The sequence below is a fragment of the Telmatherina bonti genome, assembly GCF_933228915.1.
Source record: "Telmatherina bonti genome assembly, chromosome: 10".
In the NCBI taxonomy this organism is placed as follows: domain Eukaryota; kingdom Metazoa; phylum Chordata; class Actinopteri; order Atheriniformes; family Telmatherinidae; genus Telmatherina; species Telmatherina bonti.
In genome coordinates, this window is record NC_136628.1 from 25,251,664 (window position 1) to 25,370,691 (window position 119,028).

The 119,028-nt window shown below is 37.4% G+C and overlaps 12 protein-coding genes across 16 annotated transcripts; 3 read left to right on the plus strand and 9 right to left on the minus strand.

Annotated features, from left to right (window-relative positions):
* Nucleotides 1-15,314: 15,314 nt before the first annotated feature.
* LOC306761193 (uncharacterized protein) lies at nt 15,315-16,639 on the minus strand. Its single transcript, XM_079247294.1, has 5 exons — nt 16,465-16,639; nt 16,341-16,382; nt 16,204-16,266; nt 15,960-16,089; nt 15,315-15,871 (listed from the first exon to the last, which is right to left on the minus strand). Exons 1-5 carry the CDS (start codon nt 16,487-16,489, stop codon nt 15,718-15,720), a joined length of 414 nt encoding a protein of 137 aa, XP_079103420.1. The 5' UTR covers nt 16,490-16,639; the 3' UTR covers nt 15,315-15,717.
* On the minus strand, nt 16,632-23,836 carry rnf121 (ring finger protein 121). The gene is made up of 9 exons (XM_079247293.1): nt 23,730-23,836; nt 22,583-22,620; nt 22,043-22,184; nt 21,540-21,694; nt 21,140-21,247; nt 19,860-19,980; nt 19,636-19,769; nt 18,327-18,428; nt 16,632-17,677 (listed from the first exon to the last, which is right to left on the minus strand). Exons 1-9 carry the CDS (start codon nt 23,805-23,807, stop codon nt 17,557-17,559), a joined length of 999 nt encoding a protein of 332 aa, XP_079103419.1. The 5' UTR covers nt 23,808-23,836; the 3' UTR covers nt 16,632-17,556.
* Nucleotides 23,837-24,876: 1,040 nt separating this feature from the next.
* On the plus strand, nt 24,877-29,719 carry LOC306761190 (ribonucleoside-diphosphate reductase large subunit-like; the record flags this gene model as incomplete). Its single annotated transcript, XM_079247291.1, has 19 exons — nt 24,877-24,895; nt 25,581-25,669; nt 25,769-25,946; nt 26,160-26,260; nt 26,357-26,416; nt 26,493-26,532; nt 26,618-26,780; nt 26,891-27,032; nt 27,159-27,242; nt 27,356-27,517; nt 27,615-27,694; nt 27,778-27,979; nt 28,093-28,242; nt 28,322-28,543; nt 28,638-28,714; nt 28,811-28,946; nt 29,040-29,135; nt 29,219-29,407; nt 29,528-29,719. The coding sequence occupies 19 exons, from the start codon at nt 24,877-24,879 to the stop codon at nt 29,717-29,719; spliced, it is 2,382 nt and encodes a 793-aa protein (XP_079103417.1).
* A 1,401-nt stretch (nt 29,720-31,120) lies between these two features.
* Nucleotides 31,121-36,676, minus strand: LOC306761302 (short transient receptor potential channel 2-like; the record flags this gene model as incomplete). Its single annotated transcript, XM_079247427.1, has 13 exons — nt 31,121-32,022; nt 33,197-33,314; nt 33,446-33,518; nt 33,616-33,743; nt 33,830-34,022; nt 34,121-34,213; nt 34,296-34,458; nt 34,555-34,755; nt 34,855-35,029; nt 35,141-35,305; nt 35,394-35,594; nt 35,667-36,359; nt 36,662-36,676. 13 exons carry the CDS (start codon nt 36,674-36,676, stop codon nt 31,121-31,123), a joined length of 3,120 nt encoding a protein of 1,039 aa, XP_079103553.1.
* Nucleotides 36,677-39,543: 2,867 nt separating this feature from the next.
* On the minus strand, nt 39,544-56,133 carry rb1 (retinoblastoma 1; the record flags this gene model as incomplete). Its single annotated transcript, XM_079247166.1, has 27 exons — nt 39,544-39,664; nt 39,827-39,873; nt 40,097-40,239; nt 40,352-40,382; nt 40,495-40,640; nt 40,745-40,858; nt 40,948-41,052; nt 41,875-42,020; nt 42,259-42,413; nt 42,683-42,798; nt 50,454-50,674; nt 50,812-50,888; nt 51,054-51,085; nt 51,218-51,274; nt 51,371-51,487; nt 51,589-51,676; nt 51,775-51,852; nt 51,948-52,057; nt 53,172-53,249; nt 53,363-53,508; nt 53,731-53,841; nt 54,080-54,129; nt 54,279-54,317; nt 54,406-54,540; nt 54,835-54,938; nt 55,486-55,606; nt 56,030-56,133. The coding sequence occupies 27 exons, from the start codon at nt 56,131-56,133 to the stop codon at nt 39,594-39,596; spliced, it is 2,742 nt and encodes a 913-aa protein (XP_079103292.1). The 3' UTR covers nt 39,544-39,593.
* Nucleotides 43,749-44,795, plus strand: LOC306761688 (lysophosphatidic acid receptor 6-like; the record flags this gene model as incomplete). The annotated part of the gene is made up of 1 exon (XM_079247957.1): nt 43,749-44,795. One exon carries the CDS (start codon nt 43,749-43,751, stop codon nt 44,793-44,795), a length of 1,047 nt encoding a protein of 348 aa, XP_079104083.1.
* On the plus strand, nt 48,262-49,248 carry LOC306761078 (lysophosphatidic acid receptor 6; the record flags this gene model as incomplete). The annotated part of the gene is made up of 1 exon (XM_079247167.1): nt 48,262-49,248. The coding sequence occupies one exon, from the start codon at nt 48,262-48,264 to the stop codon at nt 49,246-49,248; it is 987 nt and encodes a 328-aa protein (XP_079103293.1).
* Nucleotides 56,134-58,620: 2,487 nt separating the features above from the next.
* On the minus strand, nt 58,621-64,602 carry slc6a7 (solute carrier family 6 member 7; the record flags this gene model as incomplete). The annotated part of the gene is made up of 12 exons (XM_079247187.1): nt 64,482-64,602; nt 62,740-62,950; nt 62,124-62,262; nt 61,871-62,005; nt 61,448-61,551; nt 61,223-61,347; nt 61,027-61,139; nt 60,795-60,932; nt 60,591-60,690; nt 60,094-60,212; nt 58,899-59,072; nt 58,621-58,791 (listed from the first exon to the last, which is right to left on the minus strand). Exons 1-12 carry the CDS (start codon nt 64,585-64,587, stop codon nt 58,621-58,623), a joined length of 1,635 nt encoding a protein of 544 aa, XP_079103313.1. The 5' UTR covers nt 64,588-64,602.
* Nucleotides 64,603-75,822: 11,220 nt separating this feature from the next.
* On the minus strand, nt 75,823-93,988 carry taf1 (TAF1 RNA polymerase II, TATA box binding protein (TBP)-associated factor). 4 transcript variants are annotated; one of them, XM_079248103.1, is made up of 41 exons: nt 93,708-93,988; nt 92,517-92,631; nt 92,257-92,377; nt 92,056-92,172; nt 91,604-91,726; nt 89,660-89,901; nt 89,337-89,552; nt 88,977-89,219; nt 88,657-88,894; nt 88,396-88,503; nt 88,095-88,262; nt 87,821-87,948; nt 87,441-87,548; nt 87,106-87,279; nt 86,821-86,994; nt 86,567-86,671; nt 85,565-85,765; nt 85,341-85,482; nt 84,600-84,730; nt 84,434-84,514; nt 84,179-84,328; nt 83,973-84,092; nt 83,593-83,768; nt 83,268-83,500; nt 82,955-83,159; nt 81,294-81,459; nt 80,908-81,119; nt 80,683-80,791; nt 80,486-80,584; nt 80,224-80,401; nt 80,025-80,092; nt 79,806-79,928; nt 79,634-79,726; nt 79,430-79,514; nt 78,888-78,955; nt 78,201-78,317; nt 77,760-77,867; nt 77,443-77,538; nt 76,966-77,197; nt 76,606-76,777; nt 75,823-76,347 (listed from the first exon to the last, which is right to left on the minus strand). In XM_079248103.1, exons 2-41 carry the CDS (start codon nt 92,628-92,630, stop codon nt 76,125-76,127), a joined length of 5,967 nt encoding a protein of 1,988 aa, XP_079104229.1. In that variant the 5' UTR covers nt 92,631; nt 93,708-93,988; the 3' UTR covers nt 75,823-76,124. The 4 variants fall into 4 exon arrangements, with proteins under 4 accessions (XP_079104229.1, XP_079104228.1, XP_079104231.1 ...); XM_079248102.1 differs by having other exon boundaries at nt 81,288-81,459; XM_079248105.1 differs by lacking the exon at nt 77,760-77,867.
* Nucleotides 93,989-96,301: 2,313 nt separating this feature from the next.
* fam76b (family with sequence similarity 76 member B) lies at nt 96,302-101,446 on the minus strand. The gene is made up of 10 exons (XM_079247766.1): nt 100,971-101,446; nt 99,742-99,806; nt 99,576-99,630; nt 99,233-99,388; nt 98,954-99,144; nt 98,759-98,809; nt 98,589-98,666; nt 98,292-98,427; nt 98,089-98,190; nt 96,302-97,319 (listed from the first exon to the last, which is right to left on the minus strand). The coding sequence occupies exons 1-10, from the start codon at nt 101,055-101,057 to the stop codon at nt 97,230-97,232; spliced, it is 1,011 nt and encodes a 336-aa protein (XP_079103892.1). The 5' UTR covers nt 101,058-101,446; the 3' UTR covers nt 96,302-97,229.
* A 2,699-nt stretch (nt 101,447-104,145) lies between these two features.
* On the minus strand, nt 104,146-110,359 carry mtmr2 (myotubularin related protein 2; the record flags this gene model as incomplete). Of its 2 annotated transcripts, none has more annotated exons than XM_079247897.1 (16): nt 110,151-110,359; nt 108,957-109,059; nt 108,795-108,818; nt 108,256-108,319; nt 108,020-108,114; nt 107,843-107,947; nt 107,484-107,588; nt 107,316-107,399; nt 107,077-107,226; nt 106,810-106,998; nt 105,455-105,640; nt 105,157-105,363; nt 104,970-105,062; nt 104,763-104,876; nt 104,394-104,570; nt 104,146-104,307 (listed from the first exon to the last, which is right to left on the minus strand). In XM_079247897.1, the coding sequence occupies exons 1-16, from the start codon at nt 110,228-110,230 to the stop codon at nt 104,146-104,148; spliced, it is 1,938 nt and encodes a 645-aa protein (XP_079104023.1). In that variant the 5' UTR covers nt 110,231-110,359. The 2 variants fall into 2 exon arrangements, with proteins under 2 accessions (XP_079104023.1, XP_079104022.1); XM_079247896.1 differs by having other exon boundaries at nt 108,256-108,322.
* Nucleotides 110,360-110,906: 547 nt separating this feature from the next.
* On the minus strand, nt 110,907-113,859 carry cwc15 (CWC15 spliceosome associated protein homolog). Its single transcript, XM_079247796.1, has 7 exons — nt 113,812-113,859; nt 113,287-113,428; nt 112,102-112,214; nt 111,864-111,967; nt 111,680-111,790; nt 111,389-111,516; nt 110,907-111,236 (listed from the first exon to the last, which is right to left on the minus strand). Exons 2-7 carry the CDS (start codon nt 113,415-113,417, stop codon nt 111,107-111,109), a joined length of 717 nt encoding a protein of 238 aa, XP_079103922.1. The 5' UTR covers nt 113,418-113,428; nt 113,812-113,859; the 3' UTR covers nt 110,907-111,106.
* Nucleotides 113,860-119,028: the final 5,169 nt, after the last annotated feature.

The window sequence follows — 119,028 nt, forward strand, 5'->3', positions numbered from 1 at the left end:
GTTGGGGAGCTAGCAGTTTGAAAGTAGCACCCTACATTGGCCCCTCCGCCTCTTGTTTTGCTCCTTGCTGATCCAAGGCTTTTTTTTTTTTTTTTTTCAATAATAAATGAACAATAAATGAACAACTTTATTTCTGTCAAAATGTTTGGATTAATCAGTTTTCACAGTTTTACAGTAAACTGGGGGAGTCTAAATATATTCTTATTATTCATGATTACAAAATGTATAGTCTACTACCAGGATGAGGAACCACTTCACTTAGAGTAAAAAATAAAAGTCTGAGCAAGATTACCGACCCCAGCTTTAAGACCATAAACGGTATATGAAAAATGGACGGAGCCTTCGGCAGTCAAAAGTGAAGCCTATACAGAAGTGCATAAAACTGCAGTTCCCCCGTCATCCGCTAGGGGATCAAGATGACGATGGTAGGAACCGCCCATCAAGCTTCAATTCAACTCTTCAGAAACCTATGGGTGACGTCACAGAGGCTATGTCCATCTCTATATACGGTCTGTGTTTAAGACACACAAGGACAATACTTCTGAGTTTATTGTTATAATGCCAAAATTTTTGTCCTCATTAAGAAACTGATTTGCAACAACAAAAAACCTGTCTAATTCTTTTAACATGTAGCCTATAATTGGTTTATCCAATCTTTTAACACAGAGAGGAAATGTTTCATCCATACAGGTACAGCTTTCCTTAATGTAGCACATAGAGAAGCACCACATTTCAAAACCTTGAACAAGTGAATATTTAGCTTTTTTTCGATGAGACAAAAACCAGTTAGAGGAGGATCTAATTAGCTACACACAAACTGGTTTTTCTATTTCAGTTTTCAAACATTTAATATTTTAGAACAGAATAATTTTAACTGCTTTTCTGGTGACTTTACTCGCCTACTTATTTTGCGCTCCACTTTTTGGATCAGATGGGTTTCTCTCACAAACTAAACCTGAACAGTTTGTCTTTCTCTGTTACCACACTAATGTTGCCTTCAAGCAACATGACTCATGCTGACCAATTGGTTTGCTACTCATGTACTGCCATTGTGCACAAACTATCTGCATACAACCACATGGTATGAACTATATTCCACAGACAGTTTTGCACTCATTTCAACATTCACTTTGACTTCATCTGCATTAATTGATCATTTTGATTGAAAAATATAGGTAAAATAACGTTTTTTGTCCCTGTACTTAAAATTCAAGTCAGCTTTTCATTGACCCTAGTTTTGATTTTATTGGGACATATTTGATCAATACTAGCCTTAGTAATGACTACAATAAACACAGTTTGTAAACACTAATGAATGACCATGAAAACTCTTACACAATGACACTGCAATGTAAAGTGAATAACAAAGCACATAATTTCATTTCAGTGAAGATGTTGCAAAGAGATATTCTCCTGAGCATTAAGGAACTAGCATAATAAAAACGAATCAAATGAAAACTACTGAACATTCAACAGATATTAGGATAATTAGCAAGGTAAGCAAAGCCCATCATTTATCATTGATATTGTATCAATTTTTGAAAGAGTTAAGTAATGAGGGTGTGACAAAACAGTGAGACACAAAATGATGAACAAATTTAACTTGGTGGTCTGCATTAATGCTTCCAAAACTCTCATCTTTCCTTGATTCTACTGAAAATACCATGTGTGTGTGTTTTCCAACAATGCTGCTAGGATCTACACTGCGGTTGTTGGTGACTTCTTTAAATCTCCTTTTATTTCCACTGGGTAGGCTACTTTGAATCAAGGTCAACTTTGTTTGCACATGCACAAAAGGCTACTAATGGTAGTCATGCCGCTTGAAAAGAGGACATCCCATTCAACCTTCTGGATACTGCAGTAATGTGACTAAGACAAAAGTCACCAATAAATCCATTCAGCACATGTGTAATTTAAAATGATTCTTACATATATTCCCCCCAGCCTGTGGCACAAATCACCCTTCATACAAGCCACTGTTTTCCCCTGCTGTCTTTGTCGTTGCTCACACCTCCGTCACACAAAGCGCACTGTAGTGGAACGATGGTCACCAACGAAAGGAGGATGCTGACATGCGCCTGGCTTCTTTTTTTTTTTTTTTTTTTTTTTTTTAATGTAGTCTATCTACGAGTAAATAGCTTCTGGGTGTAAGCCTACATTCACTGCCTGGACGCTCAATATGCTGTCATCCAGATAAAAGGCCGAAATTCTCATAGCTGAATTAGCTTTTTCCTCCTATGTTTGGTATCAAAAATCATTTATTATATATTTATTTGATCTTTTGTTAATAAAGACTTTATTATTAATAATAATAATAATAATAAGAAGAAGAAGAAGAAGAAGAATGATCCATCACAATAAATAATGGTTATTTTACATTTAGAATCTTTGAATATAGTTGTTGTAATTTTTACAATACTTTTTTTTAAAGGGTTCAAACATAATTGGAAAAAGGACTCTAAAGCTGTTTTAAGAGCATCTGTTGCATATTTCTTTAGTATACTGCCCATCAATAAAGCAGGGGAAAATGTTTTATTTTAAGTTTGACTATTTTAATTGGGATCTGATGATGTGAAACCGCAAGCGATACATGAAGTCATGTGGCTACAAAGAAAATTCATAAAAAGTGTGTAAAAACATAAGTTGTGGACATATGAATAATGAAAAATTGTGAGAGAAAAACAGTGTAACAGTTATCTCAGCAACAACAGAAGGTTGCAGAGAAGGATAACTGCACAATATTTTTTTTATCCACAATAAGAAAAACCCTGAATAATGTCATGCCAAGAAAGGAATATTCTCGAGGAGTGAATATGATCCAAACTAAAAATAGAAAATTTGGTGATCGTGGATAATATGTCTCACTCAGAGAGACAAATTATCCAAGACTACCAAAAATAGAAAACTTATAAAGGCAAATTTAGAAGGTTTGCTACAAGGACAAGTCATTCATAATTCTAAGAATAGTAATGACAGAAAAGACTTAACTAAAAACCGTTTTTGAAAACCAGTCGTGGAACTAGATTCTTTACACAGATAAAGCCTTGATCAACCTCAATCACAATGACTGGAAGGTCTGAAATTCATCTGGATCAGATTATATCATCTGTAAAATGCATGGAGGCAGAATGATGGCATGGATGCATGGCCTCTGGTGGTACAGCTATGAGTGTTCACTGATGTGAAAAAAGACAGAAGCTACTCCATGAAAGTGCGGGTAAATGGACTATTTTGGCAGCATTAAGATATAATGGTGAGATTCTAGTCATTATTTGCAAAGTATACACTGTTTCATGAGAAAGTCAACAGTCCCACTTTTGATATGTATGTTCATATTGATATTAGCACTGTCATATTTTATTGATTTTCTATGTAAAAAAAAAAAACCTCCTCTCTCACCCACCCCTCCCATCTCCCCAGGGTGGGGCGGTTGATGTATGTGTATTGCTGAGTGTATTTTGTTGCATATATATTTAAGTACTGAAGTAAGAAAAAACTTGAATATGTTGACTCTATGAAAATACTCAAATATTTTATGGTCTGCGGATTCATTAATCAAAACTGAATAATGAAAAGTTAAGTTGAATAAATAAAGTAAGGTTTCTTGATCATGTGACTGGATATGTATTCTATATATTGTGGGGCCTTTTTTAACTTTATGAATCATGTTTTGCAGCCAGAGGGAAATTTTAGCATTACTACACATTCACACTAGTAAACAGAGGTTTGAAATTCAGTTTCAGTGTCATTAAAAAAAACAGTTATAATGATATAGAAAGAAAATAATCATTTTAATTAAATTCTCTTAAATGAAGCTATATAGCCTAATCTGAAAAGACATTTTGAATTTACATCAGATTTTTTATGTTTAGTGATATGTTAAAAAGAAAATTGTATGCCTTGGAGAAATAATTTTTTAAAAAGGTCATACTTTATTGCTTTTGACTTTTAGGCTGGGTTTTACATTTTGTAGAAACACTACCCCAAATTCTATCTTCATAGTACTCCTAATGCATAAAATGCAGAATCAAACTCTAAAATGACATAAATGATGGAAGCCACATTAGCCACGATGTTATGTCAGTGCTTTTAAACAAAGCAGAAATTAAATTCACATTGCTGCATAAAATCCAATTAAGTTTGCAAAAGTGGAAAGAACTTTTTTTTTGTTTTGTTTTGTTTTGTTTTGTTTTGTTTTGTTTTTCAGTTGTTCTGTGCAGCATCATAGCAAGCAGACTGATGGTCTGGTTGTTGTGTTGTGCACAATAATTTTGTTCTGGTAAGAGGAGCCTTATGAATTTATATTTATTCTTAAATGAGTCATTTGCTGGATTTACACATTAGGGTTGGATCTAAAAAGGGAGTGGGATGAGAGAGGAAAGAATTAATAGAAGAATAAAGAAAAGAGAAAGAAAAAAGACAAACAAGAACCAGATAGAAAGCAACGGCCTTGGCTGTTCAATCAAAACAGAAAAAAAACTAGACAAGCTGCTACATCTGTAAGGAAAACACAGAGCCACCTGTACCATTTTAAAGAAAAACACAACTAACTCCTATAAAGTGACAAATAAGATAAAGAAATAAAATAGGAAAAATAGAAAAAGGAAAAAGCATGAATCAACTTAATGTCTTTTTACAAGGCATCTGCAAAGCTGGACGACATGCCATAGAGGGAATTCAATTATTTGAATGAGGTGTGTTGGAGAAGGGATATACCGAAATGTTGCTGGATGGTAGATCTCAAGGCCTGGACTTGGGGACCGCTGTCATAAGACAAAGTACATATTTCAAGAAATGCAGAAAAACGGGGGGTTGAATTTCCAAATCAAATTGCATTCCAGTTCAGCTCCATACCAGTAGGTGGCGTTAAATACACCAAGACGTTGCAGACAACACCCGAGGAAGACGAAAAAACACGGCACAAGCAAGTATTTCCTGATTTAAGGAGGATTTTCCAGAGGTTTCGGTAAGAGAGTTTTCCTTAAAGGGAATAATCATGTACATTAGATTTAAAGCTACATTAACTTAATAACATGGGTATTTAACGCATATGTTGTACATAAAAGTCGTCTGGTTAAATATTTTAGCACACGTCTGACATGCTGTGAGTTTCCTTTTCTGTCTGCACAGCACTAAACTGGTGAGCTGGGCCAAGTGATGGTTTGTAATTTGATAAAACCTCCCTTAGCCTTATTCACTAATGTAAGCTTTGAATAGACCTGATACGAGGAGACAACTTGCTACAAATTCTGTAATGCCAGAATGTAATGCAATGTTCATTTCGGAAGTTGAAAATGCGGTCCTTCAGTTGCATGATTCGAGTCGTACATTGCGCATAATATATATATATATATATATATATATATATATATATATATATATATATATATATATATATATATATATATACATACATACATACACAGACACACACACACACACACACACACACACAAACCAAAGCAATTTCATAATATTTGAGTAGTAAAGTTAAGTCTTTTATAGTCTTTCATCATCACTCTTCCTATAAGACATCTCAAGGTTTTGTTTGATAAAATGATGATATAATCCAGAGCAGACTAGCCTGAATCAGCTTCCATTAGAAGAAACCAGAATATTTGGTTGTTATGCTCCCCCCCTCTTGTTTTATTATGAAGTTTCAGACATTTTTTTCTATTGCAATACAAGAACAACAAGAACTCTTCACTGTTGGTCAGTGTCATCTTAATTAAGATAATACTTTATTGTTAACTTGCACAGAAAGTGATGCTGCAGTACCAAATCAACGATCATTACAAGACAAGTCATGCTAAACATAAACAAAATAGTTTATCAGTATCTATTAAAATGTCAACAATAACGTGAAATCCATTAAACACATTATAACAAATGCATACCCATCAAAATCCATTGTAACTTCTAGAGGACAAGAAAAGACAACACAATGCTACTAAGTGACCAGTGTGTCGGAGTGTGGAATAAAGGAACTTTTATGTTTTTTCGTCCTGCAGAAAGGTGACTGAAATACCTACTGTGAAATAATGGATGACACCATGAACACAGCATCAGAGGACTCTTTCATTGGGGAGGCTGTATCGGGTAGAGGAGGAGGTCAAAGCGAAGAGAATGTTTCTGATGAAGATGATATTTACTACATTCCTCCGAGAAGACCATCTCTAGAGCTGGAATCAACTCCAATGGACACTGGAGACTGGTAAAATGAGATGTTAACATTTCCAACACAAGTTGTCTTTTCTCTTTTCAGATTCAAACTTTGGGCATGTAGTTAAAACGCTTCTTAAGTATAAAAAGAACAACCAGGGGATGTCCAAGTTTGGTCCTTGAGTCTTGCAGGTTTTGTATATATCCCTGCTCTAACACACTTGATTACATTTAAATGGATGAAGCAGCTTATGAAGTTCTGTACAATGATGCGTCAGGTGTGTTGGAGCAGGAATATATTGGGAAAATGCAGGATTGTGGGGCTTCAAGGACTGGACTATAACTATTTTAAGAAAAAAACCTTTGTCTCCCTCTAGTGGATGGATTGGAGAACATGACTTCTGAAGATTAATCGAGTCTGTCTTCAACATGAATTATTTACAAAACATAAGTATGTCAGTGGATTGCTTTACGCTCAGGCTGAATACACCCCTTTTAATGAAAAAATAAACACAAGAGAAACATAAATTGCACAAATCTTTCATCACACAAATTGCTGACTGTGCTCCAAAATATTTTAGAAGTTCCCCTAAACTTAACATCAAAATGCAATATGTAAGGCTAATACACAGAACATGGATTAGTTATCCAATTAAAATAAACACGTATAAAACAATGGTTAACACCCAATTGTCTTGGCATAATATACTCCAAATTATTCTCATTAAAAGGTTTTCATAAACCTTTCATTAAACGGATGTCTTTCGGCCACTCACTGCCTTCATTAGGGCTTAGCAATGAAAACAATGTGGAAGTAGTGACAACGTAGCTAATGTTGCTACTTTTAGCTACTATTAACAAGAGACTAATAAACACACTAGTTAACATTAGGCTGTGGGTATGTGTTTTATTGCCTGCATCATACCCTGCGTGATGGCATGGTGCACAGCTTCATCTTTTGTCCTTTTTTCCTCTTCTTCTTTCTTTTTGTGAAATAGGCACCTGATGGTTTTCTTTTTTTTTTTTTAACTTTTTATTTTTCATCCTTCAGCACTTGTCTTAACGATTAAAAACCCAGTAGCTCTGACACAAACCACCCATCTTTTGCTTCTGCATAAATGTGCCGCATGTTTTACATATTGTTTGAACAAGAAACCCCTAACAGTTAAATTTGTATGTTTATCCCTGCCAGCAAAGTAAGAGCAGTCTAAATATAGGTATATAAAACCAAAACTTTATTTAAATACTATTTATTTGTAAGCAGATTGTGGCATGATATTAATTGCATTGTTGCCTGCTCCCTGAGCTCCCCCACCCCGTACTCCTTGCCTTTCTGCTAATCTAAACACACACTGCTGCTGACTTCTACAGCAGCCTTCTCAGCAGCAGCAAGGTGATAGTCATGCCTGGTGCTTCCACAGTAAATGGAGAGCCCAATCTTCATACCTTGATATGGAAAAGAAGCATTTTCTTTTGCTTTCATACACTGGTATTATATTAGGGTTGGGGAAAAACAAATAGAAATATCGAAAATCAGGATTTTTTTACTTCACAATTTTAAAATCGATTTTTTTTTTTTTTGTTAAAATAATCTATTTTTGTCTCAAATAAACAAAAACAATCCATAATAAATTTTTGTCAATTTTAATTGTTTTTATTGATCTTTTTACTTGTCTTCTTGGGCATTACACCAGCAGAATGATGCTCTGGTTTATTGTGTTGTTTTTTCCTCATTGAAATCAAGAAAAATGACGAGCAAAAAATAGTTTTATACATTTTTTTGGGTTATATACTAATATAGTGTATATATATATATATATATATATATATATATATATATATATATATATACTATATATACTAAATGCTGGTCCTCAAGGGCCGGTTTCTTGCAGGTTTTCTAAGTGGCTTTGCTGGAACACACCTGATTTAGACTCAAACTCTGCACATGTCTGCTAAATACACATTGTCTTGAATCAGGTGTGTTGCAGTGGACGCACTTGGAAAACCTGCGGGATGCCGGCCCTCGGGAACCATGATTGAGTATCCCTGCTTTATTCTCTCATGTGCATGCTTCACAGATGGCTCCTTGGGCACTTACCCACATTGCCTATAGCAAAAATCGGTCCTGAGGCCTGTGCTATTAAAAATATGAATGTGATGTATACACCCCACTTTGAAATAGTTTAATATTTTATTGTACAATTCTACCAAGAAACGTGTAATGTGCAATGAGAAAAAACAAAATAAAAAAGACCAAAAAAAAAACAAGGTTTAATGAGTGATGAGGACATCTTTGAGTTGAAATTCATTTAATTAATACACAAGTATCATTGGACAAGGAAACACATACACATCTAATTCTATGTTGTGAATGTCTGTAGAACTGCTCCAAATTCACAAAAAAAGAAAACAAGGGGGGAAAATAATTAATTAAATGAATGTAAACCCAAAATGGAGCCTTTCTTTTTGTGTTTGTCCATCAAGTGTCATCAGTGCTGTAGCTTCCACAAATCCTCAGCTTGTTGCCACTCAAAGAGAGAAAGTAGTGAACTTGGAACGGGTGGTTTGTCTTTTATGTGCTTTGGAAAACTGACGGCTTATTGTGTAAGTGATTAACTGTCTTTCTTCCGTCATTCTTCTGTGCAGGTATTTTGTGGAGCATGCTGTGTCTCCAGTTGAGAGCTACGGTACAATGACTAGTGAGGATGAATCGGCTGAAGGGGAAAAGGAGGATGGCTCTCACACAGGGTACAAACAAGAGAAAATCCAAGAATTATGCTATATTTTTACACCATTGAAAGGGAAATGGGATGCTTCTTTTTGAAGTCGGTTGCACTGAGTGTCATTTAAGACTCCTTGTTTTCCTGGTTTTAGGATCCACCTGGAAAGAAGAGATTCATTCTCCAGCTGCTATTCTATTGACAGCAATGACTGCGAAAAGAAAACTCTAAAGTAAGAGCTGTGCCAATTGCATTGCGACTTCTGCCTGCTAGTGTGTAAGACTGTATTATAAATAGAACTAGAATGTAGTGATATCTGTGCACTGTGGTTTCTTCAGGGTTAGAAGCAAAGATGATGCCTCAGAGCCTTCTGACAAGGCTGAGATGGAGCAAGAGCCAGAGGAACCTCTGCATCCATCTTATACAGTGGGATTTGTTTTCAAGGTCGGCTCATTTTGCACTTTTTTTTTTAAAATCTGTAAAGCCTCTAATAAATGACACACATCACACGCACATCTAAGTTAATATGTCAGTAATCATTGTAATTGTCTTTTTGGAATTAGACCATTTGTAATGCTCTGAAGAAGCTGCCGGCTGATGACCTAGAGAATTTCAAGTACATGCTGTGGAAATATCACCTTGAAACATTCAAGACTTCCCCCAAAAGCATGGATATTGTGGACGTTGTGGACCGGTTGCTCGAATGTTATAGCCTTGAAAAATCTTTGAAGATGACCAAAAACCTTCTCACTCAGATGGCAAATAAACGTGTGTGTGACTATCTTCAAACTGCATGTATTACAAGTAAGTACATCTGTCTTTTACCTGCAAATGTAACCTCAGTCGAAAAAAAATGGATAATGTACTTTAATAGGGGAACAAACATAAGAACATCTTTTTTTGTTTGTTTTTTTCCCAGATGAAGTATGTCATGATTTACGTGAGCATCTGAAGAAGAAATATGGTGAAGTAGATCAGGATTTGACCACAGATGAAAAGAAGAGGCCCTTTAATGATCTCTACACTGATGTCTACATATCCTCAATTTCAAATAATGGCCCAAATATTGAACATGAGGTCATGACCATAAAAAAGCTAAACAGCAACTCAAAAAAGGCCAAACAGGTGTCTACTGAAAATATTTTGGACCCCCAGAAAGAGGAGGGTGAGACACACTCGAGTGTGGTATTTCTCACTGGAATGGCAGGATCAGGAAAGTCCATGGTATTCAGAAGGTTGATCTTTGATTGGATTGAGGATCAGTCATCGATGTCTATCTTGCTTCCTCTGACCATCGGAGAGCTCAAACAGTTTGAGGATTCAAAAATCTCCTTTGTGGAAATTCTTTCCACGCTCTACCCAGAAACCTCTAAAATAAGACTGAGCCATATCGGCTGGGAAAATGACTATAGACTAGTTTTCCTTGTTGATGGTCTAGACGAATTCAGTGAAAAAATAGAGTTTGGAAAGCTGGAGATTCATTCTGATTCAACAAAACCCACCAGCATGAAAATCAACTTGAACGGCCTCATCGGAGGAAGGATGTTCTTTCATGGCTACTACGTGATCCTTTGTAGGCCACATGTAAAGTCCTGGCTGGCTTGGGATATGATGTATGATGAGAAAGAACTGCGTGGTTTCTGTGACCCTGAAAAGGACGAGTACTTTAAGAAAAGGTTTGAAGACCCAGATCAAGCAAATAGAGTTATCGAGTATGTCAAGTCTTGCAAAACCCTTCACATCTTGTGCCACCTGCCGTTGTTCAGCTCATTGGTGGCTGATGAGTGCCAGCTGATTTTTAGAGAAAAGGGAACACAAGGAGAGCTGCCTAGAAGTATCACCTACATGTTCACAAAGCTGATGCTGGCACTCCTTAATCATGGTCAGTTTAGAAGGCCATTTTGTGAGTCAGGCAAAGAAAGCGAGTTTCTCATGAAACTGGGACAGTTAGCACTGAGCATGCTGGAGAAAGGCGAGTTCATGATGACCAGGAGCGACTGGATTGACAGCGGAATGGGCACTGCAGATACACACCACAACAGCGGCCTGCTGACACACTTCACCGTAACAGTTCGCGTCTTGTATTGTGAGAGAATGGTAAGCTTTATCCACCCCACCATGCAGGAGTACATGGCTGCTCTTTATGCATATCTCTCCTTTAGAAACCTGGGGAAGAACATTTTCGATCAACCGTTCAAACATAAGTTCAAGGGGATCTTCAAAGGACATCAAATCACAGAGCTGTATAAGGCTGCTGTTGAAAGAAGCCTGCAGTGTGAGGATGGCAAACTGGACATGTTCCTGTGTTTTCTGTGTGGAATGGCAAACAAATCCAACCAAGAACTTCTCTCTCGCTTCTGCAACTCTTCTTCAAAGATCGCAGACTTCACTGAAAGTGTCGCTGGTGTCATTAGAAAGAAGATCAGCGACAAGCACGACAGGAATAGCAGCCTGCAGCGGTGCCTGAAGGAGTTGGGCGTGTGAGCTACAGACTTAGGAACTCTCTGTAACTCTGACCATGGTACAAATTTGTATTGATACAAAATAAAAACCAAAGCTCTCACTGATATAAAATTATCATTCACTTTATGGATTGTCTCTACACTAACATACACTCTCTATTTTTCCATTGTGAAAACGATTGGGCTTTCATGCACTTGAGAAGTAACCATAATGAATTTGTATGTTTATATGTCAGGTTGAGTTTAGCAACATTTAGTTAGACTGAGCTACTCTCTGTTATCTTTGTGTATATGCACATAAAGAGAATTAGCTTTTTGATAAAATATGTTAGATGTTGGGGGGGGTTGGTGGTGGCTCTGAAGAAAACTTTGTGGCATATTGTCATTTTTAACTTAAGTTACTTGATTGTTGTTATTTCAGATGATGAAGTAGTAGCAAACCTACAACCTGGACATGCTGTGACTGAATAGACATGGATTGACACTGGGTTACATAAGTAACCATTTTTGAGGCATTCATGCATTGTCTGGCAAAAGAACAAAACAATATATTTTTAATTCCCATCTTTATGATCTGGGCTTGGGTTTCATATTGTTTGGAAATACATACAGATATGCTGTATCACTGTTAAATTTTGTCATGACAATATAAAAAATTGGATTGCAACCCTTGTAAATGCCTGCGCTTAAGTTAAAATGTGCAGTTTTCACAACTAATATATAGTGTTTTATTGCCAAAGGGATATATTTTTTGATTGTTCATTCCAAATCTTGTTTTGAGAGCTTCAGTTTTGTATAAATTTTTACAGAATAGCTCAATTTTACAGATTTACTGTGGTATAACAGGGACAGTAATTTGTTTTGGTTCTAATGTCACATTACCATCATGACACCTGGCATTAACAGTCATTCTTCTGCTTAATGTGCAAATAAACATGCACTTCTATGTATTACCAACAAATGTGATGCAGCAAAACGCATTCCATGCCTCATCTGTTAGAAATTAACACAAGTAATCAAGAAAGGACAGACTGGGGAACTTTGTTGCAGCAGATAGCGATACCAGTTAGAGGCAAACTCTCCATGCAGGCAAAGCACATTAGAGTAGACGCGTATGGTCATGTACAGGCCAGACAATCTCATAATTCCTTCCGAGTCATCAGATTTATATGATGTAATTTTATATTGGGTGCTTTAACATCTGTTTATTCCATGTATTCATTCAACACTTCTGATAATAAAGGTGTTAATGGGGTCTGAGCTCAGTTACTCTGACTACCAAAGATGTGGAAGCAGCATCGTTTTAGGATGTGAGGATGGTGGGATGTTCAATATTGATATGTAAAGGCTACTGGATAAAAAAATGTGTCTTAGATGTGGTGTTTTTTGTTTTGTTTTTTATTTATTGTGCAGTTTTGTTGGGGGGGTCTTTTTTTTGGGACAGATACTGCTTTCTGTCAGCAAGTGTTAGCTTGAAAAACAACTGCCTTAAAGTTAATAGATACCCTATTAACGGCTCTCTGAGTTGTGATGAGCTTGTAGTGAAAATGAAAAGGGAGCAAGAAGATTTTTTTTATTCCAGTTTTAATCTTTGTATTCTAGTGGCTCAAGCATGGTTTTTGCATTTTTATGTGTCACACATACAGACTTGTATCTACCTGCTGTAGCTTTCCCAGGCTATAAAGGAGCATTGTCAAAAATACACGTCCTTGCCTGAAAACCAATATTGTCATCACTGAAGATTTTTTTATGATTTTTTTTTTTTTTTTTTTTTTTTAAAAGAAAAGAAAAAATAAAATTCAGAATAAGTTGTGGATATTTGTCTTTTTCAGTCTAACCCTGCACTTAGCTAAGGTTTTTTGGTATATTTGGCTTGGTTCTCAAATGTACAAGTTATAATGTGCTAATACCACTAGGGGGCAGTCTCAAAAGTACTGAGTACTGGGCCACTCAATGAGTGCTGGTTTTGGTCCTTAACCTGTTGGAATTCTGCAGTGGAAACGAGACTAGTTCAAATAAGCTGAGATCTACTTTCAAGTGTTGATAGATTTTAAGGTTAGTGCTGACCAATTTTTATGGTAGTTAAAGGGGAATGATTGCAACAGATATTGTTAAAAAACGAAAATTGGGTGAAATGAACAAACAGGTGTACAGATAATCTTAGTTACTTTCACTCTTAGATCACATCCACTACTTTGACATTTTTGCCACAAGACAAAGTTTAAGGATTAGCAACACTACCAACACAATCAACGGTACTTGGACCTAGTATAAAAATATTTTTAAGATTGCCCCAAAAGGTAGCAGTACATTACAACATGTGGAAGTGTTGGCATGAAGCCTCATGTAACACCAGTGCAGAGTACTGTAGATGTAGAACTGAGGTGTTTATAGTGTAGGATGTATATGATGTATTGTCTATCAACCTATAATCTTTTACTTTGTAGGATAATGGTCATAACATAGGGTGGCATTGAGCATAGTTGAGACCCTTTGACGGTTGGTTAAAGAAAGCTTGTTATTAGCAACATCTCACATTCACTGCACACTGGCAAGGTATTTGTAATACCTGTACAACCTTACCAGTCACTAAAGACTGTATTTATTTATGAGATATTATGTTAGCTACTTAAATGTACTGAGAATACCAGCTAGCTCTGAATATAGCATTTGCTAGTCATAACCCTTAACTGGGTTGCTCTGGAAACTTTAGGAAATTAAAGCCCCTGCTGAAAAATCAGTATTCTTTGCATTTTTCTCCAAGCATTACAGCGGCAATGCTTGCAAAACTCCATCTTTTAAAAAGCCACAATCAATTTCACCTGCTAGACTGTTTTTGTGTTTATTTGTTTGTTTGTTTTAGCCAAAGAAGAAAACCAAGAAGAGGTGGTTTTAATGGGAATTATGGTCACTGAAGCAAGATGACTGCTTCTTTCTCAAGATTTTAATCCTTTACGAGTATATATGTATATATAAAATCATTAATCCACATTTTTGTGGGTAAATTTTGGGCCTTCAAACATCAAACTTATAAATGAATGAAGGTAGAATGTCATGAAAGTATAAAGTATATCTATTTACGCAGCTAGGATGATTTTACCCCATCATTATATGCTACCTTATATATTGTATTTATGTATTCATATCAATATTGAAAATTATCCTGTCAAATCTTATAATTCATGACCCCAACAAAATATACATTATAATGTTTGTGCGGTTAGGATGATTCAACAGTATAAATGGCCCCATTAAAAAATGTAAGCAGTTCAGCTGACAAAAGTATCACAACCATAGTTAGTATGAAAGATAATAATAATCCAACCGTTCAACCAGTTTAAAGCAGTTTCAACCAGAGAGCTCTAGTTGAAGGTTTCACGGAATTATGAACTTTGTCACGTTATGACCTTTTTCATGTTGTGCGCATGTGCAGAGCGTATATTGTAAACGTGCCACCATGCGACCGCATGCGACACATCCAGGGTTTTTTTTCCCAGGAAGGCCAAAGGTATCAGCTTCTTATGAAAACATAACGTATTCATTTCAAATCAGAAGTTGACAACGAAACTAAAATAAAGTACTAAGAAATGGATCCACACGTGAAAAAAGCTTACAGGCATTTTCAAGACGTTTATACTTGTTTATCTGTCTTACCTGCAGCCCTGTTATGTAGGCTGTCTGTACTGCTCAAGGTACAATGTTCAGATTGTGTGTTTCTACAGCTAAACAGAACATTATTAAATCAGATAGCAGTTTATTTTAAAACCAAGAGTTTTACTATCCAAATTTTAAAGCTTTAAAACTACTTCAAATTGTAAGCTTGTTTAGTGATTTCCAGTTCTCATAATAATACTGTTTTAGTTTTATTTGATTCAAACTTAGACGATTTTATGTTGATTTACTGTTGGTAAACAGGGGCCAATGGCATTTTATTGGTAAAATATTCTTTATTTTTTCAACAGGCATCAGAAAGGCCATTCAGTTTCACATGAAGTGGTTATTTTGGATGTTCCCACAGGTTCCCTACAGGTCAAAGTCCTCAAAATGATGCATTAAAACACATATTTTATCCTCCAGTTTCTGTTTAGTTTAATCAAAAGGTTTTTCTTTTTACCTATTCTCAAAATATGAATGGGTGTAGTGTTTTAAAAAAACAGGACTCTATTACTTGATGAGTTACTGAACGAGTAATTAGTCTTTGTACATATCCTTCTCTTTTCAGGTTATTTGACAAAGCTCCCAAAAGATTCCCAAACCATTATTAACATACAATAGCAACATCACATCACACACTATGCCAATGTTCATTTGCTAAATTAAATAGATACCCATTTTTTCTTTGAGTAACATTCGGTTTTTTCCCCCCACCATCATTCACCAGTTCTTTTAGCTAATGTAGTATACTTTTGATCCATTCCCACTGCATTTGTTACCACACAGCTGAAAATGGATTTGAAATCCTCTGTTATGACATTCTTCAACAGCAAATCCCGCTGCAGTATTGAACCCTCCTCTGAAGATGACCTAAAACAGAAATGCATCATTTACTGTCCTGAAGAAAAGAGCTTGAATGATACGGATGTTTTAATTTCAGTTTTAAAATAAAACTCACTCGTTTAATTCAACTATTCTGCCATGATGGTGTGTCTCTTCAGGGAAAGAGCCGTTGATGAGCCAGTAAATGAGGGTCTCATCATCTTCACAATTTGTTAATGCATCACAGTGAAGAACCAGCTGTTTACCTGTAAAACATAAACATATCAGATAAAATTATAAATGGCTTCACCATATGTGCAGGATATCTTTAGTTGGCTTTGTGCTGCAAAAAAGGTGCTGATATGTGTGAGGAATGTTACCTGTATGTGCTACTATTTGGACACGGTCTGGTCCAATAATCTCTGGAGATTCTTTCTCCGAAACTGAAGAACAAATTTGGGTAAACAAATTATTAGCACAAAAGTAAACTTTTACTGAAGATAAAATTAATACTTACCTGGAAATCCATCTGCAAGCAGCAGACAGAGTGATCCCAAAGCTGTTGCAGACAAACAACACTGTAAGACCAAGTACCACAACACAGATAAGGTGACTGGGTTGGCATCTTAATAAGAAATTACCTTTGACAATAGATGACAGCTTCATTTGGAATCCTCAAGTGAGTGGCGTTTGCTGCAGACCGCTGTTTGGAATTATATATACACAGACATGCAACTTCCTCTTTGCCTGCTCACTAGTGTATGGGGATTTCCTTACAGGTTTCCTCATGCATGTTCCTTGTGGGTCATCCTCGCACAACTCTGCTGGCTGGTCAGTATAGATCTAATGCATTTTACCTTAAATGTTAGAAACACACATCTTCTAAATTTAGTGATATTAACTTATTTTGAACTGAGAAAAAAATTCAAACATGAACATAGCCTCATTATTTGTATCAATACAAAAAAAGCATCAGGAAGTGACAAAAGACTAAGTACCAATGACCAGTATTAGTTGGTCTTTGTCAACATCAGCACTTTTGTGGAGTTAAAGGAATGTTCTAGATTCTCAAAAAATCTAAATGGAATTAAGGGTAAAGGGGTCTGTGTTGCCAGTTGGTAAGGATAAGTTTCCATGACTACAATCGTAAATCCAGTGACACTCAAACATACTTCTTAACAAATACTGTGATGTATAATGCAAGTATGACAAGTGGTTTTCCCCAGAGATGCCTACAAGTGTAAGGTGTGACTGTCAGCCGCTACAAAACGTCAATCTTGTTCAAAATACCGTAAGTAACCATCATTAATGAGTAATATTTAGGAGGAAGCAATGACTCAGCTGGTTTCAATTCAATATTTATTACTCATGAGAAATAACCTTCAGCTATGAGGATGACAAACTCCAGCATGATCCTTTAAGTTTTGACATTTAAGACATAAATTAGTAAAACGCTCCTCTCTAATGATGTGGAGAACTGCTTTACTAGTCCACATAATGAACGGACCAATGAGTGGAGTGAGAAGCTGTGTAAAGAAAACCCTGAAAAATTGACAAACATCCTGATTACTAATAAAACCCAAATAACCGTAAATACAGATATGTGCCTATAAATATTTACAAAAAGCATAGACACTTTTACTGGTATTTTAGTTCGGTGTTAGGCCCACAGTCTTTTGAGCCAGTGCATATCTTCTCCATGTGTATCGTTGTCCATTGCAGCAAGTCGCAGGTCATTCCAGACCTAGGATATAGTTGATACCTTGTACAAACCCAATAATAACAGGCTGCCAGGCCACCAAGTATCGAAGCCAATCTAAAAGTTGTCCATACATGACATGTGGCCTTTCCCAGCTAAAGAAGTTTGTTAAAGAAAACATTTAGCTCAATCAGGGTAAACGGTTAACAGATAAATAACTAGTGTTAACATACAACATCAAGTAGGAAGAATTGGGAGAGGGAAACTTTGGAGTGTTTTCTATGGAAATGCCACACCTCTCCGTAATGTCCTGATCCAGAAGAAGGAACAGGAAATCATAACACAATCTACAAATGTCTAAACAGTCTTCTTTTAACAACCTGAAATGAGCCATCTGAAAATTTAAGCTTACATTTATAGTTAAAACGTCCATTATAACAGATTATGCAAATAATTTAAATAATTTTTTTAAAAAAAGAAGAAAAAAAAAAAGGAAACCTTATGTCATGTAATTCAGCATAATTGGGTTTCCTGACTACTGGTAAAGTAATCTGAACAGGCCCAGTTACATTTGGTCTCATCAGTACTTTCAGACCGTGTCCTCTAGAAAATGTGAAATGTTCTACACCTTATGTAATACACACAAAATCTAATTCATAGTGTGTCAAATATAACACTTAGTGATGAAAAGTTCAGCAAGTATTTAGATGTGCCAAAGGGAAAAAAGCAAATGGAAATGTAGCCAAACAAAAAAAAATTAAGACAAAAAACCCCAAAAACTTGTGGCATAAAAAAAAAGGATACGGGTTACTGAACATTCTCTTCAGATCCACCTTCTCCTTGCAGTACGGGCACATTTGCTTCTTTCCGACGATACACCATCCTCTTATGCAGAACTCGTGAAACCTGGATGCTGAGTTAAGGCTTGAACTAAAGAAGCTTAAGCTCTAAATAATGTGGAAACGACAGCTTGTATATGTGAACAATAAAAGTCTCATTTAAAGAAAGATGAAAATGCAGAAATATTAATCAGACCTGAACTTTCTAAATTTCAAATACGGTAAAGGTGGGATGATGCAAAGATTTACAAGTTAAAAGTGAAACCTGCATGTTTTTACTTTTATCTTTTACAGATATTTGTTAACTTTATCCCATTAGCCCAAAATGTTATCCAATTCACAGCAGCTAGAATAAAGTGTCAAGTGCTGTCCTGCAGGTTTTGGATGTGTTCTGCAGCTGCATGTCTGAATTAGATTAATGGGTCAACATGGTTTGGCAGAACTTAAGCTATCAAGAACTATTTCATTTTAATATAGTGTTTTGGAGCAGGGAAACATCTACAACTTGGAGGACTGCAGCCCTTAAGTTCCAAACCTGGACATCCCCGCTAAAAGGTCATCATAAAATTAACCAAAAAAAAAACATGCAAAACAGTTTCATCCTAAATTTTCAGTATTTAGTATTAGATTATTAAAACTCATAAGAATAACATTTACAACCCATTAAAAGTGTATAATAACATGTTTCCAGATGATACAACATTAATACCAGACAAAAACAGTCTGGTATTAATGTATATTAAGGCTCCTGTCATATACACACTCACTCAGCAGGAAGTAATCTCAGCTGCACCTTTTTCTTCAGCCTGGAAATCACCAATGAACTTAATCCCTCATGTATGAACATACTAAAGTATTTATATACATTTTTTTTTTTTTTTTTTTAAGCTTTGGTTAACATGTAAGGTGATACACATTGCCTTCACTGTCACTGCAGATAAGCCATAAAATGTGGAAAATCATGTCATAGGCTTTTTAAGTTCTGGATGCTGTTGGTTGAAAAGTACCTTAATACAACAATGTGATGCCAGATAATGCTTTGTGATGGTTACAGTAAACACAAAGCAAATAAGAGTCACCATGGGGAAATAACATGATCTGACAACAGTCTGGTGTAAAGGTCAGGTTAAAAGGTCAGGCTAACTTTACTAATTCCTCTTTAGGATATATGAGGATATGCTGTAGTTCCTTATCCAAACACAAACTCACTATACCCTTTATAGAAATACAAGCCTTCAAATGCAGCTTAACTTCTCCATCACTGATAAGGATACACATGGTTGCAGGACAGTCTGTAAGTGTTCTCAATAATTCCTTCCTCACTGACATCAACAAGAATAGGCTGACCACACACAGCACAGATGTTGTCAGAGAGGTGCTTGGTTGGCATACCTGTAGCACTGTAAAACTGGGGAGAGAGAAAAACATACCAGCATGACATTTCAGTTTACAATTAATGGAGGTGGGCAGATTTACAGTGTGTAATTTGCTCCTTTACCCCAACAGTTGAAGCCATGAAGTCTGCACACAACTCTGCAAAGTCTCTTCCAAGAACTCCATAGTACAGCCCATAGAACAGTAATGAAACACCAAAGTCCATTGCATCCTCTGGCTTTATCCTGGACAGAGAATAAAAAGGTACTGCATCTAGTTCACAGCTCTCTCTAATGCTGCACCAACTCTTTAAAACTTTGTTTAGAGACATGAAGAGGTAGAACACGTAAGAGAAATTGGGGATCGGTGGGTTATTTTGTTGTTATAACAATGCTTCTTGACAACACATTTTATATAGTTAGACAGCTTATCTACTTCTCTTTCTAACAGTGTTATATTTGAAAGGAAATGTATCTGTGGAATGGGCAGCAAAGATGACTATGTGGATTGCACCAGTGAAAAACTTGCCAAATGTTTTCTATGAAAGCCAAACTGCTTTTTTTGCTATATATAATTCTTATTACAATTTCCTTCTGGGATAAATTTTTTTTTTTCCATTTAATTTCATTTTTTAATTTTTTTTATTTGTTTATTTCATTTCATTTTTGAGGTCTTTGTGCCTAATGTACTGACACTCGGATGTCTGCGCTAGTAAGCATGGGCCCTGCTACAGCAATTGGTTGGATGATGGGATCATTAACACTAACATGATCCGGAGGCCACTATGATGATTACTGCACTGACATGGAAACCACTTTTGGTGGAGGCAGTGTGAAAGTGCAGGGGAGCATGTCCCTCACAGTGAAAATGTAACTGGAGACATTCTCAATGTAGAGTGATATGATGATATTCTGCAACTAAGGACTTCTTGATTAAACTAATTTACAGTTTACCATACAAGAACAGCTGAAGAGTCCACATTAATAGTTTAAACTGCTTAGTATCTGCATGCTTTGTAGCAACAACTCTTTCAGAAAGGAGAAACGGAAACTATGTATTAGACATTGTCCACAAAGGGATGCAAAAAAAAGGGACACTAAGGGTTAGTTGAACAAAAACCTCTCAAGTTTCCAAAAATTTACATGTGCAGTTGTAGTAAATAAACTAACAGAAGAGCTTTGTGACAGTTGCTGTTGGGGAAGTAAACACTAAGGATGTAAACACAGCACCATCTGGTGGCAGCCAGTGCACAGACACGAGACAAAAACAAAGAAGCTGGAAATATGGTTATTCATAATATATTGTCAAAAATCTACAGTTTTGGGGGGCTTATTACCAGTAGCTTTAAATCCACTGGCATTCAGTGTTTGAAAATGTGGCTAATTTATCAATAACAATACGTACCTGAATATTACATGAATACCAAAAAGTGTAAACATGACAACGCTGTAACCAACTATTCCTGTGGCATAGCTGATCTTGTACAGAAGAAGAAACCACTTGTACACCAACCTACAGAAACAAAGAGAAGGGTAATTTCCTTGACTAAATCATTATGACTTTAAGACAGAGGTTTGCTCTGTACTAATAAAAGAAAACATATCATGCTGTACAAAAAGATTGATCAACAGAATCAAACCCTCTGACAGGGTTATTCTAAAAAGAATAACATTGAACATATTGTTAAAATAGAATATTGTTCTTGGAAAGCGACTTTTACCATTAATGTATCCATTACTATACCACATACCACTTGTATATTATAGTTAACCACAACCCATTGAGCAGGTGAATCACCATTTACCTTGGTGTGGTGCAGGCCAGTGGCTTGCGGGTGGCACGGTAGGAAATGTATGCTGTGATGACAGTGAAAATAAACCATGTCGATAGAAATCTCCACCAATGGAGTTTGGTAGTAAAGTAAAGAGGAACTACCCACATCTGGAACAGAGTTACCAGCTAAAAGACATCAGAGAGTGCATGTTAAAACATGCATATACACATGGAATACAAAATTTATTACAATCAGACAAATGCAAATATGTTCCCATCTTTAATTTAAGTCAATATTTACATAATTTAGGATAAGTAGGCAAATCCATTTTTTCTTTATTCAACAAAGCAAAAGTGGCTACAGTCATATGCTGTCATGTAGATAGAATAAATAAATTTGAATAAAGTAGTATTTTCTCCATTTACTTTGCCATAAATTAATACATGCCCATTGTTACTAGTTGTATTGGTTCTGTGCAAAAATACTACTGTAGTTCCAAAGTTGTACACAGAATTTTGTCATTGGTACCTTACATTGTAAGACTTTGGATGTCTTTGCTTCCACTGCACAAGAACTAGCTGGGTAACGACCAGGGTGACAATAAGGATAAGCACCATCTCTGCATGCATGGCCTCATGGCCTTTGTGCTTAGCATGCATTTTTGCATGTTCCACCCTGTGAAAAAGATATGCACACCCAGTTAATCATACACAGCAAGGAGCCACATTATCAACTTATTTATACCTAAATAAAATAGGTGTGTAGTTCAAGTGCACACTAATGTCCTATTTCGATAAATGTTTGCATTATGTGACCTTTAAATCCCAGGAGAGTGAATGTTATGGCACCCTGACAATGTCAAAATTAGATTGTTGCACCTTGGACTAAATATGTAAGAGCTATGGGAACATACTTTGATCCATCATAAGTGGGTAGTTGCCAAAGCAGTTAAAAAAAAAAGTATGTATATATATATATATATATATATATATATATATATATATATATATAAATTCATTTTTTAGGTATCACTGGACTGCTTATATAAACTCAAGTATGGTATAGATACTAACCTCCATTTCTCTTCTGGAGAAAGCTTGGCTGGATCAAACTAAATAAGTAACAGGAAAGACAAAAAGAACAAAAAAATCTGCATAACCATGAACAACCCATGAACAAAACAATGATAGTTTCAAAAGATAATACTTCAGTTTTCATTGTATAGTCAAAAACAAAGTTTCATTTGTACATAAGATACATAAAGTTCCAGAAGAAAAAGAGCTTGATTTTTTTTTTTTTATTACAGTTGTACAAACAAGTTACCTATAGCTAAACCAAATCATCAATGCTGGAAAAAAATCTCCCTCTGATTAAGTATAATTTTATATTATCTCCTTGATCTTAGATTACATGCTAAAATCTACTCATCTGCTCAAAATAAAACAGCTAATTTATTTTTTAGAAAAACGAAGAGCATGTGCTTTAAGTTGGATTTTTAAAAAAAACTGTTTACAAACGTCATAAGTTGTTTGACAACGCATAACATATTTGTCTAATCAGCGTCCTTCAAATACAATATGCACATGTTTACATATACAAAGGTTTCCATGCAATTATATGTGTTTGTGTGTTCTTTACTAAATCTTTTTATTTTTATAACTTTTTTATAACTAACTACAATAAATAATAAATTATTTACAAGTTTGTCTACATAGTTATAATCACTTAGGAAATGTTGTGATTACTTCCTCTGACACGACACTCCTCACCCTTTGACCCCAACAGCCACATCAGCTTGACTGACAATGTATTAAATCAAATAGCTATTTGTAAATAAGAATTAAACATACTAAAGTAGTAGCATTGTTTGTTTTTTGCTAAATGGCTAATCAATTATTTTAAAAAATTTAAAAAAAATAAAATAAAATACTTAGCCACTGTCAGCCACTTTGACGACTTACCATTTTAACACTGATTTTAGTAGTATTTGCCTGTACTGTTTCTTTGACAAACGTGACATAAAATTTAATGCTCTCATGCTGGCCACCTACGCTTGGTAATGGATGCTAGGATAACTGGTAGCTAGCTGCTTACGGTGGGCTTAACCCATGAGTACACGCTTAGCTGGAAGCTAGTTCCGTAGAAGGATTTTCTCTTATCAGTTTTATCCCTCATGGTAAGTTATGGCAATGGACGATAGTTATAGTCCATTACTCTCACCTGACTATGTTCATCGCGATGCTCCAGTCCATGGTCGTGCTCTACACCGTCAACCTCCACCTCAAACACCCCGGCCATCTTCGGAGTGCTGCTTTACCGTTCCGGGCCATTAGCATTAGCAAACTAGCTAAAAAGGGTCACTTCCGGTGTCATGCCGAGGATCGCGAGCCCAAAGCGTGAACGCGCAAGGCGGACGGAGTCGTCACGTTTCTTTGGGCATAAAGTTCTCGGCATTACACCCGTCTCGGATAGCTTGAGAGCTTCAAAATATTCAAGTACAAAATTATTGTAGGTCAAATTGTAAACCTACCTTTTGTGCTCGTTGACCATGGTTTTCGGTGTAGTTTTCAAGTTGTAACAGAGTCAAACAGTGTCTCTTCCCCTTCACTTTTAAAACAAAACTATCCAAAAAAAAAGATTAATAAAAAAATTTTTTTAAAAACAAATACTTGAACTCTGCATGTCACCACAACCTTTTGGACATTGGACATTTGTTGGCTCTTCGTTATGTTATTCTCACATACTTGAAATACAGCATTCATTCATGACATTATCCTGGTTTTGATTAGGAACTAACTATATAAATATATATATATATATATATATATATATATATATATATATATATATATATATATATATATATATATATATATATATATATATATATAACGTATAATGTTCTTGATCATAGATAGATAGATAGATAGATAGATATAAATAGGCAGTGTACATATAAAATTGTATTTGTTTGCTTGAGCGTTGCATCGTTTGTAATAAAACAGCACATTGCTGTGACAATTGCTTTCTGTTTCTTAAAGGCACTACTTTTGTTTTGAAACATCCCGCCAGATTTAAACCGGAAATGGTCTTCGTAAAACCGTATTAAAACAGAATGAGCTGATTCTGATTGGTTTTTAAGACTGCTGAACTGTTCTCTGATAGGCTGGAGAGCCGACAGCCGGCTTGTGGTTTGTTGGCGCTCTTTGTTTGAGATTCAATATTGCAGTTGATTGTTTCAGCTGTGCAACCATTAACCTGCGATAACTGATTTATACCACAGTAGTTATATTTCTTTCCAGTTTCCAGTTCAGAGGATTCCTCCAAAGCGTGCTGTCCGAGGCAAACCACTGGCTCCATTGTCAACATGCATGTGATTAAACGAGGTATAGTAGCTAAATTGGACTTTTTGGTTGTCACTTAAATAACAGTTGGACTAAGTTACTGTTTGTGATATATTCATCCCTGTAAACATATAAAAATGTGCTTTAAGTTGTTTTAACTTTATTTGCTATTAAGACACATTAAAAGTTTAATTTTAGTGAAACTGAAATCCACGTTAAAGTGTATTTTTGTTTCTTTGTTATGTATTGCCGCCGAGGCATCGAACAAAGACATTGAGAAAGTCATTTGTCTCTCAATTTGCTAGATTTGTTATCTGGTTTAACTATATTTGAGCTTAAATTACTCTGACAGTCTCACGATTAGTATTAAAGAGAAGCGACTCGATCGAAACTTGAATAAATAAATACGTTTTTGTTCCTTCGTGTTACGTGGTTGTTTTTCATTGTTATTTGGTATTCTGCTAAGAAAATATATTGAATGATTAATTTATTTATTTCTGAAATAACAAAACTTAGAGATCAAGTATTTATATCTATTATGTTGGCGCGTAGCAGCATCCATCTGTTGGCACAACTCAGACAGGTATTGAACTGAACAAATCGACTGAGTCCAGTTAACAATATCAAGTATTAAGATTGCTGGAAAACCAAACAGCTGCCCAGAGAGAATTTAAATTAAATGTAATCCAAATAAGTTTGAAATCAACTCTTTGCTTTTGTTTTTCAGATGGGCGCCATGAGGCAGTTAGTTTTGATAAAATCACCTTTCGCATCCAGAAGCTGTGTTATGGGCTCAATGGCGACTTTGTGGACCCTGTAAGTTCAAACCAGCATAAAAATAAAGAGAAATACAAGTGGTTGTGAGACAGTGTTTGCAGATGACAGTTCAATGTAGTCTAATGTTTTGTTCTGCAGGCCCAGATTACAAAGAAGGTGATCGAGGGTCTTTACAATGGAGTGACGACTGTGGAGCTGGGCACTCTGGCAGCAGAGACTGCTGCAACTCTCACCACTAAATATCCTGACTATGCAGTCCTGGCTGCAAGGATTGCTGTCTCAAACCTTCATAAAGAAACCAAGAAAGTATTCAGTGGTAAGAACTGTAATCATGGACATGCTGCTGAATTTTAAAGATCTGTAATAAATTAATCTATACAAAAAATATATATATTTTAAACATGGATAGCACCAGAACCCTTATGATGTCCTCCCGTTATTCCATTAGGATTTTGCTTATCCCCAAACAAGACTGTAAAGTTGTTACATAGTCTGTACTAATGACAATATTTCCTTTGCCCTCACATAGATGTGATGGAAGACTTGTACAACTATGTGAACCCTTTAAACAAGCGTCACTCGCCTATGATCTCCAAGGAGACATTTGACATTGTTCTCGAAAACAAGGCTGTAAGTCATATGTGATGACCTTTGTTCATTACTGAATTTTAGGGGGCTGTAATTATGTTCAACATGTTTTAAGATTACAATCTCTATATCTTGCAGCGTCTCAATTCAGCCATCATTTACGACAGAGACTACTCTTACAACTTCTTTGGCTTCAAGGTAACTTTTCATTAAAGTGCATTGTTTTATACTGATAGGAGGAATATAAACCAAATTTGTCTTTTTGCTCTTACAGACTTTAGAGCGGTCATATTTGCTGAAGATCAATGGAAAAAGTGAGTTTCCTTATGTCCTGGGTGGGTGCAGGTGGTCAATTTAATTTTTATTTCTCTCACTCTTATTTTTATCTAATTTTTGTAGTTGCTGAGAGACCCCAGCACATGCTAATGAGAGTGGCTGTTGGGATTCATAAAAGAGACATTGAAGCAGCTGTTGAGACCTACAACCTGCTGTCAGAGAAGTGGTTCACCCATGCCTCCCCTACCCTATTCAACGCAGGCACTTATAGGCCACAGCTGTCCAGGTAATGACTGTCTCCAAGTATGATCAAGTTTTAAAAAACTTAACAAGGCTTTAATGCAACTTTTAATTTTGAGTCATGTTTCACAATTTGATTTTATTTGGATTTTGCAGTTGTTTCTTGCTTGCCATGAGGGATGACAGCATTGATGGTATTTATGACACACTGAAGCAATGCGCTCTAATCTCCAAATCAGCTGGAGGCATCGGCATTGCAGTGAGCTGCATCAGAGCAACAGGCAGCTATATTGCAGGGGTGAGTAAAACCTAAAATACAAATATTAAAACTTGTCTACAGGACATCATTATTGACACTTTGTGTGTGTTTTATTCATATTTTTTATTTAAATACATATTCCTAAAAGTTATAAATGCTTTTCAGACGAATGGCACTTCTAATGGGCTGGTTCCCATGCTGCGAGTTTACAACAACACAGCACGTTATGTGGACCAGGGTGGCAACAAGGTTAGGATGAGACTCACCCCACAAAAAGAAATGTATATTGATGTTCCATAAAATGTTGTTTTACATTTTTGTTGCTAGTTTAATCTAAATTGTTTTCGCATTTGCTTGTTCAGAGACCTGGGGCCTTTGCCGTCTACCTGGAGCCATGGCACTCTGATGTGTTTGAGTTTTTGGAGTTGAAGAAGAACACAGGTAAAGAGGAACAGAGGGCCAGAGACCTATTCTTTGCCTTGTGGATCCCAGACCTTTTTATGAAACGAGTGGAAAGCAATCAGGTGAATACTGCAAGAAATCAAATGCTCAGTTTCACTCTTTGGTATCACAATTGCTTGATTAGGGACAAGCTTTCTTATTCTTGTGCTGTTCATGTAGGACTGGTCTCTGATGTGTCCCAGTGAATGCCCAGGGCTAGAGGACTGCTGGGGAGAGGAGTTTGAGAATCTATACACTCAGTAAATTCAGTACACCAATCTGTTTTCAGTAAGCTTCTCAGTCTCCACCACTAACCTATCCCACTGGTCCCATTTGCCTTTAGATATGAGAAGGAGGGCAGGGCTAAGCGTGTGGTGAAGGCTCAGCAGCTGTGGTACGCCATCATCGAGTCACAGACAGAAACTGGAACACCATACATGCTTTACAAGGACGCCTGCAACGGGAAGAGTAACCAGCAAAATCTTGGCACCATTAAGTCCAGCAATCTGTGCACGGAGATTGTGGAGTATACAAGCAAAGATGAGGTAAGAGGCAGAGATGATATTGGTATTTACATATTTAACATTTTACTTCTATATTAAAATTGCCACGTGTTCTGTTTTTCACTGTTTTCAGTCATCTCTGTTCTTTAACTCAGGTTGCAGTGTGTAACCTGGCGTCCATTGCTCTCAACATGTATGTCACCCCAGAGAAGACCTTTGACTTCAAAAAGCTAGCATCTGTTTCCAAAGTGATTGTCAAGAACCTGAACAAGATCATTGACATCAACTACTACCCAATACCTGAGGTGTGGCTTCTTGTGCAGTTGCTGTTGCAACAATCGCTGAGTCTTTTTAAACAAATTGTTCCTCCATCCCATCTTACAGGCTGAAAGGTCCAACATGCGGCACAGGCCAATAGGGATTGGTGTGCAAGGCCTGGCTGATGCCTTTATCCTCATGCGCTATCCATTTGAAAGCCCAGAGGCTCAGCTACTCAACATTCAGATCTTTGAGACAATCTACTACGCTGCACTAGAGGCCAGTTGTGAGCTGGCAGCAGAATTTGGCACTTATGAAACCTACGCTGGCTCTCCTGTCAGCAAGGGGGTGAGTAGTTTTCCTAGACCTCCTTAAATTCATCCTGATATACAGTTTACCATTTTGGGATTAATGTACCGACCATGGTCATTTGTTTTCCCAGATCCTCCAGTATGACATGTGGGGTAAAACTCCAACTGATTTGTGGGACTGGAAAGCACTAAAGGAGAAAATTGCCAAGTAAGTCATATATGTTCTTGTCTTTATGTGTCTAACCTTTACTGTATGTGGAGACTAGTATTTTATCTTACATAACGCTGTTCTGTTTGTCTTCAGGCATGGTGTGAGGAACAGCCTTCTTTTGGCTCCAATGCCCACAGCTTCCACTGCCCAGATCCTGGGAAATAATGAATCCATTGAGCCATACACCAGCAACATCTACACTCGCAGGGTGCTCTCAGGAGAGTTTCAGGTTGGGATTGTTTGCATTTTTGTGGTTTTTATGTTTCTGAACTCAGATGAGCATAAAAGGAAAGATTGTAATGTGTTCTTTCTGCCTTTATAGATTGTGAATCCTCACCTGCTGAAGGATCTCACAGAAAGAGGATTGTGGAACGATGACATGAAGAACCAGCTGATTGCTCAGAATGGCTCAATACAGGTAGTCACGCTTAAAATGCTTTGATGATATAAACTGGCTTCTTATTGGTGAACAAATTATTTATAACCTGACTGACTTCTCAGGATATCAGCGAGATCCCTGATGACCTGAATCATCTGTATAAAACTGTCTGGGAAATCTCCCAGAAGACTCTGCTCAAAATGGCGGCGGATCGTGGCGCCTACATTGACCAAAGCCAATCTCTTAACATTCACATTGCTGAGCCAAACTATGGAAAACTCACCAGCATGCACTTCTATGGTTGGAAGCTGGTAAGTCAGGACTGGGGGGGGCGGCATGCTGGAGGTACCAAGGGCCAAATGTGCTGTATTGTATGCTGTATTGTATTAAAGCAAACAATTCTTTGAAGCCTGTTTATGTTTTCTCTGCAGGGTCTGAAAACTGGCATGTACTACCTACGAACGAAGCCAGCTGCCAACCCTATTCAGTTCACCCTCAACAAGGAGAAATTAAAGGAGACTCAGTCAGCCAAGGGTGCAGAGGAGGCGACTAAAGAGCGAAACACTGCAGCCATGGTCGGCTCTTTAGCAAATAAAGACGATTGCCTCATGTGTGGTTCTTAAGTACAGTATCTAACTCCCAAACAAGCTCACTCCTTGACCATCGTACTCCCAAATGAACAGAAATTTTAATGCTTATTTTGTACATGATTTTGTAATTTAGTATTTTAAATATCTATAAATCACAAATTTTGCAGTTTATATTGAACATTTACTGAGCTTTCACCCTGAAATTTTTTATATTGCTGTTTTTACGGGTAAATGAAGTCATTTGCAGTTTTGTAAGATGCTTGTTAAATTCATGAATTTCATACAGACTTGTGTTTTAAGAATAATTAAATCAGTCAATGATCGCACATTGTCATGTAGACTTGAATTTATTATGGCAAGAACTTAGTTATTTCATCACAAAAGGTAAATATTTTCCTAATAGTTGTCTATAAAAAAATGATGCACAGAATAAGTCAACAGCTTGCTTATATGAATATGTCCTGTCCATTTGGGAATTGGCAGAAGAAAAGATCCAATTCCTCACATAGCTGTAATAAGAGTAACTGACTTTTATTAGCTGGTAGAATGTGCCAAAAAGGATGTTGGCACGTCTTAATTCATTTTGTTGAAGTTGCCAAACTTGAAGCAGAAAACGGTCACTTGTGTAATACTGCAGTAAAAGGCAGCATAGTGTTTTTCCAGTGGAAGAGCATGCTCTGCACTACCCTGGGGCGGCTGATGCAGCAGGTGGTGAGCTAATGACTTGGTGTGTTTATGAATGAGACCTAATGGGAAAAGAATGTGTTCAACAAGCTGAGACCTGCACTCATCGCATCACTGGAGCAACAGTTGGAGCACAACATGGAAGAAACAATCATTTGTAACTCCTTTACGTTGTCATTCAGGCACCTGGAGACAAACATTTGATTTTTAACTTTTTATTTGATGTACAAGGTTCACAATGTACAAAACATTTTTTCTGCCTGTGATATTTAAACGTGATATCGGATCCAGAGAAACCAACATAGAGAAGTGAAGATCCCTATTTCACATTGATCTGAGCTGACGTTTCCCAGAGGAAAACTAGGTCATCTATTGTCTAGTTACGCCATATTTGTTACACTTTTTTTTTTTTTTTTTTAATTAGTCTAAGAAAGGTCTACCATATTCAAGCAATACTTTGTGTGTGAGGACAAACTGCTGCAAATTTCATTTTCACCAAGTAAACAAATCATACATCTAATAACACTCTATAGTTTGCACAAATATGTGGCTACAGCACAGCAGTTAGTAGTTTAAAACTGGATTATGAAATGTATTGATTATAGGAACTCTTGTGTGGCAAAAGACATTTATTTGGTGGTCTTTAGTTTTGTAAAGAACATAAGCAATGTAGCGACATAAATCCGACGTGTGAAAAGTGTAATAACACAAGTTTAACCAACAAGCTCAGCTTTACAAATGCCACTATGGCTAAGCTTTCACTGTTGAGCCATCAATAGATCCATCCCCCTCTTGTGAACCAAAGCCTGTGTCTTGTGAGCTGCTGCTTCCTGTTGGAGAGGGAACCACTTTCTTGTTCACAAGTTTTTCATCTCTTTCCTTAACATGACCTTTTTCTGATACATTTTTCTCTAACTTTCTATCCTTCATCCATCCTGCTTCTATTTTAGTCTCTTTCAGTTCTATGTCATTGTACCTGTTCATTATTTTCTTTGTTTCTGTCATTTTGTAGCAGACTTTGGTACTCTCAGAACACTCGGGTATTGTCTCTGTGTGTTTTTCTGTCACCTTTGTCCCTGTGTTAATCTCTCCTTCCTGGTTCTTATCTACTTCTTGCTGTAGGATCTCAGCCTTTGCCTTTTCTTCTACATGAATAGAACAAATTCCCTCTGTGGCCTCCTCTTTTTCATTACTTTTACAATTTTGACTTTTGTCTGGCTCTGTCTGCTCTTTTTTCTCACTTTCCCTCTTCTCCCCATGCTCAGCTTTAGCTCGCCCTTCCTCCATTTTCACTACCTCACACTCTGTTGCCTGCTTTGATCTTTCTGCTCCACATTCATCCACCTGATTCGATTGCGTGTCTGACACTTGGTCTACTTCTGAATCAGCTTTGTCTTTGTCCATGCCTTCCTCTTCCTCTTCATGATGTACCGTCACTTTAAGAGATGCGTTTTTATCATCGTGCTTGCTATTAAAACCTCTGAAATTATTCTTTGCACCAATGATGTATTTTCCCAGAACAGATGAGCCATCCTTCGTCAGTGCATCATTTGCAGCATGCCCATCAGCCGTTGCGAGCTGCTGGCTCATTTTCATATCACTGTGCATCCTGGAGACTGTTTTGTTCAGTTCAGTGATCCGATTGCCAATGTCTGGGAGAGGAAAAAATTTATCACTCTACTGCCAGCAGACACTCTATTAATATTGAATTATATTTAGTTAGCCAGACCTCTTGCTGTCGAAAGTTAATATTTTGGCCCACAAGCCACATTTAGAAACAGTGCATCTAGTAACTTAATATTTTCTAAGTTCAAAATTGTTCTGTGTTCACTATTTGTAATATAGTCTTTGAATATGTGAAAATCAAAGTTGGCCTTTTTATTTTTCGAGCTGTGAATTCCAGGCATGTGGGTTTACTGTGGAGTCCTGTAAAGTGATCACTGTCGAACCCAACTGTCTAAATCAGACAGTTTAAAAATGAAATGACATGACATGAATTCAATGATCTTAACATAGTGTAATCTAAAAAAAAAGAGCAAAACAAATGTCAAATTTTGATTTGAAATCAGAAATACTTGCAGAAAAATGGTCACGGCTAAGCGACATGGTCAAACTTAAAGCATTTTTTTTTAATCTAATTGCACATAATTGGCAAATTTCATAATGCATCATGATGTCAAAAGAATCCAGCAAGGATTTTTTAAAAAAGTGCTATTAAAATAAGTTTACAGTAAGAGTCATATGCTTAATTAAACCATGGCGACATGTTCCCTGTCTGATCCTTCAGGCCTTTAAACAGTGTTCACATTTTTAAGATGTTTGTCTGAACACATCTCAGAAGCAACCAAAGCAAATTCTGCCTTTTTTTTTTTTTTTTTTTTTTTTTTACTGCAACAAGCTCAAACAGCAACTAGGTGGATAAATCAATGTCAATGTTAGATGATGAATAACACTACTTTGACAGCTGAAGATTCATTGGCTAACTTTGGTAGTAGATGAAAACTAAAAGGTAGATATAAACGTAATGTAGAAAATATAATAAGTGGGAGTTGCTCTTCAAATTAAATCTAAGTCATGAATAAAACGACCCATTTGATTGTCACTGGATAAATTATAATGTTATGTGCAAATTCCAAACATTTCTTTGTAAATTTCTTTTCATTCTGTTTATATAGCTACACAATTTTGAGGTTGTCACTGTTTGTTATTAAGCATAGCATTTATGGGAAAATGCATTAGACAAGACTAAATAAATTAATAACTTAAAAAAAGAAGAAAAATATACATTATATATAGTATTTATGATAGTGCCAGAGTGATCGTTACCTTTTCTCTTAGTCTCCTCAAATTCTCTGCGAGCTGACTCAATGTAGCGCTGCACCAGAGCCCCAATCACCTGCTGCCGGTAAGGTATCTGACCGTCCTCAAGTCCCTTATCGCTGGACTTTTTACATAATACATGATTAATTATTCATTTTGTATGATGCCCACAGAAAGTAATAATCAAAGAATTTACAGGGAAAAAATATTCTATCAATAAGCTCACATGAGTTTATGTATCAAACACATTCTTACCAAAGAGGCTAGAGGTGGATATTTTTCCTCAGAAGAACAAGTGCAGCAGCAACACAGTCGTCTAAAGATGCCTCTTGAATAGAATTTGATCATAATTTTAAAAAAAACAAAACAAAAAACAAGGATGGGTTATTACAGTTCGGAGTGTTATTTTTAGTTTCAGAACTTACCTTATTATGTAAAAGACAGCTTTAGGTGAAGGAATGATGTTGAAAGGCACCGGCATTGTGAGGCCTTCTCTGAAGTAACTGAGGTAAAGCTTTGACCGAGCAAATTTCCACTCAACATCTGCATCATCCTTAAATAAGACGAGAGCTTCAGCAAATATTCTATCAATTTATTTCTTTTAAACAGTTGCGACACAGAAGTGCTAAAGCACTTTACCTCAATTTTCTGAAAGGAGTTGGTAATCATAGCTATGAGCATGTTGAGAAGGACAATGACGATGACGAGAGTGAAGATCCCGTACAGAATTCGTCCTACAAACTCAGCCAAGACAAACTGCGGCATGTCCACGTACTCTTGGTTGGCCATACCAAACATGGTCCAGAATAAGAAGTGGAAGGTCTCATTTAACCTGCAGCAGAGTGGTGGAGATGGTTACCACACAGCATTTTAAGCATGAAAAAACAAACTTGAAAAGTCTGACCAACTTGAGCGTCTATTTATTTTTACCTGCCAAGATGTGGAGAGCTGACATAAGGAACATACACATTGTTGATACCACTGAGGAAAGCTGTCCCAATGATCATCAATATGAACATGAATCTACAAAAGAAAACCAAAACATTCTCATCCTGCTTGTTCTGTCATGTGCCCAGGCAAAGTTAATATGCTGATGTGATGTTACCTCATCATGTCATCAATCATCTTCCCAATGGAGATCTGCAGTGTTCCCAGAGACTCGTGGGCTGGCAGAATGTACGCAAGCCGAGTGAAGCTCAGCATGCTGGTCACGGCAAACAGCACCTCTGCAACCAGCTGAGGGTCCTCCTGATGCCAGTCGTCACGCACTTTCACATACCAACAGACCAGTTAAACACTCACAACCTTAAATATTGTACATTCAGCAATCGTTTTTGATAAATGCCCTGAAATGATTTTCTAACCCGTCTGAGTGAAGTAGATACACTCCTCACTGCTGCTCTGATCAGGGCAGAGGATATGACCTTTGAGCATTATAAGCACACGGAGCGCGAAGGATGCCAGATACATGCTGAGCACCATCACGTCCAAGCAGTTCCACCAGTCTAGAAAGTAACTATGCAGACCCTCGATCCACACTTCTTTACACTCGTACCAGAAGAATCCTACATGAGAGGCAGAGTTTGAACCAACCTCGTGATCTTTTTAGTCCAGAGTTGTGAACGTACACCACCATAGAAAGTTGAATGAAATAGTGAACGTACCAACCACCCACACCATATGGAAGGAGCTGTGGAGAATGTTTTGTTGCCGGGATGCAAATTTGTCTCGATACATCTCCATGGTAATGGATTCTCCGAGTAAGGTGATGAGGAACCACAGATAGGATGCTGAGTGAAGGAGAAATTTGATCACAGGAGTCTTTATGATTTTTCCTGCCTGGAGAAAAGAAGGAAACTTGTCAAGGCCAAATCACATGTCACTTTTGTCAAATCTGAATGTTCAACACATTGAAGTGTTGCTCAGTTATCACAATTATTTTTATGGGACCTTTGACTTTGGTGCTATCCAGTAAACGAGGCAGAGAAGGGGCATGGTGAGAAAGATCCCAATAGAGACTAACAACTTCCAGGCTGTCCTGCTGCCTCTCCAGCCTGCCAGATTTCCACACCAGATAGACGACAGAACCTGTTGACAGATTGGATGCGCCACAAACTACCCAAAAAAGAGACACAATGAAAGAGAAATGATTGATGTAGTGTATGTCTTGTTTTGCATGACAGCATAGTCTGAATATAACTACCTGCTTCTGGTCATAGTTGACAGCAAGCCGCAGTCGTGAAAGGTTGGGTATTCCCTCCTCAAAAGCCTGATCATTCAAAGTATCCTGGCTCTCGCCTCCATAGCTGTTCAAGATGGTGGTGACTTCGCTCTGGTTGCGACACATCCCTAGTAACTCAACTGCAAATTCCTGACAGAGCTGCTCCAGGCTCAGGTACTGAGGCTGCAGGGGAAAGGAAAAACACCTGAGTCATAATACTCGACATGTACAGCAAGTACACGAACATCTTCATACCTTAAACTCTGGTTCTTTTCGGGACAGCTTGCGGAGCTCTCTGCTGAGACTGAAAGCACTGAGCATGGCATCCTCAGAGGTGACAGAGAGGTAGGCACGGCTGGCTATGCCACGGTAGGTATTGATGCGTGACAAGGAGAACTTCAGCAGGTCATACTGCCGGCCGTTGCGACACTCTAGACAGGCGCAGGATATTTTATGTGGCCATGGGATGATGTGGCCTTTTTGGGTGAGCATGGTGACAATGTCATACAGGTCTTTCTGGCAGGCCAAGGTCAAAGGGGTCACCCCTGGGGCAAATTGCGAGTTGTCAATAGAGCGGTCAAAGATGGCCTGAGAGAAAGATCGTACGTCCATCTTGTTGCCTTTCTCCTGGTCCAGGCGGTCCAGGAGACGCTTCACCACTATTGGCTGGTTGGTGTCCACGGCAACAAGCAGGGCCTCGTGAATCTGCCGAAAGTCAAACTTGACCCCCTGCAACAGGGCATCCATGGCATCCTCATTGCCTAGTCGGATGGAGAGGTTGAGAGCCTCCCTCCATTGGCGATCCTCTGATTCATCCAGCTGGCGGATGATGCCATCCCCCGTCTTCAGCAGTCCAGACAGAAGCTCTATTTTCCCCTCCTGAATGGCACTGATGAGCTCCGGGGGGAAGCGCATCTTTTTGTTCATAATCTCGCGCCATTGTTCTGGCTAAGGAACAAGACAGAAATGTTATCAACACCATTAAATGGCCATGCCTGATTCAATTTCTGAAATGTCAAATGATAAGAATGGTAAATTACTGTTAGATTTCATTTTAAGATGAATAAAACCTTGAAAAAAATTGGAAGGGTTTGTTCCAAACGAATGCCCAAAAATATCTCTTACAGATAAAATAATGGTTGGAGAAGGCTATCAGGCCTTCAACCACAGTCGTTTAGAACACGATTTTGATCTAACCTAATATCTTAATTCCCGCACATTCTATAAAATGTGGACAAAGCTTGGCTTACCGTGAGGTTTTCCATTCCCGATGACAAGATAACACACTTAGGAGAGGCGATCCTAGAGTGACAGCACAATCACAGTCTCTGGAGATACTCAGTAAATTTTTGTCAGCAAGTTTGAGCTTTTGAGATGAGGGTAAAAGATATCAACAGATCATACATTCAGTTTCAAATGAGAACTGAGCTCTTTGAAGATCATGTGCTACCGCCTGACTAGATGGATTCAGCATCCACAAGCTCAATAACACACTTCAAAACCCCAAGGGGCAAAGCCAATTAAAATGTAACCTGTTCAAAGTGTTTCATGCTTGGCTGGCCTGAAAGCAGATTGTTTCTTCATTCAAACAGGAATTATCTCTGGTCTCCCCATTGGTAACAGTGCCAAAGCACAATTAAAGTAGCTGTTAGCGGCATGCAGCAGCTGTCACCATTCCTCCCAGAGGGAACTAGTGGGATTTCACAATTGTTGGGGAAACAACAAGCAAGTAACATACTCACTAATTTATTATTGTTGCTTTTCACACATGGAGTTCTCTTTACAGAAGTCTATTTTTGTCCAGTCTGAAACACGTGTGTGATTTTATTCAATCCTGCTAAAAGTATTTTACGGGTTTTAATAATTCTTTAAAAAATAATCTATTCATGGGTTTTTTGATAACATTCCTGTTCAGAACATAAAATCTTTGTCAATCCCCAAGTGGGAGAGAAAAACATTTATTCTGGTGCTAAATGGTTCAGACAAATGATCAACAAAATTAAAGAGTAACCATAAGGGTTGAACAAATGTAACTGCTCTTTTTCTTGGTTATTGGAGAAATTACTTATCTTGTTCAACGGGCATGTTCTGACCAGCTGGTGGGGAGTTTGGGGTTATTTCCACCATTAAAATCTTCTCTTACAGCTGATTTTCTTCAGGTTCTTCAGACTGCCATGATGTGGATGACTGGGAATCAATACCAACAACAAATACACAGGGGCAAACAAAATGACCCCGTCTGACCTTTGGCTGGCAGATGCATGAATTTCTTACATTTTTACTCGTTCAATTATAGAGCTGAATGAATATCAGGAGAGTGATTTGTATATGTGAAATAATTTCTAGTTGAACATCTTTATGGGCAGAAGATATACCACCAGTGATTTTCAGTGCATCAGCTTTGCAGCATCTGCTGGGGTAGTAGCATCAGAACCAGAGACTTGAAGAGAATCAACAAACTGATCTAGAAAGCTGCTTCTGTGCTTGGAGTAACTCTGGAACTGCTGGAGCTGATTGTCCAGAGAAGAATGCTGCACAAGCTGATGAAGATGGAGGATTCTTCACACCCTCTCCACAACACAGTGATGAAACAACAAAGTGTGTTCAGTGAGAGGCTTCTTCAGGTCCGATGTAAGACTGAAAGCTACAGAAGATTATTCCTGCCAGCAGCCTCCGGAACAAGACCTCCTCAAATTAATTATTAATTACTACAATATTGAATTTCCCTTTGGGATTAATAAAGTATTTTTAATTTCATTCATTTAATTAAATTTATTGGTTCATAATTCAAACTGGAATTTAAAAAAAAAACTTAAGAAATTCACTGAAATAAGGGTTCAATTGTGTAAATGATTTCACATGTGCATTCTGTATTTAAATTTGTATTAAGAGATTTAATCTGATATGGTGAAAACAATGTTGTGAGAATAAGTAGTGAGAAATTATGAATATTTGATCCTTCAAGTCATCAATTTTTAACTTCTCTGCTTTGAAACTACAGCTGCAAATTTCTTAATAAAACACCTTAAAAATAAAAAAAAAAGTGGCATTTCTGAGCAGTCAGAAAAGAAGTAGTGAAACTTCAAAAGTATTTAACAATAGTGTATTTAAGAAAACAAAACAAAATTATGCTCATCAGATAATTAGGTGATTTATTACCTTGTAACACAATAGAAAACAACACTGGAGTCATTGGACACAAGCACAAAATTGCCATAGACCAGTGTACAAAACAACTCAGATTTTCAAAGTAGTATCTCCATTTTTCCCGGAAGCTGTTTGAATAGATTACATTAGAAACATTTCTCATAAAAACTTCAGTAACTGGATTTACTAACAAGATTCTATACAAAAGGAACGCCACCTATGAATTTCCTGCAAGTGGTGTATAACAATTTAAATCTCCCTTTCTTATAATCCTCTGCTCTCTTCTATTCCTCTATTGACAAACATTACAAAAATAAAGAAAAGAAAAAATCAAATTAATGTGTAAAAATTTTTGTTCGTGAATATTAGTTTTTTTTAATGTACAATGCTTCTCAAACACCCAAAGTAAAAAGAAAAGCCACTATAAATCTATTAACAAAGAGAAACTTTACTTGTATCAACTTTTTTTGTCGGTGTGCATTTTGGGCCAAGTGCAAGTTCTTCATGTTTATTCATTGTTGGACAAGAACTAAATGTCCAGAGTAAATGTGTTGCTGGGAAAAATATCAATTTAAAGGAACTTGAAAATACACACTGCTGTGTCTCTGAGGTAGAGACGTGTTCCTTTTCGAAGACAGTAATCATGATTTAACACTTCAAGTGCTACATCATGATCCAGATGTTAGAAATGTCAGAAATAAAACTGCCATGCTGCATCAGTGACACTTTAGATAATTGAGACTATGTATCAAAGTGAAAACAATGATTTCTTCTAAGACCCAAAGCTGATAACACTCTTAAAACCACTTCATTTTGAACTTATCAAATTCAAAGGAAATCCAGTAAAAATCATTATTTAGTAAAAACAAACAGCATGAACACAAAAATACAGAGAAAGTTCTCTATATTCTCACAATACTCCTTAAAGTTAAATAACAACTATTTATCACTAAATGTACAAAAAGACCTTGTGTTGCACTTTGTGTGTAAACGTGAGTGTTCAGGTTGTGAAAATGTAGATCAGTCCAAGAGGCTTTAGTGTGTCTCCTTCTTCAGTTCAGCATCCTCCTTCATCTTCTGTTCCTGCATGCGAGTCCGAGTAGAGCCTGCACAAAATGAGAATAAATAATAAACCGAACAACATAATAAAAAGCAGATATGAAGAGAAAAACGTGGGAATATGCAAATATATATATATATATATATATATATATATATATATATATATATATATATATATATATATATATGAAGCAATCATGACTTACTCATCTCTGCAAGCTTCTGTATCAGCGTAGAATCTCCTCCAGATTTGCTGTAAATCAAAGCAAATTAATTAAGCATTAAAATAACTGAAAATACTGTATAATAACCTTGACCATGGAGATGTTAAAAAGATGTGTCATTAAGCTGCAAACCAGATTAAAATACTTCTGCCACCAAAAATTTTATTTTCTTCTACATCGATTTCTTTTATTTCAGTAACTCTGCAAACATATTAGAAAGATAGAACAGATTTGACACAATGTGTGACGAACCTGCCATCAGCTTCATCCTGACCATCCACATCGAAACGTAACTTCTTTAGAGGTTTTGGAGCAGAGCTGAAATCCAGAGTCCTCTTGTGGGATCGATCACTGCTGCTGACCATCTGGTTGATCCTCTGGAAGCGATTGGCGAGCTGTAGATGAAGACCAAACAGAGAAAGAGAGAGTAAGGAAAATGTATCTGCAAAACTGAGATGTTGAGGTGGCAGCTGGTGACACATTATGGCAAACTAAAGAGACGCATACCCCAAATGATTCTCCGATAGATACCAGCATCCTGCAAAGTAAAAAAAACAAAAAAAAACAAAACAACAATAACATGAAAAATCACACAGAATTTAAATTTATTCAAGCTCACTACAAATTTAGCACAAACAGGCTGGCCTGACCTGGAGCGAGGGGTCATGCCTGGGGACATGCGTGAGTTTTTCAGAGGAGAGATGTACACATTGTTGCTGCCAGGCACACGCAGAGGTGAATTTTGGAACTTGTAGGGGCTGCGTTGAATTTGGGGGATTGGAGAGAGGGTGGGTGGCTAGGAGGAAAAAAACAAAAACAAATCAAAATTAAGAAGGAGCATAAGAAGTGCAGACTTTTCTGATTATGCGTGTATTAAAAGTGCACTGCTGCTTGACTCACCCTGGTGGATGCATACTGCAGAATGTTGGTTTTCAGCTTCTGCATGAACACTTGATTATAGAAGACAATGATGGAGTCATACTGGCCCTCTGTGATCAACACATGCTTGAAAGTCTGCAACATACAGAGTGATTAATTCTTAGAATAGCAAAGGTTCAGCTGACAGGATTAATTTTTATGCAGTTTTTAAAACACTGCACTACCTCTTGGTTGGTATTGGGCATGTTCTTGTATGCTGAGACAATGGACTTGAAGCGCAGATCGACACTCTTCACTTTGCATATGGCATACATGGCTGACATCATTAACTGCAAGAACAGATGAAGGTATTTTGAAGATGACAGAAGAAAACATGAGAAAAGGACTCAAGAGAATAAGGGAGGCACAAGAAAAAGAAAACACCACTACCAAGAACAATAATTTTAAGAATAAAGATGTGTAACTTTAATGATGATCAAATAAGGATTGCTGAGAGGTGAAGTTCTGCCAACATGCCATCAGCTATGCCTGGGCAAAATGAGGGGTTTCATAAGAGCTGTCTTCAGGACAGATTTTATTCAGTTAGCATTATATGAGTTACCGTAACATAACGTCTGTAGTTTATCGTAATTTTCCAAAAAAAAAAAAAAAAAAAAAAAAAAAAAAGAAAAGAAAAGAAAAAAAACAATTTCACATATTCAACCAGCACCATGGCTTAAACGTGTAGCCTAATAAAAACTGGATTTTAAGTTTGTTTTTTAAAGATGTCTTAATTTCCGATAAAAAATTACAGAACTGTCCTGAACGTTTAACAAGAGTTATAGCAGATATATAAGAGGAAATGTGTTCCCTACATCGTCAACTGGCTTGTAAAAGAGACACTTAAAAAGGCAAAAGCAGCAATAATAAAGTTTATGATAATTCTTTATTTATTTTACTGTAAAAAAAAAAAAAAGCTAAAAGAAAATGTGAAACATCCTTGAAATGTCTGCATTTCAAGTTCACAAAAGAGGACTAAAAAAATGTAGGTTCACCCAATCACTTTATAATCAATTGAAGTTATAAAATTGTTCAGTGTTATTGTTTTAGTTGTGGTATGGAAAATAGTTACAAGTAAGGAACAGAAGAATAAATAACAATAGCTCGGGTACCTGGTCGAGGTGGCGGTCTCTCATTAGCTCGTACTCATGCTGCAGAGTGTGCTGGAAAAGAGTCCATATTATTGGCTCCAACTCAGGGTGGGAGGACAACAGGTAGGAACATAGAGTCTTCAGCCTTGTATATGCCAATCGGTATACTAACAGACAAGAATAAAGAGAGAAAATAAACTATCACGGCAGCAAATTTGATGAGCAATTTGATGAAAAGTAAAAACAACATGTAACAGAAACATTACTTTTTTCATTTTGATCAGTATACATGCTCATCTGCTACCAACATCAGCTGCATTATCAAGCTCTTTTTTCTGTACATAGTGATAATGCTGCTGGCATGTACAGACCACACTGATAAACACTAATTCATCAGCAGCTTACATTTTTTATAGAAAAGGCTGAGAGAGTTGGACTTTGGGTGTCTTTGAGCTTGGCTGGGTATCTGGGATGAAGGCTGAGAAGAAGCTTGAGAAGTGGGAGCTGCTGGGGACTCAGGAGGCAAGACACGCGTGCCTGGGCGCATTGGGGACAGATATCTGTAAACACAACAGAGGAAACAGTGGTATGCGTTAACTAAGCTAGTTAACCGGTAAAATTGACACTTTCAGCGAAACAAAAAAAAAAACAAAACACGTTTTAATATTTCATAATGCAAAGCTGCCTAGAAAGTGTCTCGCAGTGAGTCCTGGAATTTCACTCTGACTTTAATGAATCACGGTGATTTCACAACTCTTCAAAATATGTCTCCTTGTCTTAGACAGGTTACAGTTGCTGCACACCAGCAACTAGCAGTTTGATGACTTACAGGTCGGCAGCGGTGTGGTTGTGCTGCAGCGGCTGGTTAAAACTAGCTGGAGTCTCCAGCTGCTCCGCTGCTCCACCCTCGAGTTCATGTCTCAGGAGTTCAAACAGGGGGGAACCCTGCAAAGAAAACAATTATCCTTTTTTCCACCACACATGTGCATCTGAAGAATGATTGCAAAACCAAATTAGTACATTCTTCACGTCATGCTTGCCACACCCTGCTGACGCCACCAACATCTGGAAAGAACACTTGGTGCTTAATTGCTCAAAATGCTTTCAGTGACGTATCATTATATTAGCACAGAATCATTTTGTTAGGTTTTGTCTCTGTCAATGTTTTAACGGTTCTATTTACTTGAAAACAAACATTCCTTATAATATGAAGAGTATGAAGCTGGATGTCCAGAATTTTCAGCTATTAAGCTAAAAATCTGAATCTAAAAAAATTATCTAAAAAGTGCTTTGATGTTTTGTATGTCAATCTAAAGAGACAACACACAGATACTCTTAACTCTACCTAATTCAAATTTAGGGTAAATGCCAAACAAAGCAGCAGTGGGAGGACTCTGCTTGCTGTGTTTCAGGCTCCTCCCTTTGTTTAAACAGACAACTGAGTTCTTTGCGTCTGTGATTTTTACTTTCAGGCAGCTGCGAGGTGTCTGATTTACAGTTCAACAGAAGCAAAGCAATAACCACCATGCGCACACAGGACAGCTGTAGGAACATGCAGAAGAACAAGAGAGGGGAAGAACCACTCATCTGCACACAGATTTGAGGAGAAACACATGACTGCTCTGAGGAGATAAACATTTCTACTGTGGAAGAGACCTGAAAATACTGAAAACATCACGTAAAAGAATAACAGGACGGCTGAACGACTTTTGAGGAAGGACACTGCATGTGAAGGACTTTGGAAGCCAATAAAAAAAAGGTATTTTGTGACAATCCTGCAAACTCGAACATTCTTTAAGATTTCCTCGTCTGCTGGACAACACAGAAGTAACAAGTTCAGAGAGGATTTACCTGATTTGCTGCAAATGCTCCAAAACTACCAGCCTGGTTTAAAGATGAATAACAGCACGTGTGACAAAAGTGATGACTTCAAGTACCCTCTGTACAGTTGGATTTTTAGCCTTGTGTTTGTGGTGGGACTTTTCTTCAACATGACGGCTGCATATATTTTTGGCTGTACACTGAAGCTGCGGAACGAGACCACGACGTACATGATCAACCTTATTGTCTCTGACTCGCTCTTTGTCTTGAGTCTGCCTTTTCGGATAGTGTACTTTGTTAAGCGTGACTGGATATTTGAAAGCGTGCTCTGCAAGATTTCTGTGTCACTATTCTACACCAACATGTACGGCAGCATCCTCTTCCTCACTTGCATCAGTGTTGACCGTTTTCTGGCCATTGTGCACCCTTTCCGGTCCCAGACAATTCGTACTAAGAGGAATGCCAAACTGGCCTGTCTTGCAGTGTGGGCGATTATTCTTGCTGGAAGTATACCAACAGGATTCCTTCTGGACACCACTTCACCAAACAATACTAACTCCTCCCAAAGGTTTTGCTTTGAGAACTACTCAAAAAAGCAGTGGAAGTCTGAGCTGTTCAAGGTGGTGGTGTTTATCGAGACCGCGGGCTTCTTCCTCCCGTTGATGATCAATGTTTTCTGCTCATTCATGGTGTTACGGACCCTCAGGAGACCCGAAACCCTCAACCGTGGAGGGAACCACAACAAGACAAAGGTCTTGAGGATGATTATAGTGCATCTGTTCATCTTCTGCTTTTGTTTCATTCCCTACAATCTCAATCTCATATTCTACGCCCTAGTCCGCTCCAACATCCTAAAGGGATGCTATGCAGAACTTGTGGTCAGAACAATTTACCCCATTGCTCTTTGTATAGCAGTGACCAATTGCTGTTTTGATCCAGTCATTTACTACTTTACTTCAGAGACTATTCAAAGCTCCATCAAAAGAAAAACAATAGCATGGCAGAATGGAACCAAACTTTTTGACAGATTACAAACAGACAGCATACAAAGCAGCGCAAACGCAACTCACAAGACCCTTACACTGAGATCTAAAGTATTTGACAATGAATCCACAGCCTGATGACCGCTTTGATGTGTGGCGTTGACTGATAATTCAGTGTGTATGGCTGGGAATGAGAGGACAACCTGGAACCAGAATGACTTTGAAACAAACAAAATGGTTACTAAGGAGTCACGCCCTTCTCCTGGAGACCTCAGAGACCTTTGACCAGGACTTAAGACACTGATACCAATTCAGACACTAAAAGAGTTGGAAAATGACTATGTTGCAACATAAAAAACCTTTATCATTTAAAACTCAAGTTATAAAATTGTTGATTTAATAGAAATATGTTTCTGTAATGTGCATTAGCAGAAATGACAAGTGGGTCCATAAAAAAGCAAGTGTTTTAGCATAAACACAGTATTTGTCATCTTAATCCTCAAAGCTGCCACTCCTTTAGCAACTGTTAACCAGTATTATAGCCCTATTAAAGTGCAGTTTGTCAATATTTTTGTAATATGTTGACCCTTCAAGAATTTAATACACTTTGTAGAGCAGTTTGTTCGGCTTTTTTTTTTTAATACTCACAGTGAATAAAAAGTTGCAAGTTTCTCCTATTTTTTTTCTTTAAAATGTTTTTGTATTGAATTCAGCACTTTTATTGCTTGGAATGTTGTTATAAAATGCTTTACAGAAAAACTGTATCAGTAGTTCCTCTTTCATAGGGTGCAACCAAGTCATCTACCTGGACTAATCTGTGATACGTGTATTAATGTAGATAGTAGCACTGTGGCTGGGCTGTAAAACTACAATGAGAAAGTTTTGAAGTGTATATTTGGGTGTGGTCAATACCACAACAACACACTAACCAGCCCTATGCTGCTTATCTCTGTAGAGAACATATCTAATGCATTTCAACATGTGCAAACACAACTGACAGTACTAGTGAAATACAGTGGAAAAGTGCAAACTATTCGCTCCTCCTCATAAAAGCTGTGTGCTGCAAGACAGAACATTACAGCATTCTTTTTGAGAAGCCATGCCTGGAGGTATGTGCTAATAAGTGTAGATCCATCACAATCCAGGGCTGAGAGCCTAAAACATTCAAGTAACAGCATGCCTCTTGAGTGAGAAAAACTTTCACAGTAATGGGGGAAAAAAGTGTTTGCTGCAGTTGTGACACTGGGAAGGCTTGAAAACATAGTTTACTTGACTTAAAAGTGAAAGCACTGATAATAATTTGAACCAGACAGCATATTTTCTAATAATATTTTTTCTTAAAAGAGGAGAATTCTGTATCCATATGAGAGGTTATGAAATTAGATACTAATAAGACACTGCATTTAGTCTGCATAGAAGAACCTTATTAAAAGTTTTACTAACTGGTATGTTGTTGAAAAAGTAACTTTGCCTTTATATTCGACTGATCAAGACAAGTATAGATTTTTTTTTCTGGAGTTCACTTGGGCTGAATTTTCCACACAATGCTGATTAAAACAAATACACTGCTGAACAATTACAGCACCTTCTGTCACTGAATTGCTGCAATTCCTGTATGAGCTGGATGGAAATATGGTTAATGATCAACCCCAAACCATCTTGTTTTAAAAAGTAGCATGTGTGTGTGTTTGGTGTATGGGGGCAGGGGGTGGAGGGTCCTTATCAGTGGAGCTTCTGCTCCAATCAGTAGAATGTGCAATGCTATCGCAGGATGCTGAACAGCAACTGACTAGAAAAATGATGCATTGTTACTGGTCACTGCCTTGTTCCTGTAACTGGTGAGTGATGACATGTTACCTTTTTCAATGTAAATTTTAGTTCTGCAAATTGTGCTCAGAAGAATTGTATAGAAACAATGCTATGGATTAAAAAAAAGTCCTTTTTTTACTGAAAGCACAAGTTGATGAGGCTTAGAAGTCTTACAGCTAAAGAGTGATCTGAATTTATTATTAAAATTAATTGTTGATCAACACTCTATATTGATTTTAATTTTCTGAAATTATGGAGTAACTGGATCCAGTTTGTCAAACTGTACAACTGATGGAATTTAATACAATATGTCAAGAAAAAAATAATGACTAATATGTTTATTTAGAAGAATCAGGACCTAACACAAGTCAGTCAGCTTCAACATGAAGTAGAACTTAAGTCTATATTCTTTTCTGCTGGTAATATGGGAAGAAATGTCTTTAAAACTAGATTAATGACAACAGGAATAGCTGCTAACTGAGCTGCACTTGACAAATTGACAGGTGTAGTATATAGTACTCGACTATTTAAAAAAAACAAAAAAAACAACAAAAAAAAACAATAAATGTAGAAACAGGTCACCACCTCGTTTCAATTATGCAAATGATCTATTGATCTGGAACTCCTCCAGTTTAATAATGTGCCCATGTATTCAGGTAGCCAGGTTAGCTGTCTACCTCAATGTAAGCAATGACCAGGTCATTTTGTAGCTAGATTTTTACACGATGACAATGCTATGAATTCTTGAGCTAAAATGTTAAATGATCACAGAGTATAGGATAATTTTCATGCATGGATTGGCCCTCATCACAGAATCCAAATCTGAGTCTCACTGAGAATGTTAAGGATGTACAGAAAGAAACTTGGTCTTTCACATCAGCCATACAACATATTATAATATTTCTCATCCTTAGTGAAAAATTAGCACAATTTTGAACAGATTTGTGACACAGCTTCAGTTTTTCTAATGCATAGAGTTGCCACCCTAGGAAAAAAGGACAATATAAATTCATAACATATTTCACATTTTTACAATAAATTATCAAGTTATAACATAATGAGGTTTTTTTTTTCCTTTAGTAGAATTTCTATGCTCCAATACAAAACAATACCTAGGCAAAAAAACAATCCTTAATTTAATCTAAAAGTGGTCTATTAAAAAGATTTGTATTACGTTTCCTGGCCATGTAGTGTACAGTAGAAGCTCATTGTGGGTTTAAACTAAAAAATCATTTCAAAATGACATATACAGTATAATTACTCTTACGTTGTGTAAAGTCTTCTCAGTCTGTAGTACTGATTCAATGCATCTGTCATTTTCTGACTGCAGTGTTGTTAATCAAAGGTCTAAACTGCTGGTGTTGGATATTTGATAAGACTGAACAAACTTCAATTACTGCTTCTGTAAATCTCTGCCAGAAGTTAACTTTATGAGCTTTACTAAATGTGTGCTTAAATAGTATGACAGTGATATGTTGCTTTTGTTTACATTCTGAATATAATGAAGCCAAATGTTTGCTTGTTTTATGAGCAGAAAGCTGCATTTAAAACTTTATTGGCAAGATTCATAGGACCATGTTAGTTAACGTAGTGTATTCTAGTCCCCTTGGCAAATTTACATTTCATAAAGCAAGACACATTTTGAGTTGATTAAGTTTTAGCTTTCTACAGGTTTAATTGCTTTAGAAGGGGTTACAATCTTACGTCATGTACTCACACCAATCGACCTAATCTCTTCCAGACATGAGAGCAACGCAGAGATTTCAGACACTGAAGTTACAAATCCTTTTGAGATATGGAGATGTGGAATATGACAGAACTGACAGCAAACCCGGCCTCATTTTCATATAACTGTACAGTGGATACAAGCTACCGCTTCACTTTCTACCAAGTGTGCTACAGTATCATTTTCCTGCTGGGGCTGGTCACAAACAGTCTGGCTCTGCGGAGACTGTGTATGTCGCCATATGCCAAGAACTCCACAGCTATTTACATGGTCAGTCTGACAACAGCTGACTTCTTTTTTGTGATTTCTCTACCTATGAGAATCTATTTCTACCACCAAAAGGCTCGAGCTCTATCCTCCAAGACCGTATCCAGTTGGACTCCTGGAGCAGCTTACTGCCAGATTACTTTTATCCTTAAATACATCAGTTTGTATGGGGGTATCTTCTTCCTGGTGTGCATTGCTGTGGACCGATACCTGGCTGTGGTGCACCCTTTGGCATCTACAATCCGCAGGCTCCGCATGGCAAAGGTGGTTAGTGGGGGGATCTGGTGTCTGGTACTGGGACTCAGTGTGGGTTTACCTTTGCTGCGCTCAGCTGCATCTCATCAAAACAAGCCATGTCTGCTGGATCCATCTTCACAGCACCACAAAACCATCATCCTGGTAGCCCTGGGCCTAGTGCTGGGGTCATTTTTGCTACCCACTCTAATACTGCTCTACAGCTATTGCAGAGTGCTGAGTGTGCTTCGCCACTCGTGGCACCGCTACCGCAACCACCGTCGTACCCGTCAGCACACCCTCAGAGTTATTTACTGGGTGCTGGGTGTCTACTTGCTGTGCTTCCTCCCCTATCACATCAACCTGCTGGGATATACCCTCACACACATGAAGCTGCTGCCCCACTGTGGTCTGACAATAGTGACCAAGGCAGTGCATCCGGTAGTCCTTTGCCTTGCCAGTTTCAACTGCTGCCTCAATCCACTCATCTATTATTTCTCCAGCAGCCTGGTGCACAGGGAGGTACAAGGCGTTAGAGGCAATGGCAGCCAATGACATAAATAATTTCATACTAGTACTTACAAAATTGTCTTTTGATTTATAAAACATTCCCTTAATGCTAAGATACCAGACAGCTTCAACAGTCAATAAAACTAGTCTTCAAGATAATACAAAGCACTCTTGTTCCCAGTGCTGTGTGACTCATGATGGAGAAGACGGAAAACTGTGTGTTAACTATGATCCGCAGGGGATGCATGTATGCATGTGCTGACAATATGGTCCATATTTTTTTCTGGGGTTCCTGTTCATACAAGTATTTCCGAGCAAAAGATTTTTCTTATGTGCTTAAAAAAGAATGGGTGCAAGTCCACAGCTCAGCTTGCAAAATGCTTAACAACTGTCATTTTTATGTGACATAATTGTCATTTTTATATAAAACCTACAAAAGAAAAGGTGATAGGTATATGAAAAAATAAAAAAACACTAGAAAAAAAAAATATAGCTATTCAGGCAGAAATAAAGATAGAATAGAATAGAATAGAATAGAATAGAATAGAATAGAATAGAATATAATAGAATGTCATTGTACAAATTAATATGAAATTGCAGTGGTCTACAACAGTGCACCGTTGCACAAAAAGATGCACAGTAAAGAGCATGAAGCTGCAGCGATCATGTACCGCCATCCTGAAAATTTGATTACAACAAATTTAATTTAGCATCTCATTGATTCACTGGCTTCAGCAATTTAAATAAACATAGCTTAACAATACCAGTCACAGTTATTGCTGTCTGCCTCACTGCAACATGTGGTTACATTTCTGGACAAGTGTTTGCCATGCTGTGGCATATTACCGCAGGCTCTGTCTGTTTAATGTTAATGCAAAACTCAAGTTTAAGTCAACTGTGAAGTCCAGGACATCTGCAGCAATCTGGACTTTTGTCATTTTCTGAGGATCACTGCCTGTTTTCTATTCACTGTATATTGTCAATATAAACTCATTATGTTGATTAAATACTAACCTAAAATCAGGACTTTTATGTTGCAAATTTCTGAAGACGCTATACTGTTTTCACAAAATACTGACCAGATATTATAGTTTATTTAATAGCTTTATAAAATGTGTGAGCTTCTGTTTTACTTCCTATGCACTAATAAATATTAAGCCTATTTACAGGGTTTGTGTCTGTTATGATGCATTTTAACAACATAGTGTGATGTATCACAAGCACACTCTACAATGTAACATAATACTGACCGTTTTCCACGCAATCCTCTCCATGATGAGGTTCTCACAGGACTCCAGATGTTTGATGATATCCTTGCTCAGAATAGGCTCAGCTTTGATAAAGCTCTCAATTACTTTGTAGAAGTCAAAGGCAGCGAGGCCGAACACATTCAGTATCCAGGGGAAACATACATCTGTTTCAGCTTGGTCCCCACTTCCATGGTTGTACCCTCCATTTTTAAAGCTGCTTTCTGGTTACACAGCACACACACCATTATTACAATTTGTCACACACTAAACATATACATTTAATTGTCTAAAAAACATTTTAACTAAAGAACAGCTTTTTATGAAATGAGAATGTTTACTAAGAATGACAGGATGGTACCTTCATATGTTGCCATGACCACTTCCAGAGCGCAGGCCAAAAGTGATGTGTGGAATGTGGAGTCATTGAGCAATTTACTGCAAAGTAGAAAACATGAATTGACTCATTGAAAGAACAGTTTGTGTGTTTCAAGCAAGTATGCAAATGACATGCTTATGACATTCAGCAGAAGTTTAAGTGAATACACAGCTAAAGTATCTGGATTTACAATCTGCTTTATTGGGGAAAAAAAACCCACACACCTGAAATTCTGCACAGACAGTCGCTTTTCTTCCTATGAAATAAAAAACAGAAAGCAAACACACAAATAAAAAAAACAATCATGTGTCTGATATTTTATTGCAACACTTTCTTCTTGGCACAACTGAACACTTCAAAATGAATAGGCTCAAACAGGATTCTGTACCGATTTCAGCATTGCTTCCATTACTTTGTAATACAGTCTGACACCAAGAGTAAATCTCTGGAAAACAGAAAGAAATTCACACAAATATAAAAACATATGAGAACAGGAAGGTTGTCAGTGTTCACGTTTGACTTCCTGATGGGTAGTTCATACCTGTCTGCCATATGCAACACAGTGTGGCCCAACAGCCTCACCAAATTTCTGGCTGAACACCTGTCCAAGTGTCTCCAAACGCTTTTGAACATCCTGAGTGGGGTCCACAGTGCAATTCTGTTCACAGTAAACCAAGAACAAGAAACCAAAATGGTCAATTAAGAGAGATGTGTGCTCACTTAACACTATATTAAAAGGAGATGCTTAAAGAGACGCACTTTGAAATATGTGGCCAGGTTAGTGGATGGTTGATCTCCACTGGATGGGAGGTCCCCTCTCAGCAGCCGAATGGATGTCATGGCAGCCCTGAGAAGTAAATAAAAATAATCATACAGTCGTGATGGTTAAATGATTAAAGTTCTCTGTCCCAATGCAAAACAAGTGAATGTCAGCAAACTGCTCACCTGATTGGTGTCTGTGGAGGAATAGTTACCCCATCTTCATCCTGTTGATTCTTCTTTGGTGTCCTCTCTGCCTGTGATCTGAATGTAGAATTAGATTCATCAACATTTTTTTCTTCATTTTTTTTTCTCAAATCTAATGTCAAACAATGAGCAGTGAAAAAAAAAGAAATTACATCTCAACTTTAGGTGCAACAACAGTCTCATCTCCATCAAAAAACAGCCGTCCATCAATGTCCCTGCTCTTAAGGTGGTGCTCTTCATACTGCTGGTTGACATCAGTGACCTGGGTTGAAAATTTAAATGCAAAGAATTAGTACTAAGAATCCTTCCAGCACAAGAAATTTAACATATTATGTAATTTTATCATTACAAAGTGAGCTGTAACTCAAACCCTAAAATCCACAAAAATAAGTCTTTTCTTGTTCTGTTCACATTGAAGATGAGCTGTGAAGCATCAACTCTGTGTTTGAGGTACAAAAAATTATAGAAGATCATGACCTCATCAATCTCAGCAACTTCAGGCTTATAATAATTAAAAAAAAATAAAATAAAATGCAGAGATACATTCGACTACAGTTGTCCATGCAGCCAACTCGACATATCATGGACATGACGCTTTTACAGCATCAGTTAGTAGCCTTATGAAAAGATCAAACTAAACATAAGCAGAAGACTGACATTCATGTAAAAAAAGAAAATTGTGAATGCACACAACAAACCATGCAAACTTTGCCAAAAGCATATTTTCCATTTAAATCTTTTAAACTGCACAGCAGCCAGCTCACATTACAAAAAAAGACTGCATCATAACAGCGAGAGCTTGCGTTTGATGACAAGTCAGTCTTAAAGTCAACTTTTTCAAAACAAGACAAAGCTGTCAAGTGTAAGGCGCTCCACAAGATAAGACAACGCAATCTGTTTTTCAATTTTAGCTATAAAATATCATCAAAATCTCGCTGTGAAAGGTATGGCTGACAGGATGAGACCAAGGCATTATTCAATCATGAGACAGTAAAGAAGAAAAAAAAAGCCACCATCTGTCCATTACCAGGATGATGCAACAGTAAAAATAAATATGTCCAGTATCCTCCTTCAGATGAGTGACCATATCAGCAAACAGTGGCATCCTGTCCCCACTTTTTTCAGACCCAACACTGCAATATACTGCCCTGATATCCTACAAAGAATCCCCTGCTTAAGTAAACATTTTTGTGACACTGTGTATGTGTGAACAAATATGTCTGAGCAGCAAAAAGAAAAGCCAACATCTGTCATACACTAAAACATTGAACAAAGGAAAGAGGAAGGATGGAGAGATAAGTAATGGAAGGAATAGGTGTGAAGGAGACAGAGTAAAACCAAACAATGAAGCACATGTTCTGAGAACTGCTCCCTACCTGAGGAAATTCTGGGTATCTTGAAAGATCCATAGAGTCCAGAAAGGTTGAGAAACTGGTCTGATATACGTTCTTCACCTGCAAATAGTATAAGAAACAGGTCAGGTCAGAGCACACACAGGTCATTTAATTCAACTCATAGGACGGCTTTCAGAATTGATTAAAAAATTAAAAACAAAGAGTGCTCAGACCTCTTCTAGGTTGCATTCATTCTCTTTGCACAACGTTTCTAGGAGCTGCACATCAAACTCTGGCTCTGCAGGTCGGGATTTGGCTTTGCTCTGGTTGCGACGAGATGTTCGTGTTGGAGTGCTCTGAACCTTACTGATTGCTGATTCTGAAAAAATAATAATAATAATAATGATAATAAAGGGAATATAAATGTATCAATTATCCATATGTACATTAATAAGCTGACATGTCAAATTTAACCTTTCAATATCTGAACAACATGAGAAACATAAAACTACTTTGACTTTACATTTACTGATCTTTTTCTAATAAATCATGGAAATTTTAAGCAAACATGGAGATTAAAGTAACTGATGGTGAAACTGACTGTAAAGAGGCTGCAGAAGGTCTGGAGAGCAGCGCTTGATGAATAACTCCAATGTACAAAGCAGCAGCTGGAAGGATATGACTAAGTCATCCTCCATCTGCAAAGCCCTTCCTGCAGACAGCAGTACACATCACATGTTAAGCGTCTTCACAGTAATACTGGTGTGAACAGAGCTGTAAACATGAAGAAAAAGACAATTTTCCAATGAATATGATATCCATAACTGAGCATGGAGGAGGAAGGAAGAGTAATAAGAAGATTGAGGAAAATGAATAACTAGTTTCACCAAGTGTAGGAACACCTTGATACCACTTGTTTTTTGCTGATCATGCTAGAAAGCTCAGCTTACCCTTTGCCAGTAGAAACATTGTCCAGCAGGTCCGCATTGTCTCTTTTGCCCTTGAAACAAGACAATGAACCGTTACCACGAGTCACACATCTAATTTCAACTAACCTTAAAACATCAAAAGGAAAGGTCAAAGATGCTAAAGAAAGTGTGACAAAAGTACAAAAAGCTGAGGTAGATCACCCTCTTAAACTCAACTTACTTGTCATTAGGAGTCAAAGCAAAGATTTTTTTGCATGTTCTGAAACATAAAAAGTTTTATGGTGGGTTACATTTACGCCAAAATGGCTCTCGACTGTTATTTCCCTGTACTCCACTAAGACACTCACTTTTCAAACCTCTGGTAGAGAGCCAGCATCACATCATACTTCTTCTCCAATCGTGTCAGTGCTGAATTCACTTTAGTGCTTATTGTATCCAAGTTCACATCCAACTTTCTCACCAATTCAATAAACTGCTTTATGCTGCAGAATAAAAAAAGAGAAATTGAAGACTTTTCAAGTCTTGTGTATGGTGCAATTTCTACTTATCAAATAATCTGTTAAAGCACTAATACACAGTATGTAATGTATAATACACAAAGCAGTTCTTAACAAGGTATAGTTTATTCATGGCTGCAACTACCAAACAGGAAATCCAATAAAATAAGTAACAAAAGTTTTTTGGTTTTTTTTTTTCAAATCTACACAAATAACTAATGTATGCATGGAGATACAATAAGGATATATATTTTTAATAAAATGACTACGAGCACTTACTTTAAATTGACTGCTTTCAGAACTTGAGTCACAGTGAAACAGGCAACATCCATGTCTGTTACAATCACAAACAGACAAGCACCCCACAGCCTTTTCTGAGTGTCCTGAAAAATGTAAATTAAAAAAAAACATAACATGACAAAGAGATACAGGTAGCTCTTCCTTCCTTATAACAGCTGTACACTGTACAAGAACACAGTGGATTACAAATTAATAAGCCACAGTGACATGACTTCAGGAGCACTTTAAAATGTCATTTTCATATAACTGTCCACTAGGTGCTTAAAGAAACTTATCCTGAAATCCTGATGCAAGGAGGAACATTTATATGTGCTGAAGAGACATCAAGTTTTCTTGGCACTAACTAATTTACATGAATAAAAAGTGAATTCATTCTTTGTGGCCAAATACATTGAAATTTCATTGGAGGAGAATCAGGGCTTTGGTTCTACATGACAAAGATGAAAATGCCTCTGTAAAAGCATGGATGAACTACATGCGCGAGAAGGTTCCATTGATGAGCGGTATAATTTGGTATATGAGCTTTATTCAAAAAGGAGATATGTTGCGTTTTCTAATCCTCCCCTATTTTTTCCTTTATGTTCCAGAATTACATCAAACATGATGGGTCAAATAATTATAAATACATACAACAGCTCCATCCATAGATTCCTGAACAGTTTTCCACAGTGTCCAAGTGCGGTCACAGACCAGGTCTGTAACATGAAGGCTCTTACACAGTGTCACAAACTCAGCATCTTTATCTTTGTGCCTAAAGGACGGAAAACAAAACCATAAAAAGAAGCAGCAAATGTCATCATCCTGCCAGCGCAACACCATTAACTCCCAGCAAGACTATGCCCAACATGCTTTGTTTATAACAGCGTCACAACCAAGATTACAACGTGTTTACCTATTACTAACTGACTAAACTTATTGCTTAAGGATTAAACTCAATGACCAGTTGTGTAGTGTTGAGGAATATTAAAACCTAATCACATTAGCTCTAAATTAGCCCAACTTCGTTTAGAGAAGCTAAGTAGTCGGCCAAATTGTTTGTCACACAAGCTAGCAAGAAGTGGTTAGATACGTGGCAAATGCCCCAAATATAACGGCAAATATAGCTGTTTTAAATAAACAAATAAAGTAAACGCTAGCGGCTACGTCCCAGAAGAAGCATCTTAACTTCTCTTACTTTTTCACAGATAACTCTGGATTCTTGTCTGAAAATGAACTGTCAGAACTGGGCTTCTGCTCCTTGCTCTGTGTCGTTCCGGAGTTGCGTTTTTTAGGTGGCATGTTAGTGTCTGCTTAGCTGAAAGGCAACTATATTAAGAAGAAAAATAGCTGTGATTTCTGAAGACAACAACTAATGTTAACTGAGTTTAAAAGCCACTAAAGAAGTTCCGCCCCAACAATACAACAAAATCTGACCTACTTCCTGAAACCGTAATACTCGGGATGCTCGTTTTGTATAACGGAAGTACGCGACGGAGAGCCAAGGAAGAAAGTCAGGAGAAATTTGTACGCCATTCCCAGTCATTGTTTGCAATTTATTCTTAAGATACAGTTTGTCTCGCTTTGTATTATGATTTTCTACTTTCTCATTCAATATAGTCAAAACCAGTATCCAATATATGAGTTAAAATGTTACAATTATCCAAGGCTCACTGGAATTATACGCAAACCACAATCTACGTTCAAAGAAACATGCAAACGAACGCACCCAAAATCACGAGCTGAAAACGCGGGAAAAAAAATCGACGCCACATCCTCTTATTTGCATTTAACCCGCCATAGACGGGAGTCAGGGCTTAGCGTGTCCACTTCAGAGTCCGTGTTGTTAGGTTGTTTTATATTTTTTTGTTTGTTTTTTAAATATTAGCGATGCACACAGTACGTGTGTTTGTTCCACGATTTTATTCATAGGGTGAACGTATATTACACACTATTTAAAGCTAATTTTCAATTGACATCTTCATGCTGACATTGATAACACCGAATTGTCATATTTGAATTTAACATGTTTTTACTGATATATTTTAAAAATGTAATTAAACATATTCAGCAAAATCTGTGTCAGCTGGCCAAGCCTTAGCACGGTTCTTACCACCACTGCCCTCTTGTGGCAATATCATTGTGCAACCTCACAGCTGATTGTTCTTCACAAATTTAATGGCTTTTGTCGTCGAAAGGGTTTAAAACTCGTGGATTTCAGAACAAGAGTTTGCCTTTAACCGTCATAATCTGACAGCGGCATGTTACAACAATGAATGAAATTAAATGAGTTTATTTCACGTTTGTGCTTATGAGAGATGTAAAATATTCTGTTGAAATGTTAATTTTTTTTCACATCACAAACCATAACAGTATCTAACCCATTGTAGGTACAGATGTGTAAACCCACATATGCAGAAAAGGGGAAGCGCAGTAAATATTCCAAAGAAACTGGAAATAATGGACTAAAAGTAGGCTGTTTTCTCAAGTAAAGTTCTAATGAAAATGTCGGATACTTTTTTCAACACCACATAATACAGAACCTTTAGGGATACAATAGGTTAAAAAAAAAAAAAAAAAAGGGGCAACAAGCACAGTTACTAAATCTGTGACAGTTGTGTTCAGTGAATGCATTAATTTGACAGGTGTAACACGTGTCAGTGTATCTTTTGTGTTCTTTCTAGCATCTTTCCATTTTGTCCCAAGCATAATGTTACTGGGTGAGTAAAAAAACAAACAAACATGTGCATATCATTGTACAGCAATAATTTCTTTCAACTGAGTAAAGTGCAAACCTAACAATATCATTTATACCTGCAAACCTTCGTGAGAAATGTTTGCAAAGTGGATACCATTACAATAATAAGTGTACATTTTTCTTAGGAGATCAAAGTATCTATTTCATTTTGAACATTTATTCAAATAAAAAAAAAAAAAACTTAAGTGATAAAATGTCACTGAGCACTAGCGCTGTCTGCTTATAAACAGCAAAAAGGAAACCGACTATTAAAGTAGTGGGGAAAAAACAACTTCCAGTGAAAGAAAGTGTGTCCACATCTGTTCTCAGTGGCAGTGGGTTATATGAGATATTCGCTTATAAGCAAATCTACAATACCAGCACATAAATTTGTTGATGATACATAAAATGGTAGCATTGTATTCTGGATTTAATTAAGTAAACTATCAACATTTCTACAGCAGTCTGTATGAATTGTTTATTTAAAAAGTTATTAACCTCTGACACATGAATAGAATATTTAAAAAAATGTTGACTTGGCAACTCATTTTGACATTCATTTATTGCACAAATAATTTTACCAGTCATTCATTTAAAAAAAAGCAAGATAGAGCCAAAGTGTTCATGACCTGGTCCTGTAACACGGTCAGCATAATTTGTCTTGCAGGCTGATAATATGTAACCACTTCTCCAGGTCCCTTGTGTCTTACTGTGTCCTTCCTCGCACAAGACAACAATCCTGTGGTTGGATCCCATCAATGAAAGTTTGTTGTCCTCCACCACTGTGGCATTGTAAGGTCATCATCAGAAAGATGATCTAAAGTTCAACTTACCTCTGTAACCTTACATTTGACACAACATAAAAAATGTTTTTTTTAAAAAAAAACAAACAATATCCCTAAATATATAATGATATAAATAAAACTCTTAGTTCACACTGCCCTTCAGAGCACAGCCTGGTCCAACCCAGCCACCAGAGCCGTGCTGGGGTGAGTAACAAATTCCTGTCTTCTCAACAGTTTTGTCATCATTGTGAGTTCATCGCTGGTGCCTTATGCCTGGCTTCCCACCTCCCATGTCATAGCTGTATAGTCCATATCAGTGAGGGTAACAGTGAAAGGAGTTTCCACTCTCTCGGGCTCCATGCGTTCCTCTCTTCTTCCGGTGCTGTTCAAATTATTTACCCGCCAGGAGTTTAGGGGTCGAATCGCTTTCCTGAAACGCTGCAAAGAAAGATGCCAAACATCAGAACTGACAGTTTGAGCAGAGCTGTATGGCTATAGTGTAGAATGAGACTTAACTGTGACAGAGTAACAGAATTAATACTGACATCTTTCAGTGTTCCTGTTTCTCTGCTTATGGCGACAACGGCCCAGATGAGGATCTGCAGGCAGCAGGTCGCACCCATGCACACGCCCAAAGCTTTACCCCACCATGGATACACGTATGAGCCGTAATGGAGTGGTGTGTTGTACATCTCAATGAAGATGTAGGTCAGGATGAACTATGCAATGGAAGGGGCACACAGTGAGAAACAACAACAATGCACTAGCATCTGAAGAAGAGAGAATGAGAGACCCAGTTCAGAAATGCTTCAGGGGGAGCTCTGAATGAATATCAGTTTCTCCCCTTCAATTATTTAACTGGCATCAAGATTCCAGCACAGCTTGGGTACTGTGCCATATATCTGAAATGACTAAAGGTCATTTACATCACAAATTCTCAAAAAGTAGCAGTAGGATGTTTTCGACCCTCTCCAACCCCGTGGTCACTAGTAACATTTATAATCCAGCTCAAACTGCCACATTTTCCCAGAAGTGTTATATAGTTTTCCAAATTCCATGTAAGCATTGAGCTATTCATCTCTTATGACTATGAAACCAAGTAAAGGGATCCTATTTCATCAATAGATTTCCTTGCAACACAAAGAAATTTACTACATCTTCTGAGAATAAGTCCACCCCATCCTTTACATTTGCTACTTTTATCACTAGTAAATTCAACATGAGCTCATATTTTTTCATAAAATAGTACATATACATGAGAGAGTTACTGTTTAATTACATTATAATTTTTTTGGGAAATGGGCATGCAGTTTGTCTTGCAATTTCTGGTCCTTCAGCAATTTCCTGGGGTATTTTTAGCTCCGTTACAGAGCACAGTCCATCACCCCTTATCAAATTACACCCTTTGCTGAAAGTGCAACAATACAGACAGCATCACCTGGGTCTGAATGTAAACGGCAATACTGCTTCAGGCAGCACACAAAGATGAGTGGAAGAAAGGGGAGGTTAGGTCACATGGCTTGAGCAAACAATACAAATGACAATGCTTCAAGTAACAGTATCACCACAGTTTGGTGCTAACATCATTAATTGTGCTTCAACAGATTTCTCTTACTAATAGCTTTAGTTTTATCTAAATTACATTGGACCATAACCACAATGTTAATGATTAAAATCATTTCTCTGCCACTGCATCTGAATTACAGCTATACGCCTGTGAATTGAAACACTGATACTCACCAGCAGAAGAAACGGAGTGAAGAAAACCCAGCAAGCTTTGAAGTAAAGCAGCACTTTGCTGCACCAGGGAGGGCAGTGGCAGATCATGTCAACAATGTCTTGACAAAACTGGTTGACTCCTAACAGAAAAGTTAAATGACAGATGCACAGAAGGAACAATGAAATAAAACTGATATGTCCAGGGTTTACCCTACCTCTCAACTACTAATCGCAGAAATAGTTGTTTCCCCACAATACTGAATAGGACTAAGTGGTGTAGAAAATGAATAAATGAATGAATGAAATGAAATGAAATGAAATTGAATGTCATTGTCACTGCAGAGAATGAACAGACAGTTAAAAGCTTAAAAGCAACAAGAAAACAGTGGGAACAAGAGCAAAAGTTGGCAAATTTGGAGTTACGAGCACAAAAAAAAAAGTGACATTTCTTCATCTTTACTGTGTCCTGAACTACAGTGGAGTGATATGATTAGGTGGTGGGTGGTGAAATAGAATACCATAGAAAAAGGAGATGCCAAGGCACATGAAAAGGGTGATGATGATGAGGCCAAAACTAGTGCTGAAGGAGTCAATGAGAGTGAACCAGTAAATCCCTCCCTATGAAGACACACAAAAATGGTGAAAATGTGAGTCTAAGCAAAATAGTGAGGCGCACACACAAAGATTTTCCACATACTGTTGTTCTTTTAAAGCACACTTACATCAGTCACTAAGAGGAGGCCCATCAGATAGAAGCAGAAACACAGAGCACCCAAGAACAAAGACTTGTGCAGCGGGTTTCCTCTAAGCTGTGGAAACTCATCCAGTACGGCCGTTGTGATGCCCTCCATGTTGCCAAACTGTACGGACACAGATCAGATGGTATCATGCATTTACAAGCGGACTTATCAATGTTTACTTTACTTGATGTGTTCGTATGGTCCATGGTCTTACCAGTGTATCAACCCCGAGGAAAAAAAGCATGAGAAAGAACATAATGGACCAAAATACTGAGCCTGGGAGCAGGGCAAGTGCTTCTGGATATGCAACAAAGGCCAACCCAGGACCTGAAAAATGATGAAGAAATGATAGTGCATATAATGCAAAACACTGACCAAAAACAGTGAACTAAGTGGTCCATGCTACCTACCAGTGTCTGCCACCTCTGCAACAGGCACTCCCTTCCTCCATGCCATGTGACCCAAGATCGAAAATATAGCAAATCCTGCAAAGAAGCTGGTGGTGCAGTTTCCTGTAGTGATTATTATGGTGTCCCTACCAAAAAAAAAAAAAAAAAAAAAAAAAAAAAAAAAAAAAAAAGAGTAAGAGAATGTAGCTGTCATGGCTGCAACAATGGAGCAAACAACAAACTCACCTTATGACATTGTTGTCAAACTTGTTGTAAGAGGCCATAGAAAGCAGCCCTCCAACTCCTATCCCTAATGAGTAGAAGATCTGTGAGGCGGCGTCATTCCACACCTGCATTGTTTCAGAGACAATGGTGTTTTAAACAATGAATGTATCTGCAGGTGTTTTTAAAACTGGATCAAAGCATGTTGCTCGCACCCTTTCAAGCCTTGTGCGTGCCGGTGAACCATTACACCACGACTAGTCCGTCTGCACTTACCTCTCTCATTTAGATGCATCTAAAAAGGGGGGTTGGAGGTATCTTTTTATATAATGCGTCTGTCTGTCTGTGTGTTTCCTTTATGTCTGATTTTAAACTGTAAAGCATTTTGAGTCACATATTTTATGTTGGAAAAGTGCTTAATAAATAATGTTTGATTGATTGAAATACCTGTGCATTAGCTAACCGGGCCCAGTCTGGTGTAAGGTAGAAAGCAACGCCTTGAAGAGAGCCTTGCAGCGTGGCACCTCTGATGATCAAAACAACCAGGACAAAGTATGGGAAGGTTGCCGTCACGTAAACCACCTGAAAACAGACAGACATCAGTCAGACAGAAGAAAGACTTAAAGAGGAACAGATTGTTTGTGAGATATGGCTGTTTTTCTGAGGGAGGCCAACAAAAAAACACATTGTGCTGATTCACCTTGCCAGAGCTGCGGATGCCCTTGAGCATACACAGAAAGATGATGAACCAAGCTGCCAGGAGGCACAGAGCCAGGGGCCACCGCACAGGGCCCGGGTCATGGAGGCCCTTGCTGTTTACTACACCCAGCACGCTCTCACTACAAGACAATCATAAAATATGGTGTCTTTTAATCATGCTTAGTAGGGATTAAAGGCGTAATTGTCTGTCTGGATCTACAGTATAAGTGATACTGGTGATGTTTATGTTGAGCCATCAGATATTTTTTATATTTTTATATAATTTACATTTAGAGCAGAGTCAAGCAGGTGTGAAAGTGCATACATGATGCGTAATGCCACATGGAAAACATATTATAAGAACAAATATAAGCCTAAAAGTGTGGCGTTTGCTTGCTGTACATGCTTTTTTTGTTCTTATAATTCATTACCAGGATCTGTATTAGCCAACTAATATTCCTGCTCTATTAAGTGCCTGAAAATTAAATTAATCAGGTTAGAAATCTTATCATAGCCCCCATATATAATAAAAATACTTTTCCATTAGTTCCATTAGAAAGCAGTCTTCTTTTTATAACAGCACGAGCAACTGTGTGAACAACAAACAAAGCACTTACTTCCAGAAGATTTCTGTGGGGCTCAGGGGTCTACCAGAGGAGCTATTGCCTGTGGTACCATTACCACAGATAGCTGCGTTGGCTATAGCATCACATGACCATGGCAAGGGGCTTTGGAATGAGCTTCCCAGGTAGTAAAATGTCCACGCTATGATGACATTGTAGTAGAGACACACCAAGGTGGACACACACAGCATCCCAATTCCAATACCTACAAAAAAAAAGGAACAAGAGAAGGCATAAGTATCACAGAAAGACATGACACACACTGCTGTATGAAGCACACGCTAGATGTCAAATAGATCAATTTACATGTGATTATGAAATACCTGTTACATAACAAGGTAGAAAATATTAAAGTGTATGTTACACCGTTGGTGTGTATTACTGATTGACAGCCGTTCTTTCAACACATCACTGGCTTTGTTCACCAAAACACACTTCTTCTTGAAAAACGGCAAGAAACTCCACCTCAAGTCCGAAATTAGGCCAGTTCAACTAAAACAACTGGCCTTTCCACTACAACATGCTCCAAGCACACTACACTTAAAACATTCTCTATCGCCTTTTTTTTTTTTTTTTTAAAGAATTTGTTTCAAATTAAAAAAGCACATTTTAAAACAGAACAAATAGTCTTTACAACAAACATAACAAGCTTCAGCTTCAGTTCAGTTCGAAAAGGGTCTTGGAAGGAGTTGAACGCTTATCTGGTCCAAAACCCCCTCATGAATAACACCCTAACATTACACAGGATCTCTGAAAATTAATGGACATTACATTACAATAAAACTTAAACAATTAACAGTGGTAATACACATAATAAATCATAATATACAATATACATTTACTTCAATCCATATTTGCCTCATAACTTTTAAGTATCTCATCTTTTATAATTTGTTTAAATTTCCTATTGACTGACATGTTTTCATTGTATCTCTTTGCTTTTATCACAGTTCAAATGCTTAATGAAAGTGTGTATTTAGGCACTGAGCTTCAGAAGTGTCAAGAATTTTTAGGATTGGCCGCATGACATGTGGCAGTGAGGTGGCAGGTTAATGTGAGTCAGCAGCTGGTTATTTTTCCAGACTGTGACGTTGTTCTCGACAAACTGGTGACACAGGCATCCTGCATGTGTTATATAGATGCTTCCTGGCAAACTACAGTCAATGTGTATGAGATACAACAGAGAGATAGGAGAAAATTTTGATTATGCGATCAACAAGCGCTTCAGTTGGTATTAATTTTATCTGTTTGCTAAACAATTTCGCTGCAGTGGGGAAAAAGGTAGATTACTACCTTATAGGAAAATGAAAAATTACTGAGAGGACGAGGAAAAAAATTAGAAAAAGATTCACATTTGAAAAATGGGGATTTACATTTAATATATTCTGAAAGAACTGGCGAAAATGAAAATAATAGGTGGCTGCAGTCAGTGAGGACAAATCACAAAATAAACAGTGGTGTGATTTATCCCCGATGGAAATCACAGATTATACTTAAAAGTAGGTGGATCGCATTCACGTTGGTTACTACAAAGCTCTTTCGTGCTTGGTTTTAATTATTGTTACACATCATTCCTTTAGTAACTTTTTAAAAATAATATTAGCATTTTCTAGCCAAGTATAAAGTTAAGTTAGAGGCATATGAAGTCATTATCTCAGAGTTTCTAAGGTTGATACATTGTAAAACAGTTTAAAGAAGAATCATTACTGGGAAGCACAATGATGAAGGTAAATTACCTTTGAGAAGAGGGCAGCATTTCCACACAGTGATCGGGCCAGCTGCACCATACTGGCCCAAACTCAGCTCCATCAGGAAGAGTGGAACACCAGTAACAAAGAGCATAATGAAGTACGGGATAAGAAACACACCTGTGAAGATTCAATACATGACAACTTGAGGAAGGGTTGTGCTGGGAAAGACATCCACTGATATATTTTACATTTATAGATGACGTGTAAAGGCAGGTTAAATTAACTACATCCAGTCACAGACAGATGTTATTCATCTTTACTGTGAGGCCAGCGAGCTACAACTTGTTTGGCTTCAAATAAAGATGCATAAAATAAAAGGCTGGGATACAAGAGAGACTACAAGTCTGGTGCGTAATGAATGGATATCACTGTCTGTACTTTAAGTATTAACTGTGTGGTGAAGCAGTCTACTCCAGAGTTAAGGACTAAAGTCTACAAAATATGTCAGCATGATCAAGAGGACTGCACACACCCTAAGGTTTGGCAAAGTGAGCTTCATCTCTTAATAGATGTAACAAATCATAACAGACACACACCCAGGCATTGAAAGTGTCTGAGACCTGAAAGGCAGTGAACACAAATGTTGACTTGCTCACCTCCTCCGTTGCGATAACAGAGATATGGGAACCTCCACACGTTCCCCAGTCCCACACAGTATCCAATACAGGAGAGGAGGAACTCGTGCTTCCCACCCCACTGCTCCCTTGGGGCAATTGCTGGTGAGGTGGGTGTCGGACCCTGGACTTGAGGTTCAAACTGTGGCTCTGAAGATGATGTAACAGCTGGGTTGTGTCCATTTTGAGAGACAGTATGCCCATTCAAATGCACTGGATTCTAAAACACATTAAAATGAAGATGAAGTTATGATGGTGAAATCCAAGAAGAAAATGTAGGTATCTAAATCACTTCAGAATTGACTTTTCAGCCTTTTATATATTGACGAGTGTTTTACTATATATATATATATATATATATATATACATATACATATATATATATATATATACATATATATATATACACATACATATATATATATATATATATATATATACATATATATATATACACATACATATATATATATATATATATATATATACATATATATATATACACATACATATATATATATATATATATATATACATATATATATATACACATACATATATATATATATATATATATATACATATATATATATACACATATATATATATATATATATATATACACATATACACATATATATATATATATATATATATACACATATACACACATATATATATATATATATATATACACATATACACACATATATATATATACATATATATACACATATACACACATATATATATATACATATATATACACATATACACACATATATATATATACATATATATATATATATATATATATATATATATATATATATATATATATATATATATATATATATATATATATAGAGAGAGAGAGAGAGAGAGAGAGAGAGAGAGAGAGAGAGAGAGAGAGAGAGAGAGAGAGAGATAGATAGATAGATAGATAGATAGATAGATTACATCAAATGTCAAATTATAGCAAAAAATGGAAAATAATCTCATTCATATTTACTTAATACTTTAAATAACCAGTAAACACAGCACATCCCAGATGACTGGGGCTAAGAGTTCAGAAGATTTCAGTAAGTAAGCTGATAAACAATTTAAAGAGCTGTTGTTGGATATTTAAGAAGCCCAGAAAAAAATACTTAGATTAAAATATTAAAGTATTAATTGAAAAAAAAAAAGAAAAAAAAAAAGGTGGGTGGTAACAGCTCAGATTAACTATGGCTGTCAAGTCAGAGAATTTAAAACCATTAGCTGAACTATTACTTTCTTCCTGCTGGCCATGTAGGCTACCTCTGAACAAGAAAGGAACTACTTTATTGAGTCAAGTCACAGAGAGGAACTCAGATGGACATATCAGAAGAGCTTCTGCTTTATCAATTGTTCCTGTAATTGTTTATTATTTGAAGGTGAATGATTAAAACAGTTTTTTTTCCATTAATTGAAACCCCCATTGAACGCACATGAGGAAACTACATCTTAGTTGCTTATCATCATCATCATCATTCATCAGTACAAACAGGAGCTGTGACCCTGTCTGGGTGCAACTTCCAGTAATGTATATTGATTAATCTAAAGATGACATTATTGATCAGTTTCAGTAAAAAGTGCAGATTACACAGTTTCAAGGTTATATCAAAGGGGTGTTCATGTTCACATGACATAAAAACACCTCAGAAACAGCCTCACTTTCTTGCAGATGCTAAATAAATAAAACATAATTGAGTCTAACTATGAAGGAAACGTCAGTGCATGTGTTGTAGCAACACGGAAAAACTTTGTGTAAAGACATCTGCCGAGTGAATACAGAGAGGAAAAGGGTCTGCAGCGATAAAGCTGACTTCAGATCTCACTGTAATGTAGACGGACAGGTTGGGCTGCTTCATCCGAGGGCGGATACTTATTTCCTGCCGGTTTCTGTGTTAACTTAACAGGCTCGTCAGAAGTTGCAGTTAGATGCCAGTGAAATGTCCAAATCTTCAGATGATTATTTTTAAAAAAAATAAATTAAAAAAAAAAAAAAAAAAAAAAGAAAGAAAGGGGGAAAAAAAAAACAACAAACAGAAACCCACGGCCCATCAGTGCATAGTTCACCCAACAAAAACAAGAGGTCTTCGGTCTCACCTGCCCTGCGGTTGCACTGCTTCCTCCTGCAGGGCTGCCGGGTGCTGTCTTACCGCCTTGGTCCTGCATTTCCACCCGGTAATGGTGGGTTATCAGTGTTTAATCTGTCGGTAGTTACTCCATATTTTACAAAGGGACGTGCTCGTGAATGGAAATCGAGATGCCGAAGTTTTAGTGGCACCAGGAGAAGTGTGTGTCGGTCAGCGAGTCAGACTCAGCACAGAGACATCAACGATGACGACAAGGAAACATGCCGGTGGGGCGGTGAGCTGAAAGGCGGGGGGACGTGGGCAGGTGCAGCACAAAACAGGCAAACACCTCCTGCTTCTTTAAAATAGGCGGGGTTAAACCAAGGGTATTTTAAGAAAAAAAATTATTACATGGAAATAGAGAATGTCGAGTAATTTACTTTAAAAAGTATTTGCTTCTTTTTGAGACGTAGGCCTACATATCTCAGGTGTGTCATTTGGAAACTATTCCCTCTCTCAACGATGGTTTTATACTCTAAACATAAGTTTTACTGGCTACTTGAAATCTTTCATTATCTCCATCTGAAATAAAGGAGCCAATCTGAAAGAGAGCAAGTTTTTCAAGAAACTAAAGCTAGTCCAGCTGACCTGAAACCGCCTACATTATGTGACTTGAATGAACAACACTGTTGTGTCTCTTCATCTTAATTTTATTTTTGAGTAAATATCAGTTTCTGATTTTCTGGCCAAATGTCAGTCTTTAATTACAAGTGGCCTTTGTTTAGAGCTTATGAATATTATCTAGTTGAGCCTCCATATGATAGATTATGTGTTGTGGTTAGATTCATCAGTAGCTCAGATTTTACTGGTTAAAAATGGACTTTACAGATAATATAAAGACAAAAAGGAGAATCCAGACTGCTATCAACAAGTCTAAACAGCAGGCTTTATGATGATATAAAAGAATTTAGCAGAGATCTTTTAAACATCTGTGATAGCAACATTAATAAATGAAAAATAAATTTTAATGTAGGGTGTCCAAAGTTGGTCAAGGGCTGCTGTGCTGCAGATTTTTGTTATTGTCCTACTTTAACATGCAATATTTTAATTAAATTGATCCCACAGCCTATAAAGTCTGGCACAATGATTCATTATTTTGAGTCAGGTGTTTTGGAGCAGGGATACATGGAAAACCTGCAGGATTGTGGCCCTTGAGGACCAGAGCTGGAAACCTCTTTTTTAAGGTAACAAACTGTTATATCTTTTCCTAGGATGTCTTTAAACTTTTTAACAAGTTAATACAAAAACAGAAGTTCTGTATACATCACAAAGGGATGGCTGATGAAGAAGAAACTACTGACATGAACCCTCCCCCTACACCCGAAAAAAAATCCAACAATTAAAACTTGTGCAATAACACTGTGGAAAGAATGGGTAAAAAAAACTGAAATAATTCATTGGTCATTGAGTGCCGTACATTTTAAAGCGTTGTGAGAAGAAATGGAAACATTACAAAGTGGTGAAATCTTTATTTTCCCTTTTTTAATGTGCAGAGTAAGAATGAAAAAAGGTCAGCACCTTCGCTCTTGTTCTTGCGGTTTTGGAGGGATTGAACGACAATTAGGTTTCACAAGGGAAGCTTTAAATCTTTGTGTTAATCTGCCTGTGCATCAGTATTGTGCAAGTTCATGCTTCTCATGAACTACTTAAATTCAGCTCCCACAGGTGAAAATGAATAGTTGACGTTCACATTTCAAATTTCAACGAGTTCAAAGTTAAGCTCCATTTAAATTTTCAAGGTAGGTGAAAAACTAGACTAGAAAAAAAAAAAGTTTTATCTTGCAATGAAATCATTTATAGGCTACTAGACCTTAAATTAACACACTCATTCGATCTATGCATGTGGAGATGTGTGAGAAGACAAAGCTTTTTTTTTTTTTTTTTTTTTTGGTTAAGCAGCTATTTTCTGCTCAACTCTTGCCCAAATTTAAAGCAAGAAAAACAGGCTGTAAAATGTAGAACTGGCTAGGCTGTTTCAGGATAACTTGTCACACTGGAGTGGACAACTCCACGGTTTTCATATTAGAAGTTAATGAAGCTGACCTATTCACTGGTTTCTTACTAAGTAGAGACGGACACAATTCCTTTTTTTTTTTACACGGAAATATTCTTTTTTTTTTTTTTTTTTTTTTTAAACTTATTTTTCGTGTGAATATGCATAAGTAGACAAGATTTTTGATGTGCCCCTGCTTGTCTTTCCACCTGCAGTTGTTTTTCGAGCAGGACTGCATCTTTGTTGCCGCGAGCGTTTCTGCGCTGGGCTGCGCAGTGCATAGTGGGTAATGTAGTGTAAAGAACGCCGGAGGAAATGTAGGCAGTTACTTAAAATGTCAACAAGTTATTGTTCAAGTACTTTATTTGCAAATAAAGTACCCTCTGGGAAATTGTTTTGTGTACATGGGTGTATGTGGGTGTATCTGCTGCGTTTGTGCGGGCATGTTTATGCCCATATGTGTCTACGTAACTATGTTTATGGAAATCTTACAATAATAAATGTATGTCATCTAGATTTGATGGGAAAGATGGGAAAAGAAGGTGGGGTGCGGTTTTTAATGAAACACGCTTTGACTTGCATTTTATGTATGATAACGTGCTTTATAAATAAAGTTTTATTGGATTTGATTTAGCATGTCCTTCTGTTTAACTTTCACAGAAAACAAAGGTATTTAATAAGCTTCATTTATTTATTTTTTTTAAATTTGTTCTTGTATAACACTCCTGTGTATCGTGCAAGAGAGATGTAGTGGTTGGCCACACTTCTCAGTCAGACTTCCTCAAGTGTGATAAATGACCGCAAACACTTACAAATAGCATTCATTATAAGAGATCTCTGAAAACCTCAAGTACAACAGTAAGCATATGATTCTAATGGCTCTCTACATTGTTGTGTGTACAACAATGTAGAGAGCCATTACAAGGCGACAACACAACTCAGTCAACCTAGATAACGCAGGACAAATGAGACATGCTACTGTATGTCACTAAGCAAGAAGCCAAACAAACATTTCTAACAGCCACTATCTTAAGCAGCCTTTTTGTATGTCTTGATGTTAGTTAGTGTTAGTCTTGATGCTGTGATGCCGAAGGCCAACTTAGTAGCAACTTGAGGACTCTTTAATCCACATAAGCTCATGATGCTTCTCTAAAGCCACCCAATCTGTCGAGTGCTTCTACTTAACAGCCCTACTCAATATATCTGGGTCAGTAGAAGGTAGAATGAGTTTACCGCTGTTGTGTGCGAGTTGAGTGAAATAATTTAGATAATTTTAAAACTTAAACTTAAACGGTTAGTTTTAAAATCAAGATCCATTCAAGTTTAACATAGCTGGATGAAAACTTGAAGCCATGAGGAGGACCAACAATGGGGACCGGTATTTTTGCAGTCAGCCAGAGGTGGAGTTGGAGACAAGTGTAGACCATCACCTTCTCAGCAGTGAGTTGAAAAGCAGCAGTGTGCAGCTGGCTGGGGATCCAGATCCACTGTGCCATGTCTGGACAGATTCTGAACCTGCCAGAGTGAAGAACTGTAATGGCAAATCATTTGCTATGGATGCCAGAATTAGACTTGATAGTTTGAAATCTGGCTGTAATTCTCCTTTACCTTGCTGTGCCATGAATAATAACAGCACAGTGTCCAGTCTAAATGGTGAAGAAGACCTCTGGGACAGTGAAGAGTCACAGAATGAACAGTCTGCTTTGGATTTGGTAGAGATCCTTGATATAGAGGACAACATGCAGGATGAAGAGAGCTGGTGGGTGCCTCCTCTACCTTAGTAGTATTCTCAAATAGTGTGGCCTGTGGTGTTTAGATAGTTTCGTTTCTAGTCTGTTGTTTGTTGCTTGCTTACTTGTGCAGTTACACTGAAGTTTGATCTGTTGTACAACTTATCATTGAGATTGTTAAGGGAGTCATTTATCGAAAGTGAAATACACTTTTTTTGTCTTTATTTTCTTTCCTTTGTAAGGTTATATGAGCCTTTAAAGAAGCAGTGTTTTGTGGAGAAGGAGTCTGCTTTCAAATGGTGCAGACACATCCTTGATAACCCCAGTCCCGAGATGGAAGCTGCACGTCGTCTACTGATTAATAAACTGGACCAAAGTGAGGAAGTAGAGCATATTAATATCCTAAAAGTGTTTGATTTTAAGATGACGTTTAACAGTGATGCTTCATCATACATTTATTGTACTCTTGTTCTCTCTTTTGTCAGTTTCAAGGAATCATTTTTACAGAAATGAAATTGTTTCCCATCATGCTCCCGGTTTCTATCTGGATTCCTCAACGTACAAAACATCAGTTGACACATCACTCAATGACTTTAACAGCTTTGGTAATGTTATACTGAGACATTTCCCATTTCTCTGCATAGAAAATAAGTTGAAATATACTCAAACCTGCACGCTATTCTGTCTATATGAATTAAACTAAACTATTCACATGCAAGAATATCAAATTTGAAGGGAAAATTTATAGATACAGATAAATAAGATGTGACTTCTGGGCTTCTTCTAGACTTAACCTTTTCATGCAAAGTGGCCCAATAGTGGACACCTGCAAGCTTTTTTCTTGCTTATTCATGAATAAAGATGGCATTTTTATAAATAAACCATTCAGTGGATGTTAGTCAGTAATCCAATACATTTCCACTCACTGGAGAATAAATAATTATACAATATAATTGAACATAATGTAATTATGCAAGTTTGCCTTTGCGATAAATAAGAAAAGAAAGCGATACAGCTATGTATCACGCAAGATTTACGTAATATAATTTTGATTATATATAATTTTTTACATATTTTATAGAATACATAAAAATAAATCATAATAAATTCTAAATTTCACTAATAAACAAAAAAAAAAAAAATCACTGCATATGTCTGTAGAGGTAAAATACTGTATTTAAAAAATGTTGCATTGTTTTTTTTTTTATTGATTCATGCATGAAAGGATTAAATAAAAAACTGGATGAAATGTTAAAGTAAACAGATGCTCGTGTACCAGACTTGATCAAGCACTTGGAGAAAAGAGGTGACTCTGCAACTAAACAAGATAATGAGATTTCTCAATCTATAAGGTGGATAAAAAGTCATTGCATGAATTTGTTACATTTTAAGAAAAAGCAAGTGTGCATGGGAGAACTAAAAATCCCAATCAAGCTGGTTGACTCAGGAGCTTGTGGACAAAATTAATAAAAAGAATGAAATTAGCAGATCAGTCTAAATTTGGCTCCATGATTTACTTGAGGTACACATGTTTCCTTGTAATCAACAAAGAGAAAGATTTATAAGCATGGGCTCACAGAATTCACAAAAAGATCACAGAAATAAAGCCTCAAAGATGGAGAGTGTATGTTGTGGTTTTCAGACATTTTCAAAAGTAACCTGGAGAGGTCTTTTGACTGACAAGAAACACTAGAAATTAGGGATAAAATAAGGGAAATTTATGACCCACAGCTTCACTTAATGGATATAATTTGTATTTATTGATAACGTCACAGCAGCTCATTTTTCACCAGAAATCTACACACGAGCAAGCAGCTATGTGGGTGAATCGTAAAAAATCTAAACACTTGAGATGCAATTAAGCTAAAAACTCAACTGGAGACAGAGATCCAGCAGTGGACAAAAGCTAAAAGTGAAAGGAAAACAGTAAAGGTTCAACACCTGCACAGTGATCTTTATACATCAGGGACATCGGGCAAACAGGCAATGACCACAAAGGTCTCCTCTAAACATTAAAACTAAATATTGAAATACATGGTTTTATTTTGCTTTGTAATGTCTATAAATCTAATCACAACCTAAAATGAAAAACTACACCTTTAATTAAAGGCTGAATCTGGTGCTTAAATGCTGCATCAGTTGTGTCAGATGAAGCACAAATAACTAATAGTGAAAAGGGAAAAGAAAGTCTTATTTGGTATCATGTTTCATTCCAGATCGTGATGAGCTGAACACCTTCCATGACTCCATAACTACAAGCTACAGACTACAGGACATCACAGATGTCCACATTATGGCCAGAATACAGGAAGCAAGTGAGTACAGAGAAGTATATTGGATTACTTCACATCCCCTTGCATGCTCAGCTACATTAACCTTTCTTTTTTGTTTGTTCGCTAAATATATTTATTTGGAGTACATTTTTAAACAATTTTGCTGTGTATGTATGATTTTAAAAAACAAACAAAAAATGTTATTTCAATTTGATTGGTTACAGCATAACCTAACTATGATCAATATTTTTCAGGTTTAAGACAAGATTTTGTTTCAGTACCAGCCACTACTTCACTCAGGAGAAAGCCAGAGATGCTTTCATCCTGTTTAAACACCACAGTTGAAAATATTGATGAGTTTGCTGCCAGAAATAAAACCAAAGCTGCTTCATCATCTTGCTGGCAGCCTGGTCTGTCATCACTGAGCTCTTCCCACTGCCACTTACCAACATCAGAAACTGAGCAGGGGTCCCAGAGTCCAAAACTGACCAGACTTCACCAACAAGTCACTCAGTTCAAGCTGCTTAAACTTGCCCAAAATCAAGGTACAAATAATTAGCACAGTTGCACTTTTATTTATTTGTGATAGAAAATATCAGTTGAATTGAATGTAAAATTCAGTTTTAATACTTTAACACTGAGAAAATTTGGCCTTAGTTTTTTTTTAACCTTATTTAATGATTCATTTTCATTATTCTTAAAAAATGCTTACACCGTTCTGATCTGCCACATTTCTTATTTTAAGATGAGAAAACAAGGCAGAAATTAAACTTTTTTGTTTTTATTCCATATTTTATGCAATATATCTTTTTCATGGCTTCTCTGTACTCCAACAGATACAACAGAAGGGTCCTTAAAAACATGTCTCTTGTATTTCATAGGAGCATCTCCAAGCAGGACAAGGTCACCTTTACGGACAAGCCTTCGATCTCTCCAGGCTGTCAGGAACAGTCGGAGTTTAGAGCATGATGACTACCAACCTGTTGGCCAGTTCTCCTACCCTCTATCAGGTTTGCCTCTGGTTTCCTACATGATAAAATACACAGTATGCAGATTTACATGCAAACTTTGTGTCTTTTCCTATATCTCATCAGGTGTGTCACCAGCTAGAATAAGGCCAACTTGTGGGTCCAACTCCTCTGCAGCATCTCTAAACTCCAGTAGCTTGACTCACTTGATGAAAGAGTCATCAGCGCGGCTGACAACCATTAAGAAGCTGCAGAGATCTCAGTCTCTGAGCCCCTGCAGGATTTCTCGCCCTACAAAGGGATACCTGTCTGTTCATGGGCGTGTTTTTGCCTCACCCGAGCGGCCGACCACTGCAGCGTGGGGCAGATGTGTCCAACCAATTCAGCATTGAAAAATCATACCAGGGAACCCCTTTTAAATCACCAGTAGCAATGCACAATTAGTACTTTAAGAACTTAAGATACAGCACTCTAAGCAGCTTGCATGACTGACTTGCATAATTACATAAACATCCTTGGACTGTAAAAAGAAGGAAGTTTGTGTTAGAATGCTTTATAGTATAATAAATAGTATGATAAACTGTATGTAAAAACCTGTATGTTGTTTATCATTAAAAAGGGGAAAGTGAGGAAAAATGGATGTTATTCTTTCACTAAGGAACTTCATATTATTTTGTGTAGTACTGCAAACTAAGTGTAGTGAGTAGTCAAGATCACTTTTATGTTGTTAAATTAACCCATGGAGACGTTTTAGTTAAGTGCTGCATGATCAGTCATTACAATCATACATGCCCAAATACGTTATTTCTCAATCATATTCCAAAGATTTAAGAGCAGATATGAGTGTGAATTTGCAGCTAAACATCTCTTGATGGTGGCAGACTGCTGAAGGAAGTACTTTCTGCAGTGGTTGCAACAGGAAGTGTTCAGTTTGCCATCCGGTAAATACAGACGTAAACACTGTGTAATAGGAAATGACAGGACCAGGAATCGAGGTGTGTCGGCTTCCTCAAAGCTGTTCAGCGACAATGCAGTGGCTTCGTCTTCTCAATAGGATGACGAGCATGATTTGGTTTAACTCTTAAGTCAACTTGTTGCAGCTGTGAGGAAAGGTGCACTTTGCTTGAAGCGTTTCTACTTATTGAGGCCAAATTTGGCCAATGTTTAACTTTTCTAAGCCTCATAACTTTTATAAGTATACCTCAAAATATATATATATATATTTGAAGATTAGTGTATTACAAGTACAGTGTATTGCTCAGTATCCTCTGCTTTTCATTGAGAGCTAAAATATTAGCTGACTGTAGTAATAAATGCATGAAATCTCCATGAACAATACGATCACCATTTATACGGAAGACAAATAACACAAACATGATAAAGAAAATATGTGCTCATAAGTTAATCTTCTCTTATTATTGTAACTGGTCATAACTTAACACTTAGAATAAAGTCATGTTTATATGGATGATCACAGTAATTATGGTGAGTAACATAAAAGCTTAAAGGTTTGTTCATGAGCATAGACAGGATTTAATTACTGCTAGAAATAAAAGAAAAATACTTTTAGATTTTTTTTCTTTTTTTAGTCTGTTTATTCAAGTTTTAAAACATGGAGTAGAAATACATTATTTATTGCCGATGTGCACAAAACAAATAAACAAGAGAGCACACAACCTCTATGAGATCCAATGAACAATATTCTACATAAAATGCTCAAAGTGATATTTACAATGTTCTGCTTTGTATTTTATAGGTTTATCAGAGCTGTAAAAAAATTAACTACCATTTACAAGGAAACCAATGTACATATTTACCTGAGAAATAGCATTTCTCTATTTTGAAAAGTGGGATGTTTTCAGGATCGTGCATCTACAAGGACAAAATCAGACTAATTATCAGAGTCCATGTCACTGTCGCCTCCAATCGATCTAAACTCTTCACTCTCCTCATCTTCACTGAGCTGGACCTGGGAGAGCACAGCTGGGCCTCTCCTCCGTGCTTCATCTTCTTCATCTTCCTCCTCCTCCTCACTGATGCCATATTCGTCTCCGTTCCCCATGCTGGATGCCTGCAACTGACTCCGACTTCCCGTCTCATCGTAGCTGCCGTAACTGAGACAAGTATTCAGGAAAACCACAGAGCAGTGTTAGTGAAGAAACACCACATTTTAAATACTTTATGAAGAAATGAAGCATCCACCAGGATAATATAGCTGTAAACCACAGATCTGCAGGCGGTTCAGTGATTTAAGAAATAAATAGAAAGTGTAACAGCTTATTTTCCTCCATTAACACTTTCAGCCTGCCAAAAATGTTTGCTTCAAAGTGTGGAATAGTTTTCACAAAGAGAAACTTAATGGCCTGTTATACCTGACATTGCTGTCTTCCATAGGTGGTTCATCCTGCCCATCTCCTTCATATGACATCATGCTCTCGTCCTGCTCCATGCCCATGCGGGCCGTGTCCTGAGCCCTCCGTGGAGGGGCGGGTCGCATGTCAATTTCCCTGTCAGAGTCGCTGCCGCTCTCTGACAGCTGTATAGCTGCAAGGACACAGAATCCATCACAACATTTTACACAAGTAATTTGGGAACGTGTCTTCTACTCGCACCAAAAAAGAAGGCAGCATATTTGTGAGTCTAAAACATTCAGACTTTCTGAAAGCATAAAGCAACTGTGGAAAATATCATAAGATACTCAGTTTTTTCCTCAGCATCAGTAGTGGACTCACAGGAGAAAGGGTTGTCCCCCTCCTCTTCGCTGGCATCATCCTCTCCATCAGACATGAGCAAGTCCTGATAAAGCACGCTGGCTTGAGGTGGGTGACTAGATCGTCCATGTTCCCCATCGTCTTCCTCTTCCTCCTCATCTTCGTCCTGATCATGCACTCTCCTGCGAGGTGGCAGCAACATCTCCATTTCATCATCATCGTCGTCCTCCAGGTCTCCTTCAGCATCTTCTGCCTAGAAAAACAGGTCACACAAAACAAAGTAAACACGATTGAACAAACAAGCACACAAAGGATTAAAAGATATTCATTTGAATAAATTATTTTTTAGGCATACTGAGTACCCATGTAAACATGCAGCTGGATGATAAAGTAAAATTGGTACACACATATCTATCTATCTAGCTATCGAGAGAAAGAGAGAGAGAGAAAATTGCCATTTCATAATATATATAAAATATGTTATGTCAAATTTATTACAGGGGCAGGAGTTTTGGGTTTGCCATCATCATCCTCCTCAAAGCCCTCAATATCAACATCTGATTCCTCTTCTCCAGGTCGTCTGAGGTGCCGTCCCTGAAAACCAGAAAGGTAAAAGCTTTCAGAGCACGACAAAGCATCATTCCTTACTATCAAGTTCTTGTGTCGCAAACAACCTACAAATAAGTAGGTACACAAATAAAACACAACAAAAAAAACAACAAACAAAAGAAAAACCAATCAAGCTGGACGCCGTGAGCATTGTCTGAGGAGAGGTGGCATGTGGTTGCAAGCCTTATTTCAGTCTCTCTCCATACCTGCCCCCCTCTCTTCTCTGGAGCAACCACTAGAGGTCCTTCAGAGAAAAGGCTGCTGGGCTCTCTGGGCAGACTCCCTGAAGCCCCACTGTCAAACAGATCAGCAGGCTGGCCAGCACCACAGAGTGGCATACACAAATGGAGAGACGGGACATGGGGGCAGGAGTGAAGGAAAAAACAAGTTGGGAGAAAGAAGTGAAGAAACTAGACAGTACAGAAACAATGCAACAATCTGGAAGGGAGTGTTAGTACAGTGATCAAGGAAAGAAAGGACAGGAGAAGCACTACAAGGTGTGGCAAGGAAAGTACTCAACTACTCTGACACTTGTGTAGGCTGAATATAAAAAGGCTAATGTAAGTCTACTAACAGTGTGGAAAAAAATACCCAGAATATCACCAGTTACCATGCCAGAAGCAAAACTGGGCTATGAATGCTCTTACCTGGGGTGTGTATGGCCCAGGTGTCATTGGGTCCAGACTTTCCAAGTCTGCTGCATCCAGAGCTGCTTCCTTAGCAGTGCAGATGTCTTTCTCCAGCTGCGTCAAGTGCTCATCGTACTAAAATATAATAAAGAACATTTGAACAACACCTTTTCATGCTTATGGAAAGAAAAAGGAAAAAAAGAGAGAAATATATCTCAAATTATGAATTAAATCATTACACCTTAAGTGATGAGTAGGTAGTAGGTGGATTACTTTTTAACATATTTACATAAATAGTGTTATAGTATTTGTGTCATCTCAATTACAACTCACAACAGAGATGGATTCATTCAAACAACCATGTAAAAGATTGAAAAGAACTAAGATAAATCTTAGTCAAACATGCTGCCTCTGTTTTCACCATTTACTATCAAACCATTGCAGCTATTCTCCCAGTTTAAAAGTACAGAAAGTTTCTTTTATAAACTGGTTGTGCTACTTGAGTAAAACTATCTAAAATAGTGGGTTGGAAAAAAAAAAAAGAGGGTTAGCCATATATTAGGAATATGAGACTTAATAAAAGCTTAAGTTTAAGAATTGCCTCTCTTGGTTCCCAACATTGCTTTGTGGTGGCTTTACCAGTATAGTCAAACCAGTCAAATGCTACTCTCTGCAAAGAATCAGCTAAAATCAGACTCAACGTACCTCTGACAAGGTCTGCTTACACACATTAACAATATCCAGGGCCGTCTTAGTGTAAGGGCTGTCTGGACCTGTTGAAAACACACAATCAATAACACTGCAGTCATGTTTTGCCTAACCTTAGAGCTCATGTTAAGATAATGAAGCTAAACACTGCGATGTTCAGCTGTCCAAAATCCAAAATGAAAAATGTGAATGAATTGTGGTAACACCATTAAAACAATAGTCCAGTTTCAGGCAAAACAAAAGTGTAATGAAACTGTGATACTGTGACCAAAGCTAGCCAGGAACTATTTAGTCTTTCAGCTCAGAAACTTTCAACTTGATATTTGAAGTATTGCACTTGAGACATGACTTACCACAATTCAGCAGGTATCATGGACACAGACATCAAACATGAATTTGCTGCCAAGTTTATCAGATACCTGTTTCTAAATTTCATTGAATTTATGAGGTGGTTAAAGTAGCAGAGTGTGTAGGCTGCCCTCAGTGAACTACTTATGAGGAGAAACTTGCGTGGTCGAGGTAACAGTAGTGATAATTACCATTGTACTTGATGCTGTTGGTGTGGATTAGACTGACATCTGAGAGGAAAGCATCCCGATTCTGGTATTTATGTTTGGAGATGTTCTGTTGAACCACAAACAACAACAACAAACATCCAGTTATTTTAGCTAAATTTCTATTTATTTCTGCAAAATCTGAAAATTACTATGCAGTGTAAAACAAATATCTGAGAAGCATCTCACCTTCCTGATGGTCTCCAAATCCATGGGATTTACTATTACCTTATAATAATCTGGCACAAACTTTTTGTTGACGGGGTGATGGAACGGCCACGACTAAAAGAGGGTGAGGGTGGAAGAATGATTATCCAAATTTCCACTGATAACAACCCTCAAATCTACCAGCATTACTTACATCAGGAACCACCATCATTTTCTGTGTTACAATGTTGTCCAAGATGAAGGAGAAGGCCACTTGATCATCATCATCGAGCAAGGGGTTGATGGCTTTCTCCAGCCTCACCAGTCTGTCCTCCTTCTGTACTCACAAACAGACATTTGATGTTTAACATGAAATCTAATGGAAACTGTAGGAAGATGTGAAAAAGACAAAAATCTGTTAAAATTTGCTCACCTCTTTCAATTTAGTATCACACAGGTCCAGCATGGACTGTGCCACCTGTGTTATGGGATGTTTTGCTCCTGATAAAAAAAACAAAACAAAACAAAAAACACAAGATAAACGTTAACACACTGATCTGTGTATTTAATTCCAGTGTAAATGAGTTACATTTAAAGTTTAAGATGTTTTTAAAATATTCTTTTAACATTACCATTGTAGGTGGCACTATTTTTAACAATGAGCTCCACAGCTTCACGGAACTCCTCCCTCGATGGGTACATCCGTTTGCGTACATTCTCTCTGAGCGTTTGTAGGTCCATGGGCCGAGTGATTATCTTATAGTAGTCTTTCACAACCTTGGCATTAACAGGCGTGTGGAAGGGGTACGTCTACATTGAAGAGACAAACAAGATAAGACGACAAACAAGGTGTATGGGATCAAAGATATTGTGGGCCTGCCGGGCATATCTTACATTGGGATGATCCCGCATGTCATTGATTATGCTTTCTAGCACTGAAGACAATGTAACCATGGGATCGGTGCGTCTGCGGTGGATCGCCTTGTGTGGCTTCTGCCAATAATCAAAGAACATAAACTGTGTTAAAAAAAAAAAAAGAGACAGCTATACAGACTTAATGTGCCACAACATGCTGCATAAACAGTACTTACATTGAGGTAATCACAGTGGACTGCACTTCCTACCCGTCTCTTCTTCTTCTGTGGCAGCTGTTGCTTGGGGAACTTAAGCACCAAAGACTTTCTGCGCACCTCATCGGCGCTGCAGAAGGAAAAATACATTAGCAGCTAGAATTTAAACGGTGCAGAACATCCCCTGATTTAGATTTTTAAATATATATACATTTTACGCAACGTGTGAAACAACCACCTCATTACCTTTCAATGAGCTGTTTGCCCAGCACAATCTTAGTGCCCTCCACCTTGATCAGCTCCTCATTGTCATTATGGATCACTGTTTTTTCCAGCTCCTCTTCCTGCTCCTCTGTCATGGCAACTGGGTTTGAGGGTGGGGCGTTGGTTTGATAGTACAGTGGGCAAAATTTGTTGGTCCTCATGTGTCCAATAGCTCCACATGCTCCGCACTTCAGCTAGGGAAAAGATGCAAATATTAAGGAACACGATAATAATCAACATGTGCTACAAATTCATTACCCCTAAAAAGCACAACTACAAATCAAGATAGTAAATACCAAAAATGCTTCTTAGCCTCCGATTAGTATTTAGAAATGACTATAGAACTGAATTAGCAATCTTACTTTTACCTTGAGGTCTGGTCTCTCTTTGACCTTCTTGGCCTTCTTCTCTGGGGGTCCCTTTATCTTGTCCTTCTCTTGGTTTCTCTTCAGCCTTCTGAGCTGCTCTTGAATACGCCGACGCTCCTTCCTCATCTCTTCTCTGTGCTGCTCATCAAATAAGGCAAACTTTCGTCTGAAATTACAAAAAGTCACAATCAACAACATCACACATTAACTTCATACAAAATATACGTCATATGTCTTTCTATTGGTTCCTTAGCTGGTGTCTGGTGAGATGTTGCACTTTTGCATTTCCAACATATGGAGGAAAAACAGTAACTTAACAATCATTCAAAGTAATTTCAGACTAAACCTAAACATATTCATCAAGTGTAAAGTTCACATAACCAGATCAAAGCTTATTAGTGCCTCCTCCACGGAGTTTGTGTTTTTGTCCACATTTATCTGTCTGGAAGCAATTTCATGCAAAAACTACTGGGCGGATTTTTGCTGGGTTTTTTTTTCTGAGAATGGGTCTCAGTCAAACTTAAATTCCATTAAATTTTGTGCGTGACCTGGAAGAAATTGTGGACTAAAGGGACTCTTTAAAAGATAGAGATATTCTGTAACGTTATTTTTATACAATGTTATTAATATGCAACGTTATATACGGATGGTATAAAAAATATACAAACGGTAGGTTATATTATTCGAATAGAATACATTACTAGTAGGGTGACTCCGGTTGTCTTTTGAGTAACATAGATAACTTGAAAAACACTGGAATAGTGCAGACCTCCACGAAGGAGCTCATTTCCACCTTATGTTAAAGTCCTACATTCATTTCATATGTATACACCACTGGATTCTTAGATACATTCATAATGAGTCCACGGTGTCGTGGCTGTATTATGATGTTTTTTCACATTAATATCTTAATATCTTTTCATGCAATGATGAAAATTCAAAAGATCCCACATTTTTTCTGTTCTGAACATAAGTATTTATAGTTTAGCTGGGATCCAGATCGAAATTCTTTATCTTATAAAACCTGTTGGGAACTTCTGTATTTTTTCTATTTATTTTTTAGAGTTAAATGCATTGATATTGAAAATGTCCTTATCTTACAATGATAAAGAATCCTTCAAAATATTCTTTGATCACTCCCAAAATCTATGATTTGGAATCTAAGTCAGAACAGGATGCATTGTCAGAAAAAAAAAAAAAAAAAAAAATTTAAAAAATCCATCCAGTACTTTTTGAATATACGTCCGCCACCTCCTTGGTGGAAGTAATAATAATAAAAAAGAGAGAGAGAGAGAGAGAGAGAGAGAGAGAGAAAAGCCAGTTGTTTTTGGCATATGTCAAAATATGAGGGCATTGAGCTAAATTTTATATTTGAATTTTATTTTAAAACTAGATAAAAGTCTGAAAACGGAGTCGGTTGGCAAGATAAAATAAAAAAAACTTTACTAAATAAATATTGTGATGTTTTGTACATGTTGAAAGGACAGCTAGAACTTGCATCCTGTCTTTATTTCAAATCTGCAGATACAACGCTAGTTTTTGACTATCTGGATGTTGTTTGTTCCATCGGTCAGGAAAAAGTAGCCTTGAGACAATATAGTCATTCAAAATCCCTCCCTGAAACAGGACTCTGAATTTGACTGAAAAAAGAAAAAACTTACATGAATTCATCATCTTTGGTGGTTCTGATTCTAGTGTAGGCATCGATGACTGCAGCTTTACGCACTGTCTCACATCGCACATATTCTTTGCCATCCTCATCTCTAAAGGTGCGATAGATCTTGAGTCGGCGTCCAGCTGAGGAGTTTAGGCTCGTGACGGAGGATGTGTCATCATCTTTGTGGGAGCTGGTGGATAAGGCACTGGCTACAAAGCCAGGAGAACGAAGATTTACAATCAAAGGCAGTCTGTCAGATAATATGTGTACTTGGTTTATCAATAAGGCCTTGTTCACCATCAGAAACATAAACTTACACAAGCCTTTGCGTCGTTCCTTGCGTGCCTTGTTGTCCCGATCGCTCTCCTCACCCATCAGCATCCTCTGCAGTTCCTTCCTCTCCTGCTCCTCCCTCTCACGGGAAAGCTGGGAACTGGTCTTTTTGTTCTGCAGCATGTTCTCAATGTTTTTACCCATCTCCTCAAAGTCGCTGTCTTCTGCTGAACTACTGTCTGTATCTGTTGAGAGGACTTCTGTCGACTCCAGCACTCTGGGATGGGGGTGGGGGGCACAACAGGAAAAAGAACTTTACATCTGCACAGGCAGAATCATGGACACACGCAGAGCTAATAAGAGTCTCACTTATTCTGTAGGTCAAAGATCCTCTGACACTCCTCCTTATAACGCTCTTGGTGTTCAGCAACAGAGAAACGAGAGCCTCTTGCAAACTTGCTCATGGGACCTTCACCCGAGCGCGCCTGCTCAGTGGACATGGTCCTCACCACATCGATAACCTCCCAGCGGGAGAGCTTCTTGATCTGACATGAAGACAAAAAGACTAGAACTTGTACAGGATTGAAAAAAAATGTGACACTAAAACAACTTTATTGGTAAGTTTTGAGTAAATACACGAGACAAGGACAGATGTAAGTAAGATTAATATAAGTTGTAGACTACTGTGATAAATAAAAAGATCATTAAAGAAAAAAGATCATGTACAGATTATGTCATATCAGTCTTACTTCTTCCTCTGGAACACCAAACTTGCGAAGCAGCTGTTTGGCATTCTTCAGCGAGAGTCTCCTCAGATCAGCATCTGTCCCTGTTACTGTTTTCTTAACAGGCTGGGGCTCTTTGTCATCCTGGGAAACAAAACAAAACATGAAACAAAAGTTAACAACATAAAACAGACAGTGTGTGTAAAAGTGAAAAAGGGAAGAAGAAAAACCTTTTGTTGAGTGGGCTTGTTGGGAACTTTCACATAAGAGAAACCCTCTCCACATCCTGTAGGATCTGCCACACCTGTGACCTCCAACAGGCACTTGCCCTTCATGGCAGAAATAAAGGCTCTGGTTGTGTTCCAAGGAGCTGTTCGCACCTACAGCATGATGTAACACAGGATAAAAATAGATGTGAATTTTTTTTACATTACTTCAAGTTTGGAACAGTTAATGTCATGAAGATGGAACAATTTCATCATTACCTCGTCATCAATCTTCATTTGAAAGTCCTCTTCATTCTCCTCTTCTGGAGCAAAGAAAGATTTCTCACCGTATCCAGCATCCTGAAGAGGCCCAGTTATTGTGGTGAAACAGCATCAGTATTTACTTTTGGATACAACCAGAAGTTATTTGATAGCAAAATGTTACCTTGAGCCTCTGCTCTGCCACCATCATGCTGTAGTAAGCACAGCACTGCTCCGGAGACACCATGGCTCTGATTTCCTCTTCTGTGGGCAATCTGAAATCATTCTTCAACACCCACCAGTTGGAGTCCATTCCTAGCAAGAGCAAAGGGAACTTCATCATTCTTTCTTTTTTTGCTCATTTACAAGATTAGTGAAAGCAAAAAAAAGCAGATATTTCTTTTCAATATTTTATTACCAATTAGTTTGTGATAGTGGAGAGCCATATCCAATCTCCTTATACTGCCACTGTACAACTTACCTTCTAGATAATCCTGTATGTGATCTGTAAATTATTCATTACCAAATGTTTTGAAGAATGACAAGAAAAGAAGCTTGCTGGTAGATGGGAATAAACCTTGCTTGAGTATTTTTGGCTTCCATGACTTCTGGAAGGGGTTTGATAAATTAGTCTCCCATTGTGAGTGCATCAACAGAAAATGTATACTTTGTCACAACAATTTACTGACAGAAATAATTAAATATATCTGTAGGCTGAAATAAATTAAGTCTGATGACACGTTTATATTTCATGTTTATTTAATATATGAAATTAAAACCAAAGTTTTATTGTGTGGTTGACAACTTGCTTTGTTTCTTGCATCTGTCCTCACCTCCTCTGCTCACACCTCTGATGGGATGCGAACAGCGGAGGCGAGTAGAAGGATTGGGTATTTGTAAAATGGGAAAATCGGATTAGGAGTACCTGTACGCTTGAAGTCAGCACAAAGTTTGAGCCGTTTTCTGATGCTGCTTTCTGAGTGAGAGGGAAAAGCTTTCTTGATATCTTCCATACGGATTCTTTTAGGACGATCCTTGCTCTTCCAGAACAATCGATAAATGAATACCTGCCAACAACAGATGTCACAGCTGAGAACTTAAAACAACAACCACTGATGATTCTGGAGGGATTTGGCCACATTAGCATACCTGCAGGAAGTCTCTGATGTGAGTATTGGCTCGTTTAGAGTTTGGCCCAGGAACTTCAAACAAGGGGCACTCCTGACCAACAACAAAAATATCCACCAGCTCTCTAATGTAGTAGCCATGACGAGTCCGTATAACCAAGAAATCTGTTTCTGGCATCTTGTGCAGGTAGATTGGAGCACGGAAGAGGTTGTTTTCAAATGCCTAGAAGAAAAGAACACACTATCATGTAATTTGTCATAACAAGTCGGAGGTGTTTCATGCCTAAACATAAGTTAAATATTATTTTTGAATGAAGGCTTATTTATACTCCCTAGGTAAAATATGCAGATGAATATTTAAGCTCCTTTGAAATGTTGTTAAACAGCACTGCTCACATCGTCTAATGCAGGGGTGTCCAGTTCTAGTCCTCGAGGGCCACAATCCTGCAGGTTTGCCATGTATCCCTGTTCCAACACACCTGGCTCAAACTCATTCCTCATTGTGCAGAACTTCATTGGCTGTTGGACCCTTTAATACATGCCAGGTATGTTGGAACAGGGATACACCGAAAACCTGCAGGACAGCGGCTCTTGAGGACGGACTTTGGGGACCCCTGGTCTAATGCTTCCTTTACATTGGCATGGTTGTCAGTCCAATAGAGGGCAGTGTAGAGTTTAGAGCTCGCTTCTGAATTATTATGTCGGTTTCAGACAACAGCAAACATGGCAACGATGAACAAGATCATGATAATGCACATTAACAAAAAGAGACAGAAAAAGGCGTCACACTAGATATCTGTGGTCTGTTTGGCCATTAAATACAGAGCAGATTCTTCTTTTTTTGTCATTTTTGCTGGTCACGTCAGCTTTACTGTACAACAAGTCCCCCCAAAGTTTCCAGGTAGCTACGCATCCACAAGCTCTCTGAAAACTGACCTAAATATACATGTAAAGTACATGTAAGATACGACACTGGACTCCTTCTGTATGTGTACTGAGTGTACATCATTCAGGCGGTACAGACCTGGAGCAGTTGTCCAGGATGCAGAGAACCCAGGAAAGGGGATGTGTGGCAGTACACAGTCTCTCCATATTTACAGTCAGGTGCTCCAGGATCTTTTCCAGGTTTCTGAAGAACAGAAAAGAGTGGCATCAGATTTGAACAACTTTATCTACTTACAGGACATGACATAAAAACTCCACCAGAGCTCATATTTTTATTGGCTAGTTTGTCACGTAAGAGAAACAAGCTAAATGCAAAACAAACACTACACTCACCCTTTTGTAGTAGTTTTTGATCTTGGTAGCCATGCCGACTTGCATGATGAGAGGAGGGTACTCCTCACTGTACTCTGCCAGAATCAGATCTCCATCTTTGCCAGTCAAGTCTTGTGGCGTTCGCATGAAGAACATGTCTCCACCTCCTGATGCCTGCCGTTCTTGCTCTCGCATCTATGCCAAAGACATATTAAGTCAGCTCAACATTATTATTAATACGTAAATGGATAAGACAAGATGGTCACATTCACAGAGAAACAATGCTTGTTTTGAGCAGATGTCCACCTTGGCCTTCTTCTTTATGTGTTTGAGCAGCGGCTGCACAGCATGGGGGCCCGGCTGAGCTAAAGCACCAAATGAGTACTTCTTAAGAGTTGCTCGATGGAACTGGCGAAGCTTCATGGGACCCATGTGAGTGGGGAAGAAGGGCTGCCTCAGCTCAAGTGCTGGAATAGAGTGCTGTTCAAGAAGGACAGTGTACAATTATGTTGTTATTCTAAATATGTACATACTTGTATAAGATTCTGCCACACAAATCCTAGTATAAGTATTAATTTAAAGCTGTCCCTTATTGGATCACATTCTGCAAGCTTTCCTTTGGTGTGATGGTTCCTTCTCACCTGAATGATGTTACCACCAAAGGTTCCCCTGAGACCCTGCTGTTTGGGATAGTAGAATTCATCGTTGGAGAGGTTCCAGGGGTCCTTCACCTCAGGTTGGGACATGTTCTGTGTTAAGAGAAAGAAATATTTCCCACTCAAAATAATGCCGTATTGCCATAAAGCTAAATGGTTAATGCTACAGAATAAATTTGCTAAACACAATGGAGCCTGAGATGCAAAAATATACATTTATCATGCATCTCTGATTTTTGTAATTTTGGGATATATTTTCAGATTTCTGTTGTCTAATCAAAATGGTATTTTAAAACCCCAGTTTCCAGTCTGTTGTTTTTCTTAATGAAGCATATGCCTCTGCTCGCCTTGATGAGGCAATATACCTGCTGTGGCTCATCTTTTATCACTCCTGTTTTCCCCAGCAGGATGCGGCTCTTCTTGATTGCAGTTTCCTTCTTATTTTCTTTTGAAGGTGAGTGGGAGGTGGCTTCCTCCTTTTCATCAGGAATTTCTACAAGACACAACAGCTTAGCATGTATCTAAAAAATATTAAAGTTAGTTATGGTGAATTCTGAAATCCACTCATTTTGGAAAAGACAGAGGAAAAGTTGCTGTTTATGTTAAAAGGACTGCTAATTTTGAATATCTTGAATATACCTAGGATTATATTCTCATCATTGGGGTCCAATGTGAGAACAGGTGGTGCGAGGAAGTGATCCATCTCCTGGTCATCCCAGATAATGTTGTCCTCCCAGCGACCATACACCAACTCCTCATTATCAATGGGAAAAATAGAGAACCAGGGACAGTCTTCTTCTTGAGAGACTGAAAAAAAAAAAAAAAAACCAAAAAACAGAACAAAACAAAAAGAAAAACAACGATAAGTAGAGAGTTGCTTGAGATAAAAAAAAAAAAAAAAAGCTGAATAAAACAATTTTCTGTTACATGATCAACTCACTTTGACTGTCATGGCTGTTTTTGTCCCGTTTAGAGCCAGAAATGGAAGAAATCTTAGGAATAGGTGGAGGTGTTGGTGGCACCAACTGGGAATTACTTCTTGACAGACCTCAAGGATTAAACATATCAAATTTAGAATACAATAGACTATGACATAAAGTGCAAATTTAACTTATTATTGGTAAAATGTATAGTGTGCTGGCAGTGTAATAAAAACAAGCCAATACAAGATTTAATTCTGTATTTCCTGTTGATATCTTACCTTGCTGTGCATTATAAGCGTTGGCATTGCGGGTCATGCTAGACGGAAGCCATCCTGCCAGGCTGGCTCGCTGAGTCTTGGTGCCTTTGTGTTTTACATCCTCTCCGTTCCAAATAATATCGTCCTCCCACTGCAGCTGAGTGACCATCAGGAAAAGCTCATTCTCTAGAGCGAGTTTTTCTTTATCTCCATCAACGTTATCACCATTGTCATCATGGTTATCTTCAAGACTCTGAACCTAAAGGTAAAGTATACATAATATTATTACTGCAGCTGGTACAAGTTCCTTGTTAAACAGACAGAGGCCCAGGTCTACGTACCTCTTGAGTAGGTTCCACTATTTCTTTAGGCACGTCTTGCTTCTGAAGCTCACTGGACTCTTTTATCTTGAGCTTGAACCCATAGTTGAAATGACTTCCATCTTCTGGGACACCTAGCATGTCATACCAGAGCTGGGCTGGACCATATCTCCATTCTGCTACTTTAGGTCGAGATTCAGCCTCCTTGTCTCCATCACCACAAGTCTGTGAGAACTTTGATTCTACTGGAGCCATCATTGTGATCTAAACAGCATAAAAAATACATGAATAAAACAAAATATGTTCAATTTGCTGTTAAGTCACTGCCAGGCTTCTGACATCTCAAGAGCCAACTGTAGGTTGTAACACAGGAAGATTTACCTCATCATCAGAAAGACATTGCTCTGGAGGTGGAGGGGCTGCATACTCATAAACCCATCCAGATTTCTTCTCTAGGCTGTGCTCTGGGGTCTCTCCTTCTGGAGGAGGCGTTCCAGGCTGAGGGTCTCTGTGTTTGCGCTTTTTTTTTCTACGGGCACTTCTCCAGACTGATGGCATGTTCTTTCCCGGACCAAAGAGTCGTAAGAATCTAAGCACCTGTAAGTATGTCAGATAAAATAGGTTAAAGTGTGCAGCTTTAATTCAGAATGATGGCGATGAAAATAAACGATCATTTTTATCTTGTGCTTGTAAAGATTCTGTACCTTTCCGGGCCTAAACTCCGGAAAGAGCTCCGTGACACCTGGCAGTGCTTTAGCGGCATCTTTTTGCATAATGCCAGCAAGAGGGAGGGTGAGTCTGTCTGGGGCGCCTCCAGCTCCTGAGCCTTGGTACGGACGGTCAGTTTCTGACTCAGAGTCTGAGGAGCTGCTGAAATCGACCTTATCAGCAGTAGAGGATGGGGCAATGATAGAGGGCAGAATGATTCCATCACCATCTTCCCCAACTGCATAGAGAGAGAGACATATTACAGAAGCAGTTGAGATATTTAAGATATACAGGTACATCTCAATAAATTATAATATCATGAAAAAGTTCAATATTTTTTATTCACTCATTTCAGAATGTGAAATCCATATATTATAAAGACTTATTACACATAGATTAAAACATTTCAAACATTTACTTTTGATAATTGTGGCTTATAGATAATGAAAACCCAAAATATAGTGTCTCTGAAAATTAGAATATTGTGAAAAACTTAAGTCTTAGAAAGTCATGGTGTCACACCCTAATCAACTAATTAACTCAAAACACCTACAAAGGTATCCTAAACCTTTAAATGGTCTCTCAGTCTGGGTCAGATGGCTACACAATCATTGGGAAGACTGCTGACTTTACAGATGTCCAGAAGATGATCACTGACACCCTGCACAAGGACAGAAAGCCACAAGAGGTCATTGCTAAAGAAACTGGTTGTTCACAGAGTGCTGTTTCCAAGCACATCAATGAACAGTTGAGTGGAGGGAAAAGGTGCACCAGCAAAAGGGATAACCACAGCCTTGAGAGGATTGTCAAGCAACATCCATTCAAGAATTTGGGGAGCTTCACAAGGAGTGGACTGAAGCTGGACTCAGCGCATCAAAAGCCACAACGCACAGATGAATGCTAGACATGGGCTACAGATGTCACATTCGTCGTGTCAAGCCTCTCCTGAACCAGAGACAGAAGCATCTCACCTGGGCTGAGAAGAAAAAGGACTGGACTGTTTCTCAGATGAAAGCAAATTTTGCATTTCATTTGGGAATCAAGGCCCCAGAGTCTGGAGGAAGAGTGGAGAGACACAGAATCCATGCTGCTTGAAATCCAGTGTTTCCACAGTCTGTGATGATTTGGGGAGCCATGTCATCTGCTGGTGTTGGTTCACTGTGTTTTCTGAAGTACACAGTCAACACCGCATCTACCAGGAAATTTTCTACTGACATTGTATGGAGATGCCGATTTCATTTTCCAGCAGGACTTGGCACCTGCCCACACTGCCAAAGGTACCAAAAGCTGCTTCAATGACCATGGTGTACTGTGCTTGACTGGCCAACAAACTCACCTGATCTGAACCCCACAGAGAATCTGAGGGGTTTTGTCAGGAGGAAGACCAGAGACACCAGACCCAACTATGTAGATGACCTGAAGGCTGCTGTCAAAGCAACCTGGGCTTCCATTACATCTGAGCGGTGCCACATGCTGATTGCTTCCATAGCCATGCTGCATTGATGCAGTAATTCATGCCAAAGGAGGACCAATCAAGTATTGAGTGCATGGAAATGAACATACTTTTTGGAAGCCTGACATTTCTGTTTAAAATATCCTTTTTTTCATTGATCTTATGTAATATTCTAACTTTTTGAGACACTGCATTTTGGGTTTTAATTATCAATAAGCCACAATCATCAAAATTTCAAGAAATAAATGTTTGAAATGTTTCACTCTATGTGTAATGAGTCTATAAAACATATAGGTTTCACATTCTGAAATGAGTGACAAAAAACATTTAACTTTTTCATGATATTCTAATTTACTGAGATTTACCCGTATTATTTCATTTCTGTCACCTGACATGTTTAGACCGGCGAGAAATTATAGTCAACTTATAGGAAACATGATGAGTGTGTGAGCAAATAGGTAATTTTTCCATGCAAATCTGATTTTACCATTTGGACTCTGAGTTGAGGGTTCCTCTTTCTTTACAGATGTAGGAAGACTTGGTGGTGGTGGAGGAGGCATAAGCTTGGAGTCAATATCCTCACAGTCAGCGTCATAGTCGTCCTCATCATCTAAAATAAAATTGTTCAATAAAAACAGGATTTAAGAAAATACAAAAAAGCTTCGCAAAAGACAATGCAGTTACAAGCAAAAGGCCGCACAAGGGACAAATCTAGGAATGTTTTGTTTATAAAGAATAAGAAAAAATTATAATCGAATGGTAGTTTCTATTTTTATGCAATTATTTTTTTAGTTCGAGAAATTCATCACTCACAAGAAAAAAGCTAGATCTTTTTCCTTTCAGAACTTGCATTATTTATATTTTCAAGTTCCTGTTACTGTACCAATAATCTAACATTCAAACACTATCTATGACACCAACAAGCTGTATGGTGATCACCTGTTTTCCTGCTGGGCTGCAAAGACCGCATGGCCTGATGGTACTTTTTGGTCTCATCCTCAGCAACCTCACTAATGTCAGAATAATCCACTGCATCTTCAGTGCTTTTCACCCAACCTGCAAACAAGAAAAGATTGATAATATCATCCTGTTAAGCTCTTAACTATATTCACATCAAACCCATCATATAATTAATCTTGCCTTCTGAATCCACACTTGAGTCTCTATTTCCCTCCTTTTCATCATCCTCATTAGCAGTAATCTCTGTAATGAGCGAGCCCAGACCCAAAGTGCCCAAACCAGCTAAATGTTTTTTGGACTCCTGTTGCAAGAAGAAAAAGTCAGAATTTTTTTTAATTCATAACAGTTACAAAATAATCAAGTTTAAACTAGTACACATAAAAAAAAACCTATAATTTTTAGCTCTTAAATACAGCTACAAAGAAACATAAAACACTCACATTGTCCAGAACACTGTCACCCTCCAACTGTCCATCTTCATTAATGTTTCCAAAGAGGAAGCCAGTGATGGAAAAAGGACGATCTTGGTCCTCATCACTGTCAGAGTCCGACATGCTACAAAGAAAACATATGCTACATAAGCATCCCCTACTGCTGAGTGACTTGGACAATACTGCAATGCATCACAACTCTGAACAACTTGAACAACTCTGCAGGAGGGCTTTCGGACACAATTTTCTTAAAAATCAGAATCAAACAACAACAGCTATGACATGCATACAAAATCAAACTTGAAGATACCTTTTTTCCTTTTTAAAACAACTTACCAAGGCTACAACAAACTGCAAAAACAAAGTCAGAAGAAATTGAAGAAATCTACCCATTAATTATAGCCAAATTAAAATAATATCAAGAAATAAAATAATATTCATAATAAGCATTTTCTTTTTAAAGAATACGCTGACTTAAGGATGAAAAAAATTCTTTAACGCAGCAATTTCTTATTTGTTTCAGCCTTGGGGTCATATACAATTTGAATCAATTTCAAACATCAACATTGTTTTCATGTTCATATTTTTTTTTTTTTTTGCTGTTTTCTACCAAAACGTGGGTTCTGTCCAATTCCAACTTGCTTCTTTAAGTTATGTGATTTCAATATTTCAATAACATTGTAATAATAATAACAATAACAATAAGAAGAAATTATGATGGTTCTTTTATCATTTGAATCATTATCATCAAGCAAGCAATGTAAGTTTTCTCAATATAAACATTCCGTTTAGGAGACATGAATTAAAGTCGGGTTTTTTTTGTTTGTTTTTTTTTAAATTATATGTTTACTTTATTCAAGTAAATATCTCTGGTCATTGCCAAATCCCATCTGGCAAACTTAACAACAAGCTTTGTAGATACCTGAAGACCACGCAACCCTTTAAAAGCTGGTCATGTCCGGCAAGTTTCAAAACAGCATCCTAACTTTTCAAGTATTACTTTCTCAGAGAGGCTACATAAACATAACTTTACCTTTCTGCAGCATGTTAGCAATTGTGTAAATAGTGCACTTGATACCGCCTTAATAGCAAGACAGTTCTTTTATTCTTATCCTCTAAATGATAAACTATTATGACACATTACCTATTAATTTTATACATGGGAAAACGACATGTTGGTAGCCAAATAGGCACACTTACCTTTTTTCTTTTTCCAACAATTCTTCAGAAGTTCTGTATCTTCTTCAGATTTGTTCTTTAAAGCTTGGTTTTTAGACAGCTTAAACCATTTATTAAATGCTAATATAAGCAGCTAAGATGGCGAGCTAACATTAGCTCCATGTTGTAATTTGTATTACGTTGACTAAAATCTTAATAGTTTCACGTTTGTCCTTCAGCTTACTTAGCTTTAGGTAGTCAAAAGGAAAGAAACACAAAGAACAATTGGTACCTTGGCATAATTAAGTTAAATACAAACTTGATTTTTATTTGTAGGTTGCGCACCTCCGCGGTCTGCAGAATAACCAGCGGAAGCTTCAACTGAGTGACCCGGATGTAAATGATACGTTCAAGCCCTACCCTAAACTATGTAAACTGAAGCGTTCATTTTTGTAGTTGTAAATCACTGGCACTTACTGCATTAGAAGCCATGTTTCCTCGTTATTGTCTTTCCACCCCAAAGTAAAGCAAAGCAAACCAAAAGAGAGGGAAAAAAAAAACAAAAACTAAATGACAAAACCTTGACAAAAAATGCAATTCCTTTTTGTGATTCTCTTTTAGGCTACAATCTGCAGAAATGATCAATTCAAGCCATTAATTTCTAGTCAGAGAAATCAAGACCATGTTGTTTTTGATGATATGAATTTACTGATAAGCTATTAGGTCAGATATCAGATGACAACATTTATATTTTCATTTTCTGTATTATTACTGGTTATGTAACCGATGTTCGGACTTTTATATAATTTTTGTGATTTTGTTTGTTGCTATGAAAAATTTGTATTAGCCAACACATAAACTGAGAATAATGGCAATGATGCTCACAGGGAACTTTAGTTCTCTCCTCACATATTATGGTGCAAGTTGTTTTACCAGATTATGGAGTTCCAGCTGCGCCAACTCAGAAATAACAAGATGCTTCCAAAATAGCCATCTTGAGAGCATATTTTGCCATTTAAATCAATCTATACACCAGTCAATTTTGGGTGATGATAAATCACACATATTAGCATGATTTGTCCTTACCATGATTTGATAATAACTTGGTGTTGTTTAACCTAAAAACTTAATGAACATTAAATATACTTTTAGTGAATTTAAAGGAACAAAATTGGTTTCACTGCAAGGTTTGTTGTTCTTCACAGCCCAAATAAAGTGGCTCCGCACAATTTATCACCCAGGTGACTTGACAGCGAGCCAGGTGGAAAGAGCACAAGTCTCCTCCACCATTCAACTTCACTTCTCTTCAGAGCAGGCCCAGCGTGTCATGAGCCACACCTCCATCTACCTCTCCCCCCAAAGGCTTCACCTGCAAACAAACATACAAACAATTGCAAACAGACTCAGCAAAACAATATTGTGGAACATGTCGAAATAACATTTATGTTGTTACTTACCTGTCCAAGAGAAGAAAAGCTTCGTCCGAGTCAAATTGCAGCCCCTTTTGCTCTTTATCTTGATAATACAAGGCCAAAGTCAATCCAGGTTATATCCCTTTAACTCATAACTTCCTTACCAACAACCGTAGTTGTTTTCAGAAGTAATGCCTAGTCCTGGTCATCATCAGGTGAACATTTTGTTCCATTCTCTTCCATTTTGCTTTGAAAATACATGCTGCCTTTGGTGACTTGCTGGAGCCTGTTATAGGGAGGGTGAGCCTAGGGCTCCGAGAAGCAAGAGGGGGCCGCAATTCACAATGACGCTCATGAACATGTTGCTGGACCAGCTGGTAAACACGGGTCTAGAGATTAACATAGAGAGGGTGTGTGGCGTAATGTTATTCGCCAAGTGTAATTACACCACAGGCTCTTCACATAGAAACTTTTTAATACTTCAAAAAAACTAAATGATGAATTTTTGCTTATTGTTCCTTTATTACATACTATGAACTTCAGGTGGTGACGGTTGCAACCATATATAAATCTAGGATCTTGGAGTCCTCTGTAATTTCAGAGTTGGATGTTTGAAAAAATAAAATTACTTTGACATTTTAGGCTAATCTTTTACAGGAAAATGAGTTCTGAGGACAACTAGAATGCATAATCAGTTACAGGAACTAAAGAGGTGAATTGAGGAGGCTCAACATAACTGATTTAGAAAGTGCACTAGAGAAGCTTGTCTCGTCTTTGTTATATTGAGACTATACATTTTACCAAAAAGCTGCTGTAAAGTGACCTCATCTGAACACAGTAAAGATCTTATGAGATCCAAGTTCTTTACAATTTTACACTGAAAAATCATTGTTTTTAAAAACAAGTTTGGGCTAAAAAAAAAAATTTTAAAAAAAAAAAAAAAAAAAAAAAAGTGCCACAGTCTATCCTGGTCCGAAAAGGTGGAGCCGATCATGGATACTCCTTTTATATCTAATTCTGACACAATTACCCGACACTTAAATGTGCTGATGACAGAATCTATTAATAAAAACAAACACACACTAACAGCTTAGCCAGTTTTAATAGTTTTAAACACTTGAGATTGGAAAAAAGTACAAAAGTGATCCTTTCACAGTATGAAACCAGCCCAATAACGTAGAGTGATGAGTTCCTTTAAAAGGCATCTTCTACAGACATGTTCATTTCAACTGGCCTTACCATACACATATTGTACTCACTAAAACAAATACAAGCAACAGTTTAAATACAACGGCTGACCCCAGCAATACATTTACAAGTGATTTTTAAAAAAAACTAGTTAAAAGAGGGGGAAAAACATTTTACCACAATGCCATCCGGTATCTGGCAGTAAAATCATGCAATATTACAATCGTTTCACTAAAGAGAAACAGCAAAGCACTACAGCTGTCACACAGTGAGAAAGAGGGCAGCCAAGAGGTATCTATCCGACAGCTGCTCGGAGTGCTCGTTGGTTGTTTACTGAAATGTTACTGAGACTTGACTATTGTTGAGCAGCAGATCAGTGGTAACTGAACCGGCGTTTGCATACATTGTAAAGTTGCACATGGTCTCTGTTCGGAAGAGCTTGTCTTCCACAATCGCATCCATTTAGAAAAATATAACTAGTTACTATTGAAGAAAATCCCAAAATGTGGGATATTCTCTCAGTATGTTGTGAGGAAATAAAAAAAGCTAAGAAATACAGTTGAATAAATAAATGCATGACATCCATAAAAAAATCAAGTGAACACACTGAGTAACCAGAATGCTCTCCACGTAAGCTCACCATGCTTTTTGTTTTGGCCCGGCAGTATTTAAAAAAACATGAGGGCTTCATCCTCCACGCCATTCAAAATCATGTCCAATGATCCAGAGGGGAAAGTTGCCATAATATATCTAAAACATGTTGACAATTAGCGAAAGGTTCAGAGGGTACCTCCCCTGCTTTTTGTTTAATTTTACAAATTACTTCCATGTATAACATGGTCTCTGATTTCACCAATTAAGAAGTAATCGATGTAGATGGCAATGAGGAAACACAGGAGGGAGACTTTCACAGTGTTAGAAAAATGAAGCCGCTCTGTGTTGTCATCCGCTGGCTGACCTTTTGTTAGGGCAACAGCAGTGAACTTCCTGTCCGATCAAACTTTTTGCCCTTTGAAAGGGCAGCCACTTGTTTCATCAGCTCCCTGTTCTTGGCCTGTGGAAACAAATAATGAACTGCGTTAGTAAACAACTTTTTAATGCACAATGGTAGAAGTTTGGACACAGAAGATTACATAAATTGTAGTTTCATTCCTTTAAAATCTCTTAAGCTCCTGTGCTAGGACAGACCTCTTTCGAGTAAGCCAAAATAAGACCAAAATATACAACTTTAACTCAATTAATTGTTGGAATAATTCAGAATGATAATGATCTGCTCAAATCACATGATTATGCAAAGACTTTAACAGTTTTGTTTATAAGTAATTGACATGGCAAGTTTGATTCTACATATATCTTTGGGTAAGCTACAATGCACTTTGTGTTGGGACAGGAAAGACTTTGGAAAACCTCGGAACACACTGCACATTTTATGCATGACAAAAACTATCCTGCCTTGCGTGCGCGTAAATTTAGGTATAAAATCTGATCTATTCAACAGCAATCAACTAATCATAGTTAATCATGCTGGAAACATATGAATCAATCTGCACCTATCAATTATACCCATCACTGGAACCAGCACATAAGAACATATGGTTGATAAATAGTTTTCTGATGCAGCAAAACAGAAGTACACGTTTTATTACTTAAAAAGAACAAAAAATCCCCAAAAAACAACCAAACAAACAAACAGAAAAAAAAAACCTGACAAGTCTCTGATAGTAAAATATTCCAGACGTTCCCAAATCTGATGTTGAAAGCAGTTACTGCTGTGCATGAAGCTGCATCTTTACAGGAGGACAGGCACACAGATTTATTCCTACCTGCTGCTGCTCCATAGCCTCTTTATGTGCCTTCTCCATTTGGTTCATCTTCACTCTCATATTTGATTCTTGGTACTGAAAGTCTGCTTTTAGCTCTGTGAGCTGGAGGAGAATTTAATCATTTAATCAACACATCAAACAGGAGAGGGAAAACCCGCATTCATGCAGCTGTGATTGGAGCTGAGCCGAGACCAGTAACTCACCTTTCGATCCTTCTCCAGAATGGTTTGATCTCTTTGCTGCAGAAGTCTCTTCAGAGACATTACTTCTTCTTTCAGCTGGCTGATGAGGATGAAGTTGTCTGTCCCGCCAGAATCCATAGATTGGGTGATAGAACTGCTGATGGGATTAAAGAAAAAACAAAAAAACAACATGAAGCTAATACGAAGACGTTGAACACCTCTGTATGTGTATGGAGACAAAAATTTATATTAATATTTTACCATAAATGCAAGTCAAACTAAATTTAATATTTCCCCAATATTTATAACACATCCTACCTGTCTCCATTGGATGGCTTCATCTCCAGTTTTGGTTTCTTCTTTGGAGTCTCCTTCTGGATTGAAGACGATTTATGGCTGCAAAACAAAATAAAGATGAAAGTGGAAAATTTTCCCACACAAATAAATTTCCTTTGGCCTTTTATGCAGTTCAGTTAGGAGAGTTGTACCTCTGCTTCCACAGTCCAGGTTCCTGTTCAGGACTCAAGCTCCCACTGAGTCTGTGAAACAGCAAACAGCATCTGATACTATAGCATCTCATTATACTGTTGTAATTTACTATAACGTACTCAATTAAACATTAAGAATGAGTTACATAGGGATGGCCAAGAAAACGAGAGAGAGGTGTGACAACAGAAACTTACTTGTGGTGAGAGCTGCTATGTCTGTGGTGGCGGTGGTGGGGGTGGTGATGATGGTGAGATCTGGAGTGATGGTCTTTCTCGTTCAAGGATGATGAGTTGGACGAACCAAAGCCCTTCCTCTGCTCCTTAGTCTTCTGCAGGACACGGCGGTAGGACAGAGTACATAGCCAGCACAGCAGTTTTCCATCCACCTGGAGTAATCATAGAAGACAGCAACCAATATAACTTGTTGCAACACATTTTTGGTATTATAAGAATACTTGTTTTTCTGGTTTGTACCTTTCTCCTGCCCTCCTCTTTACGGTCAAAGGCGCACTGCTGTTTGCACTGTTCGCAGGTTTGTGGAGGTCCATATTTTTTCTCTGAGTTGGTACAACGCTGGCACTTTGTTCCAATAAAAGCTGCAATGATGTTACAGTACTGGCAAGGTTTGGGCTGTAAAACAAAGATAAGAAAGAAAAACTTGCTTAAAAATAATACAATGAATTGGTCCGTCAAGTCAGCATGAATATATATATATTTTTATTTCTATTTTTTAATTTATGCAATCCATTAAATCAGGTGGAGTCAGTCTACAACTTAACAAATGTTAAACAGATTATGTGAGAAATCTGATACTTACTGTTCCAAACTGTTTGACATTCTGGGCGCATTTCTTGCAGATTGTATTTGTTTTACTGCAATGGAATATACAGGAGTTCACGTCGCTATCAAATCCATAACGACGATGATAACAATAATAAAAGCATGCATCTGCATTAATAAAAGATGAAAATCTTTATTCTCACCTCTCCTGCTGAAACTCAGATCTGCAGTATGTACACTTCACTATTGGGTGGGCGATGCGACACTCCTGTAGTACAAAAACAAAGAAATATATTTTTATATCCTTCCTTGGCTAAGCCTAATAACTATGACAGGAAACCTGTCAGATACAAGCGTTGCTTTAATATCAAGTGTAAAATATCACAAATATGTCCATTTGATTCTGCTGGCACAAAGTCTATCATGTATTATACCTGTTCTTTCTCAGTCAGCCCTGCATCTTATCACAGGATTGCACAATATTTATGACGTTAATTAGAAGTTATCTGGCATGTAACCTGTAAAACCCATTTTTAGAGGAAAATCTGTATTTACATCAATACAGCTGTAGTAGAAATACCTAAGTGGGACTATAATTACTCTAAAGTCATGTCACATCATTTCATCTATTGCACTGCTAATTTACATGGTTGTTTGGATGCTACTGTTCAGACTGTACATATCTGCAAGGCTACATACAAAATTACTTTTACCTTTACTTTTATTATATATTTTTAACAAAAATAAATGTATGTATATATGTTCATTTCTCTGCATGCTTTTGCCTTAACTTATTTGTAAAATAGTTGTAAAATAACTGTATTTCTACTTTATATTATTATTCTTTTTTTTTTTTTTTTTATTATTCAGCACCTTATCACCGAAACAAGTCCCTAGTCTGTGAATTGTTCAAAGACAATGGCAATAAAAGTCTTTCTGATTCTAAAGATTATCAAATCTAATCAAATCAAATCTATAAAGTACTTGAGTGTTTAAAGAAGGTGGGACTCTCAGTAGAAAAAAAAATCCAGATATAAAAAACAAGTTTTGCCTAACAAAGTTGTAAAACTATTAAAATATTTTACTATAAACAGACTGCCACCTAATATCAGCCCACAGTATGTTATAACATAATTATAACAGTAAGTTATAACATAATTATTATAATGTTATAACAAATATTCAACATCTAAGGGTGTGGTACTTCTGATATAAGTCTTTAGTATAATCCATAACAAGGGATGATCTATACATGGTTACGTTAATACGGCTGTTTTGAACCTTGTTACATAATCTGAGCCTAGCTAACCTGCTGCTTGTCGTAATAACATCTCTTTAGCTGCGGCAACACTCGCACACATCAACACTCATTAAGCTTGTAATTATTCTGTGTCTTGTTCAGTCACCCCCGATGTCAGACACACTCCCCAACCTTGCACAGCTGCTGGCCCTGCGACAGCTCCTCGAAGGGGTACCGCTGATTACACTTCGTACAGGCGTACAGAGCCGATGTTGCCATTGTCACCCAACTGAAGCCACGGAGCTAGAAGAGGATATCTGAGTCGAGCTGCAAACTGAACGGATTAACCTCGCTATTTCCTTTCAAGCCGCTCGATATACCGAGAGTTACGGAGACACGCCGTGTTGGCATCCAGCGTTACCCAATGTTAGCTCGCACGGCTATGTAGCGCAACACAGAAATAGCTCAGATGGAGGGAGAAGGCGAAGAACAATAAACTCCACAAAATCCGTGATCTTTCAAAGCCTTGTCCGTCTACACCAACTTGGTATCAGCTATTAGTTAAGTTGCCGTATAAGCATTCCGTTCGTGACAATCCGTCTCCAGAGGTTAAGTTTATTCTGTTCTCGCCAAGAAAGGTATTTTTCTTGTGTTTTCCTTCTCTCTTTTTGTATCAACGCCGTAGTCGTCATTTAGCCGGAAGTAGCCGACAGCTCCCGAGGAAGAAAGGAAACTTATCGCGACACAACATCCGTCCGCGGGATTCGCATTTTGAAATGAGCATAGCCAATCACGTGGCCAGACGAATTCAGCAGCACATTTACACACAATCACCAAGTTACTAACCAACAACCTATTTGTATACTTATCCCAACAAATAAATAAATGAATAAATAAATAAATAAATGCCATGCAAGAAAAAAGCCGCACAAATGGTATTGGTGTGTTAGGCTACATATTTAATTTACTTTTAATTTTTGTTTTGAAAATTTAAATAAATTTTCCCAAATGGATATATTGAGCATGCAAAAAAAGACCAAAAAAACCAAAAAAAACCTCAACAATCCCAGATCATGTGTACACATGTACACTCCAACAAAAATATTTTTTAAAAAAAAATGAAGTAAATAAATAAAGCAAGCCAATCAAATAACTTATAAAGACTAAATATAAACTATATATAAACTAAATAATGTACAAAAATGAGTGGGAATAAGTACAAACGTATTAACTCCAACCCCTTTCCTGAAATGAATACTTGAATTTAAAAATTGGCTGTTTGAAAAGCAATCTGTGATGACATTCTCTTAACTCAAGTCACATGTATAAGAAAAAGGACTCAAAGTCTATAAAGAAACATATTTTGATGTTACTTCAGTCACTTACTATGACATAGATGCAGAGTGAGAAAAAGTGCCCATCAGTCAACATCACCACCTAAAAGGTTTGGTTCAAATGCATTTGTGGGAAATGGGACCTAAAACTGTATTGGTATACACAGAGAACTTCAACTTTCTGATTTCCAAAGTAAATATGTTAATGCCTGAATCTGTCACTTAAATGTTTTTCCGACCCAACTAAAGTTTGTGGGATCAGAGATGCAAGGAGTTGATGGATCAATGCAGTTTTTTCTTACTTCGTAATAAAATAAAATAAAAAAAACAACCCAAAAGTCTGAAGATACTAAGTAGTGTCATCACTTTTATTATTTAATAATTTGGACCAGTCTGACATTTAATATTACAGTTTGACATTGTGTTTCACATCAATTAGCAAATTCAAGTCTTGAAGCTCGAGGCCATACAGCTTCACTTGAACTGTGTGGAAATGTGTGTTTTTAATAGCATACATTGTAAAGGAAGAGTCATTTATTATTAGTGTCAATATCTATACAGTCTATGGTCAATATAGATGTACATAAGCAGAAATAGCGGCTTTAACCAAATACAAAAGCTATAGAAAAAATGAGGCTGTTCTGGCTAAAGCACTTCTAAAAGCTACTGTAAAAATTAAAAGGAAAGAAATGTTTGCAGTCCAGTATCAAATTTCCCCACAAATGTAGTTATTTCCAGACTTTATCTTTCCTATTTTATCATAAAAGGCACTCTGTCTCAAATTTTACAGCAACATTATACACAAAACCGAGAATAATTCATGCTAGTGCTATGGGGTGGTCAACTTACATTTGAAACAGTAATAGCTAAACAGTGCATAAAAAGTTCAATCCAAACTGAATCCTTACGGCGCAGTGGGTTGGCTGTTTCATGCAATCTTTTGCATCCACAGTGGAAAAGGTTAGATGCCAACAATGTATTTATCATTTAACATCACAAATTGTGCAGTGTACGCTACTCTTTTGCTATTCTCCAAGTTAGTCAGAAAAGGCACACATTTATTAAGATGTATTACACCAAAAATGTTTTGTTTAGTCTTGTTACATATTATGCTGCTTTAAAAGAAAAGTAAAGCATCAACAAGAAATCAGTCTACAAAAACAAAAAAAAATGACTATCATGGAAAATGATCTATTGCATTCTTTTTTTTTTTTTTTTGCAGCTTATTGATATTGCATGGAAAGCTGTCATTCATTCAATGCATGAGAAACAATTTCTGAGAGTTACAAATACAAATCTGGAGTAAAAGATAATAAATAAATGTTAGATACTTACAAAATTATAACTTACTAAACCTAAATGACTTGCTGTGAAAGGAATGTTATTCACTATTGTTATGTTATTCATGTTACGCAGTCAAAAAGTAAAGCAGATATTTGGTCATAACAGTCTAAAAGGATTGATTCATGGAGACATTCCCAACTTCTCCTAATCCACATTGCACCTACTTTTCAATATCGTAATAAGAAGCTAACAGTACAGCCCTTTAGCTACAGTTTTAAAATCAATATTCAACATCTTCCAAACCATTTACTTTAGATCAAGCAAGTTTGAGCTTCTGCGGCAGTTTTAATATTTACAATTTATCACCTGTAGTGATTTCAGATGAATATCTGAGTCTTCCTATGAAGCATATAAGGCATAAACATTTAACCAGAGTAATATTTAGATTGCAGGTATTCTAATAGGTTACGCAGTAGTCACTATTCTGGTCACATATGGCTGTTCTTCAGTGGTCTGAGACAGACGCTTATGTTGCAAAGCAGGCAATACATGATGGTGAGAAATACTGATAAGTTACTCTGAATATTCACTGAATATTGGTGGTAGGGTATCAATGCACGTGACAGAAAGAGGCAGTTTGGGACGCAGGTGCTTCATGGCTCCCAGTGTGGCCCTAATTATGACTTCAGTATGACACCAACTCACTAGTCGAGCTCCGCTAATATAATGGTCGCAAACTTCAAGTGGTGTCAAACAAAGGTCTGCACTGGAGTGATGGAGCGTGTGGGGGAGCCTGCTCGCTCAGAAGAAGATGCAGAGCGATTTGTCGATTCCCGCTGTAGTTCATCTACTCTCTTCTGAAGCTCAGCCCGCTTTGCTAAAAGCTCCTTGTAACGTTGGTGAATGGGTTCCTTCAAAAAGATGGAAAAAGTTTATTTCGTAAATCCCAGGACCCTAGAATTAGGTTTGGGAACAAGAAGCAGGTCTGGCAACCCACCTGAGGTCTCATGCGAGGGTTCCAGCGGATGTAGTACCCAACCCAAAGCTCCAGATGGCGTAGGCTAACTACTGGGAACAGCACATGGTTGGAGTAGTTCACATACAAAGGATTCGTAAACTCCTCCAGCTGACTGTTAATATAGGACCACAGTGAGACTGTCCGCTTGGGAATTTCCTGTAAATCAAAGATGTAGACATTTCACTCTGGATCTATCACAGCATTTTGCACCTTTTTGTCTTGAATGCTCCTGAGCTTTGCTATCAAATTCTCCATGCTAATCATTAAACCAGTCTATTGACAGAAGATTACACATTCCTAATACACTAAAAGAAGAAAAAAAACCTGCACAAACAAGAAACTTCTTACTTCTTTCAGCCTCTGCTGTTCACTGTTGCATAGAAATGTCCCAAACAGGCAGCTGTATAAATGTTCCAGGATGGTCACCAGGAAATATTCATTGAACTCAAAAGCTGCAGGAAACTTAAAATATAAAGGGAGAAAATGAAAGAATTATTCAAAACTCTTCTTTTTTCCCCCCATTTTAATACCTTATTTTAAAAGTAGTTTGCTTACCTGGCGAGTCAACTGCCAGACACAGTCAATGAACTGAATGAAAACAGGTGAACGATCCGCATCTGTGTGGTTTTTATCACCATGACCGATGCGCTGCCAGAAACAAATGGACAATCATTAATGCAAGTAGCACTAAAGACTTCCTGATCCTATGCCAATACTTCCAAAACGTGTTTAGACAGTTTACCAGCTGGAATCGATGACCAAAACTCAGCCACTCTTTCTCAAGCAGCACTTCGAAGCCACGAATAGTGCGGTAGTAACCGTCCAGCATCAGCATGGCTAAGGATGTGAGCTGACCTGTTCGGTCCCAGCCGTCGCTACAATGCACCACCACCGATGTTTTCCCAGACTCCACTTTGTCTGCAATTCTAAGAGCTCCTGCCAGGATCAGCTACAAATAAGGCACCAGAAATGCACACGACAAGGTTAATATTATGGGCAATGAGTTTATCCTCATCAGTATTTAGGTGTAATATGCTCACCTTGATGTGCTCAAGCCAGTGAGTGGACTCCAAGTTGGAAAGCCAGTGCGAATCCTCGATGTTGGGGTAAACTACATCCTTCAGTTTACGGAGCGACTCCCTCATCACATGGATATTGTGAATCTCCAGGAACACAAGCTCAGCGTTTTGATATGCATCCTCGCTTTCATATCCACCCCCTTTCATCTGCGGAAAACAAGAGGAAATTGTGGGAAGATCAACCACGCAACTCAGTCTTCAATGAAAAGAAATTACAGCATCCCTTTTGACCATTTTCTGCTTTGTTTTTAGTTATTTATAGGCCTGAAAAATGTTGGACCAGCTAGAACCAAATTAAACATGAAACTTTGTCACTACTACACCCACATCTGCCCCTGTAATAGTCATTGCAGTATATAAATATATTAAAGAAGGTTCTGAAAATGTTTTTTTTAAAATTAGTTTAATCTCTAAATAATTTGAGAACCATCACAATGCAGAGCTTAAGTTGTTATGGAAATTCAAAAAGCAACAAGGATAATTAACAAAGTAGGATTTAGAGGATACACAAACCCACTTTTAATAAGCTCACATGCACTGAAATTCATGGACTTGATTAAATTTAAAACAGTGCAAATAAATGTACAAAGCAAGAAACAATTTACTGCCAATAATACTCAGAGAATGTTCACAGAAAGAAAGGGAAGTAATAATTTAAGGGGAAAACTAGAATTTAGAAAGCAAAAAGTAAGAGCAACAATGAAAAGTATGTGCATATCAAGCTGTGGGGTGACTATGGAACAATCTGGATTAAGATTTATGTAATATTTATGTAGATATGGGTGTCAGTATGTGTATAGTATATCTATGGATATGTATATGTGTGTGTGTGTGTGTGTGTGTGTGTGTATATATGTAAATGTAAATATCTACTTAATTGAATAAGTATGTTGTGTTGTGCAGTGACAGAATATAAACCTAGATGAGTAGAAAGGGGTCAGAATACCAAATAAGTGAATACTTCTTCCCTCTCCTTTTTCTAACTACCTTTTTTTTCTTTAATTAATAAATTGATGAGGCCATATTATTATTATTATTATTATTATTAATATGATGAATAATATTTTCTTCCTTAGTATGTACATGTATGTATGTCTGTATGTATATATATGTGTGTATGTACATATGTATGTCAAGGTATGTACATATATTTTCTTATATTCTTTTGCTCGTTCAAAATTTATTAAAAAAATAAATTAATAAAAAAAAAAAAAAGGAAAAACATTGAACAATTCTGCACCGGAATTCTTTGGATCCATAGATAATCCATGTTTTAAGTAAATGTTTTACTTTAAGTAAGGCTTCAGAAGATTTACCTTATTGGCAGCAGCATTGACGCTGGGTCTGGCATCAAAAATGAAAAGTTTATGAGACTGAGCATTGGCATCCATGATTGCCTGGAGGTATTTCTCGTCCTCTTTGCTGCGCTTCCCATTCACCCCAACCATTGGCTGACTGCACCGTGTCACTGTAGCCTGGCTCTCTGGATGGATCCATGACAACACCTGCACACCAAGTGTATATGAGCATTAAGACCACTGTATTACAAAGGGTAAATACATGCATGAAGAACAGTAACCCACAGGTATTCTCCCTTTTGCTCGGAAGGCAGCCACTCTCTTCAGCTCTTCATCTGGTATGTTGACTGGTACTGCCAGAGTTGATGGGTAGGTGTCACACAACTCATAGTGATCATTAACTTTGGTTATCCTCCAGCTTTCATTAGGGATACCCTAAAAATACCAAAAAAAAAACCCCCAGCATTTGCTTTAACTTTCTTCAACATTTAGGAAAACATGTGGACCGCGTTGCCTTGAATTACCTGTCTTTTGTATTCTGAGACAGCATCATACACTTTCCAACCATTTTCAGGAAAGGTTTGCCCGTATTCAAAGGCAAAGATTTGCTGAGGAGAGTGAAGGAGAAGTGAATCTGGTGCAAATCTGAGCAGGGTTAACAGCGACAGCAGCAGTTTGGTTGAGTCACTCACCAGTCCGTTGGAAACAGGAAATGCAAATTTCATCAGGACTTCGAAAATTGACTTCCTGAGTGTGTCCTCCGGTTGTTTGTGTGCAAATCGCAGATTACGTATATCCTGGAAAATGGCAGAGCTGCGGGTCAGGGTCAAACTCAAGCATTAACAGCAGTGTGCAAATATCAGTCAGAGCAGAAAACTGTTATTGAATGGAAAGCCACTGTGAAAAATGGAGCTTTTAAGAAGCTCACTGTTTCCTAAATGACTCATTAATGTTGTCCACACAGCTCTCTGTTAGAGCCTGTTCCATTTTCCATCTAAAGACTCTGAACATTAAAATGTAGCAGCAATCTTTGACTATTTCTGCAGCTTACCTTGCAAACCACCCCATAGGACACGTCGCCGCGGCTGGAAGCGGTACCAATTTTTTCTACACGACTAACCACCCCAAGAGGCAAATCCAGTACAAATGCCTGCTCCTAGAAAACAATGACATATTGGCAAAATAATTTCTTAAAATATGTTTTTTCCAATATATTCACCACACATACCCTGTCCACTGATTTAAAGAACAGTCTGTAGTTGGTCACCATCACTCTTCCTCTCAGTGCCCCAGTGAAAGGACAGAAGTAGGTGATGTCTTGTGCTACAGAAAAAACAACAAAATAAGGTTGATTTACAAATGGACTTCACAAGTACTACTTTAGGATATAGGATTGTTTTGCTTTCAGTGCATAAGGGCTGTTTTGATTAGAGCAGCAATTCGGCAAAGGGAACAATACATTACCCATATCTTGTATAGCTTCATTCGGCAGCAACTGTGGTTCGTCTTTGTCTGAATTTCTGAGCACCTTCTGCAAACATTAGAAACAATTTCTCACAAAAACACAAATCAATAACTTGATGTCAAATATACATAAAGTGTGTAACAGCTAGGGGACCATATCCTTTTGTCCCATTTCGATTTAGATTTTTTGGGTGCCGATTTGATTTAAAATGAAATTTTCACAATTCTTTGATATTGCTGATTTTTGTAGATTAAAAACAAAAAAAAATATAAAACTTTTTTTTTTCCTCGTCATTTTTCTTGATTTCAATTAGGAAAAAACAACATAGTAGCCAGACTATCATTCTGTTGCTATAATGCCAAAGAAGACAAGTAAAAAGATCAATGAAAACAATAAAAATGACAAAAAATTTATAATGGATTAGTTTTATTTATTTGGGGAAAAAAAAAAAAAGATTAAAAAAAAAATTGATTTTAAAATTGTGAAGCAAAAAATCCTGATTTTCGATTTGATTTTCCCACCCGTAGTAACAACATACCTTCGCAGGGGCTTTGGGCTTGACCTAAAGCATGCACAATGAAAAGACAGAAAAGGATAAATGAAAAGACATTCACTGATAAAAATGATCCAGTTATCAAACATTATTTTAATGAGAAGACAAGAAAAGAGAATATTTGTAAGATGCATTCAGGCTGCCAACCCTGAGCTCTGGAGAAAACTCTGCAGATGTTGACATTGAGTCAGAAGAAAAAGCAGATGTTGGTTTGGCCTGGGCTGACCGATCAGAGCGAGACGTGGAGGTACTGGTGGGAGACAACATAACAAAAGGATAGAAAACAAAAAAAAGTATTTATTCTCCATCAGATAACCGAATGACTGGGTACCTCCTAATTGAGTTTAATGTACCTGTAGTATGAGAATTTAAGCTGCTGGTCAGACTCAGAAAGCTAATGCCATCCTGCTGCATACAAGCACCTTAGGTTAAGCTAAGGTTCTAGAAAAGTGTGATTGTATGAGATGTAGTTATTGCATGGAAAAATGTATCTGCTTGAGGAAGGTGTCGATTTAAAACCCTGATTACAGATCATGGTTGAGTCTCAAATGAACCCTTACAATCAAATGTCTCACATGTCATATACATCCTGAGGGGAAGATCCATAACAATCCCCAGCATCCCTCTGTATACAACAGGGGACAAGCTGCTCTTAGTAATAAAGTCTTATTTTCATAGAGAATTTGGGTCATTTGAGGAAGAATAACTCCTCTGTTTTTCTGTCATGCTTGTGCACTAATACATTCAATTCAATACACACCATCAACCACAACTGCTGATCTCTTTTATTCAGTTGTAGATGTAATATAAGACATTACTCATTATGAAACACTGGGCAGGTGATAAAACAGTTTTCTCTTCTTCTACTGATACAACACCAACACTTGTATGCACACCACAGATGAGGACTGTATACCAGCTGTTTACCTGTAATACCAGAGTCCACATATTGGTTCTGATTGTACTCTTTCATTTGAGAACCGTGAGTACAGTATCTTATTATTCAGAAAACTAGCAACTTCTGATTAGTGCGTGCATCACATAATAATTCAACTGTTCACTTATATAATTCAACTGTTCACTTATTTAGCAGCTTAGTATTGACAACTCCTCATCCGGACGAAAGCCACGGCGATGCCCTACTTTCTGTCAAAATCAGTGGTCGTCTTTTACTACGCGGACTGATATATTTGTAGTTTTACATTCACCTATGAAAGATTACAAAGCTTTCTTTGAGATAACACACCTTAACCTATGTTACGAAACCAAAATGAGTAACTACAGTGGTTTCAAAACTTTTATCTAGCTTAAATTCAAATTTGTTGTGGAGGATTTAGCTACCTGGACAATGAATCAACACTTGGCTGTCGGGAGGAGGAGGGCTTCGAACCCAAACTGTCGATGCTTCCGCTCTTTTCCATGTTTTACAACTGCAAGTGTTTGGATAATGGATAGCTTGAACTCCAAGTGTTTACAGCCGTATTTCCACTGAGAATCGCCTTTATATATTCACCCTGGCTACAGCAAATCCCCACAAACAAAAGGAAGCTGCCATCTTTTCCCAGAAGCCTCCCAATCCTCTCACAAGCGGACCATTGTTAAAGATGACGCCCTCTGCCGGCCGACTGAGATGTTTTTATGGTGCCTTCACGGCTTTTCATATTTGGAAATCTCAATTACTATTTCTGTTAGTTATGGCCGTGACTTTAGTGCATTAGAAAAATGGACAGATGTATTGTAAATACGATTCTTAATATTTAACAATAATCAGTAAAAAAAAAAAAGAAAAAAGTTTTAAATCAAAACATTCAAAATATTGAGGAAACAATTTCTCCTCTTTTTCTAATCAACAACAGCTAATAATAGACTTAAAACAACCTGACGATTCGTATCACCTTAACCTTGCTTTGATAAGAATTGTTAGGTGGATAAATCTGGTTGAATATTTTGGTGCAGGCTCTTATCTCTCATCTCAGACTGTGTTATAATTCAAAAAGAAATTTAACAAGAAAATTCATGAGCCAAATTATTGTTTAATGAAAATAAACAAAATTAGAGAAAGAAATGATTAACCATATTTTAAAAATTTACAGTCAATGTTTGACAAGCTTTATTCAAAAGATGTAACTTGACTCATATACAATTTACCTGCCAACTATACAGCTCTATTAAATTTGCATTGGTATGAATGCCATCTAGTAATCTTGGGACAAAATAAGGGAAAAAAATAACATTAGATCTTATTTAAAAAAAAAAAAAAAAAGCAATAATGATGTAATAAACACAGAGCTAGTCCTTTATTTCACATATTTTTCCATAAATTTCTTGTGGAACTCAGAGCGCAGTGTGTCATTGATGAAGCGTTTCTCCTTCCGTGACTCGTCCACCCCTTTTGCACAATTTTTGAACACAACATCGTCATCCCACCTAGAAGGACATCAACAAATTATCAGAATTATAGAAGTGTTGTGGCATGTGAGGAAAAAAAAAACAACAAAACAAAATCAAACTACATTAACAGTACCACTCAAATGCACATATACACTGGTACTTCATGTCTTTTTGGTGGTGACAGATACCTTCTCTTAACTCTGAACGTAGGCTGACTCTGGTTCTGCTGCTGTTGTCCAGCCAAATTAATCAAAGGATTTCCACTCAAGATGTTTTCCATTCGAATCCTCTCCTCCTCTGCTTTTTGCTCTCGCTCCTAACATAAAAAAAAAACAATAAAAAATAAATTGATTATCTTGTGAAATTGATTGAGAAATCAATTTTAAAGTTAGAAATCCTCCCTGACTTTAACTTTGTCATGCTGCAGATTCTATAATCACTTTTATCAAGAGGGAAAAATAAAAAAATCAATACTATACTTTGCGTTCTTGTTCTTCAGCCCGCTCTTTCTTAATCTTCTCAAGTTCAGCCAGGAGAGCTGCAGTGTCGTCATCATCACTGTCTTCCTCAGAGTCCTCATCCTCATCATCCTTTGAACAAAAAGGCTTAATAAGCAAAGGCTACTAATGAAAATCTGTGGAGTTTACAAAGTGTCAGGCTTACATCAGTGAGAGGGTCATCAGCATCAAGGTTTGCTGCTGGAATCTGATCTAGTCTGGGCCTCTTTGACGATGATGATGAAGATGATGATGATGATGTGGTGTGTTCTAGAAAGTTAAGATCAGTAAAATTAAACTCAACCATATTGAGAAATATTGAGACATTAAATCTGATTTATACTAAAAAACAAACAAAAAACCCCCAAAACATCTGTGATTCAAATGCCAGCAGAGAGACAAACCTCTTGGTCCCCTCTCTCTGGTTTTGTCACGTGCAGCTACACGTTCTCTTTCCTCCAGCTCCCGGCGAAAGTCACGGGCACGCACCTCCTCAGGTGCATCCTGGGTAGGCTGCCTAAGGATGGAGAACATTTCCAATGGAGTTACAAGTAATACCATATTAATATCACAGACATCTATTTTCACTTTTAATCTTTATTTGATGGGGACAAGTATGTTTCATGAATCATGTCACACACTATAGCATTTTAGCCAAGAGTAATTTCTCAATATCCATCCCTTTGATTTAAACCGATAATTTATTTAACTGAAGAATCAAAAGAATATTCTGGTCAAATATTCTGTTATTCATGTAATAAAATAATTAGCTTCACAAACCAGTTTTGTATCTTAACAAAAACACCTGGTTTGGGTAAACAGCATGATCGTCCACAGATTTATCATGACTGGTTATGGATTATGGCTGTACAGATTCACATCTGGATAAAATGGCGGCAAACTGGTACAACAGAAATAAAGCTTTTATAGGTTTGATGGCTTTGTGTATTTCTTAAAGCAGTGTTTCTTAAATCCAGTCCTCAGTCCCCCTACCCTGCATGTTTTAGACACGTTCCTCCTTCAAAGCACCTGGGTCAGATTTTTGAACTTCCTCCTCCAGTTCTTTGCAGCCTGATAACGAGCCCTTTATTTCATTCAGGTGTGTTAAGGTAGGGTTGCCTATAAAACATGCAGGGCAGGGGGTCTGAGGACCAGAGTTGAGAAACGCTGTCTCAAAAGCATAACGAGTCTGAAATTTTTGTCACAATTATAACATTTCAAGATCCAAGAGCACACTTAGTCTTAGATATCTAAAATTAAAAATAAAACAAGTTGAGTCTAACAAATCATTGAGATGCATTTTAATGTGGAATATCTGACAATGTGGATTTAAGGACAAAGTAGGAATTGTGGTCCATTTTCATGTCTCTGATATGCTCTTCTGTGTTTAAGTATTATACTGATATGTCAGTTTTATCTTTATGCTTCTGACAGCTTTATCGATAATCAGTCAGTCAGTCTTTACAGAAAGTAAAACCTCTTGTTAGCTGCTTTATGATTAATAATCAGTTTAAGAGATGGAAACGGTTTTATGTGTATAAACTGATTGTACCTCCCCAAAAGAAAAAAAAAAAGAAGATTCTTCTGACCTGTATTTGATCTTCGTGTGACCAGGAAGATCTCTACTTGAATACTGCTTGGACAGGGCACTCAAATCCCCTTCTCCTTTCCCCCTCCCTCCTTTTGCTGGCTCAAACGTGGGTCTTGCAGCTGTAGTCATGCTGGGTGGACCTGGTGTAGCAAGCGGTGGCAACAACAGTTAGCAAGCTATGCAACACAGCTCACATATGTTTAGTTACCAATTATGTTTATACAGCTCAACGTTTAGTGTGCTATGTTAATAATTCGTGTATTTATGGGACGCAAATAGGATTTGTTTTCAGACACATTTTAGCTGGGTAACAGTTCAAAACACACGCTAGCCTTACAGCTAACGTGCTGCTAACTGGTTAACCAGGTCTGACAACGGTGCTGAGATTAAATTTATCTTCCCCGATCAACTGTAAACTCTCAAAGTTTAACACAGAACGTGTTAAGGCATACTTTAATTAATTAAAAATTGAGATTCAAATGAATAGTATCTTAAAAACGAGTTTCAAAGCAAAAACACTCACGAAGATGCTTCCAAACGACAAAAGGAAGCTCAGCACAACGAGGAACGTCACTTCCGGAAAAAAGTCTGAACGAAAAATGATGCCTTTACAGACAATCGGATAATCGCATTGTTAGATATTTTAGCACCTTTCAAATTATTATTATTATTATTATTATTATTATTATTTATAATAATAATAATAATAATAATAATACATTTTCTAAAGCTGAATATAAAAAATGGAGAAAAAGTAGAAGAAATACATAAATATATAAATACATTTTAAATAAATCACTTTAAAGGCTAAATCAGACGTGGGGCTGAGAACTGGATCGCACTTAAAATGAATTCTACAATGTGAAACGTAGGGGACAGGTAATAACATCAAATTATGCATCATAGCGCAAGTAGTCGTTATTATGAACATCTGATTGTTTCCAGCTTCCTTCATTGGACTAAGTTGCACCTAACAACATCTGGAATTTGCCATTTCGTAATTCAGTTTTTGTTACATTGCTGCTAGATTGGTTGAACATTCAGTACTTGGCTTTGCTGTATATTTCAGTGACATTTGTATTACAGGAATGTTGGTATGCAGAATCTGGATGCCTTGAAAATCATAAATTAAGATTTGGGCTGGATTGTAACGCTAACTGCTATAGGTGTTCGAGATTGTAGTTTGGCCACATTTCTAAACAATGAAGAAATTATACTGTGCAGAAGCAACATTAGTATACAAGAAAACAATTTCTCATTGAATTTAAACTACAAAAAGTGTTTGTTTTTGGTAAATGCGTTTGAAGCCAGTGTAACAAATATTTAAAGATGAGCGCTTATCTTACATAAGTTTCCAAGAATACATTTTCTAAAATACCATAAAACCATTAATTATTCTGGTCTAAAAAAATCAATTTGTAACATAAAAATAAGTCTGGAAAGAGACACCTCTTTCAGCCAGCTAAACTATTATTCCTCAGCATAAGACAGAAATTGTCTTTATTTTCTAAACAGAGAGCTGGTGAGGTTGGAGACGGGGACCTGGATGTAAAAGTTAAATGGATTGGCAACAAACCCTCTTCTGCTCTCTTGGTGCTGGAACGAGGCCTGGCAGCCCACTCCGTTACTACTTTTAAATGCTAAAGAGTAATTTGCCCAGCTGGTAATAAAGTAATTTAAAATAAGAAAGTTGATCAAGTGGTAGCATTAGACCTTTTGCACAGAGTTTGCACAACTTTATCTATCGTCTACAAAACCTGTTGGACACTTCCCATTTGCAAATAACACAAACCCAGTTTCAATGATACAAGGTCACATAGTCAAGTTCAAGACCTCTTTCTGGTAAAATGTGAACATCGTAGGAACACTAAGAACTTTTTCTGAAGATGTTGGCTGAGGTTCAAAGAGGTATCTCAACCGAGAAGGCTCTTTTGGATTCCATGCACCATTTACATATTTGTTCTGAAAAGCTTTCATCACTTTGTCACATAAAACTTATCCAACATAAGAAGAAAATGAAAAGAATCTAAGAAAAATTTCTACCAAATAAAAAATTGACAGAGAAATAGTATATTCCTGATAATTAGCGACAGGCATGAATCACTGCATTTTTAGAAATGTTTTTTTCATGTGGTTAAATTATATATTTTAAATATTAACCAACTTACCCTCTGTTGTACAAAGCAAAGTATATAGCTTTAATTTTTTTTTTTTTTTAGCTTAGATGTATCTCCCGATCTCACCAGTGTCATAATAGAAAGGAATGGATGGAGGTATGTAGATATGTGTCCTGTCCTTGCTTTAATGTAGTGAACAATAAAAAAAGAAAGGGTCTGACAGATTAAATTCCAAGTACTTTCAAATCAGGTTTCTCTTGATTCCTCACTTCCTTGGAAATGGAACTACATGTTTGTTTGTCAAGGGATGTTTTTCTTTAGAAGCACAAGTGAAAAAAATAAGAACTACAACCCTTCTTACAAAAGGATCCCCATCAGCCTGGATTGGAATAAATTGGTATGGGTGGATCTGATTCCCATGAAAAAGAAGTTGTAAAACTCTTTATGGTGAACATTTATGGAATGTGACATTTCACACTTTCACACATTTTCCCATAACTGTGATGTAATCATATAAAAACAAATAGAGAAAACAAAAACTATTTTACTTCCTCATTCATCCCCCCTCCCCTATACTCGATCAGCCTGTGGAACAGCATCCAGGTGCTGTAGTTTTCATCTACAGGAGGGAGGATTCTGAAATGACAGGGGAGGTAGAGGCTCAAGTTTAAAAATCTCTTCTTGACGGCCTACATGACACAAAGGCTCAGGGGAGGCTCAACGCTGTCTGATCTGACAACACAGCTGACACAAACAGGTGAGAGCTTGACATGGCCCAACAACGGATTTCACACTAGTTATGATTTCACGTTCACTGACTTGGATGCACAGTAAGGGCTCATTACATGTCAGAATAGCTTTCATTTTGTATGCATGAGGAATTTGACCTGGTTAACTGGTGCTGGCACATCATAAAATAGATTCATTATAAGAGCTTAAAATCGAAGAGCAGGTCAAAATGTTAACGAGAGCTCAGAGAGAATTCCGATAAGATGCAGAGAATGGCAAGACAAGACACTAAATAAAGGACAAGTTGAAAAATATAAAGTAAGATCTATGCCTAAATGTATTTTCAGCAAAACACCTTGATTGGTTCTAATCATATAATGTGTTGAACTTTTATAAAACAAAATATTTTTCATGCAGAATTTGGTTTTTCTAGTTGACATCCAGGCTTTTTGAGCTGTTTGTCACTTGTCCATATGTATAAAGAGCAGTTGATTATGGACAAATATATTTATATATATATATATATATGTTTGAAAAAAGAGATATTGCTTGGGTATTAAGTTTAGACTTAACTGTATGTAAATGATGTCCTCAGGCTGAACATTTGGAAAAATATCAGCACCATGTCAAAAGGCAAGTCATGGATATTTAGTTATTATGTTATATAAATTATCAGAAATATTTCAGTGGGAAAATAAATATTCTTGCTATGTGTGTTGCAGATGTTGACAGATCTCAGGTACTTCAGAATATGAAAGTGCAACATGCGCAGAAAAGAGATGGCAGTTGGATCCACAAATCAAAAGATGACAAGCTGAGTTTCTATTTCATTTTAACCTGAAAATTTCCAGAATTCCTTCATCTTAGTGCCGTACTGCCACATGACTAAGCATTAGTGTGTATTTTGAGAAATACATCTTCAGCAGTGTCTATATTTTTTCCTGATTTTGTAAAATAATAGGTGCAAAAAATCCCAACTTGTCTTTTCTTGCAGGGCGGACCTTGATGGAGAAAGAAAACCACCTGTAGTGAGACAGGATTCATACGTCCTGCTGACAACCAAGAGATTTGAGTGAGTGCTACCATATAGATTGCAGAACATCTGTCTCAAACAATATAAACGAATAAGTAAAAAAAAAAAAAGAAAAAAGTCTGGTTTTCGAAAATTAATTATATTGAAATTTGGTATTTGTTTATAAACTGTTGTACTGAAATCCATTTTGATCACCAGAACAAGGTGATGCTTCGTTATTGAAGAGATTTTCCTTTAACTAAAAATGTTCCAGTCTGAAAGTGCAAATCACTATTTGTGGCATTCACACACATAAACATTGACTCTGCCCTCAGCAGTTCTGCTGCATCCATTAAAACCTACAATGAACTGCCTTATGAGCTGTACTTTAGTTGTTTGGTGAGCATTAATATAAATACTTTTAATAAATTATTTTATTTTATTTTTTTTAATTATAGCAATTTTCTAGAGTAAAGCCTAAAATAGATATTTTGTTTGTGTTGTGATTAAGGTGTGATTAGATTAGATTAAACTTTATTGTCATTACACATGTAAAAGTACAATGCAACAAAACACAGTTGGCATTTAACCAGAATGCAAATAAGCAACAAGTGCAAAGTATACATGATCTACAGTATGTACCAGTATCTATTTTACAGCTATGGCATAAAGTGATTGTCACAGCATACAGATTTAAGTACTATGTGCTGCTTAAGAGAATAATTTTAAATCTTTGACATATAATTTGAATCAATACTTACAGTAATACACAAACCTCTACTTAACATTGTTAACAGGCTATAAACATTCTGACAACTGTGTAGATGGTGATCCTGCTTATAGATATTTTGTAGTAACTGCTGGTAACAAAAGTAATGTTATATGGACAGATATATATCAGCGTAATCCAACTCAGTACAATAATGTTATGGACAAATTGGTTGAGAAAACATCCTGTAAAACTATCTTTATTTTGGATTTTCTCCCTGAGAACAGGCTGTATGGTCAGTTCTTCCATTGGAATAACAATCAGCACGTACAGCGTTTGAACACATTGGCAATCCTTCGAATTTAACAACAGAGCTCAACTACACTCAATGGTTGCATCATTTTTAACACAAAATATTCATAATCATAACTATCAAGTGACCAGGAACACTCAGAATATTCAACCAAAGGAATAATTCAGTCGCAATCCTCAGTGATTTCAAACACATAATGATGGAGTCCCAAAAATGCTGCAATGAAGAGAAAGTTAAGGTTTTCTTTTGCTTTACTTCCTATAAGGTCTGCACTTTCTTTGGTCCGCAAAGGATGAGCTCTTTTTCGATACAGTATCAAGCCTGTACTGTTACATTCCAACACAAAAACTAGAAAAGCTAGTTCACTTGCTCCCTCGCTGACAGCTGGAGTGACTGATTGCAACAGTAATTTTACAACCACAACAGTAGAGGCTGCACATCTGTCAGTGTGAGTGTTGTGATGGCTGTACTTAAGGTTTTACAACAACGACAGCGACATATGTTTTTCATAGTTACAACATTAACTTTGCAGGATGGCTGCTGGATTGTTGTGCTGCACTAAACTTGCACCTGAATTGTATTTATCTCACAGAAGGTTTAAATGACATCATTTGCATCAAACACGTACTAAGCCGTTAGCTGATGTCCAAACATCACATATCTATCCAGCAACAGGGTCACTGTGACAGCCAGGCAACACTTAGCAGCTGAATACTGTGGCTTTGTTGAATTTTAAATCGAGCAATAAGAATTAAATATATCACACGTAGCAGCAGATCTTTCCACAATGTCTGCTGTTTATCTCAACTGGCAGTGTTTTACAGCAAGGATGGATTAACACAAATATGTTGATCAAATCA

Bases quoted from the DNA above. Each gene is read 5' to 3' on its own strand.
- LOC306761193 (XM_079247294.1), bottom strand. From the start codon at position 16,489: ATGAAGCTGTCATCTATTGTCAAAG. The intron at 16,267-16,340 runs GTAAGTATTAAT...TTTGTTCTTCAG, and splicing joins GCTTGCAGATGGATTTCCAG to TTTCGGAGAAAGAATCTCCA. The intron at 16,090-16,203 runs GTAACATTCCTC...TATGTTTTACAG, and splicing joins CCAAATAGTAGCACATACAG to GTAAACAGCTGGTTCTTCAC.
- rnf121 (XM_079247293.1), bottom strand. From the start codon at position 23,807: ATGGCCGGGGTGTTTGAGGTGGAGGTTGACGGTGTAGAGCACGACCAT. The intron at 21,248-21,539 runs GTAAATGGTGAT...TTGTTTCTGTAG, and splicing joins CTGGCCTGCACCACACCAAG to GTTGGTGTACAAGTGGTTTC. The intron at 17,678-18,326 runs GTATCCTTTTTT...AAACTTCTTTAG, and splicing joins AAGAGAATGTTCAGTAACCC to CTGGGAAAGGCCACATGTCA.
- taf1 (XM_079248102.1), bottom strand. From the start codon at position 92,630: ATGTCGGACTCTGACAGTGATGAGGACCAAGATCGTCCTTTTTCCATC. The intron at 87,280-87,440 runs GTGAGAAGGAAC...CTTCTTGAACAG, and splicing joins TTGGTGGTAACATCATTCAG to CACTCTATTCCAGCACTTGA. The intron at 78,956-79,429 runs GTAATTATCACT...TGTTTTCAACAG, and splicing joins CAACAGCATCAAGTACAATG to GTCCAGACAGCCCTTACACT.
- fam76b (XM_079247766.1), bottom strand. From the start codon at position 101,057: ATGGCAACATCGGCTCTGTACGCCTGTACGAAGTGTAATCAGCGGTAC. The intron at 99,807-100,970 runs GTTGGGGAGTGT...TTTGTACTACAG, and splicing joins AGGGCCAGCAGCTGTGCAAG to GAGTGTCGCATCGCCCACCC. The intron at 98,428-98,588 runs GTAGGATGTGTT...TAATCCCATCAG, and splicing joins AAGCCATCCAATGGAGACAG to CAGTTCTATCACCCAATCTA.
- cwc15 (XM_079247796.1), bottom strand. From the start codon at position 113,417: ATGACTACAGCTGCAAGACCCACGTTTGAGCCAGCAAAAGGAGGGAGG. The intron at 111,968-112,101 runs GTTTGTCTCTCT...TTAACTTTCTAG, and splicing joins CAGAGAGAGGGGACCAAGAG to AACACACCACATCATCATCA. The intron at 111,517-111,679 runs GTATAGTATTGA...TTTTTATGTTAG, and splicing joins CTGAAGAACAAGAACGCAAA to GAGCGAGAGCAAAAAGCAGA.